Raw genomic sequence first — 144,179 nt, 5'->3', positions numbered from 1 at the left:
CTCACTGTACTAGGCTGAACAGTGTTCCCCAAAAGTCTGCTTATCTGGAGCCTCAGAAGGTGATCCTGCTTGGAAATAGATTTCTTAGTTATATTATGATGAGTTCTTGAGGCTCTCATTGTGGCGTATTAGGGTGAGCTTCCACCTGTGGTGGAGCCAGTTTGTGTCCTGGATGCTTCTCTTCCAATCCAGCTCCCTGCTAATGTACCTAATGTACCTGGGAAATCAGTGGAGGATGGCCCAAGGGCTTGGACCCCTCTACTCACATGGGAGACCTGGAAGAAACTCCTGGCTCCTAGCTTTGGATAGCCCCAGCTCCAGGCTTTGGGACCATTTGGGGAGTGAACCAGCGAATGGAAGATCTTCTTTTCTGTCTCTTCTTCTCTCTGAAACACTGTCTCTCAAATAAATACTTTTTTAAAAAAGATGAATTATAAGTATAAGTTTCTGCTGGGTTGACAGAGATTCCTAATCTTATGTGACTGGTGACTTTATAAGAGAATGGAGACACAGAAGAGACACACAGAGAATACCACATAAAGCTGGAAGCAGGGATGAGAGAAACACAGCTATAAGGCAGGGAACACTAAAGGCTGTTAGCAACCACCAGCAGTTAAGAGAGGCATTAAACAGATCCTTATCCACAGCCTCTAGAAGGAACCTGCTCTATAGACACCTTGACTGCAGATTTTACCTTCTAAACCCTGGAAGAATAACTTTGTTTTGTTCTTTTAAATAATTTTTAAGCTGTGATTATAAAATAAACTGAAGTTCTGTCATTGTAATAATTAAAGGAAAAATAAGGAAGGAGGAGGGATGGTAGGAGTGTGGGTGGGATGGAGGATAGGGTGGGAAGTATCATTACATTCTTAAATTTGTAATATGAAATACATGAAACTTATTCACCTTATATAAATAGCATTTTTTTGAAATTAAACAAATTTAAATGTCATTAAGAGTAATAGCTTGCCATTGAGAAATACATCCATATGTAATATATAATGAATATACATGCATCAACATCAAGACAGCTTGAAAATGAGATAATCTATTCAAAAATATTTTAAAATATGAATGAGAGGATGTGGTAGAATCAGTAAATTAATAAAATACAAAAATATTTGTAAAGTAAGCAATTGGTCAAGAGATAAGTTTTTATCTGGAAAATCATGACATTTGAACTTTATGAAGAACATTCTTCACTATGAGTGCTGAGTATTGTTACTATTGGCTGTTATTAGTACTGGAAATTAACATGATTTTATCCTGTCAAATATTCTAGAAACTATTAAAAAGGCTAAACGTTGGGGTTGGTGATGGCCAACTAGTGGCCTGTGGTGCTGGCATCCCATGGAGGCACAAGTTTGAGTCTTGGCTGTTCCACTTCCAAACCAGCTTCCCGCTACAGGACTGGGAAAGGAGTGGAAGATGGCCCAAAGGCTTGGGCTCCTGGACTCAAGTGGGAGACCTAGAAGAAGCTTTGGATTGCCCCAAATTCGGCTGCCAAAGAAACTAATAATTGTAAAATAAGATAATGAGTTCAATATTAAAATATTTACTTTGTACCTTGCACTGTGCATAAAACCCTTTCTGAAATTTGGAGCACAAAGTAGGAAAATAGAAACTGTATTCTCAAGTAGTTTATACTATAAGCAGTGCAATCTCTATTTTGCCATGTTTTCATTTCTTAGTTCATTCCAACATCAGTTGAGTTGCTTTTTATTTGCTAAAATCAACAGTTAGAATTTTTTAAGGATTTATTTATTTATTTGAGAGGCAGAGTTATGGAGAGAGAGAGGTCTTCCCTCCACTGGTTCAGTCCCCAGATGGCCACAACAGCTGAAGTTGGGGCAATCCAAAGCTTCTTCTAGGTCTCCCACTTGGGTCCAGGAGCCCAAGCCTTTGGGCCATCTTCCACTCCTTTCCCAGTCCTGTAGCGGGAAGCTGGTTTGGAAGTGGAACAGCCAAGACTCAAACTAGTGCCTCCATGGGATGCCAGCACCACAGGCCACTAGTTGGCCATCACCAACCCCAACATTTAGCCTTATAAATAGCAATTTTTAAAAATTAAAAGAATGAAAATTTTAATTTTCTTCAACTCATAACCATTTTTATATTTTAGAAATTTAATAATGTTTCTGTGTGGGAGCAAACTGTTGAAATCTTTACTTAATGTATGCTAAACTGATCTTCTGTATATAAAGAGAATTGAAAATGAATCTTGATGTGAATAGAGGGGGGAGGGGGTGGGAGGGGGGAGGGTTGCGGGTGGGAGGGACGTTATGGGGGGGGGAAGCCATTGTGGTCCATGGGCTGTACTTTGGAAATTTATATTCATTAAATAAAAGTTAAAAAAAAAACAAATTTAATAGATGAATGGATTTCAAATCCCAAAAGAACTTTACTAGTTTTCATCTGCTTTGGGACCCAATGAGGAGAGGAAATTCAAACCCTTGAACAAGGCTGGACTTTGGAACAAGAGGAAGGCCGATTCAGTATCCCTGCTCGGTCAGGGATGGAATGAGGTGGGAAGAGGAGATTGTATGGTTTCCTAGGGTTGACACAGCAAATTAGTACAAGGTGGGTGGCTCAAACAACAAAGCATCACACTGTCACAACACCTACATAAAGTTTTATCAAGTTAAATGTTAAAAAATAAAATTTGTTATTAAATTGAGGTCTGGGATATAGCAATGATACAATTTTTTGCAGTTCCCATCCATTTCTGTACCTAAGAAATTGAAATATGGAGGCAGGTCTGTTTTAAGCATCCTTACATAGTGAGATTAAGTTGGTTCCAACTGCAGTTTGAGTACTATGAGGGATGTGTGTAGAAGGGAGAATATTACTTAGTTCATGAGTTTCTCTTGGATCTGTTTTCTTACCTTTAAAAGTTGATGGTAGGGGCCAATGCTGTGGTACAGTGGGTTAAAACCTCAGCCTGCAGCACTGGCATCCCATATGGGCACCAGTTCAAGTCCCAGCTACTCTACTTCAGATCCATCTCTTTGCTATGGACTGGGAAAGCAGTAGTAGATGACCCAAGTGCTTGGGCCCCCTCCATTGCATGGGAGACCTGGAAGAAGTTCCTGGCTCCTGGCTTTTGATCAGCTCATCTTTGGCCATTGTGGTCAACTGGGGAGTGAACTAGCAGACGGAAAACCTCTCTTTCTCTTTGGCTCTACTTCTCTATAACTCTGTCTTTCAAATAAATAAAATAAATCTTTAAAAACATTGATGGTAACAGATCCCTCCTACGGTGGTTGTGTGACAGAGACAGAGGACATCCATGCCATGTAGCCTCAGTGGGGATCTTTCCTATGAAGATGGTGAGGGTGGTCAGCATTTTCAGAGTTCATCACTGGAAGACATTTTCAAAATACATAATTTTGAAAAAATACCTTTCACATTATTTCTGAATTTGAAAGATTGTTGGTGGAGAATCTTGTAATTCTCTAATGTGTGTTAAAGTCTAGATATGAAGATGCTGCAACACCAAGGCAGAGATGGCCTCAAGCTGAGTTCATCAGCACTGGTCACTAATTGCACAGAGTTATGATATAGAAAAGGAATATTCATGTGGTTCCCAACACTGGCCCTCATTTCTCCTGCTTGATCACTCCTGGCTATGGCATTTGTCAGTTTCCATGGTGAAAAAAAATGAGAAACGAATATATAAAACGACTATATATTATTTGTGTTTTCCAGTGCATACTTAATGTGATCTAGGTTGACTAATTTAACAAACTGCTTATAGTTCTCCTTTCAACAGTATGTGTGGTTATTCTCATGAAGGCTTTCAACATTTTTAAGTCAAAGATCCCTTTAAAGTGTTACAGAGCTAAATGTCAAAACCTAGTTCCACTTGACTATTCCAGCTCAGTATCTGGTCTACCAAACAATGACTTGTACCATCATGGTACAGCAGGACTTTCAGGGGCTGGCCTTGTGGCACAGCTGGTTTGGTTGCCACCAGTGAAGCCTGGCTTTGGCCTGGACTAACCCTGGCCATTTGGCCATTTGGGGAGTGAACCAGCAGATGGATCATCTCTCTGTTTCTCTAACTCTGCCTTTAAAATAAGTAAATAATTTTTTAAAAAGAAGGACTTATAGTATAGCCTGTCCTCTCATTTAAGGTACCAAAAAATTAGCTTCTGCTGGGTGGGGTGACACTATTTTATTGGCTTCCATATCCACACCTCTCTGAATGACGAGTCTTGCCGTGGTGGTGCTTCCGTGAGGGTTTCTCAGGCTACCGAAGCCCTTGATTCTTTGGCTTCAGCACACTAGCACTTCTTTTTTTTTTTTTTTTTTTTTTTTTTTTTTTTTTTTAATTTTTATTTCCTACTGAACAAACAAAGACAAGGGACTAACATTTTGTTGTAGTGGGTAAAGCTGCCGCCTGTGACGTTGGCATCCCATATGGGCACCGGTTCACCCTGGATGCTCCACTTCTTTTTTTTTTTTTTTTTTTATCTTTTATTTAATGAATATAAATTTCCAAAGTACGACTCATGGGTTACAATGGCTTCCCCCCCCCATACCGTCCCTCCCACCAACAACCCTCCCCTTTCCCACTCCCTCTCCCCTTCCATTCACATCAAGATTCATTTTCGATTATCTTAATATACAGAAGATCAGCTTAGTATACCTTAAGTAAGCATTTCAACAGTTTGCTCCCACACAGAAACATAAAGTGAAAAATAATAGATGATTTTTTTAAAATGATGATGAAATCAGATCAGACCTATTGTCATGTTTAATCCCAGTGAGAGTCAAGTTGGGAATTGAAAATTTCTTTCTTTTTTTTTTTTTTTTTTTTTTACAGAAGATCAGTTTAGTGTACATTAAGTAAAGATTTCAGTCGTTTGCACCCCCATAGAAACACAAAGTGAAATATACTGTTTGAGTACTCGTTATAGCATTAAGCCTCAGTGTACAGCACGTTAAGGACCGAGATCCTACATGAGGAGTAAGTGCACAGTGACTCCTGTTGTTGACTTTACCAATTGACACTCCTGTTTATGGCATCAGTAATCTCCCTATGCACCAGTTATGAGTTTCCAAGGCTATGGAAGCCCCTTGAGTTCTCCGACTCTTATCTTGTTTAGACACGGTCATAGTCAAAGTGGAGGTTCTCTCCTCCCTTCAGAGAAAGGCACCTCCCTCTTTGAAGACCTGTTCTTTCCACTGGGATCTCACTCACAGAGATCTTTTTGCCAGAGTGTCTTGGCTTTCCATGCCTGAAATACTCTCATGGGCTTTTCAGCCAGATCCGAGTGCCTTTAGGGCTGATTCTGAGGCCAGAGTGCTATTTAGGACATCCGCCATTCTATGAGTCTGCTGAGTATCTCACTTCCCATGTTGGATCACTCTCCCCTTTATTTATTCTATCGGTTGGTGTTAGCAGATACTAGACTTATGTTCTCCCTGATCGGTGACAACTGACTCAACACCAAAAAGGAAACCTCCTGAAGTGAAATGGACACTATGAGAAATGGTGACTTGATCAGCATAGCTCTGACTGCTAATGGACAACTTAATACATTATCCCTCATAGTATTTTTTTTGTCTGTTCTACTTAATATGACTGGTTTAATTCTGTAATTATCACACAGTTATTCTTAAGTGTTGAAAATTAACCGAAATGTGATCCCTGTTAAACATAAGAGTGGGAATAAGAGAGGGAAGAGATGTATAATTTGGGACATGCTCGGGCTGACTTGCCCCAATTGGTAGAGTTGGAAACATACCAGGGGATTCCAATTCAATCCCATCAAGGTGGCATGTGCCAATGCCATCTCACTACTCCAAGTGATCAATTTCAGTTCACAATTGATCATAATGAAAGGACTAAGAGTCAAAGGGAGCACATAAACAAGTCTAGTATCTGCTAACACCAACCGATAGAATAAATAAAGGGGAGAGTGATCCAACATGGGAAGTGAGATACTCAGCAGACTCATAGAATGGCGGATGTCCTAAATGGCTTCAGCACACTAGCACTTCTTGCTGAGGGGATCCCAAGTTTGGACTTGCACTTCAAAAGGGGTGAGTCGATGTGAACAAATTGACAGAGTTCCCAGGTGTTTCAGTTCTGCAATATTTTGTGTTCTCTAGACGAAGACTCATACATTCAGATTCTTGATGCTAATGAGCACTAATAAGGTCATGTTCACGCTTATACCAGAAATGCAACTTAATTTTTATTTATTTTAATTATTTTTTATTTTTTAGAGAGAAAGAGAACCAGACACATACATATGCTTGGTCTGAATGCATGCCCTAGAACTGTGCTTTTGAATCTATCGTAACAATACGTTCACTCTTTCTTTTTAATCTGTTTACCACAGCAACTGGATATGTCTTCACCTCCTTTAACTGACATGGAGTTACACTTGGCTTGTGATGGGTTGCCACTAAATCTAAGCTCAGGATCAGATTGCTTCTAAAGTGGCTCTGAAATGTAGAATTGGTGTAGTCTCAGAAACATTGTGCTCTGATAGACCAGCAACTGACTTGTGCACACCACTGCAAGGGTCACAAATATGAGTGTAGAGGCTGATTTCCTTACTATATACAACCCTGTAGACGTAGCTAAAACCAGTTTCCATTTTTCAGATAAGACATGTGAGGTGTAGAAACATTAAGAAAGAGATCAGTAAGTTCTAGAATGAGGCTAAGCAGAAGAAAGTAGCGCCAATCAGATATAACCGTTTATAAATATCCAGGGTCCTTTTCCCACCTGTCAAAAACCATGGATCCAGTGTCTGCAGGTGTCTATCTGTTCACCAGGGTATCTGAACACCCATGTACTAAAGTATCTTAGAGGAGCCAAGAGCGAAGTGAGGTTCTTTTCACTGGTGTCTTGGAGAGCAGGGTGCTAATGTCCCACAGTGTACAGCAAAGAACTACACAAATGAGATGGAGAAAAGCTAGGATTTTCAAGATGAAAAGTGTTTTGAAACAACCAGGTGTAATAATAAATTCTTTGTAAAAAAGTGTTTCACCAGATTTTAAAACTGGAACATGTGAAATTGCAGAATTATTTTCATTATAAATCTGCTACCTCTGGGGCCCCCTTGATGGAAATGATGTAGTATGCATTCTCCTGGGGGAATGACAGATTCTCACCTCTGTAAAGCTCCATTTCCCGTTATGGCATAGAAAGCAGCCCCTCAGGCATCAAGGCTCCAGAGGGCAAATTTCCTTTGCTTCCCATCTCTGTGTTCTGTTTCCCTTACCACCTTGCTTGCTAAATTTTTCTGAATCCTACTTTTAAAATGAGCTTAAGCAAACTCGATTCAGGAAGCTCAATTTAAAATAAGATATGTTATATGCTCAAAAGCTTAAAATTTAAAGACAAGTTTGAGAAATGCTGAAGTAAGTCAAAATCTTTCCTCTTCATTATTGTAATTTTAGCATTTTGGTTTGTTATGGTTTTTTTTGTAGCTGATAGAAAAGATTTTAGATATTTCTTTATTGAATTGATAATATTTATTTTAAAGATAAGAACAGAAGTGTCATATTTGATTGACTTGTGAGGTAGTCATCCTTGTTAAACCACAAACATGTCTCAAAATTACATTCTGCCAAAATGGTTCCAAATTCTCAAAGTAGATCACAGTAACCACTGACATAAACATTCAAGTGAATTTGTAGTATGAATTCATTTTACAGTTCTATATATTTCTTCTCTTCTGGGTAATTGGGTTATTATTACTTTTTTAGAAAATTAAAACATATTTAGAATGTGTTAGAATTTGTTTTACCCTGATCTTACATCATATAAAAAATAAATTCAAAATGCATTAAAAACTTACATGCATAACCCAAAGCTCAAGATTGGAACCGTGATGGTGGCTGAATGAGAGGCTCTGGTGAGCACCTCCCTTCGGTGACACCAGTGTGAACCACTGTACACACACCAAGTCACCCTCACAAGAGCTACAAAAGCCAGGTGGGAGACCACAGTGCCTCCTCCTATTATAATCATGAAAAAGTCACACTGAGAAAAGCATGAAGGAAGGGGTCACCTGGTGTCTCCCTCCCCCATTACCAAGGTGGGTGGTAGAGAGAGATGGCTCCTGCCTGGGAGATGGAGAACAACGTGAATCCCTATGTCAAATTCAGTGCGAATAACTCAATGAGTGTCTTTACCCCACCCCCAGGCCCGTACCCTTGGAGTGAATACTTTCAGAGCCAGGAGGCTTCTGCTATTTCTCCCCCAACCACTGAAAAAAAGCAAAACTCCAGCTTTGCAAAGAGGCCAGGAAGAACTTAGGTCCTTAGCTTGGAGCTCTGAGCCCAGTCTGTTGCATTGAAATTGAGCAGCTGATAAAGCCTAATGTTTCTACCCTGGCCAGTGCTCACAGAATGAGTCTGTAGAATGGCCCAGCGTCATGCACAAACCTGCACTTCAGGGGGTCAGACTCTTGGTGGACTTGCCAGACTCATTTGGGTATTGTAAGCTTATCTGCTTGTAGGAACCAGGTGTGACCAGCCTGTGGCCAGTCTAGATGTCCAGGGGGCTACCCTAATCACTCTCCTCCAACCCTGGGCAGACAGCAAGGGGCCATGGAACTGCATTATGGGATTCAGTACTGAGCTGTTAATGCCCAGTGCTAGCGAGATCCTCACAGTTTCCATCATGAGGCAAGTACCTGTGAACAGTCTCTGTAATTGTTCCAGTATCAGGCAGTGACCTGTTCCCTGCTGAGACAGACTTTTTTCGGGCATGTGTCACTACTATCCTCTTATAAACATAGTGTGCACAATCAAGATTACACAGGCCTTGGTGACTTACCCACAGCCTGATCATCTATCTCTTTCATATCTCCTATAGTCTTGGGCAGACAGCAAGGAATAACAGAATTGTTTTGGGACTCGATGTCAGCCTATTAAAAACTAGCATTGAGCAGATCCTAAGGTACCTGTATTCAGGTCAGTTCCTGCAAAGAGTCTTGGCACCTGTTTCAGTACCCAGTGGAATTCTTCATCCCCAGTCGGGCAATCTATAACACTTCAGATAACATCACCAGGAGCACATAGGTGTGGCATTTGGCATAAACCTACCTCAGCAGCAGACCATAGAGGGTAAGCTTTGATCCTACACCCAAGTTGCATTGGTCTTGGTCGGGTGAGTGATCTGGGTTTGCCTAACATATGTGATTCATGGACACTGGACAAGGTGTGTGAGTGTACCACCAGGAGGGACCCTGCAGATATGGACTATTCCCTTTGTAAATACTTATCCAAGTCATGCTGAATAACATATTAACTGTAGCTTAGGGACAAATTTGAGTCTGGGAAGTGTTTTAAGACATATTAACAGTGAATCTGGGGCAAATGTGATGCACTGTGTTATCTAGTGCTGAAATGGTGGAAGTATCCATTGAATCAGAGAAAATAAACAAACTGCTTAGAATTTTTAGAAGGACAGCTAGATTATTGTAATTAATCATTCAATGAATGGATGATGTCATAGATCAACAAGCATCAAGACCTTCCAGGGAACCACGACACCACCTAAAGAACAAAATAAGGTGCCAGAAACCAGCCACCTTGGAACTCCAATTTCAAAATGCCTGGATGAAGGTTTCAAATAGTTGTTTAGGGGCCAGTAGTGTGGCATAGTATGTAAAGCCACTTCCTGTAGTGCCGACATCCCATATGGGTGCTGATTTGAGTCCTGGCTGCTCCTCTTCTGATCCAGCTCACAGCTGTGGCTTGGGAAGGCAGTGGAGGATGGCCCAAGTCCTTGGGCCCCTGCACCTGTGAAGAAGACCAGGAAGAAGCTCCTGGTTCCTGGCTTTGGATGAGGACAGCTCTGGCCGTTGCAGCCAATTGGAGAGTGGACTGGCGGATGGAGGACCTCTCTCTCTCTTCCTCTCTCTCTCTCCTCTCCCTCTCTCTCTCCCTCTCTCTCTCCCTCTCTTTCTCTCTGTGTAACTCTGACCTTTGAATAAATAAATGAATTTTTTTAAAAGTTTTTTAAAGGAAATTTGATAAAATTCAAGAGAAGACAGAAAAATGATACAATATTCTAGCATTGAGAAATTTGATTGAAAAATTCTGACTAAAATTATACAAATTGAAATGAAAAATATGATGGAAATAATCATTAGCAGAATAGAACAAATAGAAGAAAGAATCAGTGAGCTTGAAGACAAGTTATTTGAAAATAGATGATTAGAGGAGAAAACTGAAAAAAAAGGAACCAAGAAAAATGATGAAAGTTTACAGGAAATATGGGATAGCAAGAAAGAGCAAACATTCGAGTAATTTGGATTCAGAGGGACTACAGAATGTCAAAAGGGATGACAATATATTCAAGGAGATAATTAATGATGATAATTTTGAAATGAAGAAAAACATACAATGATCAAGTTAAAGGTCACCAGTCAGAACAATTCAGTATAGTCTAGTTTAAGACAGAATATTCATGCTCTAAAGGTTAAGGACAGAGAGATGATTCTCAACTTTGGAAGAGAAAAGAGGCAAATGAACACATAAAAGGGTTCCAGACTTCTTTAGAGAAACCAGACAGATCAGTATATAGTGGGAAGAAACATTCATAGTAGTGAAGAAAAAAAAATCCCAGCTGAGAATGATACATCTAAAAAAAGAATGCTTTAGATATGAGTGGAAGATAAAGACATTGTAGATCACAAAACAACTATCAATAAATTTAAAAAATAGAAATCATATAGAGTTTATTTTCAGACCAAACTTTGGAAACTAAAAAAATACATGGAAATTAATTACAGAAGTAGAACTAAGAAGGAAATTTAGAGCAATCAATGCCTGCATCCAAAAAAAAAGAGTCTCTAATTACTTATCAATGCACATAAAAAATGAGAACACACCAAAACCAAAAACTCAGAGAAACAGAGTCAATGAAACTCAGAGCACAGATAAATGATTTAGAGACTAAAATGAAATAAATATCAATGAAAAGAAGAGCTGGTTCTTTGAAAAGGTAAACAAAGCTTATAGACCATTAGCTGGACAAACCAGGAAAATAAAAAGGAGTATTCAAATACCCTGTATCAGAAATGAAAATGGAGACATTGTAACCTACACCAGAGAAATGCAAAAGAATATTAGAGATGACTATGAACAACTGTATGGCAACAAAATCAATAACTTTGAAGAAATGGAAAAGTTGTTGAGAAATATACCTTCCCAAGGTTGAATCATGAAAAAATAGTGCTGGAGCCAAAAAATAAAAACGCTTCTGCACAAAAAGAGAAACAACAGAATGAAAAGGAAAGTTGCAAGTGAGATAATATTTGCAAAAGTTACACCTGATAAGAATTTAATAAAATATATGATGAACTCTAACGAATCAATAGCAGAACAAAAGCAACAAAACAAGGCAAACCACAATTAATCCAATTAACATGGGCAAAGGACCCTAACAGATATTTAAAAAAAAAAATACAAGTGGAAACAGCTATGTGAAAAACTGCTCAATGTCTCCAGTTACTGGGGACATGCAAATCAGAACTGCAGTGGCACATCACCTCAAACCTAGTAGAAAGGATATCATCAACAAGATGAAAGGTAGTAAGTGGTGTTGTATATATGGAGAAATGGGAAAACTGCTGGGCTGTGGGGAATGTCAACTAGTATTGCCATTATGGGAAACAACATGGAACTTTCTCAAAAATTAAAAATAGACACTGTTGGTGAGAATCTAAACTTGTACAATCATTACAGAGATTCCTCAGAAATCTGAAAATAGAGCTATCATATGACTCAGATTTCCCACTTATAGGAATTTACCTAAAGGAAATGAAGCCAGCATTTGAAAGAGTTATCTGTACTCCCATGTTTATTGAAGCTCAATTCAAAATACTTTAGATATGAAATCAACCAAGATGTCCATCAACTGATGACTAGATAAATAAAAATTTTGCATATATTATATGTATATGTATGCATATATATATATATATATACCACTCTGCCATAAAAAGGTATGCAATTTTGTCATTCATAACAAAATGGGTACAATTGGAACCATTATGCCTACAGAAATAAACCAATCCACAAAAGACAAATATATGTCTTCTCTGATTTGTAGTAATTAATATATAGAACACAAAAATTGTAATGTATATGAGTGAAATTGACATCTTGAGATTTGTTTATTGTTTATAGCTGTCTATTCTCCTGAGGAATAGTGGTCTTTCATTTATTAATGTTTTAAAAGATTTAATTATTTATTTGAAAGGCAGAGTTACAGAGAGGCAGAGGCAGAGAGAGAGAGAGAGAGAGAGGTCTTTCATCCGCTGGTTCACTCCGCAGATGACCACAACTGCCAGAGCTGTGCCATTCTGAAGCCAGGAGCCAGAAGCTTGCTCCAGGTCTCCCACATGGATGCAGGGGCCCAAGCACTTGGGCCATCTTCTACTGCTTTCCCAGGCCAGCAGAGAGCTGGATCAGAAGTGAAACAGCTGGAACTCGAACCAGCACCCATATGGATGCTGGCACTGCAGGTGGATGCCTTACCCCGCTATGCCACAGTGCCGGCCCCTATTTACTACTTTTTAAATTCTTTATTAATTGGAGGACTAAGCTTGTGCTTATAAGGTTAAATGAAAGTATGTCTCCATAAAAATTAAAATTAAGAAAAGAAGTTAGGTGGAAGCTGGGAGGGTAGGAAGCATCATTATGTTTTTAAAACTGTGTATATGAAATACGTGAAGTCTGTTCCCCTTAGGTAAATAAACAAAATAAAAACATGAATCAAGATCACTAGCAATGAGGGAAATGCAAATCAAAACCACAATGAGGTTTTACCTCACCCCGGTTAGAATGGCTTACATTCAGAAACCTACCAACAACAGATGCTGGAGAGGATGTGGGGAAAAAAGGGACACTAACCCACTGTTGGTGGGAATGCAAATTGGTTAAGCCACTATGGAAGTCAGTCTGGAGATTCCTCAGAAACCTGAATAAAACCCTACCATTCAACCCAGCCATCCCACTCCTTGGAATTTACCCAAAGGAAATTAAATTGGCAAACAAACAAGCTGTGTGCACCTTAATGTTTATTGCAGCTCAATTCACAATAGCTAAGACCTGGAACCAACCCAAATGTCCATCAACAGTAGACTGGATAAAGAAATTATGGGACATGTACTCTATGGAATACTATACAGCAGTCAAAAACGACGAAATCCGATCATTTGCAACAAGATGGAGGAATCTGGAAAACATCATGCTGAGTGAATTAAGCCAGTCCCAAAGGGACAAATATCATATGTTCTCCCTGATCGGCAACAACTAACTGAGCACCAAAGCGGAAACCTGTTGAAGTGAAATTGACACTATGAGAAACAGTGACCTGATCAGCTCTTGTCCTGATTGTTGATGTGCAATGTAATACTTTATCCATTTTAGTATTTTCTCTTTGTTTTGTTCTAGTACTATTGGTTGAACTCTGTGATTAACACACAATTATTCTTAGGTGTTTAAATTTTAACTGAAAAGTGATCCCTGTTAAATATAAGAGTGGGAATAAGAGAGGGAAGAGATGTACAATTTGGGACATGCTCAATCGGACTTGCCCCAAATGGTGGAGTTAGAAACGTGCCAGGGGATTCCAATACAATCCCATCAAGGTGGCATGTACCAATGCCATCTCACTAGTCCAAGTGATCAATTTCAGTTCACAATTGATCACACTGATAGGTCTAAGAGTCAAAGGGATCACACAAACAAGTCTAGTGTCTGCTAATACTAGCTGATGGAATCAAAAAGGGGGAGAACTATCCATCATGGGAAGCGGGATACACAGTAGACTCATAGAATGGCAGATGTCTTAAATAGCACTCTGGCTTCAGAATCAGTCCTTAAGGCATTCGGATCTGGCTGAAGAGCCTATGAGAGTATTTTAGGCATGGAAAGCCAAGAAACCCTGGAAAAAAAGAAAAGACCTAAATGGAAGATCTCTGCAAGTGAGATCCCAGTGGAAAGAACGGGCCATCAAAGAAGGAGGTACCTTTCTCTGAAGGGAGGAGAGAACTTCCACTTTGGCTATGACCCTGTCTGAATAAGATCAAAGTCAGCGAACTCAAAAGGCTTCCATAGCCTTGGCAACTCATGACTAGAGCTTAGGGAGATTACTGACGCCATAAACAAGAGTGTCAAATTCTTAAGTCAACAACAGGAGTCACTGTGTACTTACTTCTCGTGTGGGTTCTGTCCTTAGTGTTGTTCAATGTGAAGTAATGCTATAACTAGTACTCAAACAGTATTTTACACTTTGTGTTTCTGTGTGGGTGCAAACTGATGAAATCGTTACTTAATATACACTGAATCGATCTTGTGTATATAAAGATAATTGAAAATGAATCTTGATGTGAATGGAATGGGAGAGGGAGCGGGAGATGGGAGGGATGTGAGTGGCAGGGAAATTATGGGGGGTGGGAGCCATTGTAATCCATTAACTGTACTTTGAAAATTTATATTTACTAAATAAAAAATTTAAAAAATAATAAAAAATGACCTGAAATAAGATAAATAAATACAATTTCCGTTTAGTCACGAAATACTACTAAGAGATTTTGTATCCAAAGAAAGTGAAATTAGTGTGTCAAAGAGCCATCTGCACTCTGGTGTTCTTTGCAGTGATATTCACAGTAGTCAATGTATGAAAGCAAACCTCACGTCCATCAATAGATGAATGCATAAAGAACATGTAGAATATGTACACAATATATGGTGCCTCCAGCTTTGTGTTTTATGTTTTCTAAATGTTTCTTTAGCCATTCAAGATCTTTTATGTTTCCATACACATTTTTGGCTTTTTTTTCTATTTCTGTGAGGAACTCCATTGGAATTTTTAGATTGCGTTAAATCTGTAGATTAGTTTGTGTAGCAAGGGCATTTTAATAATATTGATTTAATCTATGAACATGGGATATCTCTCCATTCCTATTCCCTTAGTAATGCTGTATAGTTTTCAGTGTACAAGTAATTTATGTGTTACTTTTGTTGGAAATGGCATTTTTTTAAATTTCTGTTTTTGGCTAGATCTTGGTTAGTATATGAAATCACTACTTTTTTGTATACTGATTTTATATCCTACCACTTCACTAATTTTTATTATTTTTAAACCATATTTTGGTGGAGTCTTTAGAGTTTTCTTTATGTAAGACCATGTCTTCTGCAAACAAGGACATTTTAACTTCTTCCTTTACAATTTAAGCACTTTTTATTTACTTATTTTCCCTCCTAATTTCTCTGGCTAGAATTGTCAGTATTATATTTAATAGAATTGACAAGTGTTAGTGTTCAGATATTTTTTTTAACTTGAATGTAGTGATGGTTTTTAGTGTGAATGCGTATGTCAATATACACTAAATCACAAATATTGAATATACTCAGATTTTTGTTCATTGATTTTATCTCAGTGAAGGTGCTAACAAATTTGTTAAGAAATTAATTATAAGAATGAAAAAATCTGGCTAGGGGACAATCTCACCAATCTTCTGAATTCATAGGCATTATGGGATCACATTTATACACAAGTAAAGCCTTGAAATCACCGGAGTTCCTTTATCCCTTAGTTGAAACTAAGGCCCTTCTGAGAAATTCCTTTGGTCAGCATGTCAGTAAGGGCTCCAGGATACTCAGATAGAAAAATGAGATCTTGAGATACTCCAGCGGTGGAGAAAGGAGGGGCTTTGTGGTCTGAAGTTAGCAAATGTTGTTGAGGCTAATAACATAGAATCAAAAGGGTTTCTAGTATTTGGTCAACAATTAAGGACCTATCATTTTTCAGGAGACTATAATGTTCTTCCTCTTAGCTATAAGCATTTAATGTTTTCTGGTTTGATAGGGGATGCATGGACACTTCTGTGTCATGGAAGGAAATTTTGAATGTATTTTCACACTGCACGGCTTAGTAATGGTTATATCTCTTATTCTAGAGACCATAATTTAATATTAAAGTATTATTACAATATCAAAGCTAGTAGATAATGATAGCAATGATGGAAGTGCTAATGATACCAATGTTGATGATGCCAATGAAGTTATGTTAACTTTTCTATGGACCCCCAAGTAATTGGTTTTGGTATCAGGATTGTGTGGAGAATGTGTAAAAAGAAACTTACTCAAGTGGTGGTATTAGGTGCACCTGGGGACCCCGACACTGATAATACCAGTGTCTAGCACTACCTTTGAAACATGACACAGAGAATCACACCCTCTGAGGACAAATGAGGGATTGTTTCCAAGCCACGTTTCTCTCTTAATAACATAAAAGATCATATGAGTGTGATTCTCTAGTCCCTCATTTTGTCCCAATGACTTTACACTTCTTTCCTGAGCCCTTTTATCTCTCTAAATGTGTACAGTGATTTCCAAATATCTTTAGCATCTATAATCCCATTTGACCTCAACATCTGTGCAGTTTTTAATCAAATTGTAATTCAAACTCAGAATTCTTTCCACTTTACCATGGGAGCATCCTCCAGTTTGGATTGGCAAACTGCTACATATTTTGCTTAGATCTGGATTGGACAGTTAGTTACCTTAAAATTCTTCACATCTCTATGTTTTGATTTTTTTCTTATTCAAAAGTATAATTCTAGAGTTCTGTATACACATATATGAAAACTTAGTGAACTGAGATACAGTGTTTTGGGTTGAAACTGAATCTCTTCACCATAATTCATATATATTTCAATGGTGCATCTGTTGTAAATTAAATGATATATTTTTAAGAATGAAGAAAAATCAAAATAATTTCCTTTCAAGGAATTAAAATATTACCAACTGAACTTTTTGACCTAGTCTTAAACCAACCTTAGCCCCATTCATTCTACTTTTCATTTTATGAACACTCTAGAGATTGTAACTCTCCCAACCAGTGCAGAGATAGGGGGTCCCAAGGGTTCCTTTGGACACCTTCTCATGCTTTGGAAGCATGATTCATGTTGCTAAACTTCAAATTGTTGTTTCATCATATGCCTCGCAAAACATTACCTTATCCTGTGACTCACTATTGTCCGTTGGAGGTTACCTCAGATTTAAATTATTTCATGCTGGCAGTGTGTGCAAGAGGCTCTGACTTTGGTAATTTTTCTCAATTTGCTCAAGCAGTTTATAAAGGTCCAGATGGAAATGAACATATTGAACACTTAAAAATAAATCTTTGTATTGTTTATGCAGGAAGTAAGACTCACTTCTTATTACACAGAGAAGGTTGTTTCCCTTCCTATTAGAAGTTCCAAATGAAATAAAATCTTGGACCTCTGCATTTCCCTGCAGTAGTTAAGCTGATACAGCAGATACTTTGGTTTTAATTATTTATGGATGAACCATGTGCAATGCCTGCCAAAGGTAGCAAAGGGAAAATAATGGCTAGAACTACACAGCTGACCTTGAATCCAGCTCTGATTGAAATTAATTACCCAGAGTCTTAAAATCTCAGCTTCATACATTGTTGTTAATGTCCTTCTCTTGTGATAATGAATAGTCCCATTGTCTTACCACAATCTTTGCTTATTTATTTCACAGTATTTTGTACATCTGATCTTTACAGTGAAAACAGTATTAATTGACTTGGTTTTTTTCTGATTTCTGCATATTGTATTGCCCTAAAGTCCAGCCCTTGACATTCCATTAAGACCAACTGTTATTTTATGGAATAATTGTAAAAATTAGCTCAACGTTGGGCTGACCTTTAAGACATTTCTCTATTCAGAAGGTACAGACAGATTGTCTCTTATCATTTTTTGTTCCCATGTTATAAATATATATACATTTGATGTGAGCAACTGCATAAGGAAAATTATTGTTCTTGTACATTATAATTAGTTGTCAGTCTTCCAAGGAGAGAGTGTTTGGTGAGTACAGGGATGGTGCTAACTCATGAATATATAATTCATTCTCTACAAATACTGGCTTTGAAGGTGCAATGATTTCTTCTATTAATTTTAAAGGCTTACTTAGCTTTTATATACTTGAATTTCAACAACGATGTTGCCTCCAGCATTCCAGGTGCTGCTCCCCACAGTCACTGGATCAGTGCATGCTTGGGATCGTATCATTGGTGGCTTGGGGCAAAGGTTCCATGATAGGAAACTTCACTGACAGAAAAACGAAAGCTGCCACACTGGAATGCTGAGAGAATTCATTTATAATAAACAGTAATTAAACAGGGATTATTAGGGTGGCACATTTACGATGTGAAAGTAGAAATTGTGTCAACACCTTATAAAGCCCAGAAAGTAATTCAACTGAAACATTTGCTCTGGGCTGAAGAACAAGGCTCTGTTTTAGGAAGAAGTAGGTTTGTTGCTTGTTGTATTGAAAAGCTCTTCATAACAGTCTTTGGTTTCAGGCAATAAGCACAGCTTTTCCAAGGTTTAATATCATATATGAGTACTATGGCGTCAAAGAGCCTGTTCATTATCAAACCTTTCTCAAAACCAGCACAGTTTTCTTTGTAAGCTATAATTAAAATATGCATACTATGCATACTAACTTAATTCCTGTTTTGTGCATACAAATTTCATGTGAGATGACTGAACTTAATAATCATTGTTGGGAAGTTCATATCTCTTTTTTGCCTTTTTCATCTATCATGGCCTTTTGCTTCATTTTTCTGCCTCCTGGCCTCACCTATCATTGGAGCTGATTGCCTCTACCTCAGACAAAAAAATTAAGCGTTCCCTGATGCTTAATATTTGTTTAACCACTCCCATTCTTTTCCTGGAGAACTTCATTGAAACTCAGCTCTTCTATATTTTAGCTTCTCAGAGTTGACTTGATGAATGACTGTCTTCTGATTTATTAATGGACAAAGGTATAAAGAAAGCATGCTTTTCAATATATCAACATTTATCTGAATTTGTGGAAATATTTCTTTTAAATAAAATGAATCTCTTTAATTGCAATTACAACAGGGTAAGAAAAGGAGACCAACAAAATGATTACTAAGTACAGTGTGCTTGGAAGGATATGTCAGATACACTTGTTTGCTTCTTTCATACTATGCTTTCTAATTGGACATTTTATAATACTGATATATTAGACTTAACGTATAAGGATAAAATAAGATTCATTTGTGAATGACTTCAGACAAGAAAAGGGATAGGTGAAAGACAGAAGGGTGTAACAGAGAGGGCAATATATCTGTCAAAGCCCCAACACCCATTTTCTTGATTTTATTTTGAATTTAAAGAATATTTCCCTCTCTTACTGTTAAAACACTGCCTACTTAAGAGAACTATTAATCACATAAAGGTCAAATTTCCCCTTAGTTCATATTCATATATCCTTTCTATATTCAAGTAACTCTGTAGTAGTGATACAGAGATGAATAAGAAAGAGAATCAATCTTCAAAAAGTCTGTAGAAAGACAAGCAAGTACCGCTGGATTTGTTATTCCAAAATTCCATATTATGCCTTATTAAATAAATAATATTTAAGTAGCTTTAACTATAATTTAATTAGACATTCATCCTAAAGAAATGTCTTACGCGCAGATAATCCTTGATGATTGTTGGCACTTAGTTTCTCTCTGATGTTTCCTTGATACAAATTTTTTCCTATAAGAGAAAAAATTCCACAGGAGCCAAAAGGCTGATTCATGCAGAGAGAAGATGTAAGCCGGTCCTTCTTGCCATCTCCTGAACAGTGCATTTATGCTTCAATGTCCACCGAATGGCTATTTCGTCTGGTAAAAGCCAGCTGGGCCTGCCTGAAAACAGAAATGTTGATCGGCAGATGTATTTATGGGGGATGGAGATTTAATGTTTGTCTAATTTTTTTGGAAAAACTAGTATGTGGTGCATAGAGGCCTATTGTGGGAAAATGGATAGGCTTGCTATCAGATGCTCCCCCAAGAAAAAGTGCAAAGGAAGCAAAGAACAGAATAGCACATCAATAGCAAAGGAGGATATGTGAGGGAACAGGTGCATAAACATTTTGAAATATTTGGAAACATTGAGAATGAAGAGCTTGGTCAAGGTAACTTAAAAGGCTAAATAGACTTTGTAATTGAAGGACCCCTTGCCTTTTGCTTTCTCTATTAACTTAAGTACTATTTGTGGTACACACAGCAATGTTCCTAGGATCTGTCTTCAAATTAATATTGAAGGTCAAAAAATTTCATATTCACTTACAAATATTAAAATTTTCCCTATAATAGTCTTTCTAAGTAGATTCTGTCTGTGATGCCCAGACAAATGCATTTGCTAGGATTCTTAGTTGGATTCTTAACAAAGATAAACAGGATTCTGACATCATTCCTTGTCAGCTGTTTTACAGATAATATTCGTCAGGATTCCTAATGATAAAGGAATCTTTAACACAATACTTACACATGTGCATTGTTTATTTATGAGAGTGTAACTCACAGTGTAGTGTGGTGAAAATTGCCTAAATTTGAAAGTCAGATAGATCAACACTCAAATCCAAATTCAGTAAGTCACTAACTATATAACCTTCATTGCCTGCCATAATAGACACACTTGTGATATTTCCATTCCGTTTTTCCTTGGCAAGCTAAGAATAATTGCATGACTTCCTTCTTCGTGATGCTAGATTGCTTGCTCCTGCAATTTACCTGAACCACTGTTTACATACACTTCTTGCCCTGAAAATTGCCGTCAGCAAATTAATTCCGTTACTGTTCAGAATAAATATTCAGGTAAGTTCTACTGTGTCAATTTCATAATTTACCAGAAAACTCAAAGGGATTAACTAAGATTGCCCTTGAGTATGCTGTATTGCTATCAAAACTCAGAATCAACAACTTTATTACTTTAAGAAGCAATGCCCACCTGCTGGGTAAAGAGAAAAAAGAAGAGAGCAATTTATTCGCACATAAGTAATCTTTTCCTTTACTAAAAATCTGTTATTACTAGCAATTCCCTTAGTATAGTCCATATTCTTCATTACATCATTCTCATGCTTACAAAAATTTTATTGGGTTTTACTTCACTGTTTATTGGCTTTCAATACTTAAATGTTTCTGAACAACACTTCAGGAAACTGGTATATATTAATAAAGTACAAAATACTAAGATAATGTAAAATAAATGCTTTTTCAGTGACATCATTTTAAGCATTATACACACACACACACACACACACACACACTTGAGTTACAGATAAAGTATAAAAGGAAGTTGAGTGCTATCAACTAACAACCAGACATATATATTTTTATGTGTGAATCTTCTTGCTACAGGCCTAGATTTCCCAAACAACAAATAAAAATAAGGAGTCGAGACCATATAAAAAATTGAAAAACTCCTGAGTAGTTTTACAATGTAAATTAAATAAAAGATGATTAATATTTGTTCAACCTCCATTCATAATTAAAAGTTCATCTATTGTGTTTATGAGCCTGAAGAAGGAAATCCATTTAACCATAAGATTCCTTGTTCTAATTGAACTACATTGCTTTTTAAGATTATCATTCTTTAACATACTAGCATTCATGATTTTATTCAGAATACAATATCAAATCTATAGCTGTCTCTCCCCTCTTATAATTTCAGTACTTTAAAAAATTACATTCTACTTGATGTGGCCATTGGGGCAACAGCATATTACTATAGCATGATTCGAATTCTGAAGAAATTATCATGGTTGTTAGGAAGAGCATTGATTTCTCAGTTGTCTGATCTAAAATACAGCATCCTCTGAAAGGACAATATACAATTAAATATCAAGTTAGTCATGTATCCATTCACTCATCCATCCATCCAACCATCCTTCAACACACTTTTTCCATGGATCTCTCTCTATGACAATAGTCTATTGAGTGACTACTGCATGTTGGAAAATGAGCCAAGGACTGACTTTATAAAGATGCATAAAATAAAGTCCCTAATTTTAACTTGCTTGGGATTTATGAAAAAGGGTAGGCATGCTTACACCTAAAACATGCCTAAATAATACTAAAAAATACTAAATACTGAGGTCCAAGTCCTATCTCTTGTCTTAATATCTATGTGGTTCTGGACAAGTTACATAATTTGGGAGGCAGCACTGTAGCACAGAGGGTTATGCCATTGCCTGTAATGTCAGTATCCCATACAGTGCTAGTTCTAGTCTTGGCTACTTCACTTCCAATCCAGCTCCCTGCTACTACGCCTGGGGAAGCAGCTGAAGATGGCCCAAGTACCCACATGGGAGACCTGGATAAAGCTTCTTGTTCCTGGCTTTGGTCTGGCTCAGCCTTGGTCATTGGGGAATGAACTAATGGATAGAAGATCTCTCTCTCCCTCTCCACCTCTCTCTCTCTCCCCCTCTCTCCCCCTCTCCCTCTCCCATTCTCTCTCTAACTCTGCCTTTCATAGAAATAAAGAAATCTTTAAAAAAGATGCATAATTTTCCTGAGCCCCAATCTCCTCATTTATAGTGCCACAGAGAAGTACGATGTTCTTGAGAAAAACCTTAGAAACAGCAAATAAATGTATTAGTTCTTTGGGGCTAAATATGTAAGAAACCAGAAAGCAACAGAACTGTTGATTTATTAAAGGGATTTTGAAGTTAACTGATAACTGTAGGGGATGAAGGAGTACAGGACAGAGGGTTATAATACACAAAACTTGGGCTCATCTTTCTGAGCGAAAGGATAATTTAAACAAAGGCTGTTTGAAATGGCTGAACCGCAGGGTATATTGTGGCAGTGGGAATGGGGGTGGCTGGATCACAGAGGAATTTGTTAACATACTGAGACATTTGGACTTGAGCTTGAATACCAGCATTTCTCAGACTTAGGTAACATATGGATGGATGCCTTTTAAGGAAGAATAGCTCTTATGACTTCCATTGTTCACTACAATTATTTTTATCATATTCTTACATATGTATACATAAAAACCAAAGCAGAAATTTCTTACACCGAAAGTTATTATATAACCAAAACTAAATTTCTAAGTTAAAACAAATAGAACTATAAAAGCATATGGTTTGAAGTTGGAAGAATGTTGCTTTTTTTTTTTAATTAAAACACTGTTTTGAGTGAATATGATCTTGGCTGCTTTGGTGCAGGTTGTTTGATGTTGGTATGCCCATGCCAACACTAATATGTACCATGTTATGGCTTAATTATCTCAGCACATTTCTCTGTTTAAATCATAAGGAAATCTTTCTTTGTTTATACACCACAGAAAGATGATATTTTGATTTAAGACATTAAGTTCCCCTATATTCTTTTTGTATCTTAGTCACAGCAATGAACTTATTGCTGCTGGTTGATAATGTGACAGTTAATCCCAAAAGCAACGCAGATGCTGAATCCTTGTGGCACTGCTCGGTCATTGTTATCATCTGGAATATGCTTATATTTAAGCTTTTGATTCTCATTGGAAATGAACTATTTGTAATTGCATAAAGAAGCCCAGGACCCCTGAAACTATGGCCATAGAAATACCTCTTAGAAATATTGCCAGAGATAACAGAGCAAGCACCGAAGAGCTGAAAACAAATGAGAAATGTGAAAGAGATTTTTTTTTAACGATGAGTCTGTGAACATTTAGAAAACTTAAAGCATGCTAGAAAAAGATGAAAAATTTATAGTAGTCATGGGAATCTGGAGGAAAATACATATTTCAGATAAGGGTATATTTGACAGAATTTGGTCTCAGACTTGATGTAGGAGGTAAAAGAAATTGAAAACTCAAAGATTATTCTCATATTTCTAACGTGGTTGCCTGGGTGGTAAGGGATGCCATTGGCAAATGGAGAGAATGTTGCAGACATAGCAGGCAGTGGGTGGAAAACAATGAGATTGGGTTTGGATAGATTCCATTTGAAATGCAACAGCTGTGATGGAGTAGACAATCAGAAACATGAGCCTGGAGCTTAGGGGAAGAAACTAGGCTGTGGATAGCGGAGAGCAGAGCTGTGGTTGTTGTGGCTTTGAACTTGTATGAGACTCCTACACTGAGAGCATCAGGCATTAGAAAAAATCCAAATACGGTCTCCAGTGGGTAGAGACACTTCACCATGGGCAGATGGAGGAAAAGCTTTGAGAGGAGGTTGTTGAAGGCCAGAGAGATGAGAAGACAAAGGAGAGCAGGGTGTCACTGAAGTTACTGAAATGTCTTACCTGAATCACTGCAGCTGCCTAATAAATTATCCATCCTGCTTCGAGTGTTGCTGTCCTCAAATCCGTTTACCTCTCTGATGCCACAGAGTCGACTGTTTTTCTCCTTTGTAATCTAATGTTTATTGGCTATTCATGCTTTTCTACTTGTATTTAACTTGTGGTCCTCTACAAGTGATGAGTTTTCAGCTATGTATATGTTGGAAAACATAGTTTTAATAGGGATTACTTAGCATATTTGCAATGCAAGACTCTCAATAGAACCATGGTTCCTTGACTCATACATGCTTTCAATTTTTGAGTGCCTTAAGTCACAGCCCTAAACCCTCTTCTTAATTCTCTTCCCTGATGATCAATACACTGGTAATTTTCTTTCTATCTATCTATCTATCTATCTATCTATCTATCTATCTATCATCTATCTATCATCCATCATCCTTAGTTCTAAAGGTTATATTCAGCTACCTATTTTCACTCTCTACTTGGTCTCATATTGATTATTGCAATTCTGAATTTCCTTATTCCCCAAACTGGTTTATTGCTAACTAGGAACATCTGAGTAAGACAAATATTTGAAAATAATGTTTGATCACCCCCAATGTTAAAACATCAGCTAATTCTTAACAATATATCCTTAATCTAAAAATTTCTTTCCTCCTAGTCCCCATTATCTATCATCTAGATTCTATATTAGCCAGGAGATAGATGATAGATAGATGATAGATAGATAGATAGATAGATAGATAGATAGATATAATATGGAATTTCTCATACAATAATAGATGCTGACAAGTCCCAAGATCTTTAGTTGCCAAACTGGAGACTTGGGAGAGTTTTTGGTATGGTTCTAGTCTATGTCAAAAAGTCTGAGAACAAGGAGAGTTGATGGTATAATTTGCAGTGAGTCTGAGTCCAAAGGCAGGAAAAGATCAATGTCTGTTCTTGAAAACAGTCAGGCAGAGAGTTAATTCACCCTTCCTCTGAATGTTGTTCTATCCAGGCTTTCAATGGATGGGATGAAACCAACCTTCATGGGGGAAATGCACTCTGCTTTGTCTACTGATCCAAATGTTCATGTAATCCAGAAATATCCACATAGACATACGCAGAAATATGCTGAATCAAATATCCTGTGGCCACATAAATTTGACATATAAATTTAACTATTACAGATGTTCCTCCATTCCACAGTTTTCAGTGCTTTGTGACCTAGTGTTCACACAGTTATTTGAATGATATTCTAAAATGAATTCAGATCATATCATTCTTCTCCCTGCAACTCTCTAATAACTTCCCAGGGCCTAATAATAAAATTCAGACTCCTTACCACAATGCCTAGGACCCTACAAGAAAGTTCTGACATCATTGGATGTCTTGCTGCTCATTGTAGTCTAGTTACATTGGCCTCCTCTGTTTTCTGCTGTGAGGTTACCACTTGTATGTTTCTTAAGTAGGCAAAGCATTCTGCTGTCCTTGGGCCTTCAACTAGTTCTTTCCTTCTATCTCTTCTCTTAGTTTTGCACAACTAGCTTCTCCAAGCTCAGCTGAAATATCATCTCCTTGGATACAGCTTCCTACAACCATAACCATAGCTGGAGCATCATTCTGGTCTTAGTCTAGTAGTCATTCAGTTATGCCAATTTATAATTCTATGCATTCTGGCAGGATACAGGAAGGAATGTCCCCCCAAGCTGGGGAGTCTGGAGAGCAATGGACGCGTATGGACAATGTTGCCTAAGTACTTCTTAACAATGTGGCTAATTATCAATCATTTCTGAGTCTCTGTCTTCTCACTGAAAATGAGGAAATTATTATTTCACAGCTGTAGTGAGAATTAAGTGGATACAAACACGAAAAACATGTACCATGCTCAAATCCTAACACATAATAAAAGTTTAATCCTTTTCCAACACCTACATAGCTACTCCTTTGCTCTTTTTACTGGGGAACTGTCAGGAGTAGGGTATGGTAGATAACACAAGGGCCATAGCTGATATCTTGGCTCGGTCCCATTCTCTGATTTCTTATAAGTATAAACATTAACATCAGTTTAGGCAATTGGCTTTGCAGGTAAGGTGTATGATTTCCATATTGAATACCTGTATTCAATTCCCAGCATAGGTTCCTGACTTCAACTTCCTGCTAATGTAGACCTGCTTGGCAATGGTGACAGTGGTTGGATCCCTGACGTTCATGTGGGAGAGACATGGATTGTGTTCTCAGTCCTGTCTTTGAACTTGGCCTGACCCTAGTCATTGCAGGTTTGTGGAGAGTGGGTAGGCAGATAGGAGTTCTCGCTCTCTCTGTTTCTCTATTCCTTTCTGCTTCTCAGATTGAAAAAAGAAAGAAAAGAAAAAATAACTGAATATCCTGGGGAATTGGCCATTGAGGCAATGAGGATGTTTTGAAAAACATTCAGTGTGCACAGTGTTCTGTTGATAACCTCTGCCAACACCTGGCAGAAGACCCCAACAGTAATGCATCTGGAACTACGAGAGAAAATATTAGAGGGATCTTTGCCAGGAGTTCTCCTTCAGGTTCCACAGAGGACTGTTGTGCTGTCCCTTGGATTTGCTGTGTCCTGACTTTGTAGTTATGTAAGCATGACCCTAAACCACCAGAAACTCTGCTTTTAGACTGACTAGGTCTAATTGGACCACTATTTGCAAATGCTAAACCAAATTACAAACCTGTGGGTTAAATCTGGCCACAATCCTGATTATGTAAACAAAATGTTATTGGAAAACAGCCACATTCATTCATTTACATATTGTCTAAAGCTGCTCTCACACTCTGAGGGCAGAGTTGAGTAGTTGCAACAGACACCATATGGTTTGCAAAGCTGTAACTATTTACTATTTGGTCCTTTACAGTAACACTTCCCAGACCATGTGTTATTACATACACAACCCTTTGTATTGCCCTCTTTTAAACAACAAACCATGTGTTGAGTACTTACTGGATGTCAGTTCCTACTTCCCTGTCATCCAGAGTAGAGCAGGGAATCAAGACAACTCCTATCCTCAAAGAGCGCACAGTCTATCTCAATAACTCCCAGGAAATGAATGGAGATAAACTTCTCTTACTCACCCTCTATTACTGGTCTCCACTCAGAGAATACCATTGAGGAAAGTAGCAATAAACAGAAATGTGTTTCATACACAAGTCCTCCAAATCTCCACTTAAAATTTGCCCTAATTCATGTTCCCCTGGCAGAGAAGTTTCCATGGTAGGAATAACTCTTGCAAAGAGCAAGAGTACCCTCTCCTTCCCTTGCCCTAGATTCTTGACTTCAGCATGACTGTTAAGTCTGCGGGCTAAGTTAGACTTTGAAATTTCAAAGACTTTTCTCATTTAAGACAATTTGCTCATTAAAATTAAAAAGTTTCTTCTTTCCATGAAACCTTTCATGTTTGATTATAAAGTCTCTAAGTTATATCGAGCATCAAGTGTTGCTTATAAACTTGGAAATATGTAAAGTGTTCTCTATTTTGTTCAGCTATAGGGGTAGAATACTGGAGCTTCCAAGCAGCAAAAAATAGTAATTGGAATGTGGTTGCACTGGCAGCAGGGTTCAAACAAAGCTTTTTCCCCAGCTAGCAGGATGTGCATGAATGTAAATTATCATGCAAATGGAGCTCAGGTTACAGAGTATGTTTGTTCCTTTATTTACACCAAAAAGACACAGCAGAAGAGGCAGGGGTTGATGGATCAACTCAGCCTCAACAAAATGATAAATTTGTTTGCTTTAAAATAATTCAATCTATGACAATAAAAAGCAAAAAATAAACAATGTTATGATATCTTGCTGTTTTTAAACTGCTTACCATGAATCTCTACATCTTAAGTTGAAAGGCACAAGAATTTAAGAGTTTCTTTTTTATTTGATTTAAATCATCATTACCCAATTTATTTATGAATATAATTTTAATGCAAAATAAAATAACAAGAGAATTTAATACTGTTATATGTGAAAAGTAGTGCATTTGATAACTATGCCCAGTTGTTAATTAAATATGTGAAATGAGAGGGCTTTCAAGAATTAAATATATGATGATATTGGAACCAAACCCCTAAACAATTCCTTGAATGCATATGCTAGAACATCAGGCCCTAGTCTCTCATCGTCTCCCAACCTCTCTCCCTCAGGTTTAAAATTAACTCACTGAATTGAGGGAATGGTGCAACTGGCCTTGAACTCACAAGGTCATTTATTTCCCTTATGGGTGCCATCTTGATGTTGGGTCTTGTCTCAAAAGGTTTGTTTTTCAGGAACTTTGCCACTTGCATGTAGCCCCCAGAGTGACTAAAGCCTCCTTTGCCATCATCCAAATTCCTTAAAGGGGGTCTCTATTGAGGTGCCCCAGGTTGAGCTACTGCTTGTGACACCAGCATCCCATATTGGAGTGCTGGTTCGAGTCTTGGCTTCTCTGCTTCCTATCCAGCTTCCTGGCAGCATGCCTGGGAAGGCACGGGAAGTGACCGAAGTGCTTGGGTCCTTGCCAGCCACATGGAGGTCAGGATGGAGTTCTTGGTTCCTGGTTCCAGCCTGGCCCACATCTGGCTGTTAGGGCCATTTTAGGAGTAAACCAGCAGATGGAAGATTTCTCTCTGTCTCTCCCTCTCTGTCACTCTGCCTTTCAAATAAATTAATTAATTAACAAATAAATAAATTCTCTCTGTTTTTGCTGAACAAAGGAAGGTCACGAGCACCACTGACCAACCAAGGACTTGGAGCTGAGCTGAAATGCACCTCTTAACCCCAACTGCAATTTATAAAACATTCACACTGGGGCCAGCATGGTGATGTAGGGGGTGGAGCCTCCAACTGTGTCATTTTCATCCCATACGGGCTCCAGGGAGTCCCAGCTGATCCATATCTGACCCCTACTAACGAACTGGGAAAAGCAGTGGAAGAAGGCCCAAGTGTTTGAGCCCCTGCACTCACATGTGGGATCTGGAGGAAGCTCCTGGCTCCTGGCCTTGGCCTGGCCCAGCGCTGGTTATTGCGGCTATCCAAGGAGTGGACCAGCAGACAGAAAATCTCATTTTCTCTTTCTCCTTATCTCTAAGTCAGATTTTCAAATATATAAATAAATCTTAAAAAAGAACCTTCACCCCAAGCCCCTCACAGAACCCAGGAATTAAGATTTAGCTATTGGGCTCCTTGCTCTCTGTTTGCAATAATACTGACTTTCTTTCACCACCCTAGTGTTAGTAATTAGTTTGCTCCATGTGTGTGGACACAAACTTCTGGCCTTTATAAAAATTCCTCCAACAAGTTTTGGGGATGTTCTACATTTGATCTTAGCCAAAAGGCTAAGAAGTGATAGGGAGTGTTCTGTATTAATATATAATTCTACTCACTTACTTTTAATGGTGCATTATTTGTTTTCTTTCCTTTACTAAATTTAGAGATTTCTTATTTTCATTTTCACGTTGAAATATTTTATTGTTTACTTTTATTATTCAAATTTCTTATGTATTACAAAGACTTAAATGAACTTAAGTGTCCGTTTTTGCTCAAATGTTTTATGATCAAGGAAAAGCATTCAATTTGACAGAAATTATTACACAGGAGATAGGGCAAAGGTGGTAGAGTGAAAGTCACTCCTTCTACCTTTGAGTCTTGTGTAGACACTGCATCATCTACTGACTTTGACCTCTCTGATCTCAGATGTTCTTCACTTTCCCTCTCAAGGTTTGCACTGTTCCAACAAGTGACTTACGACTCAGCATCTCTGATTTTCAGTCAAGGGTCCTGTCGGCTACACTGACCTCATCTCACCTGGTGAGAAGTCACAGAACACACAAGGATCTTGGGAATGTTGTGCTGGCTGTGAGAGCAGCCCTCCTGCTCCCTTCTCCCCAGGGCACATCTTCCTTTAGGCATTCGTGCATGCCTTTGAGGCCCACCATACTCATTGACGCAATCACTTTGACACAGAGAAATTTTCTCTCTTGCCCCCTTTCTGCTAATATATCAATTTTCTATTTCTTCCCTGCACTTTTACCTGAGGGCTGACAACTGTGGTGAAGCCAACAACAATTATGACGATAGTGCCTATCATCCCTGACACAGTGACAAATCATGGACATTCATAAAGTTCTCTTAACCTCATAATCTCTGGGTAAGGTGGGCATTACTAGACCAATTTAGAGTTAGTGAAGCTGAGGCTTAGTAAACTGTTTTTTCAAACTTCCTGGTGAGGCTCTTCAGAGTCTCAGTCTAGCTCAATTCTGGGCTCATATCTTTGTGCTGTGCTACACTGTCTCATTTTCCTACTTCATCCTCTTCCTTTGACACTTTCGTGCACATTGAGTTTTTAACCCTGAATTCTGTATGCATTCCTCTGGCTTGGAGAAATCTCAGCGCTCCAATCTTCATCATCTCTCCTTCTTTTCTTTAAGTCTCTGCCCCAGCCCACAGAGAGCTGAATTCTTATCTGCTTTTCTCCCCACTTCCCCCCATCCTTCCCCGCTTCCTTCCTTCTTTCATTCTTTCTTTTTGTTAGAGAAAGAGAGCAAGAGAGAGAGAGAAAGAGAGAGTCTTTCATTTGCTGGTTCACTCTTCAAATGCTCCAATGGCTGGGGCTGCACCAGGCCAAAACCTGGAGCCTGAAGCTCAACAGTTGTCCCCATGTGTGATGGGGGCTCAACTTTTTGAGCGATTGCCTGCTGCCCTCTGAGGTGCTCAGTGACGTGAAGCAGGAATCAGGAGTAGAACCAAGACGAAGGATCCAGGGACTCCAATATGCAATGTGGACATCCTAACTGGTGGCTTAACATCCAGGCCAAGCACTGAGCACTAACTGTGGTTTTCTTTAATCTTCATACTCTTTGCTTCTCTGATGTCAACCTGTTTTGTTGGAAGTTCCTGAAGTTTCATTCTGTCTAAGTTGTTTTCTCTTCCTTTTCTACTTTTCTTCTTTTCTATTTTACTGTGCTTGAGTTGTTTACATCCATTTCTGTTATCCTCAAATATGAGTACAATATCTCATTTTATAGATGAGGAGACACTTTTATAAAATGACTAAGAAATGTCCTTAAGTTCTCATAGCTGGTGTTAAAATTGGTGGAGCTGAGTTTAATCTTGTTCATGAAGTTTCTACATCATCACACTGGTTAAAAAAAAGAATTATGCTTATTATTTTGTCTGGCATCATGACACATTGAGGGTATTTCAAGCAAATTATGTTGGAGGCAATTAGGTTTGGTTTGGTTTGGTGATTTCATTGGGAGAGATGAAGAATGAATCTGGGACTCCAAAGCCAATAAGGAGGTGATGCAAAACTGCTGGAGTGTTCCTCCAAACACAGCTGTCTTAATGTGTGCAGTGTCTGGGGGTCTACTGCTGTGTCCTCCAGCAGAGCCTTCCGACTGTTATTAGCAATCAACTCCCTAACTTTCTCTCAAAGTAGTGGATAATGGATCTTTTCCTTTAAACTTCTCTTGATGCAGGCCTGATCATAAAATGCAGTCCAAATGAAAAAGGGAAGGGTGAGGCAGTTAATGTTAATCTTAACATTAATTTGTCTGATAACAAACTTCCAATTTACTTAAAAAAGCAAGGGAGTGGGGAGGAAAGGATCCGTATGTTCTTAGAATTGTATCTCTGAAATATATGAATTCTGTTCCTTTATATTATTAAAAAATACCAAAGAAAATCAGGTTAGGACAAGATCATGCTCAGCCAGAAAGTTTGTTGGTTTTTCACTCTATTCTCTGGTTCACCTGGCAGTGAGCAATTTTGTCTAGGTGGGGGAGCGAGGGGCAGGAGGAAAAGTGCTTTGTCCTCTCTTTCTATAAATTTAAGGCTGTTTCCTCTTGTCCTTTCTCAGGGGTAAGCTTATATTTCCATTTTAAATATGAGCTCCCAAAGGACATTGCCCATGCCATTGTTACTTAACTACATGCTCTTTTCTTCAGTGCGATGCTGTGCTCACGTAACTGATCTATGGTCACAGGAAGAAAATGACGAAAACTGCATTCCAGTGACCATGCACTAATATTTTATAGGCCACTGTAATGAAAGGTTTGATCACTAGTGTAAATCATACCTGGAACATACATAACCTGAGGTCTGTATTGACAATGCTGTGAGTATATCATGTAACACTAGGCGTTTGATCTGAACTCCCCTAATTGGGGTTTTGTGATAATTAACCAGAGCAGCAAAACATTTACCTCTGAAATGAGGACATTTATAGCCAAGAAATTGATAGTATAAACCAAGGCACAGGGGCATGTTTCACTTCTTTGTGCAGCTTTATAGAAGTAGATTATACTGTTGTAAATCCATGCTAATGACCACATACGTATTTTAAAACAAGGAAAAGTTCAGCCTGAATTTGAATTCTAAAGTCACAGTATTTATAATACATGAAAGCAATTAAAATGTACTTCTTTGTTAGTTACTGGTTATGAAAACACTCATGTAAATTCACTTTGCTGTGATTTTGTGCAAATTAGTGAGATTGTACATCTTTTAGTTTTTGTCCCTCCTTTCCTTTCTTCTTTTGTGTCTGTATGATGCTTTCTTTTTCTCTTCTTTTCTTTCTTATATAAATGAATTTCAACTAGCCATTTTAGTATACTAGACAATTTCTTTTTGCAAATCTTTGAAACTGGATGCTGGATCAGTTTGAGCCCATGTATTCATGTATGGATCATCTTGGAGAGAGAATAGTTTCACTTTTTCCCTTTTCCTATGCATTCTCTATAGAAAGCACAATTCATTTTGGTTTCCTGTCATAGCTCAGTGGAAGACACCTTTTTCTCTGGTTTAGGGATTTTTATTCTCCAAACCCTGGGGGGTTAAAAACTTACCTTCACTGATTAACCAAGAAATGAGTAACTGTGTGCCTGGAGAGAGGTGGTGGTAGAGTTATGTACATGTTAAATGAATTCTGATTTTATGAAATTCATTTGCATAATTGGAAGAATGTGTATGCATTGCATAAAATACTTCTTTAGGGTATGTTGCTAATCTTCATAATTTCTACAATTTTGTTTCTATGAATGTCTAATAGATTTTCTCTGTTTTCTTCTCTCCCCTCCCCCACAGATTTTAATGGGTGGTTCTAATTCATTTGTGCTAAATTAAGCCTCAGAAGATAAAAATAGCTTTCTCAGCAAAGAATGGTCTTCCTTCCAGGAAAATGCTGTTTGCCTTCCTGCTTGTACCAGCGACCTCCCTATTGGGCACCATTGGACGAAGGTCAGCCCAGCTGGCAAGTGCATTTAGTTGACTGATGAGGGCCAGGCATCCTGGAATGCTCCTGTGGCAGAGCGCTTAATGAGGCTGGAGTGTGTTAGTAACAGAGCGTGTGACTAACTATCTATTCTTCCCTCTCTACACTTTCCTAACTACAGCATTGTTGTCTAGTTAGACATAGAAGACAACTCTATACAACAGAAAACTAAAGGAAATTAGGCCAAATGCAGGCAGCAGAAGCAAACATGGAACTGACAAATAGCTGGCGTTGACTGACATCCACCAAGGAGGCTCTGGACTCATGATTCTCTGTGTCAGACCACAAATCTGCTTTTCAGTCTTGGTCTCACCCACACCCTTCTGAGAAAGCCCCCAGGGAGCCAAATACAGCTGTTTTCTTTCCTTAGTCATACAGCACGCTTCACCTGAATACGACACAAATACTTCTGGCTCTGTATTCTGATTAAAGAAATGCTCATAGGTATTTAAGAAAATTTCACACACACACACACACACACAAAACAGTCTAAATGGGAGTGTGGACAGAGCATAGGCATCAGAGTTGGGAAAGATTAGCCTGGCTTATCCCTCTATCATCTGCTGGCACTAGGGCAAGGAGCGTCATTGGCTCTCCTTTCAGGATTCATGTGATACGATTGTTAATAGTAGTCACAACAAACACAAACCCAGCAACAATCAACAAACAACTAAAGAATAATGACTGCTGGAGTATGCTGTTCATTTGTCTCCTTTCCAGTTCTCAGGAAGTCTGCAGGATAATGCTGTTGTTGCCATTTTACCTACAAATAATAAGTCTCAATAACTTGCCCAAGACCTCCCAGAGTTTGTCTTTAGTGTTTGTTGAAATGGCTAAAAGCAACAAACAAGTGTGTAACTCTGAAAGAGAAAGTGGGAGACGCCGGCCAGTTTTCAATTCTTCCCTAGTGTTTTGCTTCCCCACAGCTTCTGAACAGCATCCAAGTTTGCTGAAGAAATAATTCTACTTTGCATTTTATGTCCCTTCTTACACTTTTCCCCCCTGGTAAGGAAATAATATGCAGACAGTCTTTGCAGTTAAAGTTTTCATCTCCAATTATCACCTCTAGGCCCATGGCACTGATCAGAGAATCAGCGGTTTCCAAGACTTATTTTCAAGAGAACTATGTTGTCTTGCATACTTCCATGAGAACTGTGTGTTGTAGTCATGGGACCTATTAGCAGCAGACCAAATGAAATTTAGCTGAGAAGGAATCCATTTCCTAATACCCACAGCCAAGTTAAGACAACTACAGGCCTCCTGAGACTCTGCAATTTCAACAGTACTTTTCTAAGATGTCTAGAAGCCTAGAATCACCTAGGATAGGTTTCAAAATACATATTCTAGGCTCCTTCCCTAGACCTACTCCGTCAGAATCCCCAGGAGTACCAGGGCAGTCTTAACTGAGACCCTCGGCCAATTCCACTCTCTTCCATTTGAGATTCATGACTCATGGTGAGGGTCGGATTGGTTGGGGGTGTCCTGTTGTGGGGAGGATGTTGATTAAACAACCGGGAAGAAATGTCATATGTTGCACTCGAAGAATGGATGTGACTTTTTAAGTATATGTGTTAGCAGAGAAGCAAAGAATCCTTGTCTTCACACACGAAGGAATTCAGGCATGAGACAGAGAGCAGTGGAAAGAAAATAGCAAGGTTTATTAGGGTAGGGACATCCATAAGAACAGATGGGCACCCCTGCAGACAGAGCCTGAGAGAGAGCACAGTTCACATTTAGGCTGGGGTTTTTAAGGGGATGGGTCTTCCCGCCTTTTCTCTCCCCCTCTCCTTCTTCTCCTGAACAAAGGACTTGTTGGGTATAAATATGAAAAATTCCTTTCTGAGTTTTCTCCCTGAAGTTGTCAGACAGGGGAAGCCTGGCTGGCGTTGCCCTGCTTAGAGGAGGGATGTTTATCAGGCTGGGTAGAAGGGGCAGGACCCCCTGGAAGGTCATCAGCATCCGGGCAGGACTTAAGTGCAGATACTGGGCTGCTCCTGGAAGGTTATAGGGTAGAAGGGGCAGGACCCCCTGGAAGGTCATCAGGATCTGGGTGGGACTTTGAAGTGCAAATACCAGGCTTCTGGAGCTTCCACAGTGGGTGCGGGTCTTCAGGCCTTTCTCATACACACATAGGCTCAATTTCTGACTTCCTACCTAACATATGGATCTGAACTGTTCCGTCCTACAGTTAGATTTGATATTTAGAGGACAGCGGACATGAGTTTTCTACCACGGAGCTCTTCACACAACCACGCCTGCAAGTGGTAACAATACATCCGGCAGCTGCACATTCTGTTGTGTAGTCCTTCTCTTCCGTGGCCTAGTTCTTGCTTATTTGTAAACAGCAGTGGCTATGAAAATTGTTTTAAAAAATTCTACTCTGAGGTTTGTTTTTTTGTTTTTATTTACTTGGAACACAGAGAGATAGGAATATATATATCAACTGCTGGGTTTCTCCCCAAAACTGCTGGTTTCTCCTAATGGCAGGAGCCAGAAATTCAAAGTCTCTCGTCTGGGTGGCAGGGACACAAATAGTTAAGCCATCACCGCTGCCTTCCAGGGTCTGATTAGCAGGAGAGTAGAGTCAAGAGCCAGAACTAGATATTGAAGCAGGTGCTATGAGGAGGGATGCAGGCATCTGAACTGACTAAATGCCCGCCCTTCATCTATTTTTGATGTCTGCTATTGGTGCTATTATGCCCTTACTCTTGGTTTTAATGCAGATACTACCTTGCTCACTTGCTGGAAGCATGAGGACACAACAGAGTGAGACTTATAAAATCCCTTCAGCACTTTTACTTGCTGTTAAAAAAATCTTGTGAGTGGAAAGAATGGGGCCATCAAAGAAGGAGGTACCTTTCTCTGAAGGGAGGAGAGAACTTCCACTTTGACTATGACCCTGTCAGAGTAAAATCGAAGTCGGTGAACCCAAAAGACTTCCATAGCTTTGGCAACTCATGACTACAGCCTAGGGAGATTACTGACGCCATAGACAAGAGTGCCAAATTATTAAGTCAACAACAGGAGTCACTGTGTACTTACTTCTCATGTGGGATCTGTCCTTAGTGTGTTGTCCAATGTGAAGTAATGCTATAACTATATCTGAAACAGTATTTTATACTTTGTGTTTCTGGGTGGGTGCAAACTGATGAAACCTTTCCTTAATATACACTGATTGAATCTTCTGTATACAAAGATAATTGAAAATGAATCTTTTTTTTCTTTTTTAAAAAGTATTTTTATTTATTTATTATTTCTTTTTTTAACTTTTATTTAATGAATATAAATTTCCAAAGTACAGCTTATGGATTACAATGGCATCCCCACCCCATAATGTCCCTCCCACCCGCAACCCTCCCCTTTCCCACTCCCTCTCCCCTTCCATTCATATCAAGATTCATTTTCGTTTCTCTTTATATACAGAAGATCAGTTTAGCATACATTAAGTAAAGATTTCAACAGTTTGCACCCACACAGAAACACAAAGTGAAAAATACTGTTTGAGTACTAGTTATAGCATTAAATCTCAATGTACAGCACACTAAGGACAAAGATCCTACATGAGGAGTAAGTGCACAGTGACTCCTGTTGTTGACTTAACAAATTGACACTCTTGTTTATGGCCTCAGTAATCACCCTAGGCTCTTGTCATGAGCTGCCAAGGCTATGGAAGCCCCCTGAGTTCACTGACTCTGATCATATTTAGACAAGGCCATGGTCAAAGTGGAAGTTCTCTCCTCCCTTCAGAGAAAGGTACCTCCTTCTTTGATGACCCGATGTGAATGGAATGGGAGAGGGAGCGGGAGGTGGGAGGGATGCAAGTGGGAGGTAAATTATGGGGGGGGGGGAAGCCAATGTAATCCATAAACTGTACTTTGGAAATTTATATTTACTAAATAAAAAAAGAAATTTATATGCAAATAAAAAAATCTTGTGAAGTTGATCAGATTATTCATCAAATGCAGCGATTTTTTTCATTGTTTCTGCCTCTGGTATTCATTGTTGTTCCTTGGTTACTCTGATGAGAGCATATCTGATAAGACCAATATTGGGCTTTCTCTGTCACTGATATATGAGAAATGCTGTCCTTTTTACTAAGACTTGCATTTTTAACTTTCATTTAATGAATATAAATTTCCAAAGTACAACTTATGGATTACAATGGCTTCCCCTTCCATAACTTCCCTCCCACCCACAACCATCCCATCTCCTGCTCCCTCTCCCCTTCCATTCACATCAAGATTCATTTTCAATTCTCTTTATATACAGAAGATCAGTTTAGCAAATATTAAGTAAAGATGTCAACAGTTTGCACCCACACAGAAACACAAAGTGAAAAATACTGTTTGAGTACTAGTTACAGCATTAAATCTCAATGTACAGCACATTAAGGACAGAGATCCTACATGAGGAGTAAGTGCACAGTGACTCCTGTTGTTGACTTAACAAATTGACACTCTTGTTTATGGCCTCAGTAATCACCCTAGGCTCTTGTCATGAGTTGCTAAGGCTATGGAAGCCTTTTGAGTTCAGTGACTCTGATCATATTTAGACAAGGTGATAGTCAAAGTGGAAGTTCTCTCCTCCCTTCAGAGAAAGGTACCTCTTTCTTTGATGACCTGTTCTTTCTACTGGGATCTCACTCACAGAGATCTTTCATTTAGGTTTTCTTTTGTTGTTTTTTTTTTTTTTCCAGAGTGTCTTGGCTTTCCATGACTGAAATACTCTCATGCATTTTATATTACAAATCCATCCTACTTTTATTTAGCACCTGTTTGGATATATTTAACTTATCAACCCAGAAAATCAGTCTTTAGGAATGGACCATTTTACTCTAGTGCTTTCTTTGGGGTCTCTTTAAGATCTTGTTCTATATTATAATGGCATATTCAGTTTCTCCCTAGTGATACATATGTATGTATGTGTGTATATATATATATATATATATATATATGGTATAATGGTATAAAGTGTCAGTGGATTGTCCCTATGTTAATACAGCTTTTAATACAGCTATCTAAACCTTTGGAGGCATTTTCAATACTGAGAGAGATCTTATTTCTAATATTAAAAATCTTCATTGTTCTCATAGTAGCTTAAAAGCCCTGTTCATTTCTGTTGAGCTTTAAAATAATTTGCACCACTAGCAAACTAATTCTATTTCAATTTTGTTTTTACCTAATGTTATTGCATTGTCATTTACATTGGAGCCAGTTTTCATAAACAGAATAATTTCTTAAAGTGTCTTCAAGTTTTCCCAGATCCATTGCCTTGTGCCCAATGTCTCTCTGAAGCTGGATCTTCTACTGAGATCAAGTTCTGCCCAATCTGATATGTGAGCAAGTGTGGTCAGCCTTATTCTGGCCTTGGCTATAGAAGTGCCCATATGATATTCTACTCTCACTCTCAGCATCAGTGTTGGCTAGATGCATAAAACTAGCAAAGTCTGAGGCTTACTGATGGTGGCAATACAAGACGAAAAGATGGGCAGGTTAGGACCTGGGATGTTAAGGAACATTGTGGCTGCCTACCCACCATATGCACTGAACTGGTGTGTTAACAACAGGTAAACTTTGTTGTAAGAAGTCACTCAGCTTTTGGCCATTTTGTTTCAGGGATTAACCTTCTTAACAAATACAAGTATACAAGTGATTGTCTTCTTGTTGAGTGTAGTCACACACTCCTTGGTGTGACAGCCTATTCCATTTGCAATGATATAAAATAACTAATTTGTGCCTGTTTGTGACATCAGTATAAAAGGGATAATGTTTTAACAAACTGATGTGAGTTTAAATTGTAAAATCTTTCTGAAAAGCATTGTTATCTCAAAACCAATGGACTCAGTAATGTCCATTCCCTGTGAACCAGCAATTTTTCTTATGGAATTTTTCCTAAAAGAAATATGAAGGGGCTTTTTAAAAGATGACTCAACATATGACATCAGTATTTCATCATTTTAAATAAAATTAGAGAACTATTAACACTCTGAAAGTACAATAGACAATTGGTTAAATAAATTGTAGTGTCCTTAAGATGTACTAATAGAGAGTTGAAATTCTCACTGCATCTGAGTATACCTAACAGAGTTGTTTGAAAACAATAGGTATAATATGTGTAGGATATTATCATACTGGAAATAAATGTGTCAATATACCAATGACTTTGATTCTGTTTTATAATAAGCTTTTTTCTGATTGCCAAGCCCTAAAGATGAGCAGAAATTTCTTTTGTAATTTAAAAACTATTAAAATGTAAAAATATGTATCTTTTTTATGTATCAACCAAGTTATATCATTTTTAAAATACAATGAACCTTAAGAAACTCTGTGTTCATTGTGCTATGAATTAACTTTTACCCAGATCATAATAAACCAGCTGTACCACACGGATTGGATATTCATACCATTACATTTATCTTTCAGGAGGACTGAGTTTTAAAATCAATGCTTTAGGGGAAAATGGCACATTGATAAAATTGCCCTCAAAAATTCCTGAGGAAATTGATGTATAGAACAAGATTTTGCCCATCTTTCTTCTAAAATTACATCGAATCCCATCCTTCAGCTGCGTGACTGATTTACTTCTATTTAGGGACCCTTGGGGAGCAAGCAGATCCTAATGCAAGAGACAATGAGAAGAGATCAGCTAAGGCATCAGAATACTCGATCCTACTCCCTTTCAAGGCAAGCACTTACTGAGTACCGGGGTGGCTGGAGTCATCAGCATCACCTCCTTTCACTCCCTCTCTCCGGGCAAGCACACAGAGCAGAATCGTCAAAGGTTACATGCACATGTGTTTTGACTTCATTGAGCTGTTTTCAGTCTCTCCTCTGTTAAGGTGAAACCTGCATTAATTTGACAATATTTTTGGTCTTAGTTTAGTTTGTGAAAAATGTGTTTGGCTGGCCTCTGCTAGTTGAAAGCATGCATTTTTAAAGAGACTCTATGACCTTTTTTCAGAACAAGAAGTCACTTTTGGAATTCAAAATTGCAAACAGGTAGCATCATTCTTGCTAAGACATTGGTACTAGGGATATTTATGATACTTTAAAACCTTTCATTCTGTCACCACAACTTATTTTTTTCTAATCTAATACAGCCTCTGACTGACATAGCCAGAATTAGAAGGAATTTCAGGTGAATACTCATCAGAATATTTTAGAATTATCTGCACATGCATTCAAGTTCATGCATGAAGTCTTCTTTTTTTAAATGAAGAATGATTTGCAAAGTGTTTAATGAGGTGTCAGACCTGGGGACACAATACAACCTCCTGTGATTTCACACCCATATTATATGCATTTTGTATGGAGAAAATGAAAGTTTCCAGCTGCTGTTGCCTAAGATGCAGAAGTCCCCACTGCACATATAAATGAGATTTTCCTTCACGTGGGAGAGATTAGGGCCACATCTGCTGCAGTTCAGTTGATGGACAAGGGGTAGGTGGTGTCAAGAATCATGATCCACTGGAGCCCAGTTAAAAGAACAGGAGGCCACCACCCAGGGAGGGAATGGGTTTGCACAGTTCTTATGGGACACCCCTCACTTTGGTTCATTCAATAAGATGAATCATTACGCAATTTCTACTTGCAAACTGAGTCATGATGTTTGTGTACAAATGGCACTGGTATCTACTCGCTGATTTGATGGAAGCCACCAGTTGCAATGTGTGATAGTTATTAAATTTATCAAAGGAACAAAGTATTGCTATTTGCCGCTGTAGGCCTACAGCATGGGGACTTACTAGTTTCCACAGGAAGTGACAGCTGGATTGTGTGTGAGTGAATTACCAAGACACCCCAGCAGAGGGGAAGAGGGTATTGTTCTGAACCCCAAACCAATATTACAGTGAGATCTGTCACACTAGTATAAAAGAGGACATTGTTTTAAAAGTTGCACATATATGATGGCAATGCAGCTATTTTCTACAAGGAATTTTAGGTTAAACACAATAGTAAAGGCATGAACACAATCATCACAAGTCATTTTGATGTTCTAAATGATATTTAGCTTTGGCCTTTATACAATAACCCTCTTTAACCTTTCACAAAAAGCATTGGTCTGACTGTTTTTGGCTTCATTGTCATTAACCCTTGACCTTGTGATTTCCTCTATAATTTGGAGTTTTGGCTTTTAAAACCTTGGATCTCCATGCAATGTTTTGAGTATAGAATTATTAATACAACATAAACTCAAACTGATTGAGGTTTCCTATAATGAGAAAGCTAAGGTCATTCCAATTTTCATTTTTTGTCAAGATCTTTTTTGTTTGTTTTAATTGTGATGCATCTTGTTATCACTTTGGATGTTGTGGCATTCTTTCAGCTGACTGGCCTATCATTTGATGGTTCAAAGTTTTAGGGTCTGTCTTTTCAGTATTGAAAATAGGTGGCCATGGCAGAGCTTAAGCACTTGAAATCTCTATCTTGTGGGTAAGGATGATGATTATCAGCAGTGATAAGTTTACTTTGGGGATGCTAACATTTTTTCATTTTATCTCTATTTTCTGCCTTGAAATTGCTTTTGATTATAAGTTTATAAGCAATGATTGTGATGAGTTTTTCTTTAAAAACCTCTAGGGTAACATTTTGGCTCAAAACTCTTCCACCTTAATTAGTTTGCTGAAACATTAATCCATGTATTCAGTGCTAGAGGACTCAACTTCCATAATTGTTCATAGGCCTCCAAGCCATCTGTAGGCTTTAGAGTTAATATAGCGTCTGGCCACTAGATTAATTTAAGGAATGTAGTGTGTAATGAGAAAGCCCTCAGTAAAATAGGAATTGTACTTTATGATTCCGAAAGGTAGCATTTTGAATTAACTGAATACGGGTTTATCACTCTTAAGCAGTTCCTAAGACCATTTGTTTCAATCTGATTGTCCTCTAAACCTGCTCACTCTGTCTCCTTTCTGTTGTTACTTCTGTATACAAATTTCAGGTATTTCAAATCTGGACTATTGTTTCCTACTTAAAGATATATATTTCTTTTCCTTTTATAAAGTTACGCGCAGGAAAATAACAAGTGTTTTTCTGGACTAGCTTTTTCAATTTCACACTACAGGTACAGATAACATGTTAAATGCCCCCCAATTGAGCGTATTCCCAGTCTTTCCTATGTGTCCCAGTGCCAAGATTTCCAAGGCAGGTCCTAGACCAGTCCCAGTCTGTTATCTTGTATTACAGTTTCCTGGTGCTGTGCAGGAGGGATTCATGTGCGTAAGTGAATACCTCACCCCCAGAAATTCAATGACATTCCATTTCCTCTTCCTTGATGGTGCAAACAATTCCTAAGCTGCCCTTGGTTCCTAGCACGGGCATGATTCCTAGAACAGGACAATCCCATCCTCTGGAGTATAGGATGACCTGGGAGATGTCCTAACTGCAGGCTCCGGGTCACTAGACATTTACGCAGAGCCTTCTCTGGGTTTCTCACTCCATGAGCAGGAGTGAGAAAACAGGTGGCTCAGAATAGAGCCCTCCATAGTGTGGGGACCTGGCTCCAAGACCGCGGGCCTTTCACGTTATGCTGACACCACTACTACCTGGAAGTGTATGCACAGGAACATGCAACATGTAAACGAGACTTTTAAAATGATTAGCTTTATATGTGCGATCAGGTTCTGTTGAGCAGATTGATCTGTAGTGTGATGACATTGGGGAGTAGTAGAACCTTTAAGAGGTGAGCACTAGTGGCAGTCCATCAGGTCATCAGGGAGATAAATCTCAAGACAGATTTTGATTAGTCCTTGTGACAGGGTTCTTGTGAAAGAACAGGACGGGTCCTTGCTCCTTTCTCAGGCTTCCTGCCTTGCTCTGTATTTTCTCCTCACACATGCTCTTGTCATGGTGTACCTGTATGTGGTGATGTAGCCAGAAGGGTCACTGGCAGCATGTTTGGACTTGCAATCCCCTTAGTGGGGGCTAAATAAATGTCCTTTCTTTACAAAGTACCCAACCTCAGATATTTTGTTATGCCAATAGACAATGGACTCACACAAACAGGGCTGCAAGGAGAGGAGATTTTCAAGCTGAGAATATGTGAGAAGTCCCTGAAATAGAAATAGGTGGGTCAACAACTCGGAAAGCAAAGCAGGGTGGTTAATTTTGTTGTAAAGGTAGGGAGAGGAGTATGTGATTGGCATAGTGATTAAAATGGTTAGGATGCCTGAATGCCAGATCAGAGTGTCTGGGTTTCAGTTCAGGTTCTGTTGCTGATTCCAACTTCCCGATAATGTGCACATGAAGAGGCAGAAGGTGAGGCTCAATTGGTTGGAGCCCTGCCACTCATATGGGAGAATTGGATTTAATTCCTGGTTCTTGTCTTCAGCCTGGTGCAGTCCTAACTCTAGTGGTCACTGGGGAGTAAACCAGTGGAAAGGATCTTTTTCTTCCTCTCCTCTCCTCTCCTCTCCTCTCCTCTCCTCTCCTCTCCTCTCCTCTCCTCTCCTCTCCTCTCCTCTCCTCTCCTCTCCTCTCTTTCTCTCTCTCTCTGCTTTATCATAGATCAATCAATCAATATTAGAAAGAAAAGGTAGGCAGGAGCCAAATGAGGATTTTGAATTTTACCTGAAGTGCATTGGAACAAATGCAAAGTTTCAGAAAGATGATGGCATTATTAGAACAGTCTTTGTATAGCCCTATCTTTTCAGGTGAACAGAGAATGTACCCTGAACTTGGGTGTACAATGCAGATGGAGGGGCCAGCACTGTGGCATAGTGGGTAAAGCTGCCACCTGCAGTGCTGGCATCCCATATGTGTGCTGGTTTGAGTCCTGGCTACTCCACTTCTGATCTAGCTCTCTGCTCTGGCCTGGGAAAGCAGTAGAAGATGGCCCAGGTCTTTGGGCCCCTGCACTTGCTTGGGAGACTGGAAAAAGCTCCTGGCTCCTGGCTTCAGATCGGCACAGCTCTGGTCGTTTTGGTCGTCTGGGGAGTGAACCAGCAGATAGAAGACCTCTCTCTCTCTCTCTCTGCCTCTGTGTATCTATAACTATGACTTTCAAATAAGTAATCTTAAAAATAAAGAATGCAGATGGAGAAAAATTGCAGATTTGTAGATTCAGTAAGAGTCTGTAACAAACTGAGGGCGAAAGAATAAATAAAATTTCCTCCAAGTATCTGGCACACCCAACTGGTTTGCTGATGGTTATTGCAGGAGAATCAGTATTTACAAGAATATTAGAGTTTCAATTTTGAACATAGTAACTTTCATATAATTGGACATCCAATGGAAATATCATGTTGTTAGTTGAGTAAACCAATAGAGCTCTGAAGCATGGTTTGGTTTGATAGCATGGGATAATACAGAAAGGAATATGCAAGATTTCATGACATTCACTGTCTGAAAGAATAGATTTGAGTCCAGGAACTACCTTGAAAAATCACCACTTTCTAAGATCTAGAAGGATAAGGAAAACTGTCATAAGAATCTGAGAAATTCCATAAAGATGGGACCAATGCCAAAATTACACATCATGGGAAGTCAGAGAATGCTTCACCAAACAGAAAATGGGAGCTCTCTATAATCCTGATATATCAAGTAAAAATCAGAAACAGAAGTTGTTCATTAAATATAGCAATATAGATGTCACTAGTGATTTGAGGTTTTGTGGATTGGTGGTGCTGCTAGAGATTGTATTCAAGAGAAGGAAAACCTGAATGAATAAAACAGCACAAATACCATCTGTAAGACTGACTTTCTCCTGATCTTGATTATGGAGAAAGGAAAGAAAGCCATAGCAAAGTAGATTATGATATCCAAGGGAAGACATATTTTATTTTGGCTTTATTTTATGAAAAAAACAAGCACATTTTAATATTGGTGAGAATTATATAATTCTCACCATAAATTGGAAGCTTAGAATATTTAATGGATGGTTTACACAAGAAAGAATCTAGCCTGTGATGATGGGAGAGCGTGGCTGTTGTAGAACGGAGACATCAGTTTCACATAGGAAGTTACAGCATCTGAAGGCCAGAGTGTCTGGGGCACTTCCGTGGAGACACTGAAGCAGACAGCAATCAAAGCCCAGGAGAGTGGGCAGAGGAGGACCGAGAGCCAGACAGAAGTCATCTCTGGGCGGGAGGAAATGTCCTACACCTGCCAGTCATGAGGAGCTGAGATGCACCTTCATTTTAACACAATTTTACTAAACTCACCATACACTCGAGTTAAGGGAAAAGAAACCTATGGGTGATCCTGTGCCTGGCTGGAAGACTGCCTGCCTAGCCTATGCAGGAGGTCAAGAGGGCATGGCGTACCATGTCCTCTGGGAAAAACCCTGATTGAGGACTCCGCACACTGAGACCCACATAGGATCTGACTGCCAGCAAGCGGCAGGGGCCAGGCACATTTCCACCAACCCTGCTTCCTGTTAAGGGGTCTCATAATTGTCAGCTAGATAAACAGCTCCCGATGTGGCCTAGACCCATAAGACCTGGAAGGCCTCGTGGGTTATGTGACCTTCAAGCTGATTGGAGAAGCATAGCGGTGCCAATATCGGTTTTATCCTATAGAATTAGTGTTTCTACCCTGAGCTACCTACTCCCCTTTGCCTGCCTTAAAAAGACTTTTGCCTAACTGCTTAAAACGGACATGTTCACTGAAACTGTCTCCAGTGCTTCGTGTTGAAGAACACCATTGCCCACCATCCTGACAGTGTGGGCAGAAGCCCATTCCTCTTGAGTACACATCTGTTCTGACTCTCTGATCTGTGATCACTGCATTTCTTGAATGTAGAATTGTGTTAGGACATCATCAGGTATAAATGACTATTAATGAAAACTGGAGTATTTTAAATTTCAGAATTGTGAATAGTTTGGGAGTTCTCAAGGCCTGAGCCAGCCCTCAATCAGTTGCCTTTTCTGTGACTTACTGATCCCTGATATTAAGGCTCCTATCATATGTTCTGCATGACCATGGCTTTTCTTGCTAAAGAAAGCAAATACTGGGGCAACTCTGTTCTGTGTCATGAATTCAGATCCTTTAAGGAAGCCGTCTCTACTCTAAATATGGAGGTTGTGTTTGAACTGAAGCACAGTTTTAAGGCATCTGCTATGTAAAAGAATGAGCACAAAGCTTTGGCACTCTCGCCTCATGTACTTGACACAGATTTGCTGTCTGGTCTTGGATCTATTACAATGAAATGAGACTACTGATAATAGAGGAAGAGATATTTATGCAATGGTATAATTATAATTACAATTGCAAAAACAAGAAACATTGCACAAATGTCTCATACAGTAATAATTCCAAGACTTAATTTGGAGTGGCTTTTCCTTATTTGCCCAATAAATTCTATTTAATTATTTGCTAGAGCATTAAACTTCCAAAGGGAGCTATGCATGATCTCCACCTGTTTTAAATACTATGTGTCTCAATTACAAACTTACCCTTGTGGAACATTAGAGTCACAGAATTCATGTTAAAGGTAATGTTTAACTGGAAAACACATCAGTTAAATTTTTCTTTTCAATTTTATGTTAAATTCTTATATGCTGGCACTTTATATGCCATTAATAGAAACTAGAATTCTATTATTTTTTCAGAGTTCATTTTCTTTTTCAGTACCATGAAATAGCAAACTGAACTTGACCCCAAACAAGCTCTCCATTTCAAACTGGATATGAAAGTCATTTAAGAATCATGTGCGAGTCAATTTCATTAAAATGGAGAAACACTTAAAATTTAAGTCTTTTTTGAGTTGCTTAGACCTATATTCAGTGATGCAGCCTTGATAGACACAAACTAGGATAATCAGTGCAGCTACAGAGGACAACAACCTCCTTGTATCGATATTGCGTTTCACCTCCTCAAACACTGACCTGCTATATTTACAATCACATTTATTGCCAAATATGCTGCAAAGGGGACAGATGGTTACTGGCCTCCCCACAGGTATGTGCATATTTCTGACCCAGTCAAAATTCAACAAGAAATAAAGTTTGGCTGGGATCCCGCAACTAGTAAAATAGTCTATAAATGTATAATTGTGTTTGTAATTTAAAATATGTCTTAGTTACACAATAAATGTAGGGAGGAGGGAAAGTGGTTACTTTGAAGTAAAAATGTGACCACAAAAGGCAGGGAAATGTCCAAGACGATGTGGTGACTGCTCTGTTTGGAGCCTGGTGGGGAGGGCAATTGGCATCAACACTTGTCTGCAGCAATAATAGGATGAAGAGGAAGAATGCCAGCAACTAAGTAGGGTTTTGCTTCCAGATACTCCTGCCTGCCAGTGTACAAGTGATATGCCACAGAAAATTTAAGAATATTAATACATCTTGAGATACTTCACCACAAAGTAATAATATGTGAATATGATCATAAATTAAAGAAAGATGCCTCATTTGGGGAATATAATTTACAATTCCAAGTCATCAATATAGATATTGATTTGAAATATATGTATAATTTTACAATTATTTTATTTGTTGTATATACGTATATGGAATATTTTATGCTAGGCCTTGTGCTACTCAACAAAAATGTGACCTTGAATACAAATCTTTTCAATTAGGAAACTCAGTTCAGTGTGAAGACAGACACTAAAAGTTAATATTACAAACACTTGAGGGTTAACCCACAATAAGAATCATTTTTTTTCTCTCTTTTTTCTTGAAGTTCTTTCCTTTCTCTCTCTCTCTCTCCATCTCTTTCTAATTCAAGATTTCCTGTTATGGAAAGACGAATGTCTTTTCCATATGGAAAGATGATTGACCATTTCCACAATGGTCAATTTAGGGGGCTGCAACTGAAAACCATAAACTGAGTGGCTTATAAACCGAGTCTGGTGGGAAGAACTGATAGGGCACCAGGTGCTGATGACTGTGGGAGGCTTGTGTGCTGGGATTGTGAAAGCATTGAGGCTGTGTGGGAGGGCTTGGCATGTAGCTGGGACTTTGGGCAGTCACTGTGGAAAACTCCACAAACTCAAGGCTCCTTGATTCCTTGGTGAGGGACACTGCTGCAGAATCTGCACTTGCCCTGAGGACTGAACATATTCTTTGTGTGGTTCTTGTGGCAGTGCAGATGAATATCATACCCACTGGGGCTAGTGCCCAGGAACTGGTATCTTTTGAGGAGTAGAAGTGAGCTATCTATGCCAACATAGATATGCTGGAAAAAAAAAAAAAGGAGGAGATACACCAAGCCAAACCTGGGTGTCACCTTAGATACTCCCTTCACCCTGGAACACTGAACAGAGCTCCTTGGTGGCACCTACCACATAAATGTAAGTATTCTCTGAAAAAGCAAACACTCCACTAATCCAGGGAGGCACAGTCCAAAGATAAAAGCCACAACAGCAAAAAAAAAAAAAAAAAAAAAAAAAAAAAAAAAAAAAAAAAAAAAAAAAAAAAAGAAGAAACCAATGAATGTCTCCACAAATGCCAAATAATAAAGACACCAATTCAAGAAACAAGAATAAGGAAGTAACATGATGCCCCTAAAAGAACCCAACACTTCAATACTAGATTATGAAGATGAAGAGACTGAAGAAATGCCAAAAATGGAATTCAAAAAATTGATTGTAAGATTACTTATTCAGAAGCAAATGTACAAACTAATGAAATTTGTACATGACATGAAAGAAAATTCCTCTCACAAAATTGAGATCTTAAAGAGAAATCCAAATTAAATGAAGAATTCAATTGAACAGCGTGGTGGGGGCAAAGGCGCGGAGTCACCACACAGACCCCGGGAGTCGGGTGAAAGCAGGTTTGAGGCGAGCAGCTGGCAGACTCGTTTATTTCAGTTGAAACTACATCTTATATAGCCAAGACCAGCCAATCTGGTCAAGGGGTGGTCTATGCCCCATCCAATCACAGCCTGCCAGCCAGTTTCCAAAGCCATCCAATCACAGCCTGCCAGGCAGGCTCTGTTGCCAGGTGGGTTTCAAAGCCATTCCTGAGTAACTGACGCTCACTTGCCAGTGGCCACCTTGGCATGGCCTTCTCATTCCACCACAGATAAATATAGAAAACAAAGCAAAAAGAAAACCAGACTGACCATACCAACTGTTGGTGATAATATGGAGCAACTGGAACTCTCATATGCTGCTAGCAGGAATGTAAAATGTTGCAAATATTTTGGAAATCAATGTAATTATTTCTAAAATTTAAATATACATCTATTATATGAACTTGTCTTCCTAGTCCTAGGAATTTATTCAAGAGAAATAAAAGCATATGTTCATACATGGGCTTTTACATAATTATTCACAACACTTTATTTATTTATTTTTTGCGTTTTCATTATTTATTTGACAGGTAGAATTATAGACAGTGAGAGAGAGAGAGACAGAGAGAAAGGTCTTCCTTCCATTGGTTAACTCCCCAAATGGCCTCTACGGCCAGCACTGCACCGATCCGAAGCCAGGAGCCAGGAGCTTCCTCCTGGTCTCCCACGCAGGTGCAGGGCCCAAGCACTTGGACCATCCTCCATTGCCCTCCTGGGCTACAGCAGAGAGCTGGACTGGAAGAGGAGCAACCTGGAGTAGAACCCGGCACCCATTTGGGATGCCAGCACCGCAGGCAGAGGATTAACCAAATGAGCCATGGCACAGGCCCCAGCACTTTATTTTTACTATAGCCCCAAACTGAAAAGAACCAAAGTGTTTATCAAAAAGTGAATGAATAAATAGATTGGAATTTATTCATCCAGTAGATGATACACAACTGCAATAAGGAACAACTACCACTAGATTAGCCCGTATGATGATAACTCTAGAAAATATAGACTAATTTATAGTTCCAGTATATTAATATTTGCCAGGAGATGGTGCTGCATACTTCAGAGATGACTTTCTTTGTTTTTATGATTTTACAGGTGTCTACACCGCTTTCTTGTATGTCAATTATGTATCACTAAAATGGAGGGAAATGGACATGGAAAAGTTTATTTTTGTCTTCAAGTTTTTAGGGTTTCATTTTAAGATTGCAGATGGGGCCAGCTCTGTGGCATAGTGGGTTAAGCCACCACCTGCTGCACTGGTATCCCATATCGGTACCAGTTCAAGTCCTACCTGCTCCACTTCTGATCCAGGTCTCTGCTAATGTACCTGGGAAAGCAATGGAAGATAGACCAAGGACTTGTGTCCCTGCACCCATGTGAGAGATCCAGAAGAAGCTCTTGGCTTTGGACTCTCACAGCCCTGGCTGTTGTGGCCATTTCAAGAGTGAACCAGCAGATGGAAGATCTCTCTCTATCTCTGTGTCTCTCCCTTTCAAATAAATAAACAAATCTTTAATAAAAGAATTGTAGACAGAAAATCACTTCGTCATGTTAGTTGATATCGATTTATTTGGATTTAAGGAGGAGAAGGTGTGTAGATAAACTACCAACAAGGGGATTATAGTCTTAATCTAATAATTCACATAAGAAGGGATGAGAGTGAGCTCTGAGAAACTCAGTGATATGGATGGAGTGTGCTAAGCACAATATCTAGAGCTAGGGGAGCTAGAAGTAAATCCTGTCACTCCCCAACTTCATGACTATTGAAATACTTTATTTCCTTGGTAATGTTTCTTCATCTGGAAAAAGTGGGTACTGATTTAAGTATTAGATTAGCAGTAATAATATTATTAGCTACTAATTTGAGTATTAAAGGAAATAACATGGATGTGGTAGTTATTCAAAACTAGTGCAGTGTGTTATATTTGTGTACTCTGTCACCTAGTTTAAGTCAAATAAGAGCTGTTTACACCATCACATATACTCAGGCAGAATGAAGAGAACATCCATATTGTTGTTGAATGGGCGTGCAGGTTCGGCTGTACAAGATGAAAGCAGTTCTAGAGATTGGTAGCTCAAGAAACTCCATACAATTAAGATCAGTCATCTATTCTCAAAAATGGCTAAGATTCCACAATCTTTGTGTGTTTTACCCTAATGAAAAAGGAAAAAAAAATAGGTCAATAAAATACACAGTATCTTAAAAACCAGTGCAATATTAAAATTGCATACAATTGACTCAGGCACGGCTGCTTCTTGTGTGTGATTAAGTCTCTCTCCCAGTCCTGCAAATCTCAAGCAATGTGACCCTTGTGCAACCAGCTATGTGGCCCAAATACCCATACAACATGTTTTTGTCATCATTTTTCTTTTTTGCCAAATTGTCCCCAAGTTTGAGATCTTATGGGAAGATGGAACTACCCATGTCCTCCAACATCAGAGGAAGTAAAGCCAGAAAAGGAGCATGAAGAAAGGCGACCCTGGAAATGTGTGGGAAATTGGTTTGAAAACAGGGATTATTTGTCTACGTTGCTAAGTTTCCACCCTCCAGGACGGCTCAGCCCATGCACAGAGACAAGGGAGATTCACTGTGCACTTGAAGCTTTACAAACATTCACTCATTTGCTTCCCAGCTCTCTCTCATGAAGTGGATTTCATTATCCACATTCTACAACTAAGGAAACTGAGATTCAATATTGTCCCAAGACTACATAGCTGGGAATTTGGAGAATACTTACCCAACTCACACTTTTATTTAATACAAAATTCACAGTCTTAACCTATATTGTATGTGGGTTTGGGTGCGTGAATCAGTTGGATGGGTATAAATTTTGGTATGCGTATTTCAGGAAAAATGCACAATATGTAAATTCATATATATAGTAACAAAGAATATAATCTTGTTGTTTATTTCATTTGTCTATAAAATCAAAATAGTGAAATTCCAGAGATAATAGGAAATTGGGTCCCAATGCTATCATCAAGTGCTGTTTAAAATATTTGGCATGTGCTTTAGCATAGCCTCAGTCAAGCCTTTAATAAAAATTATTGAAGTGTTTCATTCAATAATTTATCATAGTCCCCATTTCCTAAAAGCTTTCACTCTACACAAATAATAAGTTGATTGAATATATTATCCTATTTAAAATGTTTAAAATTCCCTACACATCCCATATATATTTCCTTCTATGTAAATGATGTAAAATATATTGAAAAATATATTTATTGCTTTAATAAAAACATACTATGTGGTCTGGAGTTTGAAAAACAGCTTTTGCAAATATTTTTTACAGAAGCACTAGAAATATAGCATGTAATATATTATATGAGTATCATAGACTTTTGTAGGTCATGTTTATTCAAGATAATCTAAAATAGGCTACTGTATGCATTTTATTTTCAAAGAGAAATTTGGAGTAGATATCTTTATAAACTCAATAATGGAATCTGCTAAGGATTTGATTTAATGTGTTTAGCTCTAGGTAAAATGTAATCATTACCATAACAACGGTATCATTCCAGAATGATAATCCAAAAGGTAATTAACATTCCTCTTTTGTTGTTTCAGGGTCAACATGGTGGCTTAGCAGCCCCACATTCCATCTTCTTATGCTAAACATTCATAGAGTAGATTGATATGGCTTTTGGCCTTGTTCTCTGAGCTGGATCTGAATTTTGGTGGTTAGAGGCAGGGAAATTAATGAGTCCACCATTCTACTTCATTCCCTGCTCCCCTCTTTAAGTGGTAATTATTGTCACACCGTTCATGTTATTATGGTTAAGCATTTCCATTAGAAAATCCGTCTTTCTTCTGAGATTAATACTCCATCCATAAATTCTACAAGTTTAAATTAGAAGGAATTGTGTACATTAGTAACACTTAAACTATAAGCTTGCAAGAAAAAATTGAAAAACAGTAAAAACCTGGCTGTAAAGTAGTGTAGTATTAGTTGGGCACTGCAAAGTTCCAGAGAATGTTATTCACTTAGAGCTATGACATATTTCCAAGTTTCTAACTTTTTTCAACAAATTAAGTAGCCCAGCAAAGAAACTACAGCTGTGACAGACTAAAAACCAATCTGTGAGTAAGTACTTTAGAAATAATATGTTAAAATTATTGATGACAGAGTCTTATAGGAAACTTTTCTGAGGAGTTGAATACTATACGTGACAGACAAAGCAGGGTAGATGCTACCCAAGGTGAGATATCAGAGCTGATCATTAAAACACAGGAAGCTCACATGGCGTCATAGGTGAGTGAGAAATCCCTGCAGAGTTCATCTCTCTTTCATGCTTTGGTTCCTTTACTTGTAACCGAGGGAGTAAAGGTCTCCTTTTTAGCTGGGGCTATGCAGCTGGCAAGGTGCATCAATTGCTCTGAGCTGTGAGAATTAACTAGATATGTTTATTTAGAGATTAATCCTTCTATCATGACAGATGGTCTGCCTAATATGGTGCCTTCTATTTTTTTAGAACATAATTTCTGGCTGTCTTGTTTTCATTTAGGCCATGATACCAGGTGCTCTGAAATTCCACTAAGAGTAGTAGTAAAGAATTCATTTTAAGCTTTTTATTTTTTGTAATTGAAGAGAATTGAGTGGAACCATGCTATAAAGGCCATTATTAGGAGGATCTGTCACACAAAAACTGTAATATTTGGCATAGCTCATCTTTGTTTTGCTATTTGGTTATAAATTCTTATTTAGCTTTTGGGTTTATATATTGTGTTCCCAACTGAAAATGCAAATAAGTTTTAGTTTCCATTTGTTTTGCAGCTGGAAATGTGTTTTTCAGCCAAGAACAAAGGGTTGGATCCCAAGGGGAGGAGGATGAGAAGGTCTGAGATCTGAGCTGTGCTGGGATCCATGGAATCCCAGAGGCCTGTTTCCCTGGACAGTGTACCTGGACATTCCTCACCAACTGCCATCCCAAGGGTGAACACCTGAACTCCCATGGAATACTGACTGCTCCCTGCAATGCCTGGGGCTGGAGCAGTGACAGGAATGGGCCAGGAAAGAAGGTGAAAATCGTGACCTTTATGCTTCAGATCTCTGGGCTGAGCCTCAGCCTCAGCACATTGCATGCCTGGGAATTTTCCTGGAACCCAGAGACTGCTCAAGTAAGTTTCTGGAGCAAATAAATGAATACATAAATGATTGTCTTTCCACACACATTTTTTCATTTGATCTGACAGCAGGCTCTCTTGAATTTTTATTTCAACAAATATTATCAAGCACCAAGCAGACTGACAAAAATGATCAAGAAAACATCTCTGACACTAAATAGGCGTTTAAGGGGTGTCATCATTTTGGAGACAAATACAGGTACATGGAATTGGAAATATGGCTACATCTGACTCTGTGGGGAAACTGGAGGTTAGTGAGGGAAGGGTGTAGGTGTCCCTTTACACAGAGTGCAAAGCCTAGTGAGACTGACACTGGTGGTATAGGAGCTGCACTTTGAAAATCAACACTGGAAGAAAACTTGCATTTAGAGAAAAATAAATAATTTATGACACCCAAAGCACTGTTTCCAAGGGGTGGTTATGTGTCCCATAGGACAGGCCAGATGGGGGGTAGGAAGGAAATATTATAGCCTCTTTAATTTCATGTCAGTTTCCAAAAGTGTCTATTTTTGTCTATGCTGAACAACCATGATGTATTGAAACAGTTTTATCTATATAAGACATACCAAATGATCCATATTTGTATGATTGAGTATATACTTAATGTTTTACTAATTGAGGTTAATGCTAAATGCACAAATGAGGAGTGTGGAGAGGCTTGGGCTAGTCCAAGGAGCAGGCAGGGCTTAGATTGCACTTCATTTTTCAGATGAAGACACAGAGATTCTGAGATTCTACTGATTGGCCCTGGTTCGCAAAGCTCAGGCCCGGAAGCAGACCTTTGACTCCAAGTAGAGTGCTTCTTCTTTCCCTCTGTGCCTTAGGCACTTGGCCAGAGAACAGAGCCATAAAACAAGTCAGAGCAGAAGGGGAAACCCTCACTACAAATGCACTTTCCTCTGACCTCTAGTAAAACAATCAGAAAAGGAGAGTTGCAAGAGCCAGATTGTCTTACACAAGCATCTCATTTGAGATAAAACCTTCCTTGCTGCTGTCATTAATCACCTTACCCCTTCCCTTCCTCTAGGAATCCCTGGTGACAGAGCCACCACAAGCTGTTTTGTATCTGTGTTGCAGCTATCTCAAGATCAAACAGTATTTTTCACAGAACTGCCATGTGGTAACATGGTAGGGAATGCAGACAAAGTCAGTCTTGGGGCCACAGTGTATGTCTTAGTAGCCTGTAAGCATGTGGGGGACACTCAGATGGCCTCCACACATCTTATGGTGCCAGCCTGATTTGTGAATATGGCTAGTTAGGACTTCATAGTAATGAAAGATTGGAGTCCTACACTGGGGATAAGGAGAGGAAAAGAACAGAGACTGAGCATTGCCCAAGGACGTACATGCTTTGTTAGCTGTCTTGCAAACAAAAGGAATCTCATTTGAAACTTCAGTAAGTCACCTCGTGTGTCGGCCCCTGAGCTGCACTGTTCTTGCCTGCCCAGTGTATGAAAAGTAGGAGCACACATCACCTTCACGAATGTTTAAGAACTCTGTCTGGAATGTGCGCACGTTCCCTCCCTTACATCTGTCTCCAGAACTACCGGCTTTGTTGTTTCTATTTCTTCCTGTGTTCTGCAGGTACTGGGCGTTTGCACTTGTGAGGACCCGGCTCCTTGGAAGGCTGATGTGGCACTGGCGACAGGATGCTGCTCAGACAGCACACTCTCACATGTGCCTTTCCTTTGCGTGTGGGATCCTTGAGTATCTCACCACCCTGAGTATGAATCACTCTAATAATCTGTCCCTGTAGCTTGATTGACTCAGTAACTCATTACTCACTTTTCTAATTATTAATTTTAGCAAGCAAGCCCTGCCTAACACCTACTAAGGGTCACTGTGAGATGTGTGGGAGAAAGAAAATAAATGTCATCCTCACCCACCAAGAGACCCCAAAGCCTTGGAAGGCATCTGATCAAGGAATCACTGTCAAGTGGGGTGCAGACTGGCATGGAATTGAAACAGTGATGGAGAAGAACTCTTTCTGGTTCAGATGTAGCATGTGTTAGCAGTGGGAGGCAGTACATCTACACCTGATCTTAGCCAAAAGGCCGAGAAGCGATGAGACTGTACTTCTGAAAGGCTTGTTGGTCTTTGGGAACACCAGAAGATGAAAAATGTTATCTATTGTAGATAGGTCTACATTTTATATAGATATTTACCTAAGTAGATGCATAAGCAATACCTTGAATGCATACATGCATGTGCCTGTTTGTGTACACATAAGGGTACTTCAAAAATCTCATGGAGGGGTTGACATTGAGGCATATTGGGCAAAGCCACGACCTGGGATGCTGGCATCCTATGTGGGCACCAGTTCAAGTCCCAGTTGCTCTACCTACAAACCATCTCTCTGCTAATGACCTGGGAAAAGTGGTGGAAGATGGCCCAAGTGCTTGGGCCCTTGCTACCCATGTGGGAGACCTGGGAAAAGCTTCTAGCTCCTGGTTCCTGGCCCCTGGCTCCTGCTTTCAGCCTGCCCAGCCTGTCATTGTGGCCATCTGAGGAGTGAACCAGTAGATGAAATTCTCTCTCTCTCTCTCTCTCTCTCTCTGTCTTTCCCTCTGCAATTATGACTTTCCAAATACATAAGTAAATCTTCAAAAACAAGACAGAACAAAACCCAAAACAAGAGGTTCATGGAAATGGAATTAAAAGATAAGTTTATTTTTGTACAAACATTTTTTTGAAATACATGCTTACAAGAGGGTCTTCAAAAAGTTCATGTAAAATGTATATTGTATAAAAAAACTACACATGGACTTCAAAATTTCTTGCATCAAAAGAAGCTTATCTTTTAATTCTATTATTCCACAAACCTTTTGAAGTATCATCAAATTTGTGCACATATAAATATACACATTAACATATATGGGTGTGTATACATATATAAGCACATTATTATATACTTATATGCATACATATAAAACATACTTTATATTTTTGTGATATAAACATTTAACATAACATCTACTCTCACAGTGACTTTTAAGCATAAACTACAGCAGCATTAGCAAAGTTCACCGTACTGAATAAAAATATTTAAAATTTGTTTATCTTGTGACCTGAAACTTTGCAACGTTAACCATCACCTGTTATTACAACCTCTCCTCAGGCCCTGGCAATCTCTGGTCCACTCTCTGCTTCCATGAGTAACTATTTTCCACTGAACGTACAAATGAGATCACACAGTATTTGTTTTTCTGCATCTGGCGTCTTTCACTTAGCATAAGGTCTTCCAGGTTCATCTATGTCACTGCAAATAGTTTTCTCTTTATTTTCCTTCATAACTGTCCTGAAATATTAATATTTCCATTAAAATGACTCAATTAAAACTTACAAATTTTAAGAGTTTGCCTAAGTCACTCTGAGTGCTCGTAGTTCTGACTCCAGAGCCAACAATGTTTCTGAAAATCCTTCCTGAAGAAGCAGCCACACTGCCTGGTTCCCAGAACTTCACAGTAGATGCTTTAACTGAGGATACGGGAAAGAAGCACAGCTGTAGTCTTGCAGGCTTCCTTGGGTTCCTTTGCCTATGGGAGCTACTGGCTGTCTCCTTCCTGTGCTGCAATTTTAATTCCCTTCCCAGGAGCTCATCTCTCAGTGAAAAAGTACCAGCCTCCCCTCCCCCCCCCCCCCCCCCCCGATAACAAGATAATAAAAGTACCAGTGCCCCAGATAGCAAGAAGAGACTGCCCAGATAACAAATGTTTCCTTGTTACTCTTTTTCTCTCATGGTGTTTGGCTCCTACACAGTCCAGTTTCAAACATTAGGAAACGACACTTGCATTTAAAGAGGGCAAGTCCCATACTACGGTATAAGTTGCTTGGTGGCTATGAATCCGACATTTTGGAAAACCATTTTCATGGATCATGCTGGAAACCAACAGGAACTCCAACCTAAGGACATTGTCTAGGTTTTGTAGATTAAATGCTCTCCTGGGCAGGAAGTTTGAGAAGTCCTTGACTTGAGAGGGCAGGAAAGAAGAGGCATAGTGGGTGTCAAAGTGCTTTCCATTTTTCCAGGCTGTGGAGGCTACAGGTCTTTCCAGGCCTCAGAGGGCACCAGCATACCTCATGACACCTCGGGCACCAAACAGTCACCATCCCATAAGGCCTGCCACGTGCAGTCTTGAGCATTTGGGGATGTGCAATGTTCAAGTTGGTGAAAGATACTCTCCATAACTGAAGACCTGACACCTCAGAGCAAAGTCTCGGGGCCTGGACTGACCCACCCAGATGGGCAGTTGCAAGTAAAACGCAAGAAGCCAACAAGGGACATCTTCTCTGGCTGCTGACAGAAGGGACAGTGAGAGCTCCCTGGTCTTGTGGGAGGCAGGCAATGAACCTCTCCCACGGGTTTCTGTACATGCAGGCTGATCCCCCACCTGTCTCACGGGAGCAAATGCAGATTTATCTCCAGCTCCTCTTGATATTTCCTCCAGTCTCTCTGGTTTTTCAAGGTACTTCTTCCTTGCAGAAGCCTCCCTCCTCTTCTTCCTTCTTTTCCATATGTTCCATCAACATAGGTTTTGAGGATCTGATTGTTCAACAGTTACAGTGTTTTCCCTAGATAGAAGGAAAGGCTTTTTCTGCAAATACTGGGGATAGCACAAAGTTTGTTGAAAGTGGAATTAAAAGAGAAGTTTATTTTAATGCAAGAAAATTTTGAAATCCACAAATAAGCGGTTAATAATAAACATTTTGTTTGAACTTTTCTTATCCTCATGAACTGCTATTTAATTATCTTTTCCAGGAACAGTCTGCTATTGTAGTCTTTGCTGTTCTCTCTCTCTCTCTCTCTCTTTTTTTTTTTTTTTGAGATAACATATTTTTAATTTACACTGGAGTCAAAAGCTTAATGCTCCACTAAATAAAAACTCAACAAATAAAAAAGACCAGTAGTTCAGCATGAATATAGATAAGGGTTCTAAACAATAATTGAATGAAAAAATATTCAACTTCATGCATATAAAATAAATTTTAAAACAGCTTTGTATCATTAAAACTATATGGTATATAACTCTTAATAATTTGTTTAACAGAGATCTAAGACAAAATTGACAATAGATTTGCATCAAATCTGACACACACAGAAATTTTGGAGATGAACACTTCAATTAATGAAATTAAAAAAATACAATTCAGAGCTTCTATGAGCTTTGGAAGGTCCTCTGTATTACCAAGAGTTGGGAGAATGGGAAGGGAATAAGCACTTGCATTTTCATTTATTTTATATCTTATTTTGTTTACTTATATTTTAAACAAAGAGAAAAAATCAAGGTACCACATTGTCCTATTAAAACATTATTCATATTACCTGTTAGAAATTAACTCTAAAATAACCTACATAATATGATAATTGATGGTAAAAATTAAACAAACAAAAAGAACTTGTCCTCACTCTTCAAAAGATCAATCAAATAAATCAACATCATTGTTGTTTTACCTGTGGAATATCTCTGAGTCTTCTAGAGGAAGGTGAACATCATGTCCTGTCTGAGGCCAAAGTACCTGCCACATCCCTCTGTTTTTACATCTATCACAGTGTTTTGCATTTGCGTATTTTCATGTATGTTGCCCACACTCATTTTCAAATTCCTTGAGAGTAGGGGTACTAATGTACTCACCATTGGTATATTTATCAATGGATAGGACATTAGAGATTAGGACATTAGAGACTGCATTCATTGAAGACAATTATTTGAAGACCATAAAAATATGTCCAGCTCATTCAAAGTTAATTGAGCATATAATATGTATGGGGTAGATATAGATAACATTATTTCATTTCTCAAACTTACCAGATCAGGAAATTCTTGGTATTTAATCAGCTTGTCAACTTTGCCATCGCTTAAAACAAAAAACCCTAGCTTTTGTTTTAGCCATGACGTGATATAGAAAGGCCCAGTGACCACCGTCATCCTTTAGCAAAGTGAGCTGCGGTAGTTTCTGTAAGTGCTAGGCTCCAGACTCATCTGGAAATGAATGAAAGCAAGGTAGCAGCTCTTAGTATGCTTAGAGTATCCAAAATCTGTGCTTTCATGTGCAACTGTGGTATGTGGTAGACATTAAAAGAAGTGGGATATTCTCATATGAACTGCGTCGTCATGCATGTTTGTGGAAATAGCAATTGTATTCATTTATGGAAAATGCCATAACACAAGAAGAAAAATTTCTTCCTCTTAATTTTTAAGAAATTGCTTTAGTGACAAAGTGCAATATTATGGAAAGCAATATTTAAACTGAGGAGACTGTCAAACTTAATATCTTTTGTAACACTTAGTGCAGTTTTCCTACTCTTAAATCAGAAAATTACTATTAGCTGACAAAGGAAAAAAAAATAACAATATGCATTAGCTATTAACCTATTACCAAATCATAATATTTATTTGACAGGGGTCAGAAAATCAAGTTCTAAATGTTATACCTATTTTTTTTGAAAAAAAATCTGTGAGGACAATATATGTGCATGCAGCTCACATCTCAGTAATGCATTTGCAAGAACATGCCTGTCATGCTAATGAGGCTTTTGCCACTGCTCAGACCCAGTGACAATTGGATCCACAAACAGCAGTTCATCAATTGATTGCAGGTGTTTCCCCTTGGAAAATAAAAACTGCACGTACATAGCAAGAGGTGAGTGAAAGTCGATTTTCAACAGCCACACAATCTGGTGAGTTAAAAAAATATAACTTTGAGAAACAGATTTTCTTTCTACTCTGTTCATATATAAGTATATTCTGTTTATAAAATACCGGTCCAAAGACTTGAACAGTAATGGAGATTCATATATTGAAAATTAACTACAACATACCTAGAAAGGAACAAAACCTTTTTTTTCTACTTCAGAGCAAATAAAAATCTCAAAATATTACCTGTTAGTATCCATTATTATCCTTGTGGAGGCCAGTTGCATGTCATTGCAGTCCCATTTCTAAGTTCCTGACTGAAATATTTCACAGCATCCATAAAAGAACAATTTGATAAAAATGCCCAATTTCAACTTCAGAAGCTATAAGTAATGTACATCATACTACATTCAACAAGCTCAAGATTTACTTTAATAATTTTATTTTATTTAGCTTCTCAATAGATATTTGAGACAGTCAAGTCTCACTCCCCACCCCACCCCACCCCCGCCGCCATGGGTGACTTTTCTTTAGGCAAACATCATCAGACTTTTAGTGAAGATCCTCTCTCTCTTCCTCCTTGACCTCTCTGGCTTTGTCCGTCCTCATGGTGCTCAGCTGTAGATGCTTCCACTGTCTGTGTCTTCCATCAGTATTTTCCACACCACAATCCCACTGTCGGAGTCTCAGTTAGTAGGCCAGGAAGTCTCATGTTAAATGTTGAAACTCTTTTCTTTGAAAAAAAAAATGTACACATAGTGGACTATTTCTGAGAGGTGATTTGAATGTTCATTGATAAATATACAAACATATTCATGCTGAATTACCTGTTGGTAACCCAGAATCCTAGCAGTCAATTCCACTGATGCCTCTAGTTTCCAGTTATATCTAAGAATCTAGATATCTAGATTCCAGTTGTATCTAGTTTCTGGTTATATTGAAGAACTATGCACATAAAAGCTACTTAGAAGATATCTCCATGTTCTGAAATGTACCTGTTACTGCTGCTGCCCCTTGATTTTTTCCAGAACAGGGGTTCTCATCTTCAGCACCATGGACATCTCAGGCCAGGTTATTCTTAATCAGACGATTGTCTTGTGCACTGTATGATGTTTTGCACTCTGCAAACTAGATGCCAGAATCAACCTTACCCCCAGCCCCAGGGCTGTGTCTACTCAAAATGGTTTCTAGGTACAAAAACCGTCTTCAGGTTAGAATCACTGCTTTAAGGACTTCAGGAAGGAATGTTTTGCTTTCCTCTGTATGTGCACATTACAGTAAGTTTACAGTAAATGGCAATGGAAAAAATCACACACACAAAAATTCCTACTCTCATTTCCTCCTCCGGCACATTTTGGGGATGATGCCAGTTTGAGAGAAAGAACATTGTCCATTTCGACCAGGAGATGGATTATAATTGCTTTTTTTTCTCACTATTTCTGTGATTTTGAACATGTTTCTTAAACTCTAACAACCCTGCTTTCCTCACTCGTGAACTGGGAACTGTGACGGCATAGAGTCCCTGTTCTCTGTCATGCAGAGGTTGTATGCTACCTATTCTACACACATTTATTTTAAGAACACAGACTGATAACTGAAGCTAATATCAAGACTTTGTAACTTTCTGTAGAGATACATGCGCTACCTGTTCAGGTCGTTCCTCTTATCTGCCAGTCCCTTGCATTTCCGTCCCCTGATAAGCCCAATTTTAAACCCATTTTTTCCAGAAGTAGTTTCCTGATTAAGTTGACCCTCGTTCCAAACTGTGTAACTTTTTCTTTGGCATTTTCCTCAGAGCCAGTTTATGAGTCATTCAAGGAAATAAGTCTCATTACTTTGTAATCACACCTCATTTGGGACCCCAAATAGAATTACATAGCTTGATCACTCACTTAATTTACTCGATTTAGCTCTAAATGACTTCCACTGTTTCCCCAACCAAAATCAATGTTCAAAGATGAGAACCTGCTGTCTTTACCTATACTGGAAAGCTTGTGTTCCAGGCTCTAAAGACAATGACTGAGGAGAAATTTCGTATGGATTTAAGACAGAGAACTTTGTGAGATTGAACATATTGTAATGAAAACCTTGCTTTCAGTGTGTACAGTGATCATTTGAGTTTAACTTTTGCTTAAAAAGTCTATCCCACAGTTTTTGTACATAGGATATGTTTGTGTGAAGCTATTTATTCTTAAGCTACTTCTGCTGCTTCCGTCTTCAAATTTATTACCCCTCTCTTCTGTTTGCCCTCTTGCCTCTTCCATCTCCATGGTTAATTCAGCACCATCTTCATCTGTGCTTTCTCTTATACACTTTAATATGACCAAAGTGAAATCTCCATCCTTCATTCTCTTGGATGAGCTGTTGTTAATACAATATCCGAAGGGATCCCTTTAGGTAAATTGTTCAGCAATGTCTGTGCTCTACTCAAACCATTTTTTGGTGCTTTGGGTCTTTGCAAAGACCCCAAGTGTAGAGATCCACTCCATCTGGCTTTCTCTCTGTTTCCTACCTACTTCACTTTCAGACGAAATCGGGAGCGTTCAGGGTGGTATGGCCGTAGACCTACTTCACTTTCTGTAACACCCATTTCCCTTGAAATTCAGAACACTGACTTTCTTGATGTTTGTCAAACATTCCACAAATTGATCTGGACATTGCCAGGAGTCTTTTTTTTTTTTTTTGAGATACTCACAATGATAAGTCTTTCAACTTCTTCAGCTATTTCCAAATACCACCTTTTCTCTGGAGGCCACCCTAGCCCCTCTATTTAAAATTACAGCCTGTGCCCACCACAATGCTCTTTACCTACACTCCCAGTGCTCAAAATTTCTTCCCTCCAACTTCTGTGGCACTGATTGTCTTCCCTTATATAATCTAAATATTATTATAATTCAGTTATTACTTTCTTTTTTTAAAAGATTTATTCATTTATTTGAAAGTCAGAGTTACACAGAGAGTAAAGGCAGAGTGAGAGAGAGAGAGAGGTCTTCCATCCAATGGCTCACTCCCCAATTGGCTACAAAGGCTGGAGCTGAGTCAATCCGAAGCCAGGAGCCAGGAGCCTTCTCCGGGTCTCCCACGTAGGTATAGGGGCCCAAGGACGTGGGCCATTCTGCACTGCTTTCCCAGGCCACAGCTGAGAGCTGGATTGAAAGTGGAGCAGCGGGTTCCCTAACTGGCACCCATATGGGATGCCGTCGCCCCAGGCCAGGGAGATACTGAGCCACAGCATCCGCCCCCAGTAATTACTTTCTTTTTGTCTGTTTCCTAGGATAATATGCACTCCATAACAAAAGGGAATTATTTCTCTTTCTGTTCTGTTCTCTGATGTATCCCAAGGACTAGACTCAATCTCAATCCATACTATGAGTTCAGAGAATATTTTTAAATGAGCAGCAATTATATTTCCATAGAGTTGCCTCCTTGATGACAGAACCTATGTCTTTGGATAAACTCAAATTTGCCTGAGGTTAGATACTGCCCTGTTGTGCTCCTAACTTGTATGGAACAATTAGAGCATATTTACACTTGGAGAAGTCGCACAATAGATGCTTTCCAGATGATAAACATTTACCAAACAGTCTTTTCAAAGTCCTTTTCAGTGTGGCATTGTCTATAATTAGACCACTTTCAGAACATTGAGTAAAAGTGAAATAGATGTATACATATGGCAAAGTGTCCTGGATAATGTAATGTTTCTCCATTTCCTTTATTGACTAGCAATTATCACAATAGAAATGTCATTGCAACAATATGTATCATTGGCATATGGAAACATTGGTGCAAAAAGCTTGAAATTATAAACATTTTCCACAGAATTATTCGAAAACTTCCTCACAGAAGGGAGTAAAACAAATTACCTCCATAAGCAAGAAAATTAGGGAATCGATGGAACAAAGCTTGCATATGCAAAAAGTAGTAGAAAATTGGGATACAATTTTGTCAAATTTGGGTAACACTAGCTAAAAAAGAGGCAATTGGGAGGCATGGGGGGCATGTGCAAGCCTTGCTAATCAATCAGACCCCAGGAGAGGTGGGAGAGGGAAGCTGTGAGCTGAAAACAGAGTCAAATGTACAATTTCTTAACTTCACTGAGAACAGAAACAGATACGTTTTCAATAATTCTGTTTTGAAGACTTTAACTTTTCATGGAAAAGATCTTTTGAAAACAGTTACTCCAGAAGTGAATAAATAATCTGTCTCTAGTTTGATCCAGTCCCTCTCTGCATTCTGTCTCACAGATCCACAGGTAATCTCTTTGTACCACTTCCAGTAGATCAACCCATTCGTTTTTTCATATATCTACACATGCATGTATATGTTTGTGTGTGTGCATAAATTTATACACATACAAATATGCATGCATAGGTTTATATTTGGATAAGTATGGTGTATGGTAAGTATTGACTTAGATATCATGTTTTCTCTAATTTTGTGTTTTAAAGATCTGTACTGGACATTATCTATAAATCTACCTCATTCTTAATAATGGCTATATAATATTCCAAAGAAGTAACCATCAAAATTTTTAGATTTTTCAAATGTGGAAAATATTTCAATTTCTTTTCATATTTAGAATTTGTAAGCAATGCACAGTGAATATTCCTCTGTATGTATTTGTGCACGTGTGCCAGTGCTTCTGTAGGACTGACTTTTGAAAAGTGCAACTGCTGGATCAACCAGAATATGGATTTTACACTTGATGGCTACTGTTAAATTACCTTCATAAATTTTTTTTCCAATTAAGGTTCCCATCAAAAGTGAGTTCCTACTTCCTCATTTTTTCACCAAGACTATATTTTATCCATTATTTACAAATTTCTCATGCATGAGTTCTGGTTGTTTTGGGGTACCTTAGGCTTCAATTCTTTGGTATTAGAGTTTTCTTGTATACCTGAAGAATAAAATCTTCGTAATGAGAAATTTGGTTAGTGCTAGTTAGCTCTGACTATGTGTATTAGGATTAGTTAGCTCTGACTATGTGTATTAGGATTAGTTAGCTTTGACTATGTGTATTAGAATTGCTTAAGCCAGCCAGCGCCGCGGCTCACTAGGCTAATCCTCCGCCTAGCGGCACCGGCACACCGGGTTCTAGTCCCGGTCGGGGTGCTGGATTCTGTCCCGGTTGCCCCTCTTCCAGGCCAGCTCTCTGCTGTGGCCAGGGAGTGCAGTGGAGGATGGCCCAGGCCCTTGGGCCCTGCACCCCATGGGAGACCAGGAGAAGCACCTGGCTCCTGGCTTCGGATCACTGCAGTGCGCCGGCTGCAGCACGCCGGCCGTGGCGGCCATTGGAGGGTGAACCAACGGCAAAAGGAAGACCTTTCTCTCTGTCTCTCTCTCACTGTCCACTCTGCATGTCAAAAAAAAAAAAAATTGCTTAAGCCCTTGTGTTTCTGTTTACTTTGCTTTGGTTGTGATGTCTAACCATGTCTGCAGAAATGTAAATTTAATTGTTCTGATGACGGAGCTGAAGAAAATTACCCTCCCCCCCTTACTTCCCATGTCTTGGTGTTAGTAACACCACTTTGGGAGCCCATGTATTATTCTAGTGTCTGCTCAAACCATCTGAGCTGTACTGGGAGTTGGGTATAGATCTACTGTGCACCCCTAGGTGGGAAGTGACCCATATCTGTTTGCATGGTGTGTTTCAGGTTACCTCAGTTGGCTAGATTACCTCCTCTATGTCAGTTTATATTTACTGTGTAAGCAGCAAAGGAAACATAAGAATTTTATTTTGGAACTACATATCTATCCAAAGTCCTATGTATATGTCATACACACACATACACACATATTGTGTATATATGTATGTGTGTGTATGTGTATATTTCTATATATACATACATACATATATATAAAATATATATATATATATATATATAAAATGTGTGTTTTGGATTCAGAATCAAGATTCCATGCTCTATCACAGGGTTGAGGTTACTTACACAGCCAACTACATGGCAAAGGCCATAAATTCCCTGGCTCTTTGCCACTCTGCAGTTACTACCCTTCTCTTGAAAATGACAAATGACTGCTCAGTCTATGTGCTGGTCTCCACCATGCTGTGGTTACTGATTGCTTCATAACAAACTCCCCAAATGCATGGGTAAAATAATATTAACTTCACAAATCTTCATCTTTATCAGGGCTTGGTGGGACAACTCACATGTCTTCTCCTTGGTGTCAGCTGGGGCAAGTAACTCAATGGGGTAGGAGGATCTACATCCAAGATGGTGTCTGCCCATGAGGCAAGTTGGTGCTGGGTTTTAGGTCCCTTCCGTGCAGCCTCTCATCAGGGCTTCCTTACAATACACTGGCCACATCATCTCTTCTGTATCTCAATGTTCACACAGACTCAGAGCTCAAGGTCAAGGGCAAGGAACTTACACCCACTTCCTGAGAGAAGACATTCAAACAACTTGGGTGCATAGCTAGATAATAAAATGCTTAAATAAATTTCTCTATTAAGTAAAGTTTCATAAAGTTTCATAAAACTTTATGTTCTGAATGTGATTTTTAACATGTAAAATTAAGGCCAGATACGATCAGGTATAGCCACGGATATGGCAAGACACATAAATATTGTTGTTGGCATTGAGCTACACCTAAAAAAGAAACAGTCTTTCAATAAGTGCCCATAACACATATGAGCAGGTGAAAATAAAATTCACTGGATAAGTTTTTATAAAAATGCAATTTTCCTACATGCATTTAGGTATTTATTTTGCTGATCTGTTAAGGATTTCAGAGCTGATGAAGTGACATGTTTCTGTTGAATGAGTGACATCTTCTTCAAATAGTGTGCAGACACTTTTATTAGTCACGTACATCCTGAAGCGTTTTTATTCATTCAGTGTATGTTGGGGGGGACTTCACCAAGGGATCTGAGTTAAAAATTTCCCATACAAATGTGAACATTAAAGGGTATCTGTTGGAAAGCCATGCATTCTAAAAATCATTATAACGATGTGCTTTTAGCCATATTGCAAGTCTCAGATGAGTCTCTATTTTTTGAAATTTTTATTAGTTGAGCCTATGTAATAAATATTATAAAATACAAATATATAATGCAAGCTAATATCAAACTCACTCTATTGTTTCCCAGGAATTTACCTCAGGAGCTGCTGCATGCTTCTTGAGTTGTTTTATTTAACAAAGCAAATGTCCTCTGTGTGTGAGGATGACGGGAGGCGTGATTCATTTCAAGAGCGTGCTGGGCACCTGTGAAATATGACACCCAGAGAACAGGATGACAGTGTGGGGATTTCCAATGATATTTTCAACTGGTTTTTTTGACTGTATCAGCACATTTTTCTTGGATCATGTAATAAAAAGTTTTTTTTTTTTTTTTTGTTTTTTTTTTTTTTTTTTTTTTTGCCAGGCAGAGCTAGACAGTGAGAGAGAGACCAAGAGAGAGTTATAGACAGTGAGAAAGAGACATAGAGAAAGATCTTCCTTCCATTGGTTCACTCTCCTAATGGCTGCTACAGCCGGCGCTGCACCGATCCAAAGGCAGGAGCCAGGTGCTTCTCCTGGTCTCCCATGGGGTGCAGGGCCCAAGCACTTGGGCCATCCTCCACTGCCCTCCCGGGCCACAGCAGAGAGCTGGACTGGAAGAGGAGCAACCAGGACTAGTACCCGGCGCCCCAACCCGGACTAGAACCCTACAGCATCTGGGGCCAGCGCAGTGGCTCATTTGGTTAATCCTCTGCCTGCAGCGCCAGCATCCCATATGGACGCCAGGTTGCTCCTCTTCCAGTCCAGCTCTCCACTGTGGCCCAGGAAGGCAGTAGAGGTTGGCCCAAGTGCTTGGGCCCCTGCACCCGCATGGGAGACCAGGAGGAGGCTCCTGGTTCCTGGCTTCAGATAGGTGCAGCGCACCAGCCATAGCAGCCATCTGGGGAGTGAACCAATGGAGGGAAGACCTTTCTCTCTGTCTCTCTCTCTCTCACTGTCTAACTCTGCCTGTCAAAATAAAATAAATAAATAAATAAATAAATAAATAAATAAAACTATCTTGTTTGGAAAAAAATAATACAGCATCTATAAAATGAGTAGATCTTTTTGTAAAGATTTTTCTGCAATATCACAAAACAAAAAAAGCCAATCACACTCACAAGAAATTCACTTATTACTTTGACAACTTGACTCTTCGTAGAGGTAGCCCTTTTTGATTTTAAGATGTGTCTTGGATTTAGAGATTTATATTGCTTCAGTAATTCTTAACAATAACACTTGTTTTATTCTTAACAATAACACTTGTTTTATTCTTAATCTTGAAGAATAATACATTCAATAATAAACAGATTAAGTGAACTGATGGATCAATAATAACAACATATCTACTTCCTGTAGAATGATGACACTTGTAAATAGAACCCTAGTCTTACCCTGATCTGGCTTTCTAAATCCAGTATACTGCTTCTGTAATTCAGCAGGAGCCGGGCACACACAGCAGCTCTGCAGCTCTCCGTGCTGAGCCCTCGCCAGCCCATGGTGCTGATTAAATACAGCAGTTCTGGATTCAGTGCCAGCTGTGTTCTAATCCTCATCCCATTCTGCACTACCTGTGTGTTCCCAAGGGAGCCATCATGCCTCTGGTGCACTTCTGTAAGATAAAACTACCTGACTTGGATGAGGAGTAACAGATGTGCCTGGGGCCACACTGTCATACTGCCACGTGTGGAGTTGTACCTGGGTAAACACACTTTCCTTCCCCTCTTAATTTCCTGAAACACAGAATCCTCATTTTCCTTTCCTATTGTTTCTTAGATTCTAAGCAACTCTAGTAGTTAATGTTTTTTTTTTTTTTTTTTTTTTTTTTTTTTTTTTTTTGGACAGGCAGAATTAGACAGTGAGAGAGAGAGACAAAGAGAAAGGTCTTCCTTTTTCCATTGGTTCACCCCCCCCCACGTGGCCGCTACAGCTGGCATGTTGCAGCCAGCGTGCTGCACCAATCCAAAGCCAGGAGCCAGGTACTTCTCCTGGTCTCCCATGGGGTGCAGGGCCCAAGGACCTGGGCCATCCTCCACTGCACTCCCTGGCCACAGCAGAGAGCTGGACTGGAAGAGGAGCAACCGGGACAGAATCCGGCTCCCCAACCAGGACTAGAACCTGGGGTGCTGGCGCCGCAGCTGGAGGATTAGCCTAGTGAGCCGTGGTGCCAGCCTATAGCTAGTGCACTCATATTTCTTTTATCTTATAGTTGCTTCCAAGTCCATATTCATAGAAAGTATTATATATATATATATGTGTGTGTCTGTGTGTGTGTGTGTATATCGAGAGAGAGAGAGAGAGAGAGAGAGAGAGAGAGAAAGGAGATCTCATCCCCTAGCTCACTCCTCGAGTATCTCCAATGACCAGCTAGGGCTAAAACCGAGAGCCCAAAACCCAACCCAGGTCTTCCACTTGGGAGACAGGAACCCAACTGCTTGAGCCACCATCATTGCCTCCCAGTGACTACATTGGCAGGAAGCTGGAATCAGGCACCAGATTCAGGTGTCTTAACTGGCATCTTAACTCCTGGACCAAGTGCTTCCCCCTGGTGTGGTACAGTGTGGTTAATCTGTCCTTTGGCATTCTGTCATCACATTTGGGAGTGCCTGATTGGAGTCAACACTACTGTGCTTTGAATCCAGCTTACTGCTAAAGCATATCCTGGGAGGCAGCAGATGATGGCTCAAGTAGTAGATTCTCTGTCACCCAAGTAGGAGACCTGGATGGAGGTTCTGGCTCCCAGCTTTGGCCTGTCCCGTTCTTTTCTGTTGTGGAAATTTGGGGAGTAGACCAAGAGATGAGATCTCTTTTTTTTTTTTCTCTCTCGCTCTCTCTCAAATCATTGTGCCTATCAAATAAGTAAAAATAAAGGAAATGACTTTTAAAAAGTAAGATTACTCAGGTGAAAGGATGGGTAATCAACCCTATATCTTGTGCCCTTAATTATTAGTTCATAATACTGTTAATAAGTCAGGCTAAGAAATATCTGTTATTGCTGGCGCCGTGGCTCACTAGGCTAATCCTCTGCCTTGCGGCGCCGGCACACTGGATTCTGTCCCAGTTGCCCCTCTTCCAGGCCAGCTCTCTGCTGTGGCCAGGGAGTGCAGTGGAGGATGGCCCAAGTGCTTGGACCCTGCACCCCATGGGAGACCAGGAGAAGCACCTGGCTCCTGCCTTCGGATCAGCGCGGTGCACTGGCCAGCTGCAGTGCGGCGGCTGCAGTGGCCATTGAGGGTGAACCAACAGCAAAGGAAGACCTTTCTCTCTGTCTCTCTCTCTCACTGTCCACTCTGCCTGTCAAAAAAAAAAAAAAAAAAGAAATATCTGTTGCTAATTCCCTGTATCTGAAGTTTTAAGAGCTAAATGACAACCTAGGCCTCGGAGGACTTGATCAGATTTATCTAAAATCGCTTGATCCATATTAAAAAAGGCCACATTCTCCTATAAACAACATAGCAAAATAAATGAACTGTTTTATGAAATGCTTTTGAGTCATGTTTTATTTGATGAATATTAAAAACTCAATTATTCAATAATTATTATGTGTTAGATTCTTCACTGGCCCTTTGCTGCTGCTATTGTTGTTGTCAAAATGATTTATTTATTTACAGTTGACAAATACAAATTGTGTATATTTCTGGTGTAAAACAGGGATGTTTCATTTATGTATACATGGTGGAATGTTTAAATCAAGTAAATTAGCATACATGTTAAGCTACATAGTTTTTTTGGTGATGAGAATACTCAAAATCTTTCCTTTTAATTTTATATATTTTTTCTTGTTAATTACTTTTTAACAGTTTCAACATAGCAATTTTATACAGTCTACAATCTTAGTAATTTTAAATTGCAATTATAGCTACTGTGGTGTAAATAGATCATGAACATATTACTCTGTTGTAACGTAAATCTTGCATCTATTGACCTACAATTCCCCAGTCTCTTACCCTGCAGCCCCTGGAAACTACTATCCAACTCTGTTTTCATGAGTCTGACTTTAGATGCACATCTCAGTGAGATTAAGTGGTACCCACCTTTCTGCACCTGGCCTGTTTCAGTAATATGATGCCATCCAGGTCCATCCACATTGATCAGAGAGCTTTGTCTGCTTCAGCTCCCATGACAGGCAGATCAGTGTTGATTGGCAGACCAGCCTTCTGGGAGAATTATTATCATTCCTGAATCTTATGGAGGGAAACCGAAGGATGCAGAAAGAGAGAATCTGACCTAAGAACTTGTAGTTACTCAGTGCATCTCCCAGGCTCACCAGGCCTGCTCCTCTGTACAGTCTGGGTTCGTATTTCTGCGGGCCCTTTGAGCATGGTGCTATGTACATTTCCTCCTTCTTTTTACTAAGTTCTGGGATATCATAGAGAGTTTTAGATAATTACCAATCCCTTGCTCATCACTTAAAAAGCTAGGTGAGTAGCGCAGTATTTTAACTGGGGAACATATACATTTGGTTGTCATAACTGAGATGTGGAGAGGGGCTACTCCTGACACATAAGAGGGAAACAGTGGTTGAGGACACTGGTAACATCCCAGAATGTACAAGAAACCCTTCTCACCCCGCACCTCCTGCAACAAGAAATAACTATCTTGTCCAAATGTCAATAGTACTGAGGCACAGAAATCCTGCTCTAGAAAATGACATTTTTTTCAGTTCCTGAAAACAACAATTTTAATCTAAAAAACATAACAGAGTCTGGAGATAATATATTACTAAATGAACTTTGAATGCTGGAAGATGTTTTTGTTTCTTTTCTGTCTGGGAAAATAATAATATAAATCTTATCTTGGTTTTTACATTCGGTGGCTATTTTTACAGGTAAATAATTTTCATCAATTAAATTATAAGAACATTAATTATGAAATTGTGAACCATAACTAAACTTTGATTAGTAGAGATTCAATTTACCCAATTACCTTATAATTGTGCTGTTGTGTATTTTGAAAATATGTTTGATGAAGTGAGACTGCAACTATAACTGAGATGTTCAGGATTTCCTTTTTCTTCTGTACAGATGTGAAAACTAAAAATTCTAAGTACATTTCTCATTGTGTAATTTCTCATTGCTTATATTTGGTCATTAATTCACTTTCCATCTCAAGAACTTAGAAATGAGAAAGAAATATTCCTAAGACTATGATAATTTGGTCTTTTCCTATAATAATTTTAATTCTAATAAATTCAATTCATTTGTCCTCTTTATCAATTTTATGGGGACAAAATCCCTGCAGAGTTAGTATTTCCTAATCTCTCCTCCCTTTTCGTCAGTAACTTGGAAGCAGGTATTGCAGACACTTGACATTTTAAAGCTGCTCTTTGGCTAATGGGATCCAGGAGGAGGCCTGCTCCTTGCATCCTCAGAGTTGGTGGAATGTCCCGGCTTGCTTCCTTCCGCCTACACCGTGTAATCAGCTCAGGAATATTTTTGCTAAAGGAGGCAGATGTCTTTCCCAAGCAAAGGAAGAAAATTAGAAAGTAACAAAGTGGCATGAAATATATTTTCACAGAGGTAAAACTAAAAGCATGCAACCAAACAGTTTCTGATAGAAAGCTTAAAAAATGAATTTTTTTTAAAGCAAACTACTTATGGTGCAAATAGACAGTGTATGTTATGACAGTGTAGGCTGGCAATCCAAGAAAATATATGATGTAAGCTTTATGAAGAACATTTATGAAATAAAAACTTTCTTTTTTGAGAGCCCTATGGTCTAAAAGCCACATATTTTCAATGTTGAATTGTGTATTAGTTTAGAAAAGCATCCTTTTTTTTCATTTCTATGTATTTCTATATTTAGTTAAAAAGCCACTTATTATTTATGGTAAGAAAGTGACTAAATTTACCCAGCCATCAAACACTGAAAAATAAAAGCATGAATGGAATTCTTGTTTCTTGTTACCCTGCCAACTTCTATCAGTTAAGAATTGGGGTTGCCTTCACTGTATACTCACTCCAAAGATGAAAAAGCTATTTATCCAATCAAGACCAAGACCCAAGCCCTCACTGAAGCAACAGTGACATGAACATTGTTATGACACTGTCTTCCAGGAAATCTTCCTCTGCCACATTTTCATTTATTCTTTAACATTTATTAACATTTATTAAAGCACTTCTATAGGTCTGGTATCACCTTATGCCTCATAGGATTCGGTGTAGACAATGATTGAAAAGACAGGATCCTTGTTCTTAGGGCATTATTATTATTATTTTTTTTTTTTTGACAGGCAGAGTGGACAGTGAGAGACAGAGACAGAGAGAAAGGTCTTCCTTTGCTGTTGGTTCACCCTCCAATGGCCACTGCGGCCGGCGTGCTGATCCGAAGGCAGGAGCCAGGTGCTTCTCTTGGTCTCCCATGGGGTGCAGGGCCCAAGTACTCGGGCCATCCTCCACTGCCTTCCTGGACCACAGCAGAGAGCTGGACTGGAAGAGGGGCAACCGGGACAGAATCCGGTGCCCTGACCAGGACTAGAACCCGGGGTGCCAGCGCTGCAGGTGGAGGCTTAGCCTAGAGAGCCGGGGCGCTGGACCTTAGTGCATTCTTAAGGTAGTGTGATGTGGAACGGGAAAGCTAAGCCCCCTTGCAATAGATGTTCCCGAAGAGCAAACAGGTGCTGCAGCATCTTGGGAGTGTTAAGGGGAAGAGTCACAAGCGTCCTGAAAGGCTAGATCTCTCTGCATAAAGACGAGAGGAGACTAAAAGAGGAGGGGAGTGGAAGTTCAGGCAGAGGGGAAATTACAAGCGATGAGAGAAATCGTGGATGGTCCAGGTGACTGTGAGAAGCTGGACACTGGACTTCCGGGTCAGGCTGAGAGGTTTGCTGGGACAAAGCAGCAAGGGCTTGTTCACCACCCCATATTGTTTGTGCTTATTCTTTGGCTGATGTACGTCAGTGTAGAAGCCGTGTAGGGAGGCTGGTACTTTGGGAAGACGACTGGCTACAGCATAATGTTGATGTGTGAGAGTGGTTCAAGGAGGCACGGTTCTCAGCTGTGCAGTAACCAGCCCAGGGGTGACTGAGGCCTGAACTGAGTGATGGTGGCAGATGAGGAAAATGGACAGATACACGATAGTCACAAAGGGAGAACTCGGAAGATTTGGAAATTGGTTAAAAGTTATTGTTGAAAAAAGAGGTAAAAAAAACCATTCAGGCATTAAACAGCTGGATAGATAATGATATCTTGTTTCCACAAGGGAATACAGAAATGAGAGTGTATTTTGAGGAAAAGACCACTGTCTTTCCACTTAACAAATGTAAACTATATCTCCATTTTAGTCAGGTAGATTGTCCAATAAAAAGCTGAATAAACTAATCTGATCCATAGGAGAACATGGATTGGACAAATTTATTGGACGTTTAAACATAGTTAATGATATGGTGAGGCCAGAGGACTAACTGCTTGTTGTGTGATGGAGAGGAGAAAGTAGGAGAGGTTTAGAAGTTTGGGAACTTCTTATCTAATTGTTTTTGTTTCAATGTTTCTCCAAGAGAAGATGGGATTTCTGAAAGTACTTAAGTGGATTGAGGTGGGAAAGTAGGCATGAATTCAGCCCAAAGTTAATTCAACTGACAGTTCTGTATGTGCAGTAGTGCTAATGATCAAAAACAGCCAAAATGAAAGCAAGTTATCCAGATTCAAAGAATTGAAAAATAGTTGCTTGCTAGATAGTATGTCTCTCTCTCACAAACACACACACACAGGATTCCCAAATTGTCAAGTAGTTTTTTCATTTTCTGCTTGCTGTCATTCTAACATACCCCTGTCTATTGGAAATTTCCAGAAGGCATCCTAACTGACTTCTGTAGCCTTAATTGCAGAAAACTCACTGAATTTTCTTCTTCTTCTTAAGACACTATATCCCTCCCCTTCCTCAAATTAAAGGTAAAACCTTGGTCCCAGTCAACATTCTGACAAAAATTTAAACACACAGAGAAATTAAAATTCAGTTTTAAAAATAAGGGAGGAACTAAATGAAAAACTTCATTTCTGTGCAAAGATTTAGAAGTGCATAAATATAATTATCAAGGTTGGGGAAGCACGTTTATGCAGTTGAGTAATTTTTTCTGAATGTTAATATAGATTTCCATTAAAACCTTCTAATTTAAGTGTTAAAGTTGGACAGTTTGTGCCAACTTCTGGCTTTTGAGGATAAATGGCCAGTTGCTAGCACCCAGTGATGATGCTGATTTTACTAGAGTTTAAACAAGCACTTGAATGCAAAGCTTCTTAGGCACAGAACCTCAGATTCTATTTCTGTTCTCTTGAGCTCAGGATGACAATAATGATAAACTGTGTCACACTGCGAGGCAGCTTAGGTTGAAAACAATCTTCCACCAGGGACAGTAACACAAACTTTAAGTTCATACCCTGGTAAAACACTCACAGGTGTACAATGGCCTCCTCTTTTTCCTTCTTGTCTTGTGTGATTGTTCAAGAAAATTCATACCCCACTCCCACCCAACTTCATAAAATCCTTAAGTAGAGAGCTAAAACAAATTCATCTTTTTCTACATAGAGATTAGGATTTCTACTTTTTACAAATATTTATATACATCTGTTTAGATGTGTTTATTTATATCATTACATTTGTCGCAGTATATTTTTAAAAAATCATTCAATTTAAAGAGGTAGTAGAAAATAAGTGGATGGGGATTTTCAAGATATGGATGGGATAAATTGTGGATGTAGATAAACTACATCATTTAAATAAATGATAGTTTTCTTTTGAAATTGGACAATTAAACATTCATGCATAGTTCTATCTGTAGATATAGAACAGTGGCTAGCATGTTACCAAGATTTTTTTTGTTTTGACAGGCAGAGTGGACAGTGAGAGAGAGAGACAGAGAGAAAGGTCTTCCTTTTTGCCGTTGGTTCACCCTCCAATGGCCGCCCCGGCCGGCGTGCTGCGGCCGGCACACCGCGCTGATCCCAAGGCAGGAGCCAGGTGCTTCTCCTGGTCTCCCATGGGGTACAGGGCCCAAGCACCTGGGCCATCCTCCACTGCACTCCCTGGCCACAGCAGAGAGCTGGCCTGGAAGAGGGGCAACCGGGACAGAATCCGGCGCCCCGACCTGGACTAGAACCCAGTGTGCCGGCGCCGCAAGGCGGAGGATTAGCCTAGTGAGCCATGGCGCCGGCCTAGATTATTTTTCTTAGAAGACCTAATACTTTCCTTTCTACCCTAAGAAGTAGACATTTGGCATAAATCTGATCACCTGCCCACTTGTAAGAAAGTCTGTTTTTTTGGTCAAAGTAAACAAAATTGGTCCCTGTCAAGGGAAAATGCAATGACTTTTCAATTTTCACCATTACATTTCTTGCTTGCAATCATGTAAACTGGTAGACTGTCCTGGGGTCTGATTGGCACCTTAGCTGAATTCCTCCTCTGAAGTATCCTCATATTTATGGAGCAGTGCCAGAGAGCTCTAGAACACTGGGAACCCCCACATGGAGCTCAAAGCACGGCTACGTAGCACAGGGCCACTTCACAAACTGTAGGTTCCTCAGCCAGGGACCCTACAGGTCTTCAAGACACACCCTGATTTCCCTGTGCGCCTTTAGAACAGGCAGGGATACCAATGCCTGCTGCTGCTCCCTGACCACTGCTTATTCATTCATTGATTCACTTATTCTTCTAGCAGGCATTTACTGAGCTTTGTGAGGTTTACAAGGAAATAAAATGCTTGGGTCTTGCTCTCTGGGAATTAAAAATCATGTTCAGCTAGTATGTGGGGATAGGAATTTTTGGTGTCAGAATGAGTTTTATCTTAATAATTTAATAATCATTTCATAATTAATGATCAATAGCCATAAATATTAGAAAGAACGAAAGGATGAGATGTAAAGGAGAGAGATCATACTTAGAAGCTTACATGAAATAGAAATTTTTGAAAAAGGCATGTTATGGGCCAGATTTTGTTCCCTACCTACTCCTTATGCTGAAGTCCTAACCTCAGTGCCTTAGAATGGAACATATATGGAGACAGGAACTTTATGTGAACAATGACAGTAAAATGAAGTCCTTAGGATTTTTCTTAATCCAATAAAGAGTGTCCTTATCAGAATGGGACACTTGGACTTAGACACTCACAAAAGCATGATGATATAGAGACTAAGGAAGAAGATGCCCATGTACAAGTCAAGGAGAGAGGTCGTTCTCTAGGAATCCAACTTGGACATTTCTAGGTTTTGGACTTCTAGCTTTAGAAACTGAAGAAATAAGCCACTGTTGTTTAAGTCACCCAGTGAATAATGCTTTGTCAGAGCAGCTCCAATAAGTTAATACAGCAAAAAACCAGTCAAAAGTATTTAATGGGCAATTAATTTAAATTTATCACTATGGTAAATATTGTGTTGTAGAAATTGATTCTTTCTGATCTTAAACTGGTTACATTTCATTTTTCTGATGAATAAAATCATACAGTAAGAACCAGAAGAACACATACACATACAGGAAACTCAAGTCCAGTAGGAAATAGCATTTATGACTGTTAGATAGGAATAAAGAAATGCGAGAGGGGACAGCACTGTGGTGCAGTGGGTTAAACCATGGCCTGCAGTTCAGGCATCCCATATGGGCACTGGTTCGAGCCCTGGCTGCACCACTTCTAATCCAGCTTCTTGCTAATATGCCTGGGAAAGCAGCAGAGGATGATACAAGTCCTTGTGCCCTTTTGGCCTGGCCCAGCCCCAGTTGTTGCTATCATTTGGGGAGCGAACCATCAGATGGAAGACCTCTCTCTCTCTCTCTGTCTCTCCTTTCTCTCTCTCTCTCTCTCTGTAACTCTGTCTTTCAAATAATAACATAAATCTAAAAAATAAGAATTGGGAGAATCTCAGTAATTGTAATGATGACAATGATAATAGCAGTTGCTTTATAAGAGAATTTTATTTCTGTTCTATTTGAGGACCAGAACCATAGAGAAGTTGTCTTTTGTTCATCCAAGCTCTCACGGTTGCAATTTTTGACATAAATTTATCTGTGTTCTAACCTGAAGCTCACAAACCGAAGGGACACAGTGCAGGCACCTGTTCTTAAGATGTGGCAGACAGTTTCAAAGGGTTCACCAGCCCCAAGAAAGGTCAGCTCTGCTCCCAGGTGCTCACCAATGCTCATTAGCAGACACTGGGGTTTACTGATTACTGAGAACTCATAAACCCCCAGTGGCCCATCAGGCTGCAAGTTACTCTGGGAGACTTGTGAGTATTTAGGCCTAAATAGGAGGAGTATTTCAGATCATTAGGAAGTTGTCCTTCTGCTTCCACTAAGCTCACCCAGTCACTTCGAGAGGAACACGGCAGGCCTTTCCTTTACCTAACAGTTCTGAAACAGGAGGAAGGAATTTGTTGCAAAGGTCTTCACAAGGTCACAGCCAAATATATGAACTAGGCAGGAGGACCACATGTGAATTTGCATAAAAATATGCCTCCAATTTGCATCTAAATGCATTTTAATCTGCATAGAAGTCTATTATTATGCCTTTAGAGTATAAATTTTATAATTGTTCTTCTTTAGAGCTGTCATTTAGCTTTTGTGCCTTGCGCACCCACCCCATCCTGCCCTCCATTCTTCAGATGATCTCTTCATTCTCAAACATGCCTGCTTTTGTGACTCCACCACACTGCAATGGAGTGCTGGCACTTTTACCCAAGGAGTGCATGTGGAAGCATCCTCTATTCTTCTTCCTCATCATAAAATCTACTACACACTCTTTTTCCCTCTTTCTGTCTAGTGTTCACCCTCTTCAAGGATTGTTAAGTCCATCGCTGTTAAAGCAAAGTTGTTCCAGACAGTTAGGCAAAGAAGTGTTTATTTAAGACTATTGCCAAAATGGAGAGAGGTTGAACTTAACTTCCTTGAAACAAAAGATGGGAGAATTTTTAAGCTCTACTATGAGGTAGTGCTTGAGGGCATTGTGGTGGTGCAGAGTCGGTCAATAGTTATCAGGCCTGAATTTGTCAGTCAGTATTGGTAGAAATCAGGTTCTAACTCTCTGATGAGACTGGGTCACAGGGGCTCTATCTTTCTTGATGATTACATTTCAAAGGGATGCCTCTCATGTCCTTGAGAAGGTCATTGCTGGGAAATGACTTATGTTTAAAAGAGGCAGAGCAAGAATATGCAATCACATATTTCCTAAAGCATGGTTTTCTACAAGAAGGAAGGTCATCAGCCTCGGAGGAAAAGCTGACTAAAGTTTAGTTAAACTGAAGGGAATGTTGAGTCTATTTGTGGCAGGCCAATAGCCAAGTAATAGTTACATATGCACCCATCTAGCCTCTTCTCTACTGCCTCCTCTCTTTAGTAACCCTAATATGAAGAGCTTTCTTCATTTATGTTGTTCGTGTAGAGGGAAGAAAAAAAGTAACAGATGGGGCTTGCATTGGGAAGGAGTAGAGCTCAGAGCAAGTAGCTGCTCTTCAATTCAATGTAAAGGGAAGGCTACTTTTTCAAGAGTCTCCAGTCAGTGAACTGAAATTCAGAGACTAGATCATTTTTGTATATGATGATGCATTCGCAATTACAGGGTGTACATTTGCTTGCTTGTACCTTCTGGAGAAATGTCAAGGCTATGCCCGATGGCAGTAAGGGTGACCCATCATAAACTGGACCACTGCCTGTTCCTCCCGGTCTCTTTGTGCTCCACTTCTAAGATATCTTCTTTCATTCATTTGCCTTAAAAATTTGCCACTCCCATAGCTTTTCCTTTTGAGAGAGAGAGAGAGAGAGAGAGAGAGAGAGAGAGAGAAGTCATTGTTTCATTATTATTTTATATTCTATTTGCTTTTTACAAAGTCACACATACATTTATTCTTCTGTATACATGGGTGATTTGTAAATCTAATTTACTTTCTGAATTTATAATCTTAATTCTTGTCTGTAGAACAAAAGATTGGCAGGGTGCTTCTCTGTCCTTGGCTCTGTGAACCTCACAACACCCATTTCTAACTGTGAAGACATCTAAGGATCAAAACTGGATTATATTTTGTGGATAATTAAGTTCTATATCAACTTTATTACTTCTTTCCCCACAAATGTGAGCTTTTGATGGAACAGAGTGACTATAATATAAGCTAAGCGTGACAATAGGCAGCTCAAAGTATATAAAAGAAAACACTTTCACCTCAGTTGTTGGAATGGTTCTGAAATGCTTTGTTTGTTTTTGAATATGTGATACTGTTAATTTCTTCTGGTGAAATGAAACACAGACTTAAAAGGGGTTATCAGAGGCTAAATGCTGTCACTCAGCCTCTGTGCTGATATTTCAGGCATTGTTCCAACTGATCATAATCTGAGAGATAATGACTCAAGTTCTGTTTTTCCCAGCTGTTCGTACTAGTGGGAACAGCTGCCATTGTTACACTTGTAAGCTGCATGCTTGGCAGGACTTGTGACAGACTCTGAAAATGCGTTTGGTTGGGAGCTTCTTTTTCTGCATGCAAAGGTATGCTCAGATTTGAAACAGGGGCAACTGCATGTTGTCTAGTTGACATTACCAGTGCCTAGGAGAAATCAGAGGGACTCATTTGCACTAAAGACACATCACCTTGAATTTTCCCTTTTCTTTGCTTGAATGAATCACTTGTGTTATACTTATTTGAATAATTTTTCAGTACATGAAAAAAGAACATCAAGGATAAATGTGGGTGATGGAGCCCACAGTCCATTGATATGTTATGAGATGCAAGATTAAAGTTAGAAATTTCTGCTACTTTTGGTGGATGATGATTTCTCATTAGGAATTCATCTTCTCTCACCTGGGTCCCTTTGTGCCCAATGCCAAACTTGGAAAGACAGCTGGACTTGATTAGAGACTCATAGACAAAAGGGCTTTCCCTATGTGGAGTCTGTCAGCAGCACTAGGATTGAACCAGTAGCTTTGGCCTCATTAGCATTGTGTTCTACCAGCTGGCTCTGAGAAAAAGTTAATAGTCATCATGAAATGATATTTTTGAGTGATCAAAATAAAATAAAATGCATTTGAATCACAGTGTGTTTTTAACCTGAGTAGTACAGTATGCAAAGAATCTTCAAATTTCCTGGATCATAAATCATAAAATGGTACCATCCATCTCACCAGATGTCAGCACCATCACGTTATGGGTTGTGGTTATCTTACAGTGGGGTTTTCTTTAAATTATCATTATTTTTTAAATAGATAAATATTTTTCCAGAGACTGTGTTTTAAACCTTTTGTTTAGCTAGATTTGAAAAATCATTCAAAAATTCCTTTTTTGAGAATACTTTTATAGCGTAGAATCCTGAATGGACACTGTTTATAAAAGTTAAAGTGCTCCAAACTCAATAAATGTGGACATTGCCCAGGATTCCTCTCCCTTTTTGTTTTCTGTCCTAGAACTTTAGCCTTGAGACAAGGCTGAAAATCCAGCTTTGGAATGTTTTCTAAATGTCAATCTTTTATGCACTCACTGGCAGGATTTTCAATTTGCATAAATACTTCATTTTATCAAATTGTAAGATACATCTCTTATCAACTATATTATTTCTTAAAGTGGTTTTCCCATTTGACTTTTCAGTTTCTGCTCATGCAGCTTCCTTTGCTCAATCAGTCACATTTTAAATCTAGGTCATGATTGCTTGTCAGCTTCTTTCACTAGACTGCATGTGCCTTGGATACCAGAATTGTCATTCTTTATTCTCTCTTGCCTGGTACAGGCCTTGCCACACTATAGTTGTTGAATAAACATATTTTGAATGAATGAATATACACCTATTTTAGCCTTTGCTTGCTCTGGTACTCTTCTTATGATTAAAGAAATTGAATACAAGATCAAAAACTTTAAATGCAAAATCGAAATTTGTAAAAAGGCATGGAATGAAAAGTCTTTCATTTACATTCCCCATCTGCACAGCCCTCCCTCCCTCAAAGTGCACATGAGAACCAGGTCATCCGTTTCTTATCCTTCCATCCGGAGTTTAGCTTTGCATGGGAAAATATGCACATGTATTTTCTGTATATTCCTCTTCCCTTTTTCATGCCACATGAGGTATGTGTAGCATATCTCACACCCTACTCATAAATCTCGATCCTTATCTCATAAAGAAGTATTCCTACATTAGAGTACAGTTCTTTTACTTTAAAGCTGTATCACACTGTATTGTGAGGAGTCACCATCATTTATCAACCATTGGTTGTTTCCTGTTAATAGACATAAAGGGTGCTTCAGTGAGAAACCTTCTAACACTTCACATTTGTGCAGGTGAATTCTCAGAATGTAGTTTCTGTGACCAAATTCAGAGTGATGCCATGTCAAATTGCCCTACAGAAGAGTGGTACAGATTTACCCCAGGAATGTCTGAAATTATGTGCTGCCCTATAACTTCATGACAGGTCAGATATCCAAATATAGCTTGTTGTTTTTTTATACATATTGGGGAAAATTTTATGCAAACACAATTTTATTTAGCATTTCATGCATTGCAGGTAAGGCTGAACTCCCTTTCATGTATTAAAGGATCCATTACATTTTCCTTCTTTTTAAATATTTTGATTTATTTTATTTTATTTGAAAGGCAGACAGACAAATAGAAAATCTTCTATCCACTAGCTCACTCCTCAGATGACAGGAACTGGGAACTCAATCTGGGTCTCGCACAAGGGAGACAGGGACCCAACTATCCAAGATGCGAGACAGCAGGAATTGAACTCAGAAGCTGAGCCGGGATTTGAACTCAGAAGCTCTGATTTTGGGGTGCAGACATCCCAAGCAGCATCCTAACTGCTGCACTAAATGTCTACCCTTATATTTTCTTTCTTGCTGTTTGTTTATATACTTGCTACTGGGTTTGGAGATCATTTTTTATTATTTGAATAACCCAGGCATGGCCTTTGTGGTAAATTTGAACAACCTCTCTGACCCTTTTTATGGTGTTTTGAAAGTTAATTGCAATTAGGTTGACTTGGTTCGGGTGAAGTTTATCCATGCATGAAGTTTTTATTTCTATGTCATGAAATTCACAGAACTTTCCAATTGAGTTTTATCAAACTCTTCATTTGAGCTTTGAGTATTAAAGACTTTTCCTACTTTATTATGAAAGGATGCATTGCATTTTATTGTAATAATTTAATGGCTTACTTATGCCACATATGCACTTTTTAAAAAAGATTTATTTATTTATTTGAATGTCAGTTACATAGAGAGAGAGAGAGAGAGAGAGAGAGAGAGAGAGAGAAGGAAAGACAGAGAGGAAGAGAGAGGTCTTCCATCCACTGGTTCACTCCCCAAATGGCCACAGTGGGTGGAGCTGCACCAATATGAAGCTAGAAGCAAGGAGCTTCTTCCAGGTCTCCCACTAGGGTGCAGGGGCCTAAGGACTTGGGCCATCTTCTACGACCTTCCCAGGCCATAGCAGAGAGCTGAATCAGAAGTGGAGCAGCAGTGACTGGAACCAGCGCCCGTATGGGATGCTGGCACGGCAGGTGGTAGCTTTACCCACTATGCCAAAGCGCTGGCCCCATGTATGCACTTTAAATCACTGGAAGCTTATCATAGGGTAGATTGTATCATATGGATTCAACTTTACACATTTTTTTCCAAATCTCTTCTTAATTTTTCTGAACATACATTGAACAGTCTCTGTCCATTGATTTCTTTAGGTAGAAACAATCTTTGCTTTATACTAAATTATATTTTTTAAATTGGGATTATACTAGGTATTTTAGAGTTTGAATTGTCTTTACTTACACATCAATAGTACATGACTACTATTGATACCCATTACGATATATGCATTTATCAAGTAAAAGCAGTATTATCAGTGGTTCATCTCTTAAAATTTCTTCACTACATTATTCATTTCTCCATATCAATGTGCAACTACTGGTCTACCTATAAATATGGTATTTTTTAAATTTGTTTAGTACATGCCAAATTAGCAGGTAAATTTATAGATTATTCATTTGTGCATAATATTAAGACATTTCAGGAACACAGTGTATCTTTCTTTTAGTTCAGTTCTTAATATTTATATTTCAGTGTCATTTAAAGTTTTTTCAATAAATATACAAGTATTATTAAATTTATTCTTGGTGGTTTATAATATTAATGTTTTAATATAGGCTGTTTCTAGCTGGTTATTGTTTATTCATAAAAAATAACAGATATCTTTATATTAATCTTGTTTTCTGAAATCTTTATGAAGTCATTTATTGTTTGCAGTTTTTTATTATTCTTTAGTGTTTTTAGATGTACAAAAATCAGGTAAAATAATTTAACTTCTTTCTTGTATACTTTTAAAACTGTATTTCTTATTTATTTTGATTTGTTTTTGCCTAGTTCCTCATTTATGACATTAAATGATGGCCTTTACAGTGGTTATGCTTAATTTCTTCCTGGCTTTAGTGAATGTATTAGTCAGCTTTTCATTATTACAACTGAAATACCTGAGACAAGGTTGTTGGAAAGGAAAGTTTTGTTTTGCTTTATGGTATGAGAATTCACAGTCCAGGATCAGATGGTCCCGTGGGTCTGGCATTGGCTGGAAGCTGTAAATGGTGGAGGATGTGTGGGGAGAAGATGACAAGGTGAGCTAGGAGGCAGACAGAAGCCGGGCTGAACATGGCTGAAATAACCAACATCTGGTGAGCACCTCCCTCTGAGGGCAAGCCCCAAAGACCAAAGACTTCCCACTAGGTCCACTTCCTAATGTCCACAATTACAAGACTCCACCCTAATCCATGAGCCATGAGCATGAATCTATTATCTGTTATCATACAACGCTGGAGTTCAAACATCAGCATGGATTTTAATAGCCAAGTCCTGTTCAATCTGTAACAGGAGGGTTGTCCCTGGTTTCTTATCCAAGCACTTTGTTGAATTTTTGGTTAGACTGAACTATCTATGTATCTCTGTACCTCTGTCTCTGTCTTTGTCTCTGTTTCTCTGTATGCATATGTGCAAATGTGTATGCATTTATATATGAACTATGGTTTAGCATCTGTGTAGTTCTATTTCATGCCTGTGTCAGTTTGGGTCCTCACAGAAGTAGACATTCAGAAAGAACTATATATGCTATGGATTTGTTGCAGGAAATGCTTGAGAAAGAATAAAGGGCTAAGAGCAGGAATATGTCAAAGAGGTTTCTCACTGCACTGCAGGATAACACCCATCACATGGGAAAGGCAGGAAGATTTGACAGGAAGAACCTCAGACCCTGCGGCTACTTGGACATGATGGCTGAGTTTCTCAAAGTAGAATTATGTGAATGGATCTTCACTAATGTCCTTTCTGCTGTCTCTCATTGATTGGGAAGTTCGGTCTTGGTATGCACAGCGGTAAACCGCTCTGTGCAATATTTTTAGAGGCAGTGCTGAGAAATGCATTTGTATAATTTCATACTTTTAGTTTACTGCTTCCGTCTGTTTATGGTTTATGTGGAATATTTGCATTTCCACATTCAGGGAAAGCTGGAATTTTCCTGATGGATGATGGAGTTTTACGGGATTTTGGATCTCAAGCAGCTCTCATGTTGATATTTGAACCATACATCTTGTGATAGATATGTTTCCTTCTTACTAATGCACACTTAAAGTTCAAAAACTGGAATAGACAGCTTAAATAGAAACTTTTATATATAAAGTTATGGAATGTTGGAGTAATGTCTTACAACTTTTTCAGTAACAGAACAGCAAGAAGGAGAAAAAATACAAATATTTCTTTAGGGCTTCAGGGTGATAGAAGCATTTATATTTTAAAATCTGAGAGACAGCTTAGAATAGAGAAAACATGAACTTTGGAGTCACAAAAACTTTGGTCCTGAACCTAGTTTTTACCATAAATTATTTAACACATGGAACCCTCAATACTCCTTCTTTGGATACACATAAATAAGTCATTTCCCAGGATCCCTTGCGGTGGGTATGATCTCGGGACTGAATTTTTTCCAGTAGAGTAGTAAGGAGTGAAAGTGCTGCACATCACTTCCAAGTCTGCCACAGAAGAATTCAATATGAGGTTCCCCCTTCCTCTAACTGCGGCAAGTAATGATGGGGCAGGAGGAAATGCAGAGCCGTAAGATGTGAGGAGCCTCTGCTGCAGGACGGCTGCCATTCAACCATAATCCCACTCAGAACACATTATGCTGAGTCATTAATTTCCTGGGCCTCCTTATTACTTAGGGCGCAGATGCATGATCTGGAGAGAACTCAGTGCTAATGCCTTAGAATATTTAATTAATAATACATGCTCAATAAATATTGCTTCCTATTCTCACTAGTGGCATGCCCACAAGGAACTTGAAAATGTATTTTACAAATAATAGAAATAATATTTAAGCAATCTAAATTCAGTCTGTTTATGGGACCTAATGAAACCACAAGCCAATTCTTATTAATTTATTGTTTTATAGCACTTTACTATTCACCTTCAGAGCAATAACAGCACAGGAACTATGAAGCTGAAATATTTTCACAGTTGACCGAGATGTGGGAAGATCATCACTCAAGCATATATGTAGGATTTCAAGAAACCTTCATGCCACATGTATGGATGTTTCTACAATAATAACATAGAAATAATGTTTTGTAGCTGATCTTTTACTGGGTCATCTCTGGGGACAAGCTACACTGTGGTAGCTTTTAGGACTAGATAATATCTGTACGAGATCAAAATCAGCAATATTAAAAGCATGTTTTGAATAACTTTAAGCATGTTTGCTTTACACTATATGACACTGGCAAAAGACATATAATTACACACTCTAATTATAGGAGTAAGAAGTTATGGGATTCTACTGCACAACAGGCTGAATATAGATAATGATAATTTACTGAATATTTCTTTATCAAAAGAAAAAACAGGAGATAGAATTTGAGATGTTTTTGCAATAAAAAATTAAATGTTTGAGAATATAGATGTATTTACCCTGATTGGACTTATTATTTGGTACTCTATAAATACATAGAATTTTATATGTCTGTTAATTTTTTATTAAAAAAAAAGGAGGTAACAAAGATTTCCAAATCATAAGCTGTAATATGAACTCTAACTCTTGCTTCTAATGTTAACTTTAACTCAACTCTTGACTGTCTGTGTGCAGCTGAGTATTTGTGCACAACTACACAAAGTAACAGAATAGAATTCATGTCTGGGTTGGTAGAAGGCAATTTACACATGTAATATCATTTAAGCCTTGTGCTAGCCCTTTGAAATAGGCATGTCCCACCATTTGTAATTTGTGTAAATGAGGTTCAGTGAAGGTAAATAATAAATATAGGCAATGGGCCCAAGAGTACAAAGTTAAGCTCAGATTTGATTAAAAATCTGACTGTTCTTAAATCCATGTTTCTTCCACAAGACAACACTAATTTATCTGGGATTATTTCTACATGTTGAAGTGTATTCCACCGAACAACTGAGGTTTACCATTTGAAAACCTGAATTTTTAATGATTCATTACTAAGATAACCTTTCTAAAACTCAAGCCTGTCTTAAAATGGATTATTGTCCTGCAAATCTCTTGAGGTGTTACAAGGGGGCAGTGCTGTCATCACAGAAAGCCAAAGCACTTTAATTGCTTCATTGGCACAAAGTCTATAATGGCTAGCCTTTGTCACAATTCCCACATTTGCAATTTTAGGAAAGGCATGAAGTGCCATGCACTTCCCAAGTCTCATTTTCTAATCAACATTCACTGCTTCCACAGAAGTGCTCACTTTGTTTAGACACAAAAATTACCAATATCCTAAAATACCTAAACTGATTTCTGCTACTGCCATTTACTAACTGTGGGCTTTTAAAAATTATACTTAATAAAATATAATTTTGACAAATGTGGCCATGAATACCTTTCTCATAGGATTGTTGTGTCAATGCAATGGATGCATTAAAATGTGTTTTGGAATCTCTAAACCAATGTGTAAAAACAAGTATTTTTTCCACTAAGAACTAAGATTTCAATTTTAAGATAATGTGAACTTCATCTCACATCATTGAGTAGTTTAGTCATCTATTTTACACATGGCTGAACTTCTAGTGTAGTATATTCATCCACTATTTGTTTTGGTTGCATGGGGCCAGGTAAAGCAATGGTTAGGATATGGTGTGTTCCCAAAAGAAAGGTTCATGGGTTGGAGGCTTAGCCAACAATGGGGTGATTTTGAGAGGTGTTGGAACTTCCAAGAGGTAGTACCTAATGAAGGTGGTTAGGTCAAGTGGGAACCACCTTCAAAAGAGTTTAATTCCCATCTTGAAGGAGTGGGTTAAATCTCTTGGGGCTGGAGTGGTTACCGAGAGGAATTTTTTTTCTTTTTTTTTAAGGTCTATTTATTTATTTGAATGGCAGATATTCAGAGAGAGGGAGGGAGGGAGGGAGGAAGGGAGGGAATGAAGGAGGGAGGGAGGGAGGGGAGGAGAGAGAGAGAGAGAGAGAGAGAGAGAGAGAGAATCTTTTATCTGCTAGTTCACTCCCCAAAATGGCTGCAACAGCCAGGGCTGGGCCATGCTGAGTCCAGGAGTCAGGAACTTCTTCCAGGTCTCCCAGGTGAGTGTAGGGGCCCAAGCATTTATGCCATCTTCTGCTGCTTTCTCAGGTGCAGTGGCAGGGAGCTGGATTGAAGCTGCAGCAGCTCTTGTATGGAATGCTGGCCCTGCAGCCAGAGGCTTAGCCTCCTATGCCACCCCCACCCCTGGAGAGGACATTTTAATGAGACTTCAGCTTCCCAGTTTGCCTGTGCTTCCTGTCTTTCCATGTGACGTCTCCCTCTTGCACATACTCCTAACTTGTGACGCTGTCCTCCACGTCATGATGCAGCATGGGATTCTTCCCAGGTGCAGATCACCAATGTTGAATTTTCCTGCCTCCAAAACCATGAGCTGAACAAATATTATTCTTTTATTTCATTCTCAGAAATTTTGTTGTAGCAACACAAAATGCACTAAGACAGGATGTATTTGGTTATGTTTGCATGTCAATGTGTGTGTGCATGTGTGTGTGCGCGTGCACATGCTGCATCAAATAGTGGCAGAAGCATCCTTATCTTCTATTTTTATCCACATATTTGTAATTTGAAAATACCCATTTGACTTTTCTTTCAACGCAACAAGAGATTCTTCCTTTAAGAATCTTTTCTTTAGCTGCCTTTTCCATCTTCTATCTATTGAATTCCACTTTCTGGGCTTTGCACTGATTCACAAGTCTCCTCCAGCACTGAAACTATGATGCCATTGCTGCCTGTTGAACGGCTTCCAGGTTTCCCGTGTGCTTTTGAAGTTTGTGGGCACAGCTGACTGAGTCAAATCAGAGAAGTGATGAAGGATGACCCAGCATTTTATATATGTATTTTCAAATAGTTGATCATTGTCACTTTACAATAAAAGTTTAATCTTAATACTATATTTAAGTTAAATGAAAGTTTTTTAAATGTAAAAATAATTTAAAATCAGTAATCACCTAGCCATTTTGACAGTGGATATCTAGGTATGCAGAAGATAATTATAGCTTTTTTTAATTTAACATGATGGGATGAGCATTGTGGTGGAGGGGGTTAAACCAACACTCGTGATGTGGCATCTGGTATAGGAGTGCTGGTTCAAGTCCCAGCAGCTCTGCTTATAATCCAGCTCACTGCTAATGCACCTGGGAAGGCAGCACAAGAGGTCTATGTACTTGTGTTGCTACTCACATAAGAAATCAAGAGAGAGTTCCTGGCTCCTGGCTTCAGCCTGGTTCACCTCTGGATGTTAGGGTATTTGGGAGTGAATAAACAGATGGAGCATTCACTTTCCTATCTCCCTCTTTTTCACTTTGTCTCTGAATATGTGTCATTCTGCCTTTCAAACCAAGAAATATCTATTTATAAATAATTAAAAATACAACATGAAGTTTTAGGAACAGAAGATTGGGAGAAGTTTTTGAACACAAAAGGCAATGTGAGTAATGTCACAACCAAATGCTTGTATTTATGGGAGTTCTCCTTATGGCCAGATGGATAAATTATTAGCAATAAATACATTTCAAACTATAGAATAATGAACAGCACTTGGATAGAGTTTGGCTGGAGTGTGTGTGTGTGTGTGTGTGTGTGTACACACACTCTCCCACATGTATGCTTGCATACATATGTACACATATACACACGTATAGACATACATATTATAAAATATAGTATTCGTTAACTTCATGTTCTCAATAATATGACATATACCTATGAAGATAGCTATCGTGGCAATGTTTTGTGCTATAGATATGTTTTCATTGTATTCTAACTTTTGAAGTCCTTATCTGTTCTTACAGAAGGTTCTATTTCAGACAGAGAGATGCTGGCTAGCCAGCTCAGGGTATAAAGGGCAGCTCATCAGACTTTTCATGCTGGCACACCTGCTGTGGCAGCTTCTGTCACCCTAAGACCACGGCTCTGAGAGCCACTTGTGTGGAGCCACGCCATACGCTAGAGGCATGTGTCAGAAGGCACATTCTGCATCTTCACATGCCGCATCTTCATATGCCAACGTGACGGAGCTTCAATATTAATGTCCCAAAGACAGAGCTGGATCCACATGGGTACCTAGTAAGAGACAGAGGGCAAAAAAGGTGTGCTCAGAACCTCTGTGAGAGTTAGGTGTTCCCACTGACTGGCCAAGATGAGGATAAGAAGCTGTAGACCAGTGATGACAGACCTCAATACAATACATTTGCAGCTTGACAGTAACTTCTAGAATCTCTACATGTAGTAAGCTGAAGGATGATTATTCCAAATCTAAGGACAGTGAATAGAACCAAAGTTAAGCTGTGTTTCCTTTACATTTTGCACTATAATCAGCAAAAGAGAGGCTTTGTATTAAAAGTTTAAGTATTGTAGATTTTGAATCAAGACACAGTTCCATATTGAATTTTGTAATAATATTCATTTTTGACATTTAAATATTGTCATTCTATTTTGCCTAATATATTAAAAGAAAATTAAAACAATCTCTGAAGGGAAAATTAATGCATCTGACCATGTTCAAGTATACATGCAGAATATTTTTAAAGTTATAAGAAGCTGGACTTTTAATGGGAACAAAGTACTCAGTAAGGGTCAATGCTGTGACACAGGAGGTTGACCTCTCTGCCTTTAGCACTGGTACCCCATATGGGTGCCAGTTTGAGTCCCAGCTGCTCCACTTCCGATCCAGCTCTCTGCTATGCCCTGGGAAGGCAGCAAAAGATGGCCCAAGTGTTTGGGCTCCTTCACTCATGTGGGAGACGACTTGGAAGAAGCTTCTGGCTTCGGATAGGCGCAGCTCTGGTCGATGTGGCCATTTGGGGTGTGAACCAGCAGATAAAAATAGCTTTCCCCCTGCTTGTAATATCTATCCCTCAAATAAATAAATAAAGACTTCTTTTTAAAAAAAAGTTCATAATAGTTTAGATACTGAATTGTATGTTATCAGACCCTTGTAAAAGGAGAACTGAGGTCACCTAGAGTGGGTTTGCCACAGGGTGTTCTCTGTCTTGGACCTGCACACAGGGCTTTCTGAATGTTTGGAAGTGGTGAATAGAACATAGTTCTCCTTCCAAGAAATGTGACGGTAAGGAGATGAATAACAATTTGTCAGTAGATTCCTTTTAGAAATTAGGAACCCACTTTTGTATAAGAACTGGACCCACAGACAAGAGCTACTGCTTCACTGCTTCCCTCACATGGCACCACTCAGGGCCCTCGTGCCAGAATGTACCTCCTGTGCCTACTCATTGTTGCTGGGCGTTCACTTCAAGCAGCACTGGGGAGTATTTTGTTCAGTGAGCATTTTATTTGTTCTGAGTATTTACTTACGTACATTTTGTTCTTTCCGAAAGAAAGAGGTCAGAGGATTCAAGAGCTTTTTTTCTAATTCCTCTAATGTTCATGTCTTCCAGGCCAAACGCAGGAAATTTATTCTGTTTTAATTGCTGTTTTTGGCAGCCTCTCATGGTAACAGGTGTGTTATCTTAAAAGATGGCTATGTTTTCTGTTTGTCTCGAGCTGCTTTGAGATCCCTTGAACCAGTAGAATATTTGTAATTCCTTACTTGCAAATCATTAATATATGCGGAGTATTCACATTGCTAATTAGTCCACAAGAAGGTTAAATTATGAATAACACATATCACAGAACCTGAGGTGGTGTATATTATAAACCCACCTGATTGCCTTTTTCATTTTGATTGCTGGAAAATCAGTTATTTCCTGGAAGTTAATCAGATGCCACAGAGGTTCTCACTTTAGTTCCAGTTATCTTGCTTATTATTTTTATTCATAAAAGACTCATTATTACCATAAGAATTTTTCAGATTTCATTGTTGGGGAAGTTAACAAAGTCAGACTTAGCCACACACCTCTTCATCTTAAGCAAGCCATAATCAATGGGATTCTTAAATGTTATTTAATTAACAAGATATCATCAATTATAATTTATTACATACTAATACAATTTTTGCATGTAAATCTCAACTAGGCAAATATAATTATATGAGAAAATATAGGGGCGTCTCTTCTTGTCACCCACAGAGGCATTAATATTTGCCTATGAGAATCATGTTGAATCTTTGATTTTTTCAGTATGACTCAGATCAACAGGCATGTATCAAAATTCTACCTGTCCTTAATTTTTTTTTTAAATTTATGTAAAATTGTTTAATTGTAATTTGAAAATTTGGAAATGGCACATATTTTCTTTTTTTTTTTTTTACTTTTATTTAATGCATATAAATTTTCAAAGTACGACTTATGGATTACAATGGCTTCCCCCCCCTACCGTCCCTCCCACCCACAACCCTCCCCTTTCCCACTCCCTCTCCCCTTCCATTCACATCAAGATTCATTTTCGATTATCTTAATATACAGAAGATCAGCTTAGTATACATCAAGTATGGATTTTAACAGTTTGCTCCCACACAGAAACATAAAGTGAAAAATAATAGATGATTTTTTTTTAAATGATGATGAAATCAGAGCAGACCTATTGTCATGTTTAATCCCAGTGAGAATCAAGTTGGGAATTGATAATTTCTTTTTTTTTTTTTTTATAGAGGATCAGTTTAGTATGCATTAAGTAAGGATTTCAACAGTTTGCACCCCCATAGAAACACAAAGTGAAATATATTGTTTGAGTACTCGTTATAGCATTAAATCTCAATGCACAGCACATTAAGGACAGAGATCCTACATGAGGAGTAAGTGCACAGTGACTCCTGTTGTTGACTTTACCAATTGACACTCCTGTCTATGGCATCAGTAATCTCCCTATGCTCCAGTCATGAGTTTCCAAGGCTATGGAAGCCCTCTGAGTTCTCCGACTCTTATCTTGTTTAGACAAGGTCCTAGTCAAAGTGGAGGTTCTCTCCTCCCTTCAGAGAAAGGTACCTCCTTCTTTGATGACCTGTTCTTTCCACTGGGATCTCACTCGCAGAGATCTTTTGCCAGAGTGTCTTGGCTTTCCATGCCTGAAATACTCTCATGAGCTTTTCAGCCAGCTCCGAATGCCTTTAGGGCTGATTCTGAGGCCAGAGTGCTATTTAGGACATCTGCCATTCTATGAGTCTGCTGAGTATCTCACTTCCCATGTTGGATCACTCTCCCCTTTATTTACTCCATCAGTTAGCATTAGCAGGTACTAGACTTGTCTATGTGCTCCCTTTGACTCCCAGTCCCTCCACCATGACCAACTGTGAACTGAAACTGTCCTTAATTTTATTGTTTTTTCTTTTTCTTCCATTTCTACTTCTCTGATCACTTTTGTAGCACTTCCTTTAGCTAACTTTACGTATGACCATTTTTTTCTCAATTTTTGTTAGGATAAAATGCATATAACAAAACATCTGCAAATTTAACCACTTTTGGTGTATGATTCAGTGTTATTAAATACATTCATGTGTGCAACCATTACCAAACATCCATCTCCAGAATTCTTTTGATCTCATAACACTGGAATTCTGTACGCATTAAACAGCACCTTATTTCCCCCTCTCCCTAGTCCCTAACAATCACCATTCTTTCTGTATCATTTTAACTTCTTTTGGTATCTCATATATGTAGTTTCATAGAGTATTTGTCTTTTTATGTCTCAATTAGCATAATGTCCCCAAGATTTCTCCAGAGTACCATTTACTAAGATTTCCTTCCTCTGTGAGGAAATTCTACTCTGTATCTATCTATATTTGTATCTACCTACATCCGCGTCTGTATCTGTATCTGCATATCCCATTGTTTTAATCCATTCATCTGTTGAGGAGACTTGCGTTGCTGCCACATTTGCTTGATCACATGCTGTGGCTGTATCTAATTATATGAGGAGCACCATCCAGTTGTACACGGCAGCCACATTCCTGTTAACAGGAATCCTTCACATCCTTGACAACTGTGTTATTTTGTTTTGTTTTGGATAGAGTGAGTATGTCTTCACTGTTTTTTTTTTTTTATTTGCCTAATAATTAGTGATAATATTATTTGTGTGCATTTGTATATCTTCTTTGAAGAAATATCTGTTACAATCTTTTGTCCATTTTTGCATTCGTTTTTTTTTTTTGTAGGGAGGAGTTATAGGAGTTATCTATTAGTATTATTCCTTAAAATTAATATATTAATCCCTTAGCAAATAGATTTGCAAATATGTACTCCCAGTGTGGTGTTAGTATTTTTAATGTATAATATTTCTTTGTTTTCTTTGGTGTGAAATGTGACTACTTTTTAATATTTCTGTGTGTGTGTGTACGTGTGTGTCAGAAGACAGAGAGAAAGAGAGAGAGGATTTCACTTCAATATTCTTGTTCTTTGGTTTTCCATATTCCTTGTAGTTAACTATTCTCCTGGTATTAAATAATATTCTTATGATATCGACACCCTAAACACAAGTGTACAATGATCTGAACGTATATGCCTAACTATGTGTCTATAAGCTCTATTTCTCTAATCACATAATTACTATATACCTTAAATACATATCTTTAATAAGTGTCAGAATCTCAAAGTAGCTCTATATGGGCACACTGATGGGAAAATATTTTCAATGCTTTTCTTGTATCATGACCACAGTATTAGAAGGTAGAAGATTGGGTTGATTCCAGGTCTTGGCTATTGTGAATTGAGCTGCAATAAACATTAATGTGCAGACAGCTTGTTTGTTTGCCAATTTCATTTCCTTTGGGTAAATTCCAAGGAGTGGGATGGCTGGTTTGTATGGTAGGGTTATATTCAGATTTCTGAGGAATCTTCAGACTGACTTCCATAGTGGCTTGACCAGTTTGCATTCCCACCAACAGTGGGTTAGTGTCCCTTTTTCCCCACATCCTCGCCAGCATCTGTTGTTGGTAGATTTCTGTATGTGAGCCATTCTAACCGGGGTGAGGTGAAACCTCATTGTGGTTTTGATTTGCATTTCCCTGATTGCTAGTGACCTTGAACATTTTTTCATGTGCCTGTTGGCCATTTGGATTTCCTCTTTTGAAAAATGTCTATTGAGGTCCTTGGCCCATCTCTTAAGTGGGTTGTTTGTTTTGTTTTTTGTGGAGTTTCTTGATCTCTTTGTAGATTCTGGTTATCAGCCCTTTATCTGTTGCATAGTTTGCAAATATTTTTTCCCATTCTGCCGGTTGCCTCTTCACTCTCCTGACTGTTTCTTTTGCCATACAGAAACTTCTCAATCTGATGCAATCCCAAATGTTAATTTTGGCTTTGACTGCCTGTGCCTCCCGGGTCTTTTCCAAGAAGTCTTTGCCGGTATCTATATCTTCTCTAATGTTCTCTAATAACTTGATGGTGTCAGGTCGTAGATTTAAGTCTTTAATCCATGTTGAGTGGATTTTTGTGTAAGGTGAAAGGTGGGGGTCTTGCTTCAGGCTTCTGCACGTGGAAATCCAGTTTTCCCAGCACCATTTATTGAATAGACTGTCCTTACTCCAGGGATTGGTTTTGTATCCTTGATCAAATATGAGTTGGCTGTAGATGTTTGGATTGATTTCTGGAGTTTCTATTCTGTTCTATTGGTCTATCCACCTGTTTTTATACCAGTAAGAAGGTAGAAGATTGGAACAAAGTGTACCCTCTTTCATACAATGACATTTGTGACAGGTGATTGAATCACAGGTGACTATGACAGGTGTGTTTGAATGGCTACCTATTGTTTCTCATCCTCCATGCTAATTGACTCAGTATATCTGTTGGATCAGTATGCCCCTTGGCTCAGTACAAATAAATTTGTGCAAATAATTTGTGCAGATTAATTTAGATGCTTTCATTTTAGCATGGATGGAAAGGATGTCTAGTGTGAATTGATATTGAAAATCAAGGGCTAACAAGCATACAGTGTGTCTTAAAGTTGCAGCAGATTACTATTTCAATAGATGAACTCCTTGTGTGCTTCCATATTTCTTTTTTTATAATATTATGTGGCTGTTTATGAGAATAAATTTGATATTTTAAATGTCCCTAAAATATTTGTCAAAACATGTGCTTTTGTGTTTCGTGGCTGGAGAAGGAATGTGACTTACACAGTATCTTTGATAACACAAAACAGCAAACCATATTTGGACCTCCTTTTCCATCTGTTTTTTCTCAAATTTAAATTTACTCTTGGAAATCCAGCCCCCATGGGCCTATTTGTTGTGAAGCCCTCCACAGCTTTATCACAAAGAGTAAGCTACTCAGTTTTCTGTGTGCCCACAGGCTGTGAGTAGAACTCTAATCACTCTTTTTCCATAATTTCTCCCTTAATATTGTGTACAAAATAACCTAAACAAAACTGGAGGACATTGTGTTGAGTGAAATAAGCCAGGTGCAAGCAGACAAGTACTTCATCATCTCACTTACATGTGGAATTAAAAAAATTGAACTCATGGAAGTGGAGCGTGGGATGGTTGGGGAGGGACTGCAGAGATGTTGGTCAGAGGATAGAAAATTCCATTAGAAAGGATGGGTACATCCCAAAGACCTATTGCTCAATACAGTGACTATAACCATATATTACCTTTTTGAAAATTGCTATTGAGTAAATTTTAAGTGTTCTCATTACAAAAAAAATGATGTGTGTGAGGTAAAACTTGTATTAGCTTAATTTAGTCATTCTACAACATATCTGTATTTCAAGGCATCATGTTTACATGATAAATATATACAATTGTTTGTCAATTAAAACAAATAAAAGTATGCAAATCCCTTTGGATACACAACTATTTATCCATATTTTGTATTAATATAAGGAGAACAGAATTAATGTTTCGTAGATATAATTTAAAGAACAAAACAAATAGGTTATTTTTATTTTTAAAAGATATTATTTCATTTGAGAGGTAGAGTTGCAAACAGTGACAGGAAAAGACAGAAAGGTCTTCGTTCCACTGATTCACTCCCCAAATGTCTGCAATGGCCTGAGCTGCACCGATCTGAAGCCAAGTACCAGGGGCTTCTTCCCCTTCTTCTGTGCGGAAGCAGAGGTCAAACACTTGGGCCATCCTCCACTGCTTTCCTAGGCTGTAGCAGAGAGCTGGATTGGAAGAGGAGCAGCCTGGATTAGAACTGGCACCCATATGGCAGGCAGAGGATTAACCTACTGCGCCACAGTGCTAGCCCCACAAATAAGTTATTAAAAAGAAATATATATGTGAACTCAGGGGGCTTCCATAGCCTTGGCAGCTCATGACAAGAGCCTAGGGTGATTACTGAGGCCATAAACAAGAGTGTCAATTTGTTAAGTCAACAACAGCAGTCACTGTGCACTTACTCCTCATGTAGGATCTTTGTCCTTAGTGTGCTGTACATTGAAATTTAATGCTATAACTAGTACTCAAACAGTATTTTTCACTTTATGTTTCTGTGTGGGAGCAAACTGTTGAAATCTTTACTTAATGTATGCTAAACTGATCTTCTGTATATAAAGAGAATCGAAAATGAATCTTGATATGAATGGAAGGGGAGAGGGAGTGGATAAGGGGAGGGTTGTGGGTTGGAGGGACGTTATGGGGGGGAAGCCATTGTAATCCATAAGCTGTACTTTGGAAATTTATATTCATTAAATAAAAGTAAAAAAAAAAAAGAAATATATATAGTCTGCTGAAGCTCATTCCTAAATTCCACAACTTTGCTAGAGTTTTCACTGTAGTAGTGCTGGAATGCTGTAAGTCTATTTTACACCATATATTTGAAATGAAAATAGTTTTGCTATTGAAAATCATGTCTATATTTTTAAAACTTTATTTTTCCATGTACATTCATCTGTGAATGGAGGCTGCAAATTTTTTTTTTTTTGACAGGCAGAGTTAGACAGTGAGAGAGAGAGAAAGGTCTTCTTTTTTCTGTTGGTTCACCCCCCAAATGGCTGCCACGGCTGGCACACTGCGCTGATCCGAAGCCAGGAGCCAGGTGCTTCCTTCTGGTCTCCCATGTGGGTACAGGGCCCAAGTACCTGGGCCATCCTCCACTGCACTCTCAGGCCACAGCAGAGAGCTGGACTGGAAGAGGAGCAACCGGGACAGAATCCGGCGCCCCAACCGGGACTAGAACCCTGGGTGCCTGTGCCCTAGGTAGAGGATTAGCCTAGTGAGGTGTGGTGCTGGCCCAGAGGATGCGATTTTATAAAGAGTATATGACATGTATCCATTTTTAAGATAAAAATATATATTGTGCATTTTTAAGGCACATAATCAGAGGCTTTTTCAGTGTTTGCTATTGATACAATTGAAAAAGACAAGAAATAACATTGTAACATATATCACTGAGATTTTCTAGATTTTATTATTTGTAATAAATAGGATCATTTAATGAAGAGAATTTGGGAAATGTCTATATTTGCAGTCCTTCCATTTCATGAAATATTAGTCTTTACTATACAGCTTTGTTTTTTAAGACATTTTGCTTCACAATTTATAGGCTGCCTTATTCGTCATACTTTCCATTTTCTTAAAAAAATAAGTAGAGGTATAGAACATTAGGACTCCAAGAAAGAGTGTGTGTTTAGAGCTATAGACACTTAGCAGGTGACAAGGAAACATAAGATGAAGTGATCCATTCTCACAGTTTTCTTTAAGTGGATAATTAGCTTACTTAGAGTTAACAGGTGAACATTCATTGTGCCCAAACTAAAATCAATTTTATGATGAATTCAAACATCGTATGCATAAATAATTATTAGTTAAGTAATGATAGATATCTTGAAATAGTTAAAAATAATTTTCATGAGAAAACACTTTGAGCCACTGAGAGTTATTTTCCGCTTATATAAATGCTAGAAAAACAAATTTAGATGAAAGGCAAATCTCAGGGCTGTAATCAACATACTGAACAAACTGTCAAAATTCTAGAATCCCTGAAGGACACTGTAGCTATGAACACACTTTTGAACCACTGGGTGAAACAGTAACAGCATGTAGAATTAAAGTTGGAAGGGATATACATACTTCTTGAAGTTATTTTCAGATATTCCTTAGTGGATCCATTTTCTTTCTCAAGTTGAAGAACCATTAGGAACCTTTAAAAGTCGTAAGTCTAATAAAGTTTTGTCAGGATATATAACTTTTTCCATTGTCTGGGTAAAGAGATAGAAATAACTTCACTTGCAGTTAAATACATTTATATATCTAAATGCCAATTATCAGGGCCCGTTGACTCTCAGTGATCCATCCTTTAATGAAATCATAAATGTTTCTGTGGAGCTATCCTGCACACGTCCCTAGAGGGCAGCAAAAGAATCACAAGACGGATCTTGGAAGTCTGCCATCGTCCACCTGCGGCAATAAGGCTGACTTCCTGGAGCAGCAGTGGACAGGTGCAGCAGGAAGGCGCAGGGCATCTGGCTTACACATCATGTACTGTGTACATATGGAGAAACGTCAAGCCATAATTAATATAAAGGCATATTATTTCATTATATTTTGGAGTTCCCATGTCCCCAGAGCAGACCCATCACCATCGTCTTCTGAAATTAGCTCTTTGATATCCTAAATAATGCTGAGCCAAAGGACAACTTTCATAATTGCTGTGTTCTTGCAGCTCTATAGAAGCCTATTAAAAATAACATTTGAATTTAAAAATAATTTTATATCATTTAAAATTTAAAAATTCTTAGGAAAGTTCACAGTTTTAAGAAAATATTGTTGGGAGTAAGCTCTAGAACATTAACCTTAGTTGTCCCAAACAAATTCAGTGAGACAGAAAACAGTAAATAAACACATTTCAGGAAAAATTTATGATAAATACAGTATAGAAAAATATTTGAAAAAAAATAATTTATTAAAGCCAATTCTTCTTATCAATTATTTTTAATTATAAAATAATGTCTTTATGCCACAGTTTTTTTTTTTAATACTGCTTATCTAACAATGCAGATAAAATATCTTATCTGGCTTTTTAGTTCCACTTCCTTTGATGAAAAATCCAAAATCCTCAATTAAAAAAAGTACATGTCCATGATTGGAGTTTTTCCATAGGAATTAGGTGGTGGCATTGTGGCATAGCAACTAAAGGTGCAGCTTGAAATGCCAGCATCCCATATGGACACCAGTTCATGGCCCAGTTAATCCATTTGCCATCCAACTCCCTATTAATATGCCTGGGAAAGCAGCAGAGGATGCCCCCAGCACTTGGACACCTGCACCCACTTAGGAGACCCAGAAGAATCTCTGTGCTCCTGGCTTCAACCCGGCCCATCACTGCTGGTTGTGGCCTTTCAGTGGGTGAAACAGCAGATGGAAGATCTCAATCTCTGTATCTCCCTCTCTTTCTGTAACTCTGCCTTTCAAATAAAGAAATTCATCTTGGGCGCTGCCAGCTCACTAGGCTAATCCTCCACCTGCGGCGCCAGTGCCCTGGGTTCTAGTCCCGGTTGGGGCGCCGGGTTCTGGTCCTCTTCCAGTCCAGCTTTCTGCTATGGCCCGGGAAGGCAGTGGAGGATGGCCCAGGTACTTGGGCCCTGCACCCACATGGGAGACCAGGAGGAAGCACCTGGCTCCTGGTTTCAGATCGGCACAGCGCACCGGCCATAGCGGCCATTTGGGGGGGGTGAACCAATGGAAGGAAGACCTCTCTCTCTCTCTCTCTCTCTCTCACTAACTCTGCCTATCAAAAAAAAAAAAAAAAAGAAAGAAAGAAAGAAATGATAGATGAAACGTCATGACTGAATGACTGAGTGAACTGTATAAGCAGATAAGTTTTCGGACAAACACAGATTTTCAAAATTGGTCTTGCTTGTGTAAGGGCACTTTGCAACTATTGCTCTATTAAAAGTGTAAGAGTCTAACTTATTTTTACTAAAAAATTGCATTTTTACTAAAAATTGAATTTTACTAAATTTTACTTAGATGTGTATGGAAATATTAGACAATGGAAGGAGACGACAGTAAAACTGGCCTTTAGGGGTAGGAAATGGAAGACTAGTATACCCATGAAATTCTGGTTAGAAGCAACATTGAGTAGAACAAATATGAAGAAAGCAGTCACATATATTGTAGAGGGGCTAGAGGGGCTAGAGGGGCTAGAGGGGCAGCATTCTGGGTAACAACAAAAAATATGAAGGTACTTCGGAAAGTTAGTGAAAAATTGAATTAACAATAAGTTCATTTTGGTGCAAAACATCTTGGTGCAAGATATTTTGAGACATATGCATTTTTTATATATTATGGCTTTTCCATGAGGTTTTTTTTTTTGAAAATCTCTGTATGGAAGACAAACATAAGAGATACAACAAATCCATACTATATATAACTCAAAAATGTGTCAGAATAAATTAAAAAGAAACATTTAAAGATATTACAGAAAAGACCTGAGGTATAGGGAATTTGAGACCATTCTCCAGACCCCTGCAAAAACTGAAAATGGTCAATTTCAGAAAATATCCTGGGAAAGTAACCAAATTCAACAGCTGGAAAGGGACCTTACATGTATTTACAGAGGACAAAAATCAGCAGAGGGAAATATCAGGCCACTTTAGAGTTCTCTACAGCAATATTCAGTGTCAGACTACAGGAGTGCTTTGTCTAGAAAACTTCCAGAGGAAGCTATAATTATTAAATTATATACTAAGTCTCAGCAATCCAAAAATCCTTAGAAATACATAATTTCTAGGAGATTAAAATATTTAAGAGAATTAAAAATCTACCTGATGCCAATTTAAATCATCCAAGATACCCATCAAAGTCAAATAGTGGAGCCATATGAATTGACTAATGGTGCTCTCAAAATCTGTCTGCACTTAGAGTTGAAATTTCCACCCTACCAGCAATAGCAGTATTTCTTCTGGAGGATTTAAAAGCCTTCTATTTCTGATTAACCTTCTCCCCGCCATTCCCCTCCATGTCTGAGGCAGAGCTGACACACTCCTGAGAATTTCCACTGAAGTCTGAAAGGGACATGGGCCCTGGGCAGAGGAAAGGATGAGCAGGGGAAAACTTGATCACCAGCTCTTAGGGGCCCTTTTTACTTGCAGGGGACTAGCTACATTGGAGAAAGACGACCTTCCAGACAAGTGGGCCACAGCTCCTTGGAGGAGGCCCTTTTACTGGAGGTTTAGGTAATCTCGGACGAGTTATGACCTGGAGCAGGACAGAACTCTACATACTCCCCTCCTCCATTCTGACATACCACACTCTCTCTGGTACTGCAGGAAACAGGAAACATTTGATCTCCAGTTGTAGACCAGAGGGGAGAAAATACTCAGATATCAAATAAAAATGCCTACACAGAATTGTTGTTAAATATAAGCGTGGTCAGAAGAAATGGGACAGAAACTATGTGAAGACAAGTCAAGACAGATGGAAGGAAAAGGAAGAGAAGGAATGGAGACAGTAAGACTTGCCCTAAAAAAAAGGAAAGATAGCCTGAGAAACAAATCATATGCTTGTGCAGTGCATTATATAAATAAATGAATAAAAATCCACAGACATTAAGGTGCAAAAATCAAACAAAAAACCACAATGAATGTAAGTGATACATCTAAAGTTTAAACTGCATCATTACAGATATATGCATTTGGACCTGCAGAAACAGAATAGAAACAAGAATTAATTAAGAATCAGTGCATAGAACAACTTGAAGCTCAGGAGAAATATCGAAAAGAGAAAAGACAAATGAAGATTCCTAGGACACCTAGAGGAACAAACAGCTTTTAGAACCAAAGACATCACTCAGGCCCAGATGTTTCAAGGATGAGAGGCAATAGAGGATGTCTATATAACTTAAATATAGTTAAATATAAATAACTGCATAACTTAAAATTTTATGCAAAGGAAAGCTGTTGCTGGAATATCAAGTATAAAGGCATTTTCAAACAGGATTCTTTATATGCCAATTAAGGGAGCAACCCCATAATCAAATACAGTCAATCCATAGATGAGCAAAAAAAGAAATCCTGAAAATATTTGTAGTAAAACTACTGACGTTTAGAATTAAACTCATTAAATAAAGAAACAAAATTACTAATCTGAACTAAATATAAATGCAATAAAACATGACAAAGATAAAGATAAGCGATAAAAATAGGCAAGTGGGGAAAGGGAGGTAGAAGGAAATATATGACTATAAAAATCTCATTTATAAAGCTTGAGGTCAATCTCACAGTAGTTAAAATATAATCATGTGTGTTAAATAAAACCATAATAATTGCAAACTCAAAACAGATATCAGACTCTCTTCAATCTTTTTCTTTTTCTTTTTTTTTTTTTTTGACAGGCAGCGTGGACAGTGAGAGAGAGACAGAGAGAAAGGTCTTCCTTTTTCCATTGGTTCACCCTCCAATGGCTGCCGCGGCTGGCATGCTGCGGCTGGCGCACCGCGCTGATCTGAAGGCAGGAGCCATGGGGTGCAGGGCCCAAGTACTTGGGCCATCCTCCACTGCACTCCCTGGCCACAAGAGAGCTGGCCTGGAAGAGGGTCAACCGGAACAGAATCCAGCGCCCCGACCGGGACTAGAACCCGGTGTGCTGGCGCTGCAAGGCGGAGGATTAGCCTATTGAGCTGCAGCGCCGGCCTCTCTTCAATCTTAAAGAGATTTCTAAGGAAATAATATCTTATGTGGTGAAAAAATGTTTCAGTGAAGTTCCAAAATCTTTTCAGTACCAGTTGAGCTTGTAATTATTGCTTGGATTCATTTAAAATTGAATTTAATATATTTTCAGTATGTTTCCTCTAATTGTATTATGATCAATCTTTCTTTTCTCTGGTTACAGCCTCCCCATTATCAATGATCAGTATGCTTCTCCCTCTACATGTGTCAGGTCATCACTCGTAGCTAGGTGTTAGGATTTTGTGCTTTGTTGTTTCTCTCTCATTTTATAGTCTTATGCTTTTAAATAGTGCATATTATTTTGATAAATCAACACACTCTTTTCCAAAAATGTATTAGAAAACACCCCAAAATAGATAAATGATGAAAAATATGCAGATAATGGAAAAGCTAGGAATCAAGAATATTTTATGAACACAAGTGTGATAGGTGAAGTTTAACCTCGTTGAAAGCAGAATGAAGATACCACATTTTTTTAAATTGCAGGAGGAGATATTTCAGCACTTCTAATAATCTGCAAAAGAAGTACCATTGTAATAGATGACTGTACAGACAAAATCAAGTGAGTCCTGAGAGTTCAAATTATACAACTTTCCAAAAATAGTCTGGAAGTTCCAAAATGTGCACATGGTTTTTAACTTTTTCTTCTGCAACTCACTTTGAGAATAAATTCACAAAATTGAAGTGAAATGTAGGCAAAAATTAATATTCAAAGAGACTCATCTAAGCATTACTTATGATATGAACAAGTAGATGCATCCAATTATTCCCCAGAGAAACATGCAAATACATCATATTATGCATTAATGATATAGTGTTATGTGGACACCAAAAATTGATTTGGTTTCAGCAATTTTTAAATAATTGAAAAAGATTTTATTTTTTTAAAAGATTTTATTTATTTATTTGAGAGGCAGAATTATAGACAATGAGAGGGAAAAACAGAGAGAAAAGTCTTCTGTCCGTTGGTTCACTCCCCAATGGCTGCAAAGTTCGGGGCTGCGCCAATCCGAAGCCAGGAGCCAGGAGATTCTTCCGGGTCTCCCATGTGGGTGCAGGTGCCCAAGCACTTGGGCCATCTTCTACTGCTTTCCCAGGCCACAGCAGAGAGCTGGACTGGAGGAGGAGCAGCTGGGACTAGAACCGGTGCCCATATCAGATGCCGGCGCCTCAGGTGGAGGATTAACCCACTGCGCCACAGCGCTGGCCCTGAAAAAGATTTTCAATATTAGGTTAAAATACATTCAAATTATCAGTATGATTGCAAAATATGTCCTTTATAAATGTGTTTGTATGTGGAGTTTGAATTTTGAATGTCAGTAAATTACAATGTTTTATTCTGGATTGTTTGATTATGAACATCTATTATTACACTTACAATTTCTCTATGGAATTTGGAAATGATTTATAAAATTTTCACCATTAATTTCATTATATTAATAATCAACAATGAAATTTTTAGCTAGATAAAGTCTGACATTTTATTATTTTTAAATGTAATATGAATGTTTTGCAATGAAAAATTATTTATGTAATGATTATGCCTGGTGCTTAATATTCTGTATTGGAATCCTCTTCTCTTCTCTTCTCTTCTCTTCTCTTCTCTTCTCTTCTCTTCTCTTCTCTTCTCTTCTCTGACAGGCAGAGTGGACAGTGAGAGAGAGACATAGAGAAAGGTCTTCCTTTACCGTTGGTTTACCCTGCAATGGCCTCTGCAGCCGGCGTGCTGCGGCTGGTGCACCTTGCTGATCCGAAGCTAGGAGCCAGGTGCTTCTCCTGGTCTCCCATGCGGGTGCAGGGCCCAAGGACTTGGGCCATCCTCCACTGCACCCCTGGGCCACAACAGAGAGCTGGACTGGAAGAGGGGCAACCAGGACAGAATCCTTCGCCCTGACTGGGACTAGAACCCAGTGTGCTGGCGCTGCAGGTGGAGGATTAGCCTATTGAGCCGTGGCGCCGACCGGAATATTTCTTTTCTTACATTCATTTCTGATCTGTTTGTGTCTACAATGATCTTGTACCCTTTTGAGTCTTGCTAAATTTTTACAGTTTTAGTGAAAAATCTTACAATTTAATTATGCTAAGTATATAGCAACTGAAGACTAAGAACTTGGTGAAAATTAAGTGAACTTTTTTTAGTGAAACATTGCTTAATGAGTTTAATTATTTCAAAACAAAACTAAGTTCAAAATTAGGAAGTAACAGTCCAGCAGGTAAACAACCATTCTCAGTGAAAATGTGCCATGTTTCTTTTTCCTTTATAGGAAACTGTAAAATTTGCCAATGTTTTCATTGATAAAGTGATTATTATGGTTCTTTTTATCTACTGACCTTGCAGGGATGCTGTGAGGATTAATGAGATCATTCCTATAAAAAATTTGAGTTCCTTAGAGATGAGAGATATAAAAATGTTATTATTACCCTGTCATTCATATATTAGCTTGCTCCCTCTTTCAGGACCTGAAGGTAGAATCAAAAAGAAACAAATTTTGTTCCACGGTGAGAAATATTTAATGAGACTTTTTTCACTTTTTTTCTGTATTTAATACCTGAGTTTCCTAGAGCTTGATATATTAAATTCATTTCAAAGACTTTTTGCATACTAGTATGATGTCTTTTATGTATAAATCTGCTTGACTTTAGGCAAAATTGAAAGTGAAATCAGATGTGCATTATTTTCATTTGTACTAAATAATATCCGCTACTTTTGACTGGAATAATGTATACTCATAATTATACAATCAAGGTTTAACATTATGCCGTTATAAACATCCATGCATCTATGATCACAGTTCAATTAAATTATAAGTTCAGTTCTATGTTTTCTAAGATTATCATTAGCTGTTTTTCAAAATTGCCTTTTACTTTTATGTGTTCAAGAGATAACAACAGAAGTAGAACAGCTTTAAGAACTTAAACATAAATTTTTGTAAAGACAAAGAAAGTATTAATATCTGCATTATAGATCTTTCATTGAGGCTGAATTATAGTTTTTTCAAGTGTTCAACACCATTCTTTAACCTTACAAATATATGTGTAAGTATATTCACACTCTGCCATTCTAGGTGCCCATCAAATGCAAATACTCTTCTAAATGTATGCTATTCTCAGCTCGCCCGAAATTTTACCTAATTCTCTGTGATTTATTTTAGATTTCACAACCTATGAAAGATGCGAATCAATTACTAATTTCTGAATCAATGATTAAGATCAAGTTTCAATATGCTATTGTAATTTTAAATTTCCATATATATTTATTAGCTTCCATTCTGTTTTTATCTTTTGATATTTGTATGAATTTGACTATACAGGATATACTCATGGGTTTCTTTTTAATTCAGCATGCTATAATCCGTTGTCACAAGTATTCTTATACATTTAAACTGTCTTAATTTTATAAGTATGAGGTCCCACAAATGAATTTTTATTTTTGTCATAATTTGGGGAGTTAACTTTTATATTCTAAATGATTTGTTTTTATAAAATTTATTGCCAACACTAAAATTTTTTTCACATTCATTATTAGCTTTAGTAAAACTGTGAGACTAACAAAATGGGATTGCTATTTTTAAAGAGAAACGTTTTCCACACTTTTGAGTTCTAATGTTAACAAACTTTGAACATAATTTCCATCCAACATTTATATTACTACCAATAATATCTAACTCATATTTTTAAATTATCAAGAGTTCTATTCTACAAAAACAAATCAATGTTTTCATTTCTTTTTTGTTTTGTTTTTCAACAGTTTTATAAGGTGTTTGAAACTTCTGATTTTTCTTTCAATATCAGTTACTTGGCTTGTGGTATATTTTTCATGCAATTTCTTTTTATTTTCATTCAATAGTTTCTGAACGTTCATGCTTGTGATGTTATAGAGAATGCCAAAAATGCATATCAACTTTGATTTCTTTTGAGATTTTGTGTTTTTCCCCTAAAATAATCTTAATGAGCTATAATTTATATACAATAAAATACACACATTTTAAAAGAATTGTTTGATGAATTTTAAGAAATTAACATATTCAGATAATCAACACTAAAATAAGGTTCAGAGGGTTTCCTTCACTCCAAATAATTTCAGCAATACCTCTGTGCAATGAGTTTTACACCCACCCCTAGGAATTCCTAGTTTCTATCACTAAAAACTAGTTTTGCCTTTTCTAGAATTTATGTGAATATACCCACACAACATGTACTTCTCTCACCTAGTATAATTTTCTTTATGTTTATGTTGGTAAGAATATCTGTAGTTTATTCCTCTTTTGTTGTCAACTAGCATTTCAATGTGAGTATATCACAATCTGTTTATCCACAACACATTTATGGACATTTAAGTTATGTCTAGCTTTGGCTACCATGAATAGAAATGCTATGAATGTTTGTGTACTAGTCTCTGTGTGGTTATACATTCTCATTCCTTTCAGTAAAACAGCTAGAGCCAGAATTACTGAATTCCATGGTAAGTGGATGCTTAACTTCATGAGAAACAGTTTCTAAAATACTTGTATGCTTTTACATTCTTGATGCATGACAATTTCAGTTGCTAGATGTATTCCTAGGAATTTGTTCTTAGTGTTATAATGTTTTTCAATCTATTGAATATAGAAACGTTTTAATTTGCATCAGTGTGATGAATAATACCATTTTAAGTGCTCATTAGCTACTTATGTTTTATTTTATACAATTACCATTCAAATATTCTTAAATTATTTATTTATTTATTCAAGAGGCTAAGAGGCAGAGACAAACAGACAGAGAGAGTGCTCTCATTCACTGATTTTCTTCCAAAATGGCTACAATAGTTGGGACTGGGCTGGGGCCAAGCTGGGAGCAGTGAACCGTCTGTGTGGGTGTGGGGAATTCTGCTACTTGTACCATCACTGCTGCCCCCCAGAGACTGTTCTTGTGGGTAGCTGGACTCAGGAGAGACAGAGCCTGGAATCAAACCAAGGTCTTTCCAAGTGGTGTGGGCATCTTCACCACCAGACTAAATGCCACCCGCCCTAAGCACAGCTCATTGATTGCAGTGCTCACTTCATGTTCAACTGAACTGTTAACCACTCTCTAAAAACTATTTAAACTGAATTCTAAAGTCTTGATTGTAGCATTTCCAGTATATGTCCATTCAAAATATTTTTAGTGTCCACTATAATTTCCTTTTTGGTTGATACGTGCTTTAGAAAGTTTTGGTTCCAAATACATAAAACTTTTATATTTTCAGAAATGCTCCACACGACAGTCAAAATTTAGTATATCCTCCTTAGGTGCAATTCCCTCCATACGTGCTTTAGATCAGGCTTGTTGATCCTTGTGACAGTCACAAAGTTATTGCCTCTTCATTCCAAATCTACCATCTTTGTCCCTGGAATATTCTTCTCTTAACAACTGGTATTAAACTCTATCAATAGCTACATGAACAAGGGCTTAAACTATATTAGTAGAAGCATGAAGGAAGAGCTCCTCCTGGTTCTGGAGCGGCCCTCTGAACTGACTCCTGTGTTGTGTGTGGGCCTTGCAGAGGGCCACCTGTGCACATAGTAGCTTTCCTGCATGGGGCTTCCTCTGGTGGTTTTACAACAAGGTCTGTGGGAGGGCACCTCCTGGAAACTGGCTCTTTCTGAAAGTTCAGATGAAAGTCTCCCAATGAGTTCTGCCAGTACGGCACCCAGCGTCCTCTTTTGTCATTCAGTAAACTTTGTGGTCTGCACACTGAGGTCTAAAACTCGTCTAGGGAAGCAGGGCAGGGGAGAGCGTGTCTTTTAAAATCTTTCTTTATTATTGTGTTTCATTCCTAGAAGTGAAGGGTACTTTTATATTTGCTGTTGCTATGTTCTTTAATTTTATCCATTATAACTCTATAACTTATAGTTCATAACTAGTAATACATAAAGGAAGTCCCTGTTCAAATTGCTGTGTGATTTATGTCTCTTTATTGCACCCTAATACAATAATGCTGTTCTAATAGATAATTTGCTATGGTCTACTCTCTTCATCTTAGGAAGGCAAATTACAATTTCATACTCTAATGCAGGTTTGTACTACATTCATTGGACTTTCAATACTTGCTAAATATATCTTGAGACAATAATATTGAAAGAATATATAGTTAGCCGGTGCCGCAGCTCACTAGGCTAATCCTCCGCCTTGAGGCTCTGGCACACCGGGTTCTAGTCCTGGTTGGGGCACCGGATTATGTCCCAGTTGCCCCTCTTCCAGGCCAGCTCTCTGCTGTGGCCAGGGAGTGCAGTGGAGGATGGCTTGAGTACTTGGGGCCTGCACCCCATGGGAGACCAGGATAAGTACCTGGCTCCTGCCTTTGGATCAGCGCGGTGCGCCAGCCGCAGCGCGCCGGCCACGGCAGCCATTGGAGGGTGAACCAACGGCAAAGGAAGACCTTTCTCTCTGTCTCTCTCTCTCACTGTCCACTCTGCCTGTCAAAAAATAAAATAAATAAATAAAGAAAGAATATATAGTTAAATATTTTTTCTTGTTCTGGTTAATGGTTTCTTTTTTATTATTATATAGACCAACATTATATTTTATATAATTTTATCCTAAAATTTAGTTAATCTGATATTGATAACTATATATACTTGTTTAGCATTCGTGCTTTATCTTCAGAACATTCTATGCCTTGATACTTTACATGATTCTTTGTGTTAAGTTGAATATATTTTCATATTTTTGTTAGTTTGGAAATTTTAATCATGATCTCTAACTTTAGTAGTACAGAGTATAAAATAATCTGAGTTCATTAATACTTTTATCTTATTTTAAACAACAAAAGAATCGGTTTTAATTTTAATTATTTTCCTCAAATTATAAACCACTGAAATTTATTTTCTTATAATATTTCCTGTGTCAGATGTACTGATTAGACAACTTCTAGGATTGTTATGGATGATGAGTTTATGTGTATGTTATTTACATATCGATAAATATTTAACAGTTATTTGTCATTGAGTTTATCTTGAAATGAGTGGTCATTGGAGGAATTCATTACAGGACGTTTAATAAACTAAGTGCTGGGACAAAACTACAGCTTTGAGGATAAGACACTGGTCAACATTCCCATGTCCCAGAGGGAGTATCTGCATTCCAATATCAGCTCCTGTACTTGATTCCAGCTTCCTGCAAATGCTGTCTCCGAGAGGCAGAGGTGATAGTTTATAATTAATAGAGTTTCTGCCATCCACATAGGCAATCTGGATTGTGTTCCTGGCTCCTGGCTTTGGCCCCCAGCCCACTCCTGGGTATTTCATGCATTTGGGGAGTGAACCAGCAGGTGATACCTCTTTCTCACTTCCCCATTTGTAAAGAATGTTTTTAAAAGAATGTTCCATGATCATATTTGTTTTGAATTGGACAACATTGTGGTCATTATAAGAATATAAAAGAGGGCTTGAATGCAAGAAGACTAATTGTGCAGACTAATTATGGAGACAGAGGTAAAAATACCAAAGTTTCAAGTTAATGGAGTGATGATAGACTTAAAATGGGAAGGGACAAAAATCCAAGATATATGGGAACTAAATTGGCTCCAATAATTGCATGTTGGTCAAAGAGTTACATGTGGTTGTGGAAAAGACAAAAATTGAACATGATTTCCAGGTTATGGATTCGTTTTCCTAGACAGAGGGAATTGGCATGGGGATTAGAATGGATACACTAAACAGCCACATTCCTAAAGTTGTTTGTGGTGTGTTTGGGACATCCAGATGGAAAGATCCAAAAGCGAATCAGAGAATTAGTTGGAGGAGTGATGTGGACTGGAGTCAAAGACTTAGGATCCTTCCTGTGGAAGGGGGTGAATGTAATGTAAACTGTGCATATCTGGGAGACACCCACTGGTCTGTGGGTGTTGCCATCTGCATCTCCCTTCCTGAATGAGACGGATCAGAGAGGAGCTGGACTTCAGGTGGACCTGCTCATTCTGGGGTAAAGGGTATCACCTTGGCGGTTCTACTTTACAGTTTGGAAATTTGAAGAAATGGGGCTTTGGGAACATGCAATCCCTTTAAATGCTGTTTTTTCTTATGCTCTCATCATTTTTTTTCTTGTCTTTTTGGTCTTGACTCTCAATATGCTCTAAATATGCTCTAAGGCAAATTTTTCTGTATATTTTATAGCATTTTTATAAAGAAATACTCTTCTATATCAGTGAGAAAAATGTTTCAAGGAAGATTTTTTAACAATAAATATAAAATGATAGTGAATTTAGACTCATTTAAGTTTCCAAGTACTGTAAAGAAAACTGTAAAATTCAAAACGAAGAAACCAGATATTCAGATCTTCTGACTGTAGTCATTTCTCACCTTTCACTTACTCAGAAAGCTTCCTGTAATTTAAGTTTTTGCCAAGTACATGTCTTTCAACTACCAACTTTCACACCTACAATATGATCCAGATGGAGAATTTATGCTTCTTGAATACTGAGGCAGATCTATGCCACATTACACAGTAACAGCATTCAAGACAGCGTTTAGTTTGATATGAAGCTGAAAAGTTTAACAAAATTCTTTTTTCCTCACATGCCTGAGTCCTGAGGCAAAGCTGGCCAGAACCAGAACCAGAGCTTGCTTATTTGCTCTTCAGGGAATTTACAACATCCCATTTTTCTGAATCTTGTTTGGAAGGGATTTTTTTAAAGATTGATATTTATTTATTTATTTGACAGGTCGAGTGAGACAGTGAGAGACACAGAGAGAAAGGTCTTCCATCCGATAGTTCACCCCCCTCATGGCTGCAATGGCCGGAGCTACACTGATCTGAAGCCAGGAGCCAGGTGCTTCCTCCTGATCTCCCATGTAGGTACAGGGGCCCAAGCACTTGGGCCATCCTCCACTGATTTCCTGGGCCACAGCAGAGAGCTGGACAGGAAGAGGAGCAAGCGCCCATATTGGATGCCGGTGCCACAGGCGGAGGATTAACCAAGTGAGCCACGGCTCTGGCCCCGGAAGGGTTATTTTTTGAACATAGAACTTTTCATTGGGGAAAATGTCTGAAGTCTACAAGCTACAAGGGCCACAGGGTACATCAATTAGGCAGATTGTAGAGCCTTCACATGCATTTCATCTTCCACACCCAATGCCACCACTTTTCTATGTTTAAAAATGAATTTGAAGGCCGGCACTATGGCTCAATAGGCTAATCCTCCGACTGCGGCGCCAGCACACGGGGTTCTAGTCCTGGTTGCCCCTCTTCCAGTCCAGCTCTCTGCTGTGGCCCAGGAGTGCAGTGGAAGATGGCCCAAGTGCTTGGTCCCTGCACCCCATGGGAGGCTAGTAGAAGCACCTGGCTCCTGGCTTCGGATCAGCGTGGTGCAGCCATTGGAGGGTGAACCAATGGTAAAGGAAAACCTTTCTCTCTGTCTCTCTCTCTCACTCTCTAGCTCTGCCTGCCCCCCCCCAAAAAGAATGAATTTGAAAAGATGCCCTTCTTTTCTGTTGGCCTTAATGTTTCAATCTATTTACCTATTTGAGACACAGAGGGGAGAGAGGTGGGAAGAGTGAGACACACAGAGAAAGATCTTTCATCTGTTCTTTCACAGGTCAAATGCTCTAAAACTGCAGGTGTAAGCAGGGGATGGTAGGTGGGTAGCTAGACAAGACTTGTGCTAATGACTTTATATGCAAATTTTGCTTTTCTAGGAAAAGGTTTACTTCCTTATAGAGTAGAATGGTGAATGATGGGAAGAGATATCTTCCATCTGCTGTTTCACTTCCTGAATGGCCACAGTAACTGGGGCTAGGTCAGGCGGAAGCCCAGAGTTAGGATCTTCATTAGGGTCTCCCCCATAGGTTGCAGAAATTCAAGTACTTGAAAAATATTTATTTTTGGAATTCATGTAGTGAAGATATGAATGTCAATACTCTAAAATGAATGAATAACAAATGTCACTTTTTCTTTTCCCTAACCCATGTTAGTTTCAATTCATAGAATATATTCTTATGTTCACTCTGATAGAATGTGCTACTGACAGCATTCTTAGCGAAAAGGAGTTTGATCTTTTTTAGGAGCTCTTTTCTTCCTTATATTTTCATAATGATTTCTATATGTTATTTTTTTTTTATTTATTTGACAGATAGAGTTAGACAGTGAGAGAGAGAGACAGAGAGAAAGGTCTTCCTTCCGTTGGTTCATCCCCCAAAATGGCTGCTACGGCCAGCACTGCGGTGATCTGAAGCCAGGAGCCAGGTGCCTCCTCCTGGTCTCCCAAGCGGGTGCAGGGGCCCAAGCACTTGGACCATCCTCCACTGCCTTCCCAGGCCACAGCAGAGAGCTGGACTGGAAGAGGAGCAGCCAGGACTAGAACCCGGCACCCATATGGGATTCCGGTGCTGCAGGTGGAAGATTAGGCAAGTGAGCCACGGCATCGGCACTCTGTATTTACTTTTTTTTTTTTATTTTTGACAGGCAGAGTGGACAGTGAGAGAGAGAGAGAGAGACAGAAAGGTCTTCCTTTTTCCTTTGGTTCACCCCCTAATGGCCGCTGCAGCCAGTGCACTGCGGCCAGCGCAACGTGCTGATCCAAAGCCAGGAGCCAGGTGCCTCTCCTGGTCTCCCATGCGGGTGCAGGGCCCAAGCACCTGGCCATCCTCCACTGCACTCCCTGGCCACAACAGAGAGCTGGACTGGAAGAGGAGCAACCGGGACAGAATCCGGTGCCCTGACCGGGACTAGAACCCGGGGTACCAGCACCAGAGGCGGAGGATTAGCCAATTGAGCCGCTGTGCTGACCTGTATATTAAAACAAAATTATTCCTGGTGGAGAAACCTTTCTACATTTCTGGTCATTTTTTCATGATTGTACAAATAAAATGTCTTCTGTTATAAAGAAAATTATTTTAAATATGATATCATATTACCTTCCATCATGGTCTTTTAATACCCAGAAGGCCTTTTCTACTTAAAACCAATATTCTAAGCCGAATAGTAAACAAGTAGTCGAAAATGTAATTTTTATTAATTGTTTAGTGGCTATAAAGTTTCAATTGAGGAAATGAAAACAGTTCTACATATAGATGATAATAATGGTTATACAAAAATATGAATGTACTTAGTGTCATAGAAATATACACTAAAATGATTGAAAGATAAAAGACATAACTTTCAAGAAAAGTCTTAGATATTTTCACAGCAAATTATCAGTACAATTAAGGTAAATGTCATTTTAATAAGGTTTTACAGAATAGTAAAAAAGAGAAACCATCGCACATCCATTTCATGAAGCTATGAGATATTTGATACTCCAATGAGATGAAGTGTTTTCGAAGTTGGCATTGTGGAACAACGTGTTAAAGCATCTGTTTATGATGCCACCATCCATATCAGAGGACTAGTTCAAGTCTCCGTTGCTTCACTTCTAATCCAGCTCCTTGGAATGTGCCTGGGAAGGCGGCAGAAGATGGCTCAAGTTCTTGGTTCCTTGTCACACGGGAGACCCAGATGGTGTTTCTGGATTCTGGCTTTTGGCTTGAACCAGCTCCAATCATTGTGGCCATTTGGGAAGTGAAACCATGAGTGGAAGATGTCTCTCTATCCCTGCTCCCTGCCTGCATCACTCTGCTTTTCAAATATAATAAATAAGTATGCAAAAGTAATTAATATAAGTAATCAGTTGATCAGGTTTTCTGAGTATACAGTCATTCCCCAAATCCCAGCAGTTTGACTTACTTGGCTTTGATGCAAAAATATAATAATACAATCACTGTTTTTCATTGAAAATACAACATTAAATAGATTATACAAAATATTCAACATTTTATTATAAAATATACTTTGTGGAGGTTGACATTGTGGTACAAGGGGTTAAGCTACTGCTGCAACGTCAGAATCCCATATGGTCACTGGCTTGAGTCCTGGCTGCTCCACTTCAGATTAAGTACCCTGCTAATGCACCTGGAAAAACAGCTGAAGATGGCCCAAGTCTCTGCGTCCTTGCATCCATGTGGGAGACACGGATGAAGCTCCTGCCTCCTGGCTTTGGCCAGAACCAGCCCTGTTTGTTGTGGCCATTTGGGGAATGAACCAACGGATGGAAGATTTCTCTCTACAAATATCTCTCCCTCTCTCGCTCTATAACCCAGCTTTCAAATAAATAAAATACAACCTAATAAAATACACTTTATGTTAGATTATTTTGCCCAATTATATGATAATGTGAGCACATGTAAGGTAGGCAAAGGGACTAGTGAAAAACAGGTATTTGTTTATATATTTATATGTACATATGCATATATGTATGTATGTATGTATATGCAGAATCAGGTTGATAGTGCCATGTAAATGTAGACTTAACCAATGAAAACATACCACTCTGGAGGGGGATACTGATAGCAGGGAGTACTATAAATGTGCCAGTGCAGAGGTTATATGGTAAATCTCAGTATTGTATGCTTAGTTTTGCAGTGAATTTAAAACAGACCAAAAAAAAATAGAGTCTATTTTCAAATTATCCATTAGAAAAACAGGGATTTTCCACATATACTAAGTAAATGAATACTAAATGAATTAATCCATTAATCCCCCAAGTTTTCAATTCTGCAACTATTTATCATTAAGAATATTATCCTAGGGGCCAGCACTGTGGCATGTCAGGTAAAGCTGCCACCTGCAGTGCCTGCATCCCATAAGGGCGCCAGTTCATGTCCTGGCTGCTCCACTTCCAATCCAGCTCTCTGCTATGGCCTGGGAAAGCAGTAGAAGATGGCCCAAGCCCTTGGGCCCCTGCACCCATGTGGGAGACCCGGAAGAAGCTCCTGGCTCCTGGCTTCAGATAGGTGCAGTTCCGGCCGTTATGGCCATTTGGGGAGTGAACCAGCACATGGAAGACCTCTCTCTCTCTCTCTCTCTCTCTCTCTCTCTCTCTCTCTTTATCTCTCTGCTTCCTTCTCTCTTTATGTAGCTCCAGCTTTCAAGTAAATAAATAAATCTTAAAAAAAGAATATTATCCTGTAATAGGACACTAGGACAATATAGTATCCTTCCTCTCTCTTTCTCTCTCTCTCTCTCTCTCTCTCTCACACACACACACACACACACTGTTTTATAAGTACGAATTTGGGCAAATATGAGATCCTCTTATAGATAACATAATATACAAAAACAGACTTTCATGACCTGTTCAACAATTATTTTTGGAGTGAAGGAACAAAACATGTCAATCGAAGGGCTACATTATATTTTTGACAAGATGTTGTCGGTTTCATATGTCATGGCTTGCTTTGACATCGTTGTTGTTCTTGCCATTTGAGACAAGTATGGCTTCTGATGTCAAATCTGGTATCTTGGACAGCAGTACATCAAGGAACACTATGCTGTCTCTTTCCTGATGGTTTCTCATAATGCCATTTTAATTATGCTGAGCACATGTCTCTTCAAGTGCAACAAATTTTTGAAACCTTTCTCGTCTTTGTTCAGAAATTTGTGAATAATTCACACATTTACAGTACACATATGTAACATTTGAGTTATAAAACAGGCCAATGCCATTTTTACCTCAAATAATGGGGCAAGAATTGTTTAGGAAGTACGAAAACACAGGTGACAACTTGTCAACAAAGAACCACAAGTAGCAACACCCTAGAGTTTGTCAGACAGCTGTGCAGTGCGCTACGCATTCCTATGCAGTATACATTGTCCCAGTGTCTGATTTGTGGGACACCTATTTTTGAACACCGATAATTTGAAATATAATTGCATTCCTCTAAATAAAATTACAACCCAGTTCTAGAGAATACTTTCATGAAAGCATTTCATACAGTACATGTAAGTAATGGAATCTTTTTTTTCAGTTGAACATTTGGTAAAAGTAAATTTGCAATTGCGGTTTTGCTATTTTCATAATGATTTTTAAATATTTTTGAATGCTCTAATCATTCATCTAGTACTTTTCTTGAAAGAATATAACTCATTTAACTCATAATTTTAAAAGCATATTTATTTCAAAGTTACTATAAACATTTATTGCTCAATTAGATTTTATAGGTGTCATATATATATATTTCTATATATATATATATATTTGTATGATGGGACATAATAGGTTTATATTATCTAATTCATGGTGTTTGTGATTTAAACTGTTTCTTAAGAAATATATCAGCAATATATCTTAGTTACACTGAGATAATTCACCATTCAAGGGGAATGTACAGTTTTAGAACTTTTGTTCAACTTTAAGGACTAACGCTTAGACCTTTAATCTTTTATTTGGAATGTCTATCATTTTTGAAAAGACACCTCCATAGATGGATACTTTTTCTTCTGGGACATGACGATGAAGGAAACTTGACATTTATTATCAGTTGGCAAAAGGACAGGTCTGTGGAACAGCAGATGAAGTTCGGTGATAAATCTAAATATCTTTTCACCACATTTTTGACTGTTTTTCTTTAGTTATTTTTCTTAGCCCTGCAGCAAGCAAAGGAAATTATTTGTAATGCCATTAAAATGTTCTTCACACTTCAAGTGCAAATGCTTATTTGTTCTTAGTGTTTCTCTGAACTCAACAATTGTCTGAAAATAACATCTGGCATGTTTTTCCAGAGAAAGGTTAGCAGAGAATGGGCTCAAAGCGCAGACATAAAATTCTTTTCTCTGCAGTCTACACTTTGGGAAACAGTTTAAAGTAGTTGAAGTACTCAAAAAAGTGCATGGCAATGACAACCTGCTTTAATGTGTCTTGCTTCTTGAAGTTTGTTTAACCAGTGTGCATTACTGAATGATGGTGTTTTTTCCCTAAAACATCAAGAGAAATGTAGTCTACCAGAACAAACTACTCTTTAGCTTTTGAACTTTTTATTCTTCAGTAACTGTCAAACTTCTTGGTCAAAGCCGTAAATAATCACTTTCCTTATTACATATGGAAAATTGTACTTATGATGGGCTTAATTTCTGCAGAATTTTCAGTAAGTTGAATTAATTTTATTGAGGAATTATTCCATCATAAAAGACATTTTACTTAAGATTTAGAGACTAGTATTTAAGGAAATGCAATGTTCATTATAATAGTTGGATAAAATTACAAAAATGGAGAAGCTGTGTTGACAAATATTGTTTTAAACTGTTTTTCAAGTGATATGGGATGATATACATCTCCTGGAGAATTGTAACACACTGCAAGAATTTTATATAACATGAGTTAATACAAGTATATGCGCTAAAAGCTTCCAGGTTTAATGACTTTGGCCTCTTTTTATTTTTTAAACAGTAATTAAATCAATACAAGTTGTCTTAGATTTTGAAATATATTACCCACATTTGTCTGAGCTTTTCATTAAAGAAATTACTATTTGAGCTTTGTTTCACAACATAAACATCCCAGAAACTTGTTTTGACTCATCTGTAGCACTCTTAAATTCACTTTCAATCAGTTGGCTCAAAAAAGACTTTCTCATATCATTTGTAACTCTTTAACTTTATGTTACTATACTGAACTAAAATCTTCACTGGGTAAGTATTTATTTTATTTTATTTTAATAATTTAAAAATAAGTTGAAAACAAGAATGCAAGAATACAAAATAATATATGTGAAAGAGTATACTTCTTTTTTGTAATTTTTAATTTTGTTTCAACAGGCAGAGTGGACAGTGAGAGAGAGAGACCGTTGATTCACCCCCCCATGGCCACTGTGGTCAGCATGCTGTGGCGGGGGCACCACGCTTATCTGAAGCCAGGAACCAGGTGCTTCTCCTTGGGCCATCCTCCACTGCACTCCCGGGCCACAGCAGAGAGCTGGCTTGGAAGAGGAACAACCAGGACAGAATCCGGCGCCCCAACCGGGACTATAACCCGGTGTGCCAGCGTCGCAGGCGGAAGATTAGCCTATTGAGCTGCGGCAGAGGCCATGAAAGAGTATACTTCATCAGCATCATCCACGCTAGCTCTGCTCTAATTAACACTGCCAGCTTTCAAAGAAAAAAATTACATTGATTATGAATGAGTTCAAGTCCAAATAGCAATAACAACTACAGCACACACACACACATGCGCACATGCATACCCAGACAAACTACAGTTTTTATGAATTAATTATCAGGGATTTATTTTCATTTATTTTATTTACTTATTTTTTTTCTTATTAAACAAATTTTCAAATAACAAGGGTTTCTCTCATATTGCAGGAAAGCTTAGACACTTTTAAGGCCAGTGACCTGGTAATTTGATTGGTGTGTTTTCAATGAGCACAAGGTATATATTGAGCAACGTACTTTTGTTTCCAATACTCATATTTATCTTTGTGTATCCCCTTTTTAACAGCTTTCGCAGAAGTATTCCCCAGAAGTATATTTTACATCTTATGTGTTTGAATCAGTCACATTTATACTTAGAAGTGGTTTCAAAGAATGAAAACACATCTTCAAGTCCTTTGGTGAGAAGGTGACACATGATGATGTTAGGGAATCATTTTCAGGTTGCCATTTTTATACATGCCACTTTGTACGCCTCTTCTGATTTGTCTTTAGGGACAATTTTTTAATTAACTTTGTGAAGAATTCAGTCTGATTTCCTGACAATAAATGTAGAACATCAGTACCAAAGACAAAGTCTTTTGTTTCTTTCTCTTCCATTCTTCTTTTCTTTTAAATTCTCATTAGCTTGTGTTAAATTGAAAATGAGAGGAAACATAAGAAATCAAGCTATGTAATTTGGTAGAGAGAGAAAGAATTTTGAATTGAAACTCAAAATTGAGTTGGTATCATGTCAACTTGTATTCCTTTTGACTGATACAAGTATGAAATATAGCATATATTTCTCTAACTCATTAAAATCCCAGTAAACAGAATTAAATCTTATTAAGCATTTAAAAAAAAAAAAAAACCGCTTTTTTTATTTGACAGGTAGAGTTAGACGGTGAGAGAGAGAGACAGAGAGAAAGGTCTTCCTTCCATTGGTTCACTCCCCAAATGGCCGATGCTGTGCCGATCGGAAACCAGGAGCCAGGTGCTTCCTCTTGGTCTCCCATGTGGGTGCAGGGGCCCAAGCACCTCGGCCATCCTTCACTGCCCTCCTGGGCCACAGCAGAGAGCTGGGCGGGAAGAGGAGCAGCCGGGACTAGAACCCGGTGCCCATATGGGATGCCGGCGGGCAGGAAGAGGATTAGCCAAGTGAGGCACGGTGCCGGCCCCAAATCTTACAAGTATTAACTATCTTAATTAGTGTTTAAAAATGATAGTTAACTAACAAAATCAAAATTTCTCAGTGGACTGTCTTTACTCACTTGTATTTTTAACTTTATATTCAACTATTTATATTTGCACCAGTTTGTTACATGACAAACTCTGTAATAGGGAATATATTAATGCTGAATCTTAGATTTTGGCCTAATGACTAGCTTTGTTGATTTTTTTTTCTTCTAGAATGTCTAAAATTCAATTTCTCTCTCTCCCTCTGCATATATATGTATGTGTATACATATGCATGTATTTATATATGTATATATAAATATTAATTTACCATATCCAGAGTAAAAACATTTGAGGTGTAATGTATATTCTTATTTTTATATATTTCAAAGCAAACTATCTCATGTATCAGTAATTATCACGTTTTTTGTAGTTATGTCTTCTGTTAATGAATTCATTAAAATACTTATATTAGAATATTGATATACAGGACTATCCCAGTGATCAATTTCTGTACACAAATGATCATAATGATAGGACTAAGAACCAAAGGGATCACAGAAACAAGAACAGTGTCTGCAAATACTAGCTGATAGAATAAAAAAGGGAGAGAATGATCCAACATGGGAAGTGAGATACACAGCAGACCCATAGAATGGCAAATGTCCTAACAGCACTCTGGCCTCATAATCAGCCCTTAAGGCTGATTGATATCGTATTGATATACGATAGCATTTATTAGAAAATTGTGTAAGGACCCTTAAGTAAAATATAAGCAGTTGAAGCAATCTAAGTTTACAAAAAATCAGCCAAACGAAGAGCTGGTTTTTTGAAAAAATAAACAAAATTGACACCCCATTGGCCCAACTAACTAAAAAAAGAAGAGAAAAGACCCAAATCAATAAAATCAGAGATGAAAAAGGAAACGTAACAACAGACACCACAGAAATAAAAAGAATCATCAGAAATTACTACAAGGACTTGTATGCCAGCAAACAGGGAAACCTATCAGACATGGATAGATTCCTGGACACATGCAACCTGCCTAAATTGAACCAGGAAGACATCGAAAACCTAAACAGACCCATAACTGAGACAGAAATTGAAACAGTAATAAAGGCCCTCCCAACAAAGAAAAGCCCAGGACCAGATGGATTCACTGCTGAATTCTACCAGACGTTTAAAGAAGAACTAACTCCAATTCTTCTCAAACTATTCAGAACAAACGAAGAAGAGGGAATCCTCCCAAATTCTTTCTATGAAGCCAGAATCACCTTAATTTCTAAGCCAGAAAAAGATGCAGCACTGAAAGAGAATTACAGACCAATATCCCTGATGAACATAGATGCAAAAATCCTCAATAAAATTCTCGCCAATAGAATGCAACAACACATCAGAAAGATCATCCACCCAGACCAAGTGGGATTTATCCCTGGTATGCAGGGATGGTTTAATGTGCGCAAGACAATCAATGTGATACACCACATTAATAGACTGCAGAAGAAAAACCATATGATTATCTCAATAGATGCCGAGAAAGCATTTGATAAAATACAACACCCGTTCATGATGAAAACTCTAAGCAAACTGGGTTTGGAAGGAACATTCCTTAATACAATCAAAGCAATCTATGAAAAACCCACAGCCAACATCCTATAGAATGGGGAAAAGTTGGAAGCATTTCCACTGAGATCTGGTACCAGACAGGGATGCCCACTCTCACCACTGCTATTCAATATAGTTCTGGAGGTTCTAGCCAGAGCTATTAGGCAAGAAAAAGAAATTAAAGGGATACAAATTGGGAAGGAAGAGCTCAAACTATCCCTCTTTGCAGATGACATGATTCTGTATTTAGGGGACCCAAAGAACTCTACTAAGAGACTATTGGAACTCATAGAAGAGTTTGGCAAAGTAGCAGGGTATAAAATCAATGCACAAAAATCAACAGCCTTTGTATACACAGACAATGCCATGGCTGAGGAAGAACTTCTAAGATCAATCCCATTCACAATAGCTACAAAAACAATCAAATACCTTGGAATAAACTTAACCAAAGACATTAAAGATCTCTACGATCAAAATTACAAAACCTTAAAGAAAGAAATAGAAGAGGATACCAAGAAATGGAAAAATCTTCCATGCTCATGGATTGGAAGAATCAATATCATCAAAATGTCCATTCTCCCAAAAGCAACTTACAGATTCAATGCAATACCAATCAAGATACCGAAGACCTTCTTCTCAGATCTGGAAAAAATGGTGCTGAAATTTATATGGAGGCACAAGAGACCTCGAATAGCTAAAGCAATCTTGTACAACAAAAACAAAGCCGGAGGCATCACAATACCAGATTTCAGGACATACTACAGGGCAGTTGTAATTAAAACAGCATGGTACTGGTACAGAAACAGATGGATAGACCAATGGAACAGAATTGAAACACCAGAAATCAACCCAAACATCTACAGCCAACTTATATTTGAGCAAGGATCTAAAACTAATTCCTGGAGCAAGGACAGTCTATTCAATAAATGGTGCTGGGAAAATTGGATTTCCACGTGCAGAATCATGAAGCAAGACCCCTACCTTACACCTTACACAAAAATCCACTCCACATGGATTAAAGACCTAAATCTACGACCTGACACCATCAAGTTACTAGAGAACATTGGAGAAACCCTTCAAGATATTGGCACAGGCAAAGAATTTCTGGAAAAGACCCGGGAGGCACAGGCAGTCAAAGCCAAAATCAACTATTGGGATTGCATCAAATTGAGAAGTTTCTGTACTGCAAAAGAAACAGTCAGGAGAGTGAAAAGACAACCGACAGAATGGGAAAAAATATTTGCAAACTATGCAACAGACAAAGGGTTAATAACCAGAATCTACAAAGAGATCAAGAAACTCCACAAAAACAAAACCAACAACCCACTTAAGAGATGGGCCAAGGACCTCAATAGACATTTTTCAAAAGAGGAAATCCAAATGGCCAACAGGCACATGAAAAAATGTTCAAGGTCATTAGCAATCAGGGAAATGCAAATCAAAACCACAATGAGGTTTCACCTCACCCCAGTTAGAATGGCTCACATGCAGAAATCTACCAACAACAGATGCTGGCGAGGATGTGGGGAAAAAGGGACACTAACCTACTGTTGGTGGGAATGCAAACTGGTCAAGCCACTATGGAAGTCAGTCTGGAGATTCCTCAGAAACCTGAAGATAACCCTACCGTTCGACCCAGCCATCCCACTCCTTGGAATTTACCCAAAGGAATTTAAATTGGCAAACAAAAAAGAGGTCTGCATCCTAATGTTTATTGCAGCTCAATTCACAATAGCTAAGACCTGGAACCAACCTAAATGCCCATCAACGATAGACTGGATAAAGAAATTATGGGATATGTACTCTTTAGAATACTATACCGCAGTAAGAAACAACGAAATCCAGTCATTTGCAACAAAATGGAGGAATCTGGAACACATCATGCTGAGTGAAATAAGCCAGTCCCAAAGGGACAAATACCATATGTTCTCCCTGATCGGTGACGACTGACTGAACACCAAGAGGGAAACCTGTTGGAGTGAGGTGGACACTATGGGAAACGGTGGCTTGATCAGCATAGCCCTGACTGTTAATGAACAAAAAAATACATTATCCCTCTTAGTAGTTTTTTTTATCTGTTCTACTTAATATGACTGGTTTAGATCTGTAATTGATGCACAGTTATTCTTAAGTGTTGAAAATTAACTGAAATGTGATCCCTGTTGAACATGGTGGTGGGAATGGGAGAGGGAAGAGATGTATAATTTGGGACATGCTCAGGCTGACTTGCCCCAAGTGGTGGAGTTGGAAGCATACCAGGGGATTCCAATTCAATCCCATCAAGGTGGCATGTACCAATGCCATCTCACTGTTCCAGGTGATCAGTTTCAGTTCACAGTTGGTCATGGTGAAGGGACTGGGAGTCAAAGGGAGCACATAGACAAGTCTAGTACCTGCTAACGCTAACTGATGGAGTAAATAAAGGGGAGAGTGATCCAACATGGGAAGTGAGATACTCAGCAGACTCATAGAATGGCAGATGTCCTAAATAGCACTCTGGCCTCAGAATCAGCCCTAAAGGCATTCGGAGCTGGCTGAAAAGCTCATGAGAGTATTTCAGGCATGGAAAGCCAAGACACTCTGGCAAAAGATCTCTGCGAGTGAGATCCCAGTGGAAAGAACAGGCCATCAAAGAAGGAGGTACCTTTCTCTGAAGGGAGGAGAGAACCTCCACTTTGACTATGAGCTTGTCTAAACAAGATAAGAATCGGAGAACTCAGAGGGCTTCCATAGCCTTGGAAACTCATGACTGGAGCATAGGGAGATTACTGATGCCATAGACAGGAGTGTCAATTGGTAAAGTCAACAACAGGAGTCACTGTGCACTTACTCCTTGTGTAGAATCTCTATCCTTAATGTGTTGTACATTGAGATTTAATGCTATAACGAGTACTCAAACAATATATTTCACTTTGTGTTTCTATGGGGGTGCAAACTGTTGAAATCCTTACTTAATGCATACTAAACTGATCCTCTGTAAAAAAAAAAAAAAAATTATCAATTCCCAACTTGACTCTCACTGGGATTAAACATGACAATAGGTCTGATCTGATTTCATCATCATTTTAAAAAATCATCTATTATTTTTCACTTTATGTTTCTGTGTGGGAGCAAACTGTTGAAATCCATACTTAAAGTATACTAAGCTGATTTTCTGTATATTAAGATAATCGAAAATGAATCTTGATGTGAATGGAAGGGGAGAGGGAGTGGGAAAGGGGAGAGTTGTGGGTGGGAGGGACGGTATGGGGGGAAAGCCATTGTAATCCATAAGTCGTACTTTGGAAGTTTATATGCATTAAATAAAAGTTTAAAAAAAAAAAAAAAGGAAAAAAAAAAAGAATTATCCTTTGTGATAAAATGTCTGAAAATAACAAATTTACTCCCTTATTAAAAATTTCAGTGTACAGAACAGCATTACCAATCTCGTGTCCATTGCTGTAGAGCAGAAATCTGGAGTGTGTTTTGTGACTGACACACTACACTCACTGAAGAGCAACTTCCCCTTCTCCCCTCCTCTCAGTTCCTAGCTGCCAACACTCTACCTTCTACTTCCATGAGCTGACAGCTTCAGACACTTCCTGTGGGGGGAATCCTGCAGTTACTTGTACTTCAGTGACTGGTGTATTTCATTGAGCATAGTAGTCCCAAGAGTCATCCATAGCATGAGACATATTTTTTTTTTAATTTTTAGACTGAATAATATTCTCTGCATATACATAACACATATTCATTATCCATTAATCCAGTGAGGACAAATTTAGCCTTCAGGTTGTTTCCCTTTTGAAGAACAGCATTAAGCAAGCTGAATTGTGAAAGAGAGGGACAATCATAAGTGTTCATTGAATGTATTTGCCTTAATAGGACAGTCATAAGAATTATTGAAAACTTACTTTGTGTTTGCTAGTATTCCAGACATTGAGCAAAATGGAATGAAATGAAAAGTTGAATTCCATTTTACAAGAAATTTATAATAAACACACATCATATATATAATTTATATTAAAATAAATATAAAGAAAAAGAATAAAATAAAAAAAAAAACTTTTAGAGTTTGAATTAAAGTGGCTTATTGTGGCTGTAAAAATGTTAACAGGCAAGGTAATGGATGCTGTACAGTTCTTTATACAATTGTGAATTTGCAGTGTTAAGTGGCAGGACAACTGCTTATGAAGTTGCCCTTCAATGGTGACAAGAAAAACTGTGTCACCAGCATGGGTAAGATGGTCATCTTTGTATTTCCTATTAGAAGAATTATCTTATTTTAACTAATACGAAGTAAATAAAACTTTCACGAAAAAATACTTTAAACCCTTCACCATATATGTTGGCTGCTTGGAATATGGCACACTACAAGTGATTCCATGGATATGAGTTGAAGTGTATGCATGGTGGAGTGAGAAGGAGATTTCTGCACTTCCACACTTAAAAAACAAATTTTGCGAAAAATGAAATGGAACTTTTCCAAGGTGACAAGTTGTGAGAGCCTTCTCTTAGCAAGTAGGACTGATTTTCCTTTTCTCCTGAGATTTCCCTGAAGTGCTTACACATCATTCTGTGGTTTGGGACAAATAATGAGCCAAATGTTTGAGAAATTCTGCTGTCATACATCCTTTGTGGCTGTTAATTCCTCTTTTCAAAGTTGGAGGTCTTGGAACAGTCATATCTTTACAAATTCCTATCCCTGCTCCTTTGGGTCAATTTAGCTTTGACCACCACTATTTCCTTCAGTGTTACCACTGGGTTTTCTGACATCATTCGATAAATGTGTGTGTGTGTGTGTGTGCATATGTGTGTGTGTCTACATCTATCCCACAATATGCACAGACTGCAATTTTTTTTTAAAATAAACAGAACTAGAATTCTACCTTAGCCCCACACTAGTTTAATTTCTCAGTGATATAATCATCTGTACTTTAAAATCCTAATGACCACACAAATCACTTGCAAAAAAAAATACATAGGAGAGTTGTAATCCTCTAAGAAAATAAACAACCTCAGTAATTCATTATGTCATAAAACTTTGGTATTTATTGTTCTAAAATGATTCTTTTTGCATTTACAGAATGTTTTGGATCATTATTGCAACATTGTTATCATTAATTGGTTCACTTATTGGACAGTTAAATATGCCCATGTAAATATCTATACCTCCACATTAGTATTATGGAGTGTTTTTACTTCAAAATTCTTTTGGAACATTTACTGTAACATAATTTTAGTTTTTCTTAATAAACAATCAACAATAACATAATTTTAACTTTTCTTAATAAACAATCAACAGTAAGGTATGTGTGTGCCTCTGATTATAAAGATCAATAACATTTCTCCAAAGAAAAAAAGCAAATGGCCAATAAATATATGAAGAATGCTGAGCATCACTAACTTTCAAAACAACAGGGAGATGCCATCCTACCTCAGTTAGAATGACAATCATCAAAAATAGAGAAATAGCAAATGTGGTGAATATGTGGATAAAAGGGAACTCTTAATCACTCACTGTTAATGTGAATGCAAAATATTATCACCACTATAAGGATAGTATGCTCTCTCCTAAAATACAAAAATAAAAAAAAATCTACCAAAGATCTAACTATCCAACTTCTATGTGTATATGTGAAAGTTTTTTTAAAAAGTAAATCTGTGTGTAGAATGGTGATAGTGTTTGGGAAAGGTAGAGGGATATGGGGGAGAGGGTGAGGTTGGATAATGAGTACCAACATTAAAAGTTTTTGAAAATGAAAAATCTTAGAGATATATCTCTCATTTTCTAAATCTAAACATTTTAAAACTTATTTGTATTTTGCTTTAATGTATTGGTTCTCAAAATTGTAATATATTTATTATTGTTGTCATGTATTAAATTTTCAATTAAACATCCAAGTTTCACAATTTCTTATGTGACCTGATCAAAGAGACTGAAAATAAATTGATGAGTAATTACTTTACCCCAATCTCTGAATAAATCTATGCCATTTATTTCATATATATATGTATATATATATATATATATGTATACATTCCTGTTATTGTAGAAAAGAACTTAAAAACTTATGGAAAAGTAAAATTAAAAGATAAGATGATAATTTCATTTTGGTGAAAAATTTTCAAATCATGAATAATTTTATCATAGTTTGCATTTTCCATGAATGTTTAAAAATACCCTCATATAGTCCCAGCTGCTCCACTTCTGATCCAGTTTCCTGCTGTGGCCTGGGAAGGCAGTGGAAGATGGTCCAAGTGCTTGAGTCCCTGTACCTGACAGCACGACCTGGGAGAAGCTCCTGGCTCCTGGCTTTGGGTCGGCTCAGCTCCACTGCTGCCATTTGGGAGTGAACAAGCAGATGGAAGACCTTTTTCAGTCTTTCCCTCTCTCTGTTTGTAACCACCTCTCAAATAAACAAAATCTTAAAAAAAAAAAACCTCATACATTTATTAAATTTCTAGTTGATCGTTTGAGATAAAATTCAATTTACCTTATTTTTAATTTACTGTTACTTTTGTGTTTCATACTTGTAATTAAAGGTAATTTTTAGATCTTATGCATTACTATGAAAAATTTATCCATGGAACAAGTATATATGATTATAAACAACAGCTTCACAAGTCAAATCATTCACAATACTATGAAACAATGCTATGATTCTACAGAGATACAGTTAGGGAGTGACTTTCATTGTTGAGATCTTTCACATCCCTGGTTAATTTATCCCAAGATGTAGCTATTGTGAGTTGGGCTGATATTGTACATTCTTTCTCAGCCAGAGCATTGTTAGAAAGTGGTCACAATCATGTAAATGACCAAGATAAGTCCATTATGATAAAAGTCATAATTTTGACTTTTCCTTTGAAGAACAAAAGTCATAAATAGGTTGGCAGAAGGGGATGACACGTCTCATGTGCCAAGTCAGACAGTACTAACCACAGGTAGACTTGCATTCAGTTTCAACTTGCCAGCATCGGTGGGCTGTTGACGCTTTGTCTCATGTTCAGCCTTTTCCACGTGGAGTTTTATAAGCTGATTCCAACAGCGCTGTCACTAAGCATTCGTGGATGGAAAGGTGAGCATCACCCTAAGTCTGTTAGACTAGCTTTCACGTTGTGTCTGTTGCTAGTGAGGCTCATCCTAGTTGGCCCCAGAACTGTGCTTACACAGTACCCCACAATATGTGTTCTCTAGGATCTTCCCACAGAGCGAGGCATGACACGTCATCAAGAGCATTCCAGGGGACTCTGGCAAAAACGATTCATCTTCAAGACAACTCACCAAGGACCAGGGATAAACCCTGTGTTTGGACCTCTTTAGAAAATCCTTAGAATTTTTTTTTGTTTGTTCTACTTAATACTTTTGGTTGAATACTGTAATCAATACTCAATTCTTCTGAAGTGCTGAAATTTAACTGAAAAGTGATCGCTGTAAAATATGAGTGGGAATAAGAGAGGGAAGAGATGTGCAATTCGGGACATGCTCAAGCTGACTTACCTCAAACGGTAGAGTTAGAAACATACCAGGGGATTTGAATTCAATCCCATCGAGGTGGCATGTACCAATGCCATCTCACTAGTCCCAGTGATCAATTTCTGTTCACAATTGATCGTAATGATAGGACTAAGAACCAAAGGGATCACATAAACAAGAATAGTGTCTGCAAATACTATCTGATAGAATCAAAAAGGGAGAGAATGATCGAACATGGGAAGTGAGATACACAGCAGACCCATAGAATGGCAGATGTCCTAAATAGCACTCTGGCCTCATAATCAGCCCTTAAGGCATGCAGATCCGGCTGAAATGCCCATGAGAGTATTTCAGGCATGGAAAGCCAAGACACTCTGGGGGAAAAAAAAAAAACTAAATGAAAGATCTCCACGAGTGAGAACCCAGTGGAAAGAATGGGTCATCAAAGAAGGAGGTACCTTTCTATGAAGGGAGGAGAGAACTTCCACTTTGACCATGGCCTTGTCTAAAAATCATCAGAGTCAGTGAACTCAGGGGGCTTCCATAGCCTTGGCAGCTCATGACAAGAGCCTATGGTGATTACTGATGCCATAAACAAGAGTGTCAATTTGTCAAGTCAACAACAGGAGTCACTGTGCACTTACTCCTCATGTAGGATCTTTGTCCTTAGTGTGCTGTACATTGAGATTTAATGCTATAACTAGTACTCAAACAGTATTTTTCACTTTATGTTTCTGTGTGGGAGCAAACTGTTGAAATCTTTACTTAATGTATGCTAAACTGATCTTGTGTATATAAAGAGAATCGAAAATGAATCTTGATGTGAATGGAAGGGGAGAGGGAGTGGATAAGGGGAGGGTTGCGGGTTGGAGGGACGTTATGGGGGGGAAGTTATTGTAATCAATATTCTGTACTTTGGAAATTTATATTCATTAAATAAAAGTTAAAAAAAAGAAAATCCTGGTGGAAAAGCTTTTGAAAAACGCAAATTTTGTTAAGTGACCTTATTCATGAGTTTACATTAATTTGGCTATTCAATGGGAAAATTACATTAGAATGTTTTTGAGTGTCCATGTTACAGTATCAAAAAATCAAGAAGGAACAAGGAAAGAAAGCTCAGAAAACTATTAATGTGTCCCTTCAGCTTTTGTTTCATAGAAGCTGGTGTGGAAACTGAATACACATCACGTGTAAGTGTGTTTTAACAGGATTCTGAAAGTAAATAACAATGCTTACGATGAAAAAGAAAGGAAGCAAAAACATTCCTTATTAAGGAAGTCGGAGAATTATGTTGTCACCAAGATATTGTCTACATTTAATTACTTTTATCTTCCTACCATGGTAGAAACATCCTCGTTTAAAGGGATTCATGTTTAAATCTAAGTGTCACCATCTAGTGTCATCTCTCCAAAGGTGTGCTTTGACATGTGAAATTATCAAGAAGAGTTGTTTTACAGAGGTGGCACTAACATCCTCTATGTGTAATGCATACTTTTTTTCTGAACTCCTTTAAACACTTCTTATTTTCACTGGATTGGAATAATTTAATTGTGGTGTGCCTTCATGTAGCTTTCTTCATGCTTTTTGGAGTAAGAGTTTCTTGTTATTTTCTGATCTCAGGATTATGATTTTTTAAAAATTGGATTTGGGAATTTTTCAGATATTAATTTATTTGAATACTTCTTGTCTCCTTTTTCACCTTGGAACTCCAAATTTATGTGCATTTGGTCACTGTAAATGGTCTCACAGCTCATTGATGCTGTGGTTATTTCATTTAGTCTTGTCTCCTTTAAGGGCTCTATTTTGTGAATATTGTGTTGCTATGCCATTGTGATAGGTATTACACAGGCCCTCCCCCAAATTGTCCACATTCTGAACAGGAATTTAAATATATTATCTTACATGGAAGAGGTATTAAGGTTGAAAAGATAATTAATATCACTTTTGATTATCTCAAAATAGAGAGATTGTCTTGGTTTACTCGGTGGGACTGAGTTAATCACATAAAGGTTTTGAAAGTAGAAAAATAAAGTCTTGCAATGTGACATGAACTTGATTCACCTTTTATGGCTTTGTACATGATTGAAGGGACTTATGTACCAAGAAATGAGGACAGCATCAATAAGCTAGAAAGAGCTAAGGATCAGGTTCTCTTCAAAAACATTCTTAAGAAATACAGCTCATTAAGTATCTTGATTATACTCAATAAAACCTGTTAGGCTGTAGATCATAAACATGTTTATGTCACTAAGTTTGGGTAATTAATCATCACGATAATGTCAAACCAAGTAAAGTCATTGCCTTTACTTATTTTTCTTCTGCTCTGTTGAATTTGCCAGCAGACCATCCAGTGTGGTATTCATGTTAGCTATTGTAGTTTATAGTGCATAAGTTCAATCTGATTCTTTTTACACCATCATATCTCTATTTAAATAAATATTATTTCTTTGTGTTCCCTTCTTTAAAGTTTTTGATTTACTTTTATTTATTTGAAAGGCAGATTGAGGAAGAAGAAGAAGGACAGGGAGAGGGAGAGTCAGAGACAGAGGCAAAAGGAGAGTGATATCTTCCTTCCATTGGTTCATTCCCCAAACACTTGCAACAGCTGGGGCTGGGCTATGCCAAAGCTAGGAGCCAAGAACTCTATTCAGGTTTCCCACAGAGGTGGTGAGTGGCAGGGGATGGGGAATGGACTTGATTCCAGACGCTTCAGTTGGGGATGCAGGTGTTCCAAGCTGTGATGTAACCTGTTACACCCCAGTGCTCACCTGCCCCTCTTCTGTCCTCATCAGCACACATGATACAATGGTACAGCTGTCTTAATGTTGTTGGCTACTGATTGTATTTTCTCTGCCATTAATGCAACTGTCTCAATGGGCTGATTTTTATGATCATTATGAAGATTCTTCTACCTTGTAAGATATCTTGTGATTTCTAGTTGGGTGCTGAATAACATGAATGCCTTGTGATGCTGTGCTTACGCTAGAAATTCCAGAGCTGTGTAGCAGATCCAGTTAAATTGCTTGGAAACAATTTGCTTCTTTCGCATCTTCCTTTGAGGATTTGTTAGATGAGATCTGTTCTTCATTGTCTACAGGTCTACTGCTTGGGAAGACTCCTACTCTGGCTGTTGAATCCAAGCTCTATTACCACTAACTCCATTTGAGCCCCAGACACTATTCCCTTTCCTGATTCTGTGTTTCTTTCCTGATCTCAAGTAGTCTGCTCACATCAATGCATCTGCGAGGAAGACTATCTTCAGGTCTCTGGTGACCCTGACGGCTCTGTTCCCATTGGCTTTTTTGTGATCCATGGAATCTCATGGCTTTGAACTGTTTTTCCTCCCTGAACATTGGCCTGAAACTTTCTTCAAACGTTAAATAGGAGCAATGTTAGGGCTTGCTTTGTTCATTTCTCATTTCTCAAACATCATGGCCCTTCCTTACCTTGCTATCTAAGTCCTGAGGGCTGTTGTTTAACATATTTTGTTTTCATATTTAGTTGTCTCAAGTGGGTGGATAAATCTGCTGTTACTCTATCTTGCCTGGAACCAGAGACCTCACAGGATATTTTGGTGCACATCTTCTCCATCCTTTTTCTACATATTTATACTTAGACATTTTTCTTTTTTCAAATTGCTCTTTACACATAAAATATGAGAACATTTTGTTCTTTTTACAAAGACTTCCTATTATTCTGACTTTTGGAAATGAATATCTTTCTAAATGCCTCTTTTTGTACCTCTCTGATTATTTCCTAAAATTAAATAACAAAACTGACTTAATATTTTATTTTCTTTTTTAAAGATTTATTTATTTATTTGAAAGGTGGAGTTACAGGAAGAGAGAGAGAGAGAGAGAGAATGAGAAAGAGAAATCTTCCATCTGCTAGTTCACTCTGAAAGGGCTGCAACAGCCAGAGTTGGGCCAGATGGAAGCCAGGAGCCAGAAGCTTCTTTTGGGTCTCCCATGTGGGTACAGAGTCCCAAAACTTGGGCCACCCTCTGCTGCTTTCCTTAGGCACATTAGCAGAGAGTTGGATCAGAAGCAGAACTGTCAGGACTCAGACTGGCTCCCCTGTGAGGTGCGTTGCACATGGCAGCTTTACCTTCTATGCCACACTGCCGGCCCTTTGACTTAACAATTTAAAGCAATTTGTTTTCTAACCGACCCGCCCAACCAACAGATATCTCTTCTTTTCTAAGCTTGTTGTAAATATTAGAGTTTTTAAAAGAACAATCTGATAAAAAATTTTAACCACTAATTTGTGTTACTTAGATATTACTGAGGTAGAATAAACACAGTATGCTTATTTATATTTGTGAACTACTGGTTTTCTTCACATCTTTCTGCATATGTTTATTATCCTTTCTTGATGAGTTAGCAAATATTTTAAATTTTTAAACAAAATATCTTGCTTATATTTGTGTTATTTTTAGAATTTGAAATTGCAGGGAGTTGATGCCAGCATTGTAGTGTAGCAGGTTAAGCTGCCACTTGCAAGGCCAGCATCCCATATGGTTGCTGGTTCATGTCCTGTCTTCTACACTTTCAATCAAGCTCCTCTCTAATGTGCCTGGGAAAGCTGCAGAAAATGGCCCACGTGCTTCGGTCCCTGTACCTTGCGGAAACCTGGAAGATGTTCCTGGCATCTGGCTTTGGCTTGGCTCAGCCTGGCAGTTGCGGCCATCTGGGGCGTGAACCAGCACATAGAAGATCTCTCTCTCTCTCTTTCTCTCTCCTCAATCACCTTTTTCTTTGTGTTGTGACTTTGTTCAAAATGCCTTTCAGAGAAGTAGATGAGCAGAGGCACTTTGGTATTTAGTTGTGCTATTATATTTCCATAATCCATTGAGATTGTTTTCTTGACATATAATATATAATGATGGCCTAGTTGTATATTTTATGCAAGTAGTCAACTGTTTCAATGCATCTTAATACATTTAATTATGCTATATGGTATAGTCTTAAAAGGATACATTTGAAGTAGACAAAGTAATAGTGATACTAATGCACATAAAGTAAAAACTATCTTTTCTATAATATGTGTAGAAACATTGTTGTATTTATGTGTTACCCTACTATATCACATAAGATATATTCACAGATTTTTGTATGGTTGTTTATAACCAGAAGTAATATACTACTTTTTCCTTAAGAATTGCTAGGATTAGTGGATTTTCTATGCCTTGGACCAATGTAATCTCTGGAACTATAAGCAGGTGCCTATAGTATCAAAAGATACATGTTGTTAGCAGGGTGAGAGTCTAAGGTTAAACTGGATAAAAAGAGGCCTTTATACAGATCAGTAGGGCTTACGTGCACAACAGCACAATCTCAGGCACTGTCATTATTCATTATTTCAAGAAAAAGTCCCCAGATGCATTCAGTGATGCAGATTAGCAAAGCATCTCACTTCTTTTCTTCATGGATATTATTAATAAATTGAAACCTTTGACTCAAAGAACTGGACTGTTCTTCATTTAAATAATATCTACCTTGTATAAAAGCTATCTAATTTAGAGTTAAGAATAGTATTGTGACATAGTTGGTTTCTGTTCCCATGTATATTATTTTATGCATTAAAATATTTTAAGATGAGATTCTTAGAATTTTTCAGACTGTCACAAAACATGATAATAATCCTTAGCAAATGTAGATCATTTTCAAATATTTCTGCCACTTATTTTGCAAATACACAATATGGTTCCTTAGTTAATATATGATAACAAACTTAATGCTAGTGGATAATTAATTACTGTCAGTATAGGTTGTATTAATTTCTTATTGTTACTATTATAAAAAATTAGTGTCTCAGCATAATAAGAATTTAGTACCTTTGGGGCCTGATGATCAGAATTAAAATTTAGCTCACTGGACCATTGTTAAGGTGTGGCAGGATCAGTTCCTTCTCAAGACCCTAGGAGAGAATCTCATTATCCTGCCTCGTCCAGTTTCCAGGAGGTTGCTGCATTCCTTAGCAGGTGGCTCATGTAGCAACTGGAAAACAAGAAGCTGAGCTCTCTGTCCCTCTGAGTGCTTTTGCCATATGTCTCTCTTTTTTTTTCTTTTGTCATTTGCCTTCTGGCTGTCCTCTTATAAAGGATCTTCATGACTACAATGGGCCCATGCAGTTAATCCAGGATTGTTTCTGCATCTCAGGATGCCTAATATGCCCTGGTAGTTCAGAGGCTATGATCCACATCCGAGCACCTGAGTGCGACACCAGGCTCCAGCTCCTGACTCCAGCTTCCAGGGCCAGAGCCGTGGCTCACTTGGTTAATCCTTTGCTTGTGGTGCTGGCATCCCATATAGGTGCTGGGTTCTAGTTCCACTTGCTCCTCTTCCAGTCCAGCTCTCTGCTGTGGCCCAGGAGGGCAGTGGAGGATGGCCCAAGTGCTTGGGTCCTGCACCCGCATGGGAGACCAGGAAGAAGCACCTGGTTCCTGGCTTCAGATTGGTGCAGTTCCAGCCATAGCAGCCATTTTGGGAGTGAACCAATGGAAGGAAGACTTTCTTTCTGTCTCTTCTCTCTCTCACTGTCTGTAGCTCTACCTCTCAAATAAACAAACAAACAAACAAACAAAAAACAAAACAAAACAAAACACCACTCACTCCAGCTTCCTGACAATGCAGACCCTGGGAGATAGCAGGCAGTGGCTCAAGTAGTTGGTTTCTTAGCTTTGATATGGGAGACCTGGATTCAATGCTTTGGCCCAGCCCTGTCCATTGTAGGCACTGGGTGACTGAACTAGAAAATGGAACCTCTTTATCTAACCACCCAGCCTCCCACAGGGAGAAAAATAAGACCTGTAATCACACATGCCAAGTCCCTCGTGCCACGTACACAGGTTCTGGGTACTAAGGCATGGGCACCTTTGGGGGTCATTATTTGGTCTAACGAATCAATCATACAAATTCCAGCAATGAAATAAAAAATAATGGGGAAAAATCTGTAACTGAAAGAAGCAAATACCAAACTTTGTCCCTAACCAGAGCCCCCCAGTGCCCATGTTCTCATCTCCCAGGGCCAAGTGTGATGCACAGTGTGTGGATAGTAATTCTGTTATATGCCATTTCTGCCTTTCTTCCCCTTTTCTGTGGATCTGCAATGAGGTCATGGTTCTGGACTTTTAACAAGTGACCCTGGTGGTCCAGACATATTACCCATGAAATAGGTCTCCAGTTTGTGTAACTGCTAAGGAAGGATGCCTTGAAAGTTAGAATGATCCTGCCTCTGATGGGCGGGATTGATTCTAAAAGTGAGGATGAATTCAAATATATCTTGTACATTTATATATCACTAAAATACACAATTATGAAGTTAATGTAGCTTGTAGCACAGATCTGTGAGTTGAAAAAATTTCAAAGAAAAGATACAGAACAGTGTGAACTGGAAGAAGTCTTCTCAGGAAATGTGCAGACTTCGATTTACTTTTTGTTTTGTTTGTTATAACGCATTGGATGCTTTTTCTGTGAAAGGGAGGCTGAGATTCCTAAAATGGGTCTTTACCAGAAATACAGCTGCTGTGATAAGCTTGTTTTTTGGTCCTCCATTTCTGTAATGTTTGAAAGAGTGAAAAATCCGATTTACATAGAAGGCATACATTGCATTTCTTCTACAGTAGTTCTCTTATCAGAAAAACTGAGGCAAAAGTGTCCCCCACTTCGCTTGCTAATTTCATCCCTCTGCTCTCTCCTGTCAGATGCTGGTTAATAACACCCCAAAGAAGCTAATGATACGACACGTGTTAGTGGGACTTCTATATGGATGCCCTTGTGTTTTTTGTTTATTTATTGCCCACTTGAAGACTGAGGTCTTTATAATTCCCAGGGTGAAAGCATTTTAAATGTGACCAAATGTAGTAGAATCATTGTGGCAAATTGTACAGTGACACTGTTTTAAACACATTGATTGTTAACTGCTATTTTACATATGGGCAGAGACTATGGCTTTTTCAAATAGGCTATTTTTTCATCCACTCGCATTCTACTGACATTTTATATTGCATTTGAACTATTTCAGTGGCCTACATATTCATTGATTTTCTTCAAGAAATATTTCTTTATTTTCTACTGCAACCCGGGCACTCTCAGATCTTACGCTTAAGAAGCATACTGACTTATTCGGAATGGACAAATAAATACAAGGGCACTAGGAATGTTTGCAGAAAGTGAGCATGGTCTTTTATTCCATTTTTCATGACTTTTTGAAGTGCCTTCCTGTGGGACTATATCATGGTGTTATTATTTATGCTATGCTACAAAGAGGTCCTGGGTTGTGTTCAGTTCTCAGTACAAGTACTTAGCCCTTTTTTCAGAGAGTTATTGAAGGCTTGTTTGAAGAGATGGAATCTTAAGTTGTTTTCTGAATAATGAGTCAATTGAATGTAGACTACTGGGGGTCTGAAGAAATCGTTCCAAGGTGAGAATTTGGTCTGTACAGACACAGAGGTGAGATAATACAGTGCCACAGGGGTGTAAAAAAAATGACTGGTAACTGAGTGAATGGATGAGAGAGATTATTTAGATGGATAAGTTAAGCAGGCACAATATATCATTGAATTTCAAGAGATGTTCAGTTGTAGTGAATAATACTTATGGAAATGAAGCATATAGGGAGTTGTATTAAGAGAAGAAAGGATGGTGGATTAATCATAGTCATTGAAGTAGCCGTAGAAATGGAGAGAAATGGAGATGTTGGATATTCTGATGTGGAGAGAGACACATACTCTGAGAGTTGCTACAGGGAGTAGGAGAACCTGAAGGAAAACTCCTGGCTCCTTCTCCTGGGCCACTAAACTGATAATGTTGCTGTTTATTGAGACAGGGGTACAAGACAGGGAGAAAATTGAGGATGAAATCAGAGTGAAGATGATCCCAATGCCTGAATTCATAGCCGAAAGTTATCATTTCTCTCCTGTAACATTTGCGACTACTTTATATATATAAAACCAGTATTCACATGGACTGTAAAAGAAATTCCCAATTAGCAATTTCCCTATGATTTGAGATTTTAAAAAGGTTATTCTTACAAGAATGCACTATTGTAATCAATATGTGTTGGGAAAGATTTAACACTCAGCATCAGTGCTTCTCCCCATTTATAAATATGATAGTGCAGAAGTCTATTCAATACAATGTGCTCAAGTCTATTGGGTAGATATCCAATAGTGGGATTGCTGGATTATGCATCAGTTCTAATTCTAGTTTTTTTTTAAAGAAATCTCCATATTTTTGCCCAGAGTGGCTGCAATAATTTGCATACCCATCAACAGTGTATAAGAGTTCCCCTTTCTCCACAACCTCACCAGCATTTGTTAGCTCTCTTTTGGATAATATTATTCTGACAAGAGTAATGTAACATCTCACTGTGATTTTGATTTGCATTTCAATGATGATTCGTGATTTTGAGTACTTTTAAAATATATTTGTTGATCGTTTGTATTTCTTCTTTTGAGAACTGTCCATGGAGATAACATTGCACATTTCTTTTTTTGTTTGTTTGGTTTTTTTTGCTCTGCTGTGTGTCTTTTTTTTAATTTTAATTTTTTTATTTAGTAAATATAAATTTCCAAGTAAAGTTTATGGATTACAATGGCTCCCCCCATAATTTCCCTCCCACTCGCACCCCTCCCATCTCCCGCTCCCTCTCGCATTCCATTCACATCAAGATTCATTTTCAATTATCTTTATATACAGAAGATTGATTTAGTATATATTAAGTAAAGATTTCATCAGTTTGCACCCACACAGAAACACAAAGTGTAAAACACTCTTGTTTATAGCGTCAGTAATCTCCCTAGGCTCTAGTCATGAGTTGCCAAGGCTATGGAAGCCTTTTGAGTTCGCCGACTTCGATCTTATTCCGACAGGGTCATAGTCAAAGTGGAAGTTCTCTCCTCCCTTCAGAGAAAGGTACCTCCTTCTTTGATGGCCCCATTCTTTCCACTGGGATCTCACTCACAGAGATCTTTTATTTAGGTCTTCTTTTTTTGTTGTTTGTTTTTGCCAGAGTGTCTTGGCTTTCCGTGCCTAAAATACTCTCATGGGCTCTTCAGCCAGATCCGAATGCCTTAAGGGCTGATTCTGAGGCCAGAGTGCTATTTAGGACATCTGCCATTCTATGAGTCTGCTGTGTTTCCTGCTTCCCATGATGGATCACTCTCCCCTTTATTTATTCTATCAGTTAGTATTAGCAGACACTAGTCTTGGTTTGTGTGATCCCTTTGACTCTTAGACCTTTCATTATGATCAATTGTGAACTGAAATTGATCACTGGGACTAGTGATATGGCATTGGTACATGCCACCTTGATGGGATTGTATTCGAATCCCCTGGCACGTTTCTAAATCCACCATTTGGGGCAAGTCTGATTGAGCCTGTCCCAAATTGTACATCTCCTCCCTCTCTTATTCCCACTCTTACATTTAACAGGGATCACTTTTCAGTTAAAATTTAAACACCTAAGAATAATTGTGTGTTAATTACAGAGTTCAACCAATAGTACTAGAACAAAACAAAACAAAATACTAAAATGAATAAAGCATTACATTGTACGTCAAGAGTCAGGACAAGAGCTGTTCAAGTCACTGTTTCTCATAGTGTCCATTTCACTTCAACAGGTTTCCCCTTTGGTGCTCAGTTAGTTGTTGCCGATCAGGGAGAACATATGATATTTGTCCCTTTGGGACTAGCTTAATTCACAAAATTGACACCCCATTGCACATTTCTTAACTGGATTGGTTGTTCTGTTGTTGTTGCTGAGTTTTTTGAGTTGTTGAATTTTATGCTATTTATCCTTTGTAAGAGAGATGGCTTGCAGGTATTTTCCCAATATGTTGGGTGTCTCTTCACTCTATTGAACATTAACTTTGCTGTGTAAAATCTTCTGAGTTTGATATAGTCCCATTTGTTTAGCTTTGCTTTTCTTACCTATGCTTTGAGGATCTTGTCCAAGAAGTCTTCCCCTATGTCAGTGTCTTGGAGCATTTCTCCTATGTTGGCTTCAAGCAATTTTGTAGTCTCAGGTATTAAATTTAGGTCTTTGATCCATCTTGATTTTATTTTTGTATATGATGAGAGGTAGGGATTTAATTTCATTCTTTTACATATATACATCCTTGTCCATATATTTTGAGAATTTGACTACAATATTCCATGGAGAAGATCTTTTTTGGTTGGGTATACTTGAAGTCCTTTGAGGTTCCTGCATATGAATGTCTATGTCTCTAGACTTGGGAACTTTTCAATAATTATTTCATTTAATAGGTTCTCAACAATATTTTTTCTTCTCTTCTCCTATGGAAATCATTATAATATGAATATTTGGTTGTTTAATGGTGTCCCATATTTCACATAGGCTTTCTTCATTCATTTTAATTCTTTTATCTTTAGTTTTGTTTGATTGGGTTATTTTATAAGTCTTTTCTTTCAAATAAGAAATTCATTTTTTTATTTTAAGAGTTTTATTTTTAAAACTTTACTTAATTTTTAACAGATTCAGTATGGTATATTATGCTGTTGAAGCTCTAAATCTTATTCTATATTTCATTAATTAAAATTTTCATCTATAAAATTTGTTTGGTTCATCTGAACTATTTCTACCTACTTAGTGAAATTTTTCCTCATGTCACCTAGTGTTTTTCTTATTTCTAACTGTATTCTATTGCATCGTATTGAGTTTCCTTACAGTCAGTATCTTGAATTCTATTTCTGGGACTTCAAAGATTTCCTCAGATCAAGGTCTACTTCTGGAGTGCTATTGTGTCCTTTTGGAGGTATGGTGCTGTTGCTTCTTCATGTTTCCGGTGTTCCTACATTGACATCTGCCAATCTGGTGTCATAGTCTTACTATGGAGTAAGTTATATTGGAAAATAATTTATCTTATAGATGGAATGCAGGGCATCACTTAGCTTGTTGCTTTGGTTTTGATTCTAGGTGAGCCCAGAAGTGAAACTTCTGAACAATTTATTTTGTTGCAATCAATGTTGACTGTGTCTATAAGTGACACAGTAGTCTAGTATGCAGTAGTACATAGGAGTAGCAGCGTGGCTTTGAATGTGGGCTTCCTGGGGTGTGTGTCTTCAATCCTCAGAGACAGTTAGGTATCAGTCACACTAGGAATTGTGAAAGCCTGGGGTCATTCTTGGTGCCTAAGGACAAAGAGGGAGCTGGACCCCTGTCTCATTGCAAGCCAGAGTGATACTATGGCTTGTCACACCAAGAACTGACTCTAGGGTGTGTGATGTGGATGGGACCTTCCCCAGGCCCTGCTATGATAGTGTGACTGGTTCTGGGGTTTATTGCATCACATCAAAATGCTAGTCCCAGGGCTGGGGGATGTGAACTGAACTCGGATCCCATCCTAAAGGTTGACTACAAGATATATAAGATTTTGCAATGGCAGGTATATGTCCAGAGGTGGAATTCAGACAGGTCCTTCCCTAGGTCACACTAAGGAAGAAATTAGTGCAGATTGCTATAATCCTGATGTTGCAGGATACAGTGAGGTCATTATACAGGTCTGCCAGTGTGGGAGCCAGGTGTTACAGATGATAGAATGCACCTGCCTGAAACAGTGATGAAGACGGAAGACTTCAGATACCACAAATAAGTGTAAATTAATCCAGAGATTCTAATACCAACATGAACAGTCCCAGCTCTGCAAGACACAGAAGGAACTGGCCCCAGGTCTCACATAGCATGCAAGGTTGTTGCTGGGACTTGTGCCTTATTCCTAGCAATGTGAGCTAGGAGGTGCAGAGAGGCCCTCATCAGGTTGTACCTCAATTTTTTATGAGCTGCTGGTGTTAGCACCAAGAAGCTAAGGGTAACTCTTGGATCATGAAGAGAGAGTGAGCACAGTTTTGTGCTTACTGCAAAAAGTCCCACAGTTGCAGATGGCAGGTGGTCTGCCCTCCACCCTGTATATTGCCCTGACTCTTGCCCTGATCACTTCTGGCAGTAGTGTGTCTGCTTGTTGTCTTCAAAGTCAGATTTCAGCCATGACTCTAACACTGCGGACTAGTTTGTCTAGTGCCTTGGGGAGGGCAATGGGGAGTGAGCCCATGTGGCTTCCCTTTTCAGAGTAAAGAAGTTGCTTAGACCCCAATGAGCTCCACTGGCTGGGCTTGAAGTCAGAGGTGGACTGTGGAACTGTACT

Source organism: Oryctolagus cuniculus, chromosome 9 (assembly GCF_051225735.1).
Source record: "Oryctolagus cuniculus isolate XC-2025 breed Fujian yellow rabbit chromosome 9, ASM5122573v1, whole genome shotgun sequence".
Lineage (NCBI taxonomy): Eukaryota > Metazoa > Chordata > Mammalia > Lagomorpha > Leporidae > Oryctolagus > Oryctolagus cuniculus.
Note: the sequence above shows the minus strand (reverse complement) of the source record.